The sequence below is a fragment of the Pristiophorus japonicus genome, chromosome 9 (assembly GCF_044704955.1).
Source record: "Pristiophorus japonicus isolate sPriJap1 chromosome 9, sPriJap1.hap1, whole genome shotgun sequence".
Taxonomy (NCBI): Eukaryota; Metazoa; Chordata; class Chondrichthyes; family Pristiophoridae; genus Pristiophorus; species Pristiophorus japonicus.
The window spans coordinates 104,446,636-104,590,814 of NC_091985.1; the positions used below are offsets into that span (position 1 = coordinate 104,446,636).

The window sequence follows — 144,179 nt, forward strand, 5'->3', positions numbered from 1 at the left end:
TTTTGGGCGGCACTTGGGAGGGCGGAGATCTTCATCAATTTCGGGCCCCAGCTACCTTGGCCCTGGAAAACAGAAGACTGCTCTTGATAGAGCCTTGCCTCTACACAGGGTGCAGTCTGTGTGTCTGATGATAGAGTCCCATATGAGGATTGCACATTGCCTCTGCTCTTCCTTGCTCTTCACCCAACAATGTCTCTTGGACTTTGCAGCCTTCTCCATACCTTTTCCAATATGTTGATTATGAGCATTGAGGTTGAGGTTGATCATTGTCACTGGTGCTGACCTCACTGCCTGTTATGTCCTCCAAATCACAAAGCAGGGCAAACCTATTTGGAGCAACAAATGAATCCAGAGTGCTGAAGGATCCAGTAATATCAATGCCAGACAATGATGACTTACTTTTCGTCCCAGTCAGGAATCAGAATCGTCACAGCATAGCAGGAGGCGGTTCAGCTCATTGAACCTGTGCCGGCTCTCTGCAAGAGCACTTCAGCTAGTCCCAATCCCCCTGCCTTTCCCTGTAGCTCTGCAATTTTTTTTCCTTCAGGTACTTATCTAATTCCCTTTTGAAAGCCACGATTGAATCTGCCTCCACCACCCTTTCAGGTAGCGGATTCAGATCCTAACCACTCGCTGTGTAAAAAGGTTTTTCCTTGTTTCGCCTTTGAATCTTCTGCCAGTCACCTTAAATCTGTGTCCTCTTGTTCTCGACCCTTCCACCAATGGGAACAGTTTATCTCTATCTATTTTGTCTAGACTCCTGATAATTTTGAACACCTCTATCAAATCTCCTCTCAATCTTCCCTGCTCTAAGGAGAACAACCCCAGCTTCTCCAGTCTATCCACTGAAGGCTTGTGGGTGAAGGTTCATGCTCAAGACTGCTGAGCAAAATGGACAATCGGGCATGTGCAGAGAGCATTGTTTCAAACGAGTGCAAAACCTTGGGAACGAGTGCAGAGTCAGGCAGAATGCATGCATGATGACAACAGCAAGCAACAGAATTGGCCAATCAGCATAAGGCGGAAGTTTCTCTGGACAGCCAGCGAATGAACATGTTGACGATCATGAGGGAGATGCATGGAAGTCAGTATATGAAGGAAGGACAAAGGCCACGGGACGCGCGTCAGAAAGAGCAACCAAAGGAAGTGCTCGATTGGCCAGTCGACTCTCGGAACATATGCCTAGCTTGGATTAATCACCCGAGAAGGACTGTATGTATACCAGTTAAATTCGGCACATACTTATTGCGGGGGAGGAATTTGCCGGTGTGGCCAGTAAAGAAGCCGTACCGGCCAAGAAGCATGACCATTGATTACAGGATATCGGACCAGAATATACCGGCCTTGGCCCCGACGGTGGCTGACGTGGCAGATTTGCTACGGAATATCCTCTCATCAGCCACAGTATTCACGGTCTTGGAGAAATTTAACAGATCCCAGTCCAGCAGGAGGACCAGTATAAGTTTGCTTTTACTTTTAAGGGACTGCAGTACACTTGGACATGTTTGCCCCATGGGGTTCCATAACAATCAAATCAAGCTCAACGGCGCGGCCCTGGACAACATGAACCACTTCCCATACCTCGGGAGCCTCTTATCAACAAGGGCAGACATTGACGACAAGATTCAACATCGCCTCCAATGCACCATTGCAGCCTTCGGCCACCTGAGGAAAAGAGTGTTCAAAGATCAGGCTCTCAAATCTGCACCAAGCTCATGGTCTACAGAGCTGTAGTGATTCCCGCCCTCCTGTATGGCTCAGAGACACGGACCATGTACAGTAAACACCTCAAAGCGCTGGAGAAATACCACTAATAATGTCTGCAAGATCCTGCAAATCCCCTAGGAGGACAGACGCACCAATGTTAGCGTCCTCGATCAGGCCAACATCCCCAGCACTGAAGCACTGACCACACTTGACCAGCTCTGCTGGGCAGGCCACATTGTTTGCATGCCTGACACAAGACTCCCAAAGCAAGAGCTCTACTCAGAACTCCACCACGGCAAATGAGCCCCAGGTGGGCAGAGGAAACATTTCAAGAACACCCTCACAGCCTCCCTGATAAAATGCAACATCCCCACTGACACCTGGGAGTCCCTGGCCAAAGACCTAAGTGGAGAAAGTGCATCCGGGAGGGCGCTGAGCACCTCGAGTCTCATCGCCGAGAGCATGCAGAAACCAAGCGCAGGCAGCGGAAGGAGCGTGCGGCAAACCAGTCCCACCCACCCTTTCCTTCAATCACTGTCTGTCCCACCTGTGACAAAGACTGTAATTCTCATATTGGACTGTTCAGTCACCTAAGTGCTCATTTTTAGAGTGGAAGCAAGTCTTCCTCAATTCCGATGGACTACCTATGATGATGATAACAGTCCCTCCATTTTTCATCAGAGTATGGCTCACATTCTGCGGGAATTCAGTCAGTTAGATTGTTTGGTTCAGTATGTGGATGACATCCTACTATTCACAGAGTCAGAGGAACAGCATCGGGAGTTATTGAGGGGACTGTTTGGCCTACTGGAGGAGGCGGGGTAAAAATTAACCCAAAAAAGGCCCAGGTGGGAAAGGAAGAATTGCAGTTTTTGGGGTTAATACTGAGACCTGGAGAAAGGGCCAGAGAAGGAGCAAAGTGAAAGGCCGTCCAGGAACTGCTAGTCCCAGGGGAATCATCCGTCCTCCGATCATTTTTGGGTTTGATGGGGTACTGCCGAGAATTTATCGAGAATTGTGCAACTACGGTAGCCCCTTTATTACGGTTAACAGGAAAGAGTGTTGAGTGGGTTTGGGATGAGGGGTGCGAGAATGCGTTTGTTAAGCTAAAGGGAGATCTGCAAATTGCTCCGGCCTTGGGGGCGATTGATGAGGCAAAGGAGTTTTTCTTGGAAACGGCGGCCAGAGAAGCCAGCCTCAGTGTCGTATTGTTACAGCAATCAATGTTTATGTGTAATTCATGTACAGAATACTTGGCTATATGGGCTAGAAGGGGGTTTAAGTCAGCAGATGGAAGGCCCCTGGTGACAACACTGCTGCTGAGAGGGATAGTAGGAGCCATTGAGAATCGCCAACATGACTATTACATTCAGAAGGTGAAGGCCCACTCAAAATCAGAACCTAAGTGAGAAGGAAACAGGCGGGCAGATGAGTTAGCAAAGAAAGGAGCAGTTGAAGGAACAGTATGCGATCCTTATCAGTCAGGGATTTTAGCGGCCTTAGTTCCGAGGGATCAGACCCGGGAAAATACCATTTCCCTGCCCCCGGATTTGACTAAATTTCAGAGGGAGGATATCAATATCACACTTAAAGGGGTCATCTGGGATAAGGAAAATCAGTCACCTGTAGAGGGACCTTATGGGCTGAAAACGTTACTGTAAAGGTGGCAATGCTTTTCAAAGGGGAGAAATGGACAGTGAGGAGTTCTTACAACTAGCGCATGGAGGGCCTGGGGCGGGCCACCCCGGCCCAGAAATTGCCTGGAAAAGGATGGAAGGAGTAGGGTAGTGGCCGCACCTGAGGGAGGATGTACAGGAGTACTGAGAGAACTGTTTAATATGTGCCGCGAACAACCCAGACTCCCATCGGAGAAAGGCTCCTTTGGGATATACCAGACATGCGGAAGGGCCTTGGTTGTGTATTCAAATTGATTTTATCGGACCCCTACCGATGACTAGGCAGAGCATAAGTATTGGGTGGAAGTGTTTCCTTGTCGGGCAGCCACTGCTGGGAATACAGCTAGAATACTGGTGAAGGAGGTTTTTTCCCGATGGGCGCTCCCGAAAATGGTGGAGTCAGATTAGGGGAGTTATGTCATAGGGCGAGTCATGTAAAATATGCTGCAGCTCCTGGGGGTGGAAGGGAAATGGCATAACCCCCAGTCTTCGGGGATAGTGGAATGTATGAACCGGACCCTGAAAGAAAGAAACATAGAAAATAGAAATATAGAAATTTACAGCGCAGAAGGCTGAGGAAAGGGATGGAGAACTACCCAAAATCATGGTACGAAATATTGCCATTGGTCCTGACGATCCCTCCAAAGGCATCGGTATTCGCCACATGAGCTAGTCACAGGGCAACCCATAAGGACTCCAACCCATTTGCTGGTCCCAATGCTGACCCCCACCAAAGAAAGGGAGGTAACCAGAGATCGATTTGTCAAAAGTTTATGGGATATGTTGAGAGAATATCATCATAACACTGCCCATCACAGAGGGCAAAAACATTTTCAAAATAAGATGTATATAGAACCTCATAAAACCCAGGAATGGGAAATAGGGGACCAAGTTATGGTCTGGAACTACGCGCGGGTGGGTGTTTTCGAGCCCCTCTTCAAGGGAACGTTCAGCATAGTGGACAAAGCCAGACTGTTAGTGTATGCCATACGATTGCCCAAAAGGGTCAAATGGTTCCATATCAATCAGATGAAGCGACGCGAGGCAGGGGGAGAGGGAGATTTAAATGGAACAGTAATGAGTCTCAGGACGTTGAGGGAGGGAGCGGATTGGGAATCTACCTGGTGGGATGAAGTTGAACCAATCTAGTAATCCCAATACCTAACATCGTTGCTCTTGGTCAAGGACAATTCCCGCCCATGTCGTCACTCCCACCCCCAGGGCAGTTGACGCTACGCAGGAGAAGCTACTGAACCCCAAAACCCTGGAAAACATGGACTCCTCCGTCGTGTCCAGGAGAGGGCAGGAGGAAAGAGAAGTAAAATATTGAGAGTAATTGTGGTGAATTTAAATAATCTATGGTGTGGAGAAATCTACTACTCTTAAATGTTGTGGCGCAAAACTGTGGAATAGAATTGTATCAGAAATCTGCAAAACCAGGAGGCAATACCCATGAAGACATTGCTAGTTGGGACACAGGGTTTATAAAGATGGATGAGAAACATCAAACTATAAAAAATCAAGCTCTAAATTGCATAAGTCGGGACATAATGGTTGCCATCCACGAGGTGGAGGAGTGACAGAGGATTTGTTTAAAGTGCTCAAATGAGACTAGTTGGCTGTCCATCCCAGAGTTAAAATTTGCCTTCGGCCAAGGCCAGCGGAATTGATTGCACCATATTACCAGATGGGGCGAGTTATTGTTGGAGAAATTTCTGGCCAAAGAATCACAGCGTGACATACAAATGTGTAGAAAGAAATTGGACAAGAGACGTGACCGAGTGTCCTAATCATCCTCAGCAGGGAATTCAATTAGTCCGGAAAGGATAGGAAGAATTGCCGGGAGAGGAAGATAAGTGCTCTGTTTTGTTTCCTGGTCTTTGCAATAGATTGGTTTTGGTTCCCGGTGAGATAGTTATGTTATATAATATTGCGTTAGATGAAAGAGAATTAACCATCAATATCCAGTTCTCAACTTTCCAACTTGGTGTGGTGGGCCTACTCAGAATTGGCTGTGGGATTGTTTGGAACAATTGTTTCAGGTCTTTTGGAGGGAAAACAGCAACCATAGGGAAGAAGTGGAGCAAAAGGGAGATGAACCTGTTCAGTCACCAAGTAAGAAGAGGAAGCGTAGCTTGTAGAATAATATTTTAATCGGGAGAATTCGGCTAAAGGGTGGGTCTAAATGGGAGATATTGTGGCTAAAATTGTGGTCGGAGGCTTCCTGCGTGTTATGTACGTAAACTTTATAATTGTGTAAGACTTGCCACCAGGGGATGCACCTGCTGGAGACCCAAGGGTCAACTACACGCCTCGTGCAAGCAAATATAAAAGGTTGTCTACCATGCTGCTTCAGCACTCTGGAGTATGATTAAAGAGTCTAAGGTCACATCAATTTGAGCTTACAGTGCACAGTCCTGTGGAGTTATTCTGAACATAACAATTGGCGCCGAGAAACAGATCACGAACTTTCACATGGTTATGGCTGCCGTCGGTATTCTTGAGAGATTAGTTGAGGGTGATGATTGGGAAGCCTTTGTTGAGCGTCGTGACCAGTACTTCGTGGCCAACGAGCTGGATATGGACAGTAATACGGTCAAGCGCAGGGCAATTCTCCACACCATTTGTGGGTCCATGATATATGGCCTCATCAAAAATCTGCTAGCACCGACGAAACCAACAGACAAGACATATGCAGAGTTGTGCACGCTGGTTCGGGAACACCTCAAGCCGAAGGAGAGCATCTTAATGGCCAGGTATCGCTTTTATACGCACCATCGCTCCGAGTGCCAGGATGTGGCGAGCTATGTCGCTGACCTAAGTTGCCTTGCGGGACCGTGCGAATTTGCTGGATTTTTGGGAAAATGTTGCGGGACTGTTTCGTGCTTGGAATCGGTCACGAGGTCATTCTTCGCAAACTGCTGTCTGCCGAATCCCTAGATCTGAGCAAGGCCATCAAGCTGGATCTAACGTCTGCTTACATGACACAGGAGCTGGCTGAATCTTCGAAAAGATTGACATGCATCAACACGTACAAAGGACTGTTTATATACCACAGATGCCCTTTTGGGATTCGCTCGGCTGCTGCCATCTTCCAGAGAAACATGGAGAGTCTGCTGAAATCGGTTCTGCGCACCATTGTGTTCCAAGCTGACATCCTGATCACTGGTCGTGACACCACCGAACACTTGCACAACCTGGAAGAGGTTCTAAAGCGACTGGACAGAGTGGGACTTAGGCTGAAACGCTCCAAGTATGTTTTCCTGGTGCCAGGGATCGAATTTTTGGGGAGAAAGGTTGCGGCAGACAGCATCAGACCCACGGACTCTAAAACGGAGGCCATCAAGGATGCACCCAGGCCACAGAATGTGATGGAGCTGAGTTTGTTCCTGGGACTCCTCAACTATTTTGGTAACTTTCTACCGGGGTTGAGCACTTTGCTGCAATCTTTGCATTTATAGAAACATAGAAACATAGAAAATAGGTGCAGGAGTAGGCCATTTGGCCCTTCTAGCCTGCACCGCCATTCAATGAGTTCATGGCTGAACATGCAACTTCAGTACCCCATTCCTGCTTTCTCGCCATACCCCTTGATCCCCCTAGTAGTAAGGACTTCATCTAACTCCTTTTTGAATATATTTAGTGAATTGGCCTCAACAACTTTCTGTGGTAGAGAATTCCACAGGTTCACCACTCTCTGGGTGAAGAAGTTCCTCCTCATCTCGGTCCTAAATGGCTTACCCCTTATCCTTAGACTGTGTCCACTGGTTCTGGACTTCCCCAACATTGGGAACATTCTTCCTGCATCTAACCTGTCCAACCCCGTCAGAATTTTAAACGTTTCTATTAGGTCCCCTCTCATTCTTCTGAACTCCAGTGAATACAAGCCCAGTTGATCCAGTCTTTCTTGATAGGTCAGTCCCGCCATCCCGGGAATCAGTCTGGTGAACCTTCGCTGCACTTCCTCAATACCAAGAATGTCCTTCCTCAAGTTAGGAGACCAAAACTGTACACAATACTCCAGGTGTGGCCTCACCAATGCCCTGTACAACTGTAGCAACACCTCCCTGCCCCTGTACTCAAATCACCTCGCTATGAAGGCCAACATGCCATTTGCTTTCTTAACCGCCTGCTGTACCTGCATGCCAACCTTCAATGACTGATGTACCATGATACCCAGGTCTCGTTGTACCTCCCCTTTTCCTAATCTGTCATCATTCAGATAATAGTCTGTCTCTTTATTTTTACCACCAAAGTGGATAACCTCACATTTATCCACATTATACTTCATCTGCCATGCATTTGCCCACTCACCTAACCTATCCAAGTCGCTCTGCAGCCTCATAGCATCCTCCTCGCAGCTCACACTGCCACCCAACTTAGTGTCATCCGCAAATTTGGAGATACTACATTTAATCCCCTCGTCTAAATCATTAATGTACAGTGTAAACAGCTGGGGCCCCAGCACAGAACCTTGCGGTACCCCACTAGTCACTGCCTGCCATTCTGAAAAGTCCCCATTTACTCCTACTCTTTGCTTCCTGTCTGACAACCAGTTCTCAATCCATGTCAGCACACTACCCCCAATCCCATGTGCTTTAACTTTGCACATTAATCTCTTGTGTGGGACCTTGTCGAACGCCTTCTGAAAGTCCAAATATACCACATCAACTGGTTCTCCCTTGTCCACTCTACTGGAAACATCCTCAAAAAATTCCAGAAGATTTATCAAGCATGATTTCCTGGTCTGCAGATAGTGTTGGTGCCCATCTTTGGATGCGGAACGAAGCATTGGTGTTAAGACCTTTGCTTTCTGAAAACAGCAAAATGAGCGGTACATTATTGCTATGTAAGGGTGACGACTGGGTTTGTGGTAAATCTCAAGAGACAGCCTTTGATAAGGCCAGAAATCTGCTATGTTTTAACAAGTTTCTTGTATTGTATGACCCATGTAAACGTTCAGTATTAGCTTGCGATGCATCTTCATACGGGCTTGGTTGTGTGTTACAGCAAGCCAATGTGCCAGGCAAACTTCAACCGGCTGCATATGCGTTCAGAAGTTTATCTAAGGTTGAAAGAGCTGACAATATGGTTGAGAAAGAAGCATTAGCATGCGTAAATGGGGTTAAGAAAATGCACCTATACCTATTTGGACTCCAGTTCGAGCTCGAAATCGACCACACACCGCTCATTTCGCTGTTTTCAGAAAGCAAAGGTCTTAACACCGATGCTTCGTTCCGCTTCCAAAGATGGACACTAACATTATCTGCGTATGACTATGTAATTCACCACAGACCAGGCATTGAGAACTGTGCCGATGCCCTCAGTCAGCTACCATTGCCCACCACCGGGGTGGAAATGGCGCAACCCGCAGACTTGCTCCTTGTAATGGATGCTTTTGCGAGTGAGGGGTCACCTGTCACGGCTCACCAGATCAGGACCTGGACAAGCCAGGACCCTGTGCTGTCACTAGTAAAAAACTGTGTCCTTAATGGGAGCTGGTCGGCTGTTCCCGGGGAAATGCAGGATGAAATTAAGCCGTTTTACCAACGCAAGGATGAAATGTCCATCCAATCGGACTGTCTCCTATGTGGGAATCATGTGATTTTGCCAAAAAAAGGCAGGGAAAAGATTATACGCGACCTACATAGTACCCACCCAGGCATAGTCATGATGAAGGCTAATGGCAGGTCACACGTGGTTTGGTGGCCTGGCATTGATACGGAATTGGAGTCATGCGTGCACCAATGTAACAATTGCTCACAGTTGAGCAATGCACCAAAGGAGGCCCCACTGAGTCTGTAGTCATGGCCCTCCAAACCATGGTCCAGCGTCCACGTAGATTTTGCTAGCCCCTTTCTAGGAAAGATGTTCTTGGTAGCAGTGGATGCTTACTCTAAATGGATTGAATGTGTAATAATGTTGCTGTGTATCAGTAAAGCATGCAGTCCCATGTTCCACCACCAGGGAGTGCATCCCCTGAAGTCCCGAGGATCCCAGCATCCCTTGGGAGCACTGTATATAAGCCGGCCCCTAAGGCCTGTTCCTCACTCTGGAGTGTCTTAATAAAGATTGAGGTCACTGTTACTTTAACCTCCATGTGTGCAGTATCATCTGTTTAGGAACACAATAACTGGCGATGAGTATACGAATCCAACACAAAGATGCAGCAAACTGTGGGCATTCTGTAGAAGTTCTTGGAGGGTGAGGACTGGGAAGCCTATGTCGAACGGCTAGACCAGTACTTTGTAACCAACGAGCTGGACGTAGAAGGAAGCGCTGCAAAAAGGAGAGCGGTCCCCCTCACGGTCTGCGGGGCACCGACCTATAGCCTCATGAAGAATCTTCTGGCTCCAGTGAAACCCACAGATAAGTTGTATGAGGAGCTGTGCACACTGGTTCGGGAGCATCTTAATCTGAGGGAGGGCGTGCTGATGGCGAGGTATCGGTTCTACACGTGCCAGCAATCTGAAGGCCAGGAAGTGGCGAGCTACGTCGCCGAGCTAAGGTGACTTGCAGGACAATGTGAGTTTGATGGCTACCTGGAGCAAATGCTCAGAGACTTTTATGTACTGGGCAATGGCCACGAGACCATCCAACGAAAACTTTTGACTGTAGAGACACCGACCCTCAGTAAGACCAATGCGATACCACAAGCGTTTATGTCCACCAGTGATAACACCAAACTAATCTCTCAGCACACAAGTGCTAGCAATGTTCATAAATTAACTGGAACTGTGTTTGCGAGCAGAAATGTACAGGGCAGAAACCACAAGTCTGCAGCTGCCAGCAGGCCTCAGGTGACCCAGATGACTCAGAGTCTGCAACAAAGGATGAATGCAAGGCAGTTCACACCTTGTTGGCGTTGTGGAGGCTTCCATTCAGGCTATTCATGCCGCTTCAAAGAGTATGTTTGCAAGAGCTGTGGAACAATGGGGCACCTCCAACGAGCTTGTAGACAAGCTGCAAGCTCTGCAAAACCTGCTAACCACCACGTGGCAGAGGAAGATCGGTCCATGGTGGATCAAAGCAATTTCGAGCCTCAGAAAGAGGAGGCAGATGCTGACGTACATGGGGTGTACACATTTTCAACGAAATGTCCACCTATAATGCTAAATGTAAAATTGAATGGCTTACCAGTAGCCATGGGGCTGGACACTGGCGCGAGCCAATCCATCACGAGTAAAAAGATGTTTGAGAGACTGTGGTGCAACAAGACACTCAGACCAGCACTGAGCCCCATCCACACAAAACTGAGAACGTACACCAAAGAGCTCATCACTGTCCTGGGCAGCGCCATGGTCAAGGTCACCTACGAGGGCACGGTGCATGAACTGCCACTCTGGATTGTCCCGGGCAATGGCCCCACACTGCTTGGAAGGAGCTGGTTGGGCAAAATCCACTGGAACTGATATGACATCCGAGCGCTATCACATGTCGATGAGGCCCAATGTACTCAGGTTCTTAACAAATTTCCTTCCCTTTTTGAGCCAGGCATTAGAAACATTTCCGGGGCAAAGATGGAGATCCACTTGGTCCCAGAGGCACGACCCATTCACCACAAGGCGCGAGCGGTACCTCACATGATGAGAGAGAGAGTGGAAATCGAGCTGGACAGGCTGCAATGTGAGGGCATCATCTCCCCAGTGGAATTCAACAAGTGGGCCAGCCTGATTGTTCCAGTACTCAGAAGTGATGGCACGGTCAGGATTTGCGGCGATTATAAAGTAACTATTAATCGTTTCTTGCTACAGGCCCAATACCCGCTACCTAAGGCAGACAACCTATTTGCGAAGCTGGCAGGAGGCAAAACGTTCACCAAGCTCGACCTGACTTCGGCTTACATGACGCAGGAGCTGGAGGAGTCTTCAAAGGGCCTCACCTGCATCAACACGCACAAGGGACTGTTCATCTACAACAGATGCCCATTTGGAATTCGGTCAGCTGCAGCGATCTTCCAGAGAAACATGGAGAGCCTACTCAAGTCAGTACCACACACGGTGGTTTTCAGGATGACATATTGGTCATGGGTCGGGACACCGCCGAGCACCTACAAAGCCTGGAGGAGGTCCTCCAGTGACTGGATCGCGTAGGGCTGCGACTGAAGAGGTCGAAATGCGTCTTTATGGCAACAGAAGTGGAGTTTTTGGGGAGGAAGATCGCGGCGGATGGCATTCGGCCCACAGACACCAAGATAGAGGCTATCAGGAACGCGCCCAGGCCACAGAATGTCACGGAGCTGCGGTCGTTCCTGGGACTCCTCAACTATTTTGGTAACTTCCTACAGCGGTTAAGCACCCTTTTAGAGCCCCTACATGTGTTATTGCATAAAGGTGAGAACTGGGTATGGGGAAAAAACCAAGTAATTGCTTTTGAGAAAGCCAGAAACATTTTATGCTCCAACAAGCTGCTTGTATTGTATAACCCGTGTAAAAGACTTGGGCTAGCATTTGATGCGTCGTCGAACGGAGTCGGGTGTGTATTACAACAAGCTAACGTCGTGAGGAAGTTGCAACCTGTCGCCTATGCCTCCAGCAGCTTGTCTAGGGCCGAGAGGGCCTACAGCATGATTGAGAAAGAGGCATTAGCGTGTGTGTTAGGGGTAAAGAAAATGCATTAGTACCTATTTGGTCTCAAATTTGAGCTGGAAACCAATCACCAGCCCTTCATATCCATGTTCGCTGAAAACAAGGGGATAAATACTAATGCCTCAGCCCGCGTACAAAGGTGGGCACTCGCGCTATCAGCGTATAACTATACCATCCGCCACAGGCCAGGCACTGATAACTGTGCGGATGCTTTCAGTCGGCTACCATTGCCCACCACAGGGGTGGAAATGGCGCAGCCGGCAAACCTGTTGATGATCATGGAAGCGTTTGAAAATGATAAGTCACCTGTCACGGCCCGCCAGATTAGGACTTGGACCAGCCAAGATCCTCTGCTATGCCTAGTAAAAAAACTGTGTACTGCATGGGAGCTGGGCCAGCATCCCCGTAGAAATGCAAGAGCTAATCAAGCCGTTCCAGTGGCGAAAGGACGAGCTGTCCATTCAGGCAGACTGCCTGATGTGGGGTAACCGCGTAGTGCTACCCAAAAAGGGCAGGGAGATGTTCATCTCGGATCTCCACAGCACACACCCGGGTATTGTAATGATGAAAGCGATAGCCAGATCCCACGTGTGGTGGCCCGGTATCGACTCTGACTTAGATTCCTGTCAATGCAGCGTGTGTGCTCAGTTGAGCAATGCGCCCAAAGAGGCACCACTAAGTTTGTGGTCCTGGCCCTCCAGACCATGGTCAAGGATCCATGTCGACTATGTGGGCCCGTTTCTCGGTAAAATGTTCCTGGTGGTGGTGGATGCTTTTTCAAAATGGATTGAATGTGAAATAATGTCGGGAAGCACCGCCACCGCCACCATTGAAAGCCTGAGGGCCATGTTTGCCACGCATGACCTGCCTGACATACTGGTCAGTGACAACAAGCCATGTTTCATCAGTGCCGAATTTAAAGAATTCATGACCTGCAATGGGATTAAACTTGTCATCTCAGCACCGTTTAAACCAGTCTCCAATGGGCAGGCAGAGCAGGCAGTACAAAAAATTAAACAGAGCCTCAAACGAGTCACAGAAGGCTCACTCCAAACCCTCCTGTCCCGAGTACTGCTTAGTTACCGCACGAGACCCCACTCGTTTACAGTGGTGCCCCCGGCTGAGCTACTCATGAAAAGGACACTTGAAACCAGACTCTCGCTGGTTCACCCCAACCTGTATGATTAGGTGGAGAGCAGGCGGCAGCAACAAAATGTAAACGATGGTCGTGCCACTGTGTCACAGGAAATTGATCTGAATGACCCTGTGTATGTGCTAAACTATGGACATGGTTCCAAGTGGATCGCGGGCACGGTGATAGCTAAAGAAGGGAAAAGGGTTTTTGTAGTCAAACTAGACAATGGACAAACTTGCAGAAAGCACCTGGACCAAACAAGGCTGCGGTTCACAGACTGCCCTGAACAACCCACAGCAGACACCACCTTTTTTGAGCCCATAACACACAACCAAAGGATCAACGATACCATCCCGGACCAGGAAATCGAACCCATCACGCCCAACAGCCCAGCAAGGCCAGGCTCACCCAGCAGGTCTGCAGGGCCAACAACACGCCAGCCCAGCGAGGGCACAGCCAATACACCAGAACAGACATTTGTACCGAGGCGATCCACCAGGGAAAGATAGGCTCCTGACCGCCTCACCTTGTAAATAGTTTTCACTTTGACTTTGCGGGGGAGTGATGTTGTGTATCTGTAAAGCATGCACTCCCATGTTCCGCCATCAGGGAACGCATCCCCTGAAGTCCCCAAGGGATCCCAGCATCCCTTGGGAGCACTGTATATAAGCCGGCACCTAAGGCCTGTTCCTCACTCTGGAGTGTCTTAGTAAAGACTGAGGTCACTGTTACTTTAACCTCCCTGTGTGCAGTCTCATCTGTGTTAGGAACACAACAGTTATTCATGAGAAAAAAAGCAAACACACTAAACACATGTCATAAAAAATAAAAAACACAACTCACATAATTAAAATTAAAGTTAATAAATATCTTAGAGAGGCTCAGAATTAGTTATCTGATCAACCTTAAGCTGCACAGAATGAGTTCAGACATGTAAATGAACAGTACTCCATTGAAGGGAAGGTGTGGTAGAGTAAGCGGTAATGAGTTCCAAAAAATGGTAACGGCTCAATGGAGATGCCCTACAAGAGTTGTTCGACCATTGCAGGCAGAACAGAATTATTGACAGAATGTGAGTCCACAGATGGTATGAGATTCTGTCAGAGTAAATAGGTGAAAATGAGAACATGTAAAGTTCTGGCAGGTCACAGCATCTGATAGTGAGAACAGCATCATCTCAAGTGTAGAAGACGGAAAAAGATATTTAATGGACTGCCAGGTCACTGGGGAACATGTGATATCAGGGGTGGGATTCCGTGATGGTGGACCTAAGAAAAAGTGGACTGAAGTCAAAGCCTTAATGTGTGCCCTCCAAGTAATACAACTGTCTCTGTATTGTGACTGTATTGCCAAAGTTACAGAACATGCAAACAATTGAGTCCAACGTATGTCCAGTTGTTCCAAAAGACCAGTCAAGTGACATTGACAACGACCCATGTGAAACAAAAGTGAAAACTTAATGAGGAGTAAAGAACATATCCACCACCAACACCCAATCCTCTACTCACTACCACCTCTCTTCCCCTCCTAAATGTGAGGCCCATCATCCTCTTCATGGGTCCACCTTCACCATGGTGAGCTGCACCCCTGCCCTTCACCACCTCTACTCCAACACATTGTGCAGGAGGACATCCGGAGCCCTGCTTACATTGTCATCTTGGAGGGAAGGTAGGGGGCATGATTGGAGGCACAGGCATCTCCTGCTCCTCAGGATCTGTTGGCCTCGATGGTGTGGGCTCGGGAGGTTGAATGACATGGCCAGAAGCCATTGCTTGCCTCATAGCCTCAACAGACTCCACTTCACTAATGAGCCACTCCATGCTGTCAGTAAGCTGCTCAGCAAAGGTGGCGATGCTGGCAGCTGACCCAGCCATGGTCTGCAGCTCATCTCGACCTAGCTCCATGCTCGTCCTCAACAGCTGGACCATTTCTTGAATTGCTGCAAGCCATCATCCTCATCGAATTGTTGCATCATCCTGGGTGCTTGCGGCTTGGTAGATTTCCCGGCATGGCCTCTGCACCTCCCAACACTTGTTCCTGCTTCGTCCGACTCAAATCCTAAGAAGTCGGATCCCGACACCAATGTTGGCCGGACAGGTGGCACATATGTCAGGAGGCTGGTGTTGTCCTCTTCCACCTCCTCGACCTCAAGTGGTTCGAAGACTGGCACTTCTCCCGCGCTCTCCCTCCTGGTCTTCGTGTCTCTGGGTGGCAGAGGTGGGTGTGGTGGATATGGGTGATCTTGGGGGGGGCGGGTGTGGAGGTGGAGGAAGGAGCTGATGTGTTGGACTGGTGACAACATCGGGGTGGGAGACGTTGGGGTCACACTCGGCCTTTGTGTGCCAGAGGTGGATGGTGTGCATTGCTCGCTGCTGCCTGAATCAACATCTGCAAGTAGAGGACAACATTTCAGTATTTAGCTGGGGGGTGGGGTTGGTCAAGCTGACATGTGAGCCGTAACATTTAACATTCTTACTTCAAGGAGTTCCTTCGCTACATGAGCACAGCATTAATGGCCGACACATTGTATGTTAAAAGGCTTTTGACTTAACATTGCATGACCTTTCATGACATGAGTGTGATGCAGACCGGAGTTTGGTATAAGTTCACCATGCTCTAGCATGAGATCTGCATCACCCATTGTGGTGGCATGGCGGTGGTCACCCACCAATGCCAAGGCATACTCCTCTAGGTTGGTCAACTCGATAACATTTGCCGGGCCCCCTCCCTTGGCACTCAGGATTGATGCCTTGGATGTTTTTTACTTCTGCAGAAGGAAATGTTGCAGCCTTTGCCCTTTTGCTCATGCAGCACACCCACTCACACCCACTCACACACAGACGCACACACTCTCACACACTGACACACACAATCACACACTCTCACACACTCACACACACTCTCACACACTCACAATCACACACTCACACACACTCACACACACTCTCACACACTCACACAAACTCACACACACACTCACACACACTCTCACACACTCACAATCACACACTCACACACACTCACACACACTCTCACACACTCACACAAACTCACACACATTCTCACACACTCACAATCACACACTCACACACACTCACACACACACTCACACACTCTCACACACAATCACACACTCAGACACACAATCATATCCTCACACACACACTCACAATAACACAATCACACACACTCACACACACACTCACACACACACTCATACACTCTCACACACAATCACACACTCAGACACACAATCACATCCTCACACACACTCTCACAATAACACACTCACACACACTCACTCACACTCACACACTCACACACACTCACAATTACACATACTCACACACTCACTCACACACACACACTCTCACACACTCGCACACACACAGACACACACAGACAATCACACACAGACACACACTAACATGGACACACAGACACACACACTCACACACACACACACACAGACACAACTGACACAGAACCTTTTGGAGTTGCATGGGAGTGGTCCAATAAATGTTTACTCACTCTTGCTGATACCACCACATCGTTCCATCGTTTCCGACACTGGTCTCCATCCTGCACAATGTTGCCCACTGAGGACACGGCCTCACCAATCTCCCTCCTATTGTGTCTATATTGGGGTGGTGGAGGCTTGCCACCCATCCTGGGTGAGGTCTTTATACCGGCACTCCACCTCACATACAAGCTCCTCCAGCTCATCATCATTAAACCCAGGAGCTCTGGGCTTGGCACCATCAGACTTCTTGGAAGCTTTTTTTACACTCATTATTCCGTTCCTTCATGGATGGCTGATGATGAATTTGTTTCTCTCTCCCCAAACTGACCCCTCTCCAACTGGCAGGTGCAAGTGAGTGCACAGCTTTTATGAGCATGCGCAGCTGTGCCATCTGCCCCAAACGTGGCAAAAGTGATGTCATCGCCCAGAGGAAACTACAAAAAAAATCGCAAGTCTCGCGCATGCACGGTGCACGGTCTCCGATGTTTGCCGAGTCGAGAGGCCTGCACCTAGTGCCCACTGCTGCTGCCCGCTCATGCTGCTGCCACCCATCGACTCCCGCTGTCGCTGCTGCCGACACAACCCACAACTGCGGCGAAACTCGCTCCCGACTGGCCCAGTGGCAGCGGGCAGCAAAAACGTACGTTCCACCCGGGGACCACCGAGAAATGGGCGGGCCTCAGCGTTCATCACACTCAGGCCCCGAAAGTCTTGTTTTTTTAAAATATAGAATCCATTTTATTGGAAAATTAAATCTTTGTCTGTGCCTCAGTATTCTTGTAAGTCTTGGAGTCTAAAACCCGTAGGGAAAAACCCTGCATCAAGTAGCTGAAATCCCTCATCCTTGGAACTATTCTTGTAAATCTTTTCTGCACCTTCTCTAAAGCCTTCACATTCTTCCTAAAGTGCGGTGCCCAGAATTGGACACAATACAGAGGGTTCACGATCCTTATCTTTCAGGAAATCTGTGAATAAAACAGAGGGGTATGAAGCAAAAACAAACATGCAGAACAAGTAATAAACAATTTACTCCCAGCCAGGCCTAACTCCTTCAGTCACACCTCGCAGCAAGAGATTACCACACACTGCTCAAGTCACACTCTGCAGAAATCTCGCTCCCAAAACCACTTGTTACATAAGAAAAGAACATAAGAAATAGGAGCAGGAGTAAGCCATTTGGCCCCTCGAACCTGCTCCACCATTTAATAAGCTCATGGCTGATCTGATCTTGGCCTCAACTCCACTTCCCTGTGGCTCCCCATAACCCTTATCATTCAAAAACCTGTCTAGCTCCACCTTAAATATATTCAATGACCCAGCCTCCACAGCTCTCTGGGGTAAAGAATTCCAAAGATTTACAACCCCCTGAGAAGATATTCCTCCTCATCTCCATTTTAAATGGGCGACCCCTTATTCTGAAACTATGCCCCCTAGTTCTAGATTCCCCCACAAGGGGAAATATCCTCTCTGTCTCTACCTTGTCAAGCCCCCTCAGTATCTTATACATTTCAATAAGATCACCTCTCATTCTTCTCAACTCCAATGAATATAGGCCCAACTTGCTCAATCTTTCTTTATAAGACAATCCCTTCATCTCAGGAATCAACCTAGTAAATAAATACAAGAGGTGCCCTTTACCCAGGCCTGAAACAGTATATAATAAATATCCTGCAAACAAGGGGCTCATTGTTCACAGTTCTCAGTTTTGTCCTTTATTATGAGTGTATCAATTGGCAACAAGGTGCCGAACAACCGCATGAAAATGCAAAGAACAGTTGGTATCCTGGAGAAGTTCTCGGAAGGGGACAATTGGGAGGCCTTCGTGGAGAGACTTGACCAATACTTTGTGGCCAACGAGCTGGAAGGGGACGAGAACACTGACAAACGAAGGGCGATACTCCTTACTGTCTGTGGGGCAACAATCCATGGCCTCATGAAGAATCTTCTAACTCTGATAAAACCAACAACTAAATCCTATGAAGAATTGTGTACGCTGGTCCGGGAGCACCTAAATCCTAAGGAAAGCGTTTTTATGGCGAGGTATCGGTTCTACACGTGTTAACGGTCAGAGGGCCAGGAAGTGGCGAGCTATGTCGTCGAACTAAGGCGCCTCGCAGGACATTGCGAATTTGAGGGATTCCTAGAACAAATGCTCAGAGACTTTTTTGTACTGGGTATTGGCCACGAGACCATCCTATGAAAACTTTTGACTGTAGAGACACTGACCCTCAGTAAGGCCATTGCGATACCACAGGCGTTTATGTCCACCAGTGATAACACCAAACTAATCTCTCAGCACACAAGTGCTAGCAATGTTCATAAATTAACTGGAACTGTGTTTGCAAGCAGAAATGTACAGGGCAGAAACCACGAGTCTGCAACTGCCAGCAGGCCTCAGGTGACCCAGATGACTCAGAGTCCGCAACAAAGGATGAATGCAAGGCAATTCATACCTTGTTGGTGTTGTGGAGGCTTCCATTCAGGCTATTCATGCCACTTCAAAAGGTATGTTTGCAAGAGCTGTGGAATAATGGGGCACCTCTAACGAGCTTGCAGAAGAGCTGCAAGCTCTGCAAAATTTGCTAACCACCATGTGGCAGAGGAAGATCGGTCCATGGTGTATCAAAGCAATTTTGAGCCTCAGAAAGAGGAGGCAGATGCTGAAGCACATGGGGTGCACACATTATCGACGAAATGTCCACCTATAATGCTAAATGTAAAATTGATTGGCTTACCCGTAGCTATGGAACTGGACACTGGCGCTAGCCAATCCATCATGAGTAAAAAGATGTTTGAGAGATGGTGGTGCAACAAGGCACCCAGACCAGCCCTGAGCCCCATCCACATGAAACTGAGAACGTACACCAAAGAGCTCATCACTGTCCTGGACAGCGCCATGGTCAAGGTCACCTACGAGGGCACGGTGCATGAACTGCCATTCTGGATTGTCCCGGGTGATGGCCCCAAACTGCTTGGAAGGAGCTGGCTGGGCAAAATCCGCTGGAACTGGGATAACATGCGAGCGCTATCACATGTCGGTGAGGCCTTATGTACCCAGGTTCTTAACAAATTTCCTTCCCTTTTTGAGCCAGGCATGGAAACTTTTCCATGGCGAAGGTGCAGATCTATTTGGTCCCAGAGGCACGATCCATTCACCACAAGGCGCGAGCGGTACCTCACATGTTGAGGAAGAGAGTGGAAATCGAGCTGGACAGGCTGCAATACAAGGGCATCATCTCCCCAGTGGAATTCAGCGAGTGGGCCAGCCTGATTGTTCCAGTACTCAAAAGTGATGGCACGGTCAGGATTTGCGGCGATCATAAAGTAACTATTAATCGTTTCTTGCTACAGGATCAATACCCGCTACCTAAGGCAGACAACCTATTTGCGAAGCTGGCAGGAGGCAAGACGTTCACCAAGCTCGACCTGACTTCGGCCTACATGACACAGGAGCTGGAGGAGTCTTCAAAGGGCCTCACCTGCATAACACGCACAAGGGACTGTTCATCTACAACAGATGCCCGTTTGGAATTCGATTGGTTGCAGCGATCTTCCAGAGAAACATGGAGAGCCTACTCAAGTCAGTACCACGCACGGTGGCTTTTCAGGACGATATATTGGTCACGGGTCGGGACACCGTCGAGCACCTACAAAACCTGGAGGAGGTCCTCCAGCCACTGGATCGCGCAGGGCTGCAACTGAAGAGATCGAAATGTGTCTTCATGGTAACAGAAGTGGAGTTTTTGGGGAGAAAGATCGCGGCGGACAGCATTCGGCCCACAGACGCCAAGACAGAGGCTATCAGGAACGCGCCCAGGACATACAACGTCATGGAGCTGCGGTCATTCCTTGGACTCCTCAACTATTTTGGTAACTTCCTACCGGGGTTAAGCATCCTCTTAGAGCCCCTACATGTGTTATTGCATTAAGGTGAGAACTGGGTATGGGGAAAAAACAAGTAATTGCTTTTGAGAAAGCCAGAACCATTTTATGCTCCAACAAGCTGCTTGTATTGTATAACCTGTGTAAAAGACTTGGGCTAGCATGTGATGCGTCATCGTACAGCGTCGGGTGTGTATTACAACAAGCTAACGTTGTGAGGAAGTTGCAACCTGTCGCCTATGCCTCCAGGAGCTTGTCGAAGGCCGAGAGGGCCTACAGCATGATTTGAGAAAGAGGCATTAGCGTGTGTGTTCGGGGTAAAGAAAATGCATCAGTACCTGTTTGGACTAAAATTTGAGTTGCAAACCAATCACAAGCCCCTCATATCCATGTTCGCTGAAAACAAGGGGATAAATACTAATGCCTCAGCCTGCGTACAAAGGCGGGCACTCGAACTATCAGCATATAACTATACCATCCGCCACAGGCCAGGCACCGAGAACTGTGCGGATGCTGTCAGTCGGCTACCATTGCCCACCACAGGGGTGGAAATGGCGCAGCCCGCAGACTTGTTGATGGTCATGGAAGCGTTTGAAAATGATAAATCACCTGTCACGGCCTGCCAGATTAGGACTTGGACCAGCCAAGATCCTCTGCTATGCCTAGTAAAAAAACTGTGTACTGCATGGGAGCTGGGCCAGCATCCCCGTTGAAATGCAAGAGCTAATCAAGCCGTTCCAGCAGCGAAAGGACGAACTGTCCATTCAGGCAGACTGCCTGTTGTGGGGTAACCGCGTAGTGCTACCCAAAAAGGGCAGGGAGACGTTCATCTTGGATCTCCACAGCACACACCCGGGTATTGTAATGATAAAAGCGATAGCCAGATCCCATGTGTGGTGGCCCGGTATCGACTCTGACTTATAGTCCTGTGTACGGCAATGCAGCATGTGTGCTTAGTTGAGCAACGTGACCAGAGAGGCACCATTAAGTTTGTGGTCCTGGCCCTCCAGACCATGGTCAAGGATCCATGTCGACTATGTGGGTCCTTTTCTCGGTAAAATGTTCCTGGTGGTGGTGGGTGCTTTTTCAAAATGGATTGAATGTGAAATAATGTCGGGAAGCACAGCCACCGCCACCATTGAAAGCCTGAGGGCCATGTTTGCCACCCACAGCCTGCCTGACATACTGGTCAGTGACAACGGGCCATGTTTCACCAGTGCCGAATTTAAAGAATTCATGACCCGCAATGGGATCAAACATGTCACCTCAGCCCCATTTAAACCAGCCTCCAATGGGCAGGCAGAGCGGGCAGTAGAAATCATCAAACAGAGCCTCAAACGAGTCACAGAAGGCTCACTCCAAACCCTCCTGTCCCGAGTACTGCTCAGCTACCGCACGAGACCCCACTCACTCACAGGGGTGCCCCCGGCTGAGCTACTCATGAAAAGGACACTTAAAACCAGACTCTCGCTGGTTCACTCCAACCTGTATGATCAGGTAGAGATCAGGTGGCAGCAACAAAATGTAAACGATGGTCGTGCCACTGTGTCACGGGAAAATGACCCTGTGTATGTGCTAAACTATGGACATGGTTCCAAGTGGATCGCGGGCACGGTGATAGCTAAAGAAGGGTGTAGGGTGTTTGTAGTCAAAATAGACAATGGACAAACTTGCAGAAAGCACCTGGACCAAACGAGGCTGCAGTTCACAGACTGCCCTGAACAACCCACAGCAGACAACACATTTTTCGAGCCCACAACACACATCCAAAGGATCAACGACACCACCCTGGAAATCGAACCCATCATGCCCAGCAAGGCCAGGCTCACCCAGCAGCTTTGAGGGCCAACAACAAGTCAGCCCAGTGAGGGCACAACTAACACACTAGAACAGACATTTGTACCAAGGCGATCCACCAAGGAAAGAAAGGCTCCCGACCGCCTTACCTTGTAAATAATTTTCACTTTGACTTTGCCGGGGAGTGATGTTGTGTATCTGTAAAGAATGTACTCCCATGCTCCGCCAACAGGGAGCACATCCCCGGAAGTTCCTAGGGATCCCAGCATCCCTTGGGAGCAATGTGTATAAGCCGGCACCTAAGGCCTGTTCCTCACTCTGGAGTGTCTTAATAAAGACTGAGGTCACTGTTACTTTAACCTCCCTGTGTGCAGTCTCATCTGTGTTAGGAACACAACAGTTATTAATGAGAAAAAAAACAAACACACTAAACACGTCATAAAAAATAAAAAACACAACTCACATAATTAAAATTAAATTTAATAAATATCTTAGAGAGGCTCAGAATTAGTTACCTGATCAACCTTAAGCTGCACAGAATGAGTTCAGACATGTAAATGAACAGTACTCCATTGAAGGGAAGGTCTGGTAGAGTAAGCGGCAATGAGTTCCAAAAGATGGTAACGGCTCAATGGAGATGCCCTACAAGAGTTGTTCGACCATTGCAGGCAGAACAGAATTATTGACAGAATGTGAGTCCACAGATGGTATGAGATTCTGTCAGAGTGAATAGGCGAAAATGAGAACATGTAAAGTTCTGGCAGGTCGCAGCATTTGATAGTGAGAACAGCATCATCTCAAGTGTAGAAGACGGAAAAAGATATTTAATGGACTGCCAGGTCACTGGGGAACATGTGATATCAGGGGTGGGATTCCGCGATGGTGGACCTAAGAAAAAGTGGACTGAAGTGCAAGCCTTAATGTGTGCCCTCCAAGTAATGCAACAGTCTCTCATTGAATGGCAGCCTTCCTGCATTGGTGACCTTAACTTGTCGTATTGCGATTGCCTGATGATAGGACCCAATAAATAGTCGCATCATAAATCCTAAGGAAAGCGTTTTTTTGGCGAGGTATCAGTTCTACACGTGTCAACGGTCGGAGGGCCAGGAAGTGGCGAGCTATGTCGCCGAACTAAGGTGCCTCGCAGGACATTGTGAATTTGAGGGATTCCTAGAACAAATGCTTAGAGACTTTTTTGTACTGGGCATTGGCCATGAGGTAATCCTTCGCAAACTGTTGACTGTTGAAACTCCGAATCTAAGCAAAGCCATAACGATAGCCTTGTTGGCGTTGTGGAAGTAATCTTCGGGCCCATCAATGCCTCTTCAAGCACTATGCGTGCAATGCTGCAGAACAATGGGACACCTCCAGCGAATGTGCAGGTGAGCTGCAAACTCTGAAAACCATCATGTTCAGAGGAAGATCGATCCACTGTAGATCAGGCTGAATTGGAGACTCGTACCAAGGAGGCAGAAGTGTATGGGGTACACACATTCACCACGAAATGTCCACCAATAATGTTGAAAGTTGAACTGAACGGAATTCCAGTATCTATGGAACTGGACACGGGTGTGAGTCAGTCCATAATGAGTAAAAAGACCTTCGACAGGCTGTGGTGCAACAAGGTACACAGGCCCAAGCTCAGCTCCATTCACACCAAACGAAGGACTTACACTAAGGAACTAATCCCTGTAATTGGCAGTGCAGAAGTCAAAGTCTCCTATGATGGAGCAGTACACAAACTCCCACTATGGATCGTGCCAGGGGATGACCCCACACTGTTTGGCAGAAGCTGGCTGGGAAAAATCCACTGGAACTGGGATGATATCCGAGTGCTTTGGTTCTGAGCAGATTTCCATCGTTGTTTGAGCCAGGCATTGGAAGCTTCTCAGAGGTCCATCCACCACAAGGCACCATATATGATGCGTGAGAAAGTGGAGATTGAGCTGGACAGGCTGCAACGAGAAGGCATCATTGCGCCAGTGGAATTCAATGAGTGGGCCAGTCCGATTGTCCCGGTACTTTAAGAGAATGGCATGGTCTTTCTATAGTGGTAGGGGATTCTATTGTAAGGGAAATAGATAGACGTTTCTGTGGCCGCAACCGAGACTCCAGGGTGGTATGTTGCCTCCCTGGTGCAAGGGTCAAGGATGTCTCGGAGCGGCTGCAGGACATTTTGGAGGGGGAGGGTGAACAGCCAGTTGTCGTGGTGCATAAAGGTACCAACGATATCGGTAAAAAATGGGATGAGGTCCTACAAGCTGAATTTAGGGAGCTAGGAGTTAAATTAAAAAGTAGGATCTCAAAGTTAGTAATCTCAGAATTGCTGCCAATACCACATACTGGTCAGAGTAGGAATTGCAGGATAGCTAAGATGAATACATGGCTTGAGGAGTGGTGCAGAAGGAAGGGATTCAAATTCCAGGGACATTGGAACCAGTTCGGGGGGAGGTGGGACCAGTACAAACCGGACGGTCTACACCTGGGCAGGTCCGGAACCAATGTCCTCGGGGGAGTGTTTGCTAGTGCTGTTGGGGAGGGGTTAAACTAATATGGCAGGGAGATGGGAACCTATGCAGGGACACAGAGGGAAGTAGAATGGGGGCAGAAGCAAAAGATAGAAAGAAGAAAAGTAACGGTGGAGGACAGAGAAACCCAGGGCAAAAATCAAAAAGGGCCACTTTACAGCAAAATTCTAAAGGGGCAAAGTGTGTTAAAAAGACAAGCCTGAAGGTTCTGTGCCTCAATGCGAGGAGTATTCGTAATAAGGTGGACAAATTAACTGCGCAGGCAGCTATTAACGAATATGATACAATTGGCATTACGGAGACATGGCTCCAGGGTGACCAAGGCTGAGAACTCAACCTCCAGGGTATTCAACATTCAGGAAGGATAGACAGAAAGGAAAAGGAGGTGGGGTAGCGTTGCTGGTTAAAGAGGAAATTAACGCAATAGTAAGGAAGGACAGAAGCTGGGATGATGTGGAATCGGTATGGGTAGAGCTGCGGAACACCAAAGGGCAGAAAATGCTAGTGGGAATTGTGTACAGACCACCAAACAGTAGTAGTGAGGTTGGGGACAGCATCAAACAAGAAATTAGGGATGCATGCAATAAGGATACAGCAGTTATCATGGGCGACTTTAATCTACATATAGATTGGGCTAACCAAACTGGTAGCAATACGGTGGAGGAGGATTTCCTGGAGTGTATTAGGGATAGTTTTCTTGACCAATATGTTGAGGAACCAACTAGAGTGCTGGATATCCGAGACTGGGTGATGTGTTCAGTTTTGTTCTCCTAATCTGAGGAAGGAATTTCTTGCTATTGAGGGAGTGCAGCAAAGGTTCACCAGACTGATTCCCGGGATGGGTGGACTGACATATGAGGAGAGACTGGATTGACTGGGCCCGTATTCACTGGAATTTCAAAGGATGAGAGGAGATCTCATAGAAACACATAAAATTCTGATGGGACTGGACAGGTTCAATGCAGGAAGAATGTCCCCGATGTTGGGGATGTCCAGAATCAGGGGACATAATCTAAGGATAAGGGGATAGGCTATTTAGGACCGAGATGAGGAGAAACCTCTCCACTCAGAGAGTTGTTAACCTGTGGAATTCCCTGCCGCAGAGAGTTGTTGACGCCAGTTCGTTCGATATATTCAAGAGGGAATTAGATATGGCCCTCACAGCTAAAGGGATCAAGGGGTATGGAAAGAAAGCAGGAAAGGGGTACTGAGGTGATGATCAGCCATGATCTTATTGAATGGTGGTGCAGGCTCGAAGTGCAGAATGGCCTACTCCTGCACCTATTTTCTATGTTTCTATGTTTCTATGTGATGACTATAAGTAACGATTAACCGTTTCTCGCTGCAGGACCAGTACCCACTACCCAAGGCAGACGTCCTATTTGCGACCCTGGCTGGAGAGTAGACGTTCACCGAGTTGGACCTGACCTCAGTCTACATGACGCAGGAGCTAGAGGAGTCTTCGAAAGGCCTCACCTGCAGCAACACGCACAAAGGTCTGTTCATCTATAACAGATGCCCGTTTGGGATTCGGTCGGCCGCGGCAATCTTCCAACGTAACATGGGGAGCCTACTAAAGTCAATTCCTCGCACTGTGGTTTTCCAGGATGACATACTGGTTACAGGTCGCGACACCATTGAGTACTTGAAGAATCTGGAAGAGGTTCTTAGTCGGTTGAATCGCGTGGGACTCAGGTTGAAACGCTTGAAGTGTATTTTCCTTGCGCCGGAGGTCGAGTTCTTGGGAAGAAGAATCGCAGCAGACGGCATCAGACCAACTGACGCCAAGACGGAGGCCATCAAGCACGTGCCGAGACCACAGAACGTGACGGAGCTGTGGTCGTTCCTGGGACTCCTTAACTATTTCGGTAATTTCCTATCTGGGTTAAGCACCCTGCTAGAACCCCTACATGTGCTACTGCACAAGGGAGACGACTGGGTATGGGGGAATTCACAAGAGGCAGCCTTTGAGAAAGACAGAAATCTGTTGTGTTCAAACAAACTGCTTGTCCTGTATAACCCTTATAAACGATTAGTGCTAGCTTGCGATGCGTTGTCATATGAGGTCGAGTGTGTGTTACAACAGGCTAACGAATCAGGGATTTTGCAACCGGTCGCTTATGCATCCAGGAGTTTGTCCAAGGCCAAAAGGGCCTACAGCATGATTGAAAAAGAGACACTGCCGTGCGTTTACGGGGTAAAAAAAATGCACCAGTACATCTTTGGCCTCAAGTTTGAACTTGAAACTGACCACAAGCCGCTCATATCACTGTTCTCTGAGAGCAAAGGGATTAATACCAATGCCTCTGCCTGCATCCAAAGATGGGCGCTCACGCTGTCGGCATACAACTATGTAATCTGCCACAGACCAGGCACAGAGAACTGCGCAGATGCTCTCAGTCAGCTACCATTGCCCACCACCGGGATGGAAATGGCACAGCCTGTGGACTTGCTCATGGTAATGGATGTATTCGAAAATGAAAATCACCCGTTACGGCCTGCCAAATCAGGAGCTGGACCAGCCAGGATCCTTTATTGTCCTTGGTAAAAAACTGTGTCTTCCATGGGAGCTGGACCAGCATCCCAGCGAAGATGCAGGAGGCGATTAAGCCATTCCACAAGCGCAAAGATGAGTTGTCCCTGCAGGCAGACTGTCTATTGTAGGGTAATCGTGTGGTCTTGCCCAAGAAAGGCAGAGATACGTTCATTTGTGAACTGTACAGCACCCACCCAGGCATTGTAATGATGAAAGCCATAGCCAGATCCCCATCTGTGGTGGCCTGGCATCGACTCAGATTTAGAGTCATGTGTGCGCCAGTGCAATACTTGCTCTCAGCTGAGCAATGCACCCAGAGAGACACCGCTAAGTTTATGGTCATGGCCCTCAAACCGTGATCGAGGATCCACGTGGACTATGCAAAATGTTCTTGGTTGTCATGGATGCTTACTCAAAATGGATCGAATGTGCAATAATGTCTGTAAGCACGTCCACGGCTACCATTGAAACCCTACGAGCCATGTTTGCCACGCACGGCCTGCCTGATGTCCTAGTCAGTGACAATGGGCTATGTTTCACCAGTGCTGAATTCAAGGAATTCATGACCCGCAATGGGATCAAGCACATCAGATCTGCCCTGTTCAAGCCCGCATCCAATGGCCAGGCAGAACGGGCAGTTCAGACCATCAAGCAAAGCTGGAAACGCGTGTCAGAAGGCTCCCTGCAGACCCGACTGTCTCGAGTGCTGCTCAGCGACCACACCAGACCCCACTCACTCACCAGCGTTCCCCCAGCCGAGCTGCTCATGAAAAGGGTGCTTAAAACAAGGCTCTCTCTTGTCCACCCTGATCTACATGATCACGTGGAGGGAAGGCAGCATCAACAAAGTGTGTACCATGACCGCGCAAATTTGTCACGCGATATTGTGGTCAATGACCCTGTGTTTGTACTCAATTATGGACATGGTCCCAAATGGCTCGCTGGCACGGTCACAGCTAAAAAGGGGAGTAGGGTGTTTCAGGTCAAATTGGCCAATGGACTAATGTGCAGAAAACATTTGGACCAAATCAAATTGCGGTTCACCTACAGCTACGAACAACCTGAAGAAGACACCACCAACTTTGACCCTCCAACACACACACAAGTGGCAACTGACATCATGGTAACCACGAAGCCGAACTCACCATCCCCAGTAGCCCGGCAAGGCCGGCTGCCCAACAGCCCAGTGAAGAACTAACCAACTCACCCACACCCGCATTTGTACTGAGACGATTGACAAGGGAGCGAAAAGCCCCAGATCGTCTCACCTTGTAAATAAGTGTACTATTGACTTCACGGGGGAGTGATGTTATTTATTTAACCCCTTGCAACCTGTAACACACGACCACCAGAGGGCCTATCTGTTGGAGTCCCAAGGGATCCCAGCATTCCTTGGGAGCACTGTATATAAGCAGGCCACCCATGAGATACCTGCTCTCTGGAGTCTTATTAAAGGAGCTAAGGTCACACTTGCTTATTGTTCACAGTACTCAGTTTCATCCTTTATTATGAGAGTATCACAAAGGACCCGGCCTGTTGATGTTATTGGTGCCCTGACGCTATTTTAAATCAAACTCAGATCTGGCTGCAGACAGCTGTGTGGCCAGAAGAGGCCAAGTTAGTTATTTTCATTTAACCTTTTTGAGGATTCCTTGTGGGCCAGGGGGAACAGTCCTTGGGCGTCCCCAAACCTGATCTTATCTCCCTCCCAGTGGCAGCATCTTGTGTTAAACCCCATCTCCCTTGAGCACCCAGCATCATCGGGTTCCCGTCCCAATATCGGCTCCCGCCCATTGTCGAAATCTCGACCTCCGATAAATGACTCAGACACCTTCAGATCCGGCAGAAGTTTCTTTAATTTACTTGCTAGCAAGGGAAAGGTCACACTCAGTCAATGGCTAAGTGAACACCTCCGAAATGGTACAGTTTCACGAGATATTTATACAGTAAAACCCAAGTTATGGCCTCTCCCTGTGTATTGGCTCTGTCTCGCAGTCAGTGAATACAGATAAAGAGTTAATTACCTGACATGGTTTCCAGATATTTCCTTTTGTCAGGGTTATTAGTTGGCCAGCCGGCCATTACTCCATGAGAGTATGGTAATGAGCTATTACCTGCCTTGCATTGTGTCAGGATTGTCCAGTTTCCTGGTCAGTTATCTTTTTGCACCAAATGGATGAGGTCTCTACAAGAGATAATGGCTGGTGTTTGAGTACTTCGAAAAGGGTGGGGTGGCGTGGAACTGGTGTCGTATAGACAATGGGAGAGCACCATGGGTGGTACTTGTCTCAGCAGGACTTGTCTCCTAGCTGTCTGGTGGCTATCAGCCCTTTCAAGCCAGGTTTAGCTGTTTATGCAAGCCGACTGCTTTATGCAGAAATTTCTGGAAGGACCAGGACTCCATTTTGTTATATATTAAAAAGGGCACAAAAATACAGTGTGGTATCAGCTTAGATAAAAATACATTTCCACACCATCCAGCCCTCACATCACTCCTGACGGTTTCGGATGAGAGACTGCTGTGCCACATGCTAATGAGACCTGGATGTTGTTTACATGGGACGCAAACTGGCCAGTTATGGACAGCTGCATGCAAATGAAATGATAATAATTCGGTGACAGCAGACATTACAGGCCGAAATTACGGCCTCACCGGGTGCATATGGAGTGCACATGGACCCAACAAGGCCTCGCAAAAGCCGGTTCTCGGGGCGCGATGTGCAGGCGCCGAAAACTGGCTTTTCCAATCTGTCAAGATTTCTTCTGACAGATCCTCCGCATCCCCGGGAGAAGGACATTCGCACAGGAGAGATTGGGCTATTTGCCCAACTCATGCCCAGCCAATGTCCTTCAAACTCTTATGCCTGGTAAAGGCAGGCGTATAGTGTACTTTTACCAGCGTAACACTTTTAACACATATAAAAATTAAATTGAATCATTCATTTTTGTATTAAAACTCTGCCCATTAAGGTAAGTTTATATTTAACCCTATTAAAAATCATTAATTTTTTTTCCTAAAAAAACATTTTTTTAACATTTAATTAAATTTAATTTCAATTAATTTTAAATATGTGAGGTGTTCTTTGTATTTATTATGCTTTGTTTCTTGTTTTAGGAGGGTTTTCTCATGGATAGTAACGGAGTTCCCATTATTATCAATGAGAATACTGCAGAGTGATTGGTGGTCCAGATTCACCCGACTCCAGAATTTCCATATGTATGGGGCAGTCCTCTCCTTGTACGCTACGCAGTGAATCTCGGCCTCTGACCGCAATGGAAGGTTCCTCTGTGACCACCAGGTACTTTCGTAGATTTTTTTCGGGTCGGAGGCGTTTGTCCAAAGGAAGCCTCTGACCGCAATTTCTGGGCCCACATTTTTTGACATCTCTGCCTCATCTGTAATGTCATGTTCTAAAATATATGAAATAGACATCTATGGTTGCAAGGTGATGTTGAAAATATAGAAGTGGATTTCAAGAGTCCAGCACCCGTAGTTATATGATTTTGAGAAACTTTGGCCCCGATATTTACGGGGAGGAAGTTGGGAAGGGGGAGCGGAGTGTGTGAGTGTTCCCTCTCATTTCTTTTCTGTGCGTGGTCCCTTTAAATGTGTTGCGCGGTATATTCCAGAGGCAACACCTGTGAGCAGCCTGCACAGGACCTCCCGATGGATGCACGCCCATGCGCCTACGTATCTTTAGGGAAACATTGTGGGGAAGGTGTAGCTTTGGAGAAACTGGAAATATAACTTTCCTGGGGGTCCTGCTGAATTTAACGGCAGGATCTAATTTACATTTTTGGATTCCATCATCATCAGCAATATCATCATAGGAAGTCCCTCGAAATCGAGGAAGACTTGCTTCCACTCGAAAAGTGAGTTCTCAGGTGGCTCTACAGTCCAATGCAGGAATTACAGTCTCTGTAACAGGTGGGACAGACAGTGGTTGAAGAAAGGTGTGGGTGGGTGGGGAGCCTCGTTTGCCGCACGCTCCTTCCGCTGCCTGCGCTTGTTTTTTGCATGCTCTCGGCGACGAGACTCAAGGTTTTCAGCACCCTCCCAGATGCTCTTCCTCCACTTTGGGTGGTCTTGGACCAGGGATTCCCAGGTGCCAGTGGGGATGTTACACTTTATCAAGGAGGCCTTGAGGGTGTCCTTGAAGCATTTCCTCTTCCCACCTGGGCTCGCTTGCCTTGTAGGAGTTCCGAGTGGAGCACTTGCTTAGGGAGTTTCGTTTTGGGAATGCAGACGATGTAGCCCACCGAATGGAGCTGGTTGAGTATGGTCAGTGCGTCGATGCTGGTCTGATTGAAGACATTGATGTTGGTGCGTCTGTCCTCCCAGTGGATTAGCAGGATCTTGTGGAGACGGCGCTGGTGGTACTTCTCCAGCGCTTTGAAGTGTCTACGGTACATAGTCCATGTCTCTGAGCCATCTAGGAGGGCGGGTATCACTATTGCACTGTAGACCATAAGCTTGGTGCCAGATTTTAGGTCCTAGACTTCAATCACTCTCTTCCGCAGGCGACCGAAGGCTGCGCTGGCGCACTGGAGGCGGTGTTGTCCCTTGTCATCAATGTCTGCCCTTGCTGATAGTAATTTGGTACTCCGTTGCCCGGTAGGCAGCCAGATTGAGAGGCCTTTGGCACCAGACCACAGCCGGGGGGTCGGATAGGTGGAAGGGAGAGATCATGGTTTGGGGGACATTAGGGGTGGAATGCGTTGATAGATTGGGGGTGAGTACAGACTGAGGGGTGGAGAGATTGGTCGGAGGTCAGACAGATTTGTCAGGGACTGGAACGATCAAGAGGGTGCTGTGGATAGATTGAGGTAGTCCCGAGCCCTGGAAACATGGCCCGCAGACGTAAAATTTAAAATTGGAGGCTTGTAGCCTCATTAAAATATTTAAGTTAGGGACACGCTCCTTGAAAGTAGCTTAGTTGCCTGACCCGAACCCGTCTCCATTAAAATGTGAATGTGTTGGAGGCGTTGTCAGGCGAGGTTTCCAATTTTTGAATTTTGAACCTGCCCCCCACGCCCCCCCCCCCCCCCGCTACACTTGTGACTTGATTGTGATGATTTATTTTGTTGTTAATATATTTGTGCTATTTATTTTTGGGATGCTATATAGACACCCAGCTCAATTTCAGACAAGGTGTAATGCATTTTCTACTGAGAATTCCTCCTGACTGATTGCACCTGATTCTGCCACTCCACTCCTTTTATCTGTTAGATTGCTTGTCCTGAAATCAAATCATGAATGACTCAAAATTTGCTCCAATCAAACATTGGGATGACCAAGGCCATTGCACTCGGCCCCCGCACAAACTCTGTACACTTGCTACTGGCCCCATCCCATTCCCAAACACTTTGCTCAGGCTCTATCAGACAGTCTGGTGCCTTGGTGTTCTGGCCACACCTAAGACCTCTACCTCTTCAGCATCTCCCACTGCAGCATAAATTGAAATATAACCTTTTGTCATCTCCAGACTTAATTTTTCTAATGCCCATCTTTGTAATCTCCCAAGTTTCAGCTTCCATAATCTCTAACTCATCCAAAATTCACCACCTGTACCCTGTCTTGTACTAAGCCCTGTTTGCCCATGATTCCAATTCTCATTGACTTACATTGGCTGCCTATCGTCTAATGCATTGATTTCAAAATTGTCCATATCTACAAGTCCCACCGTGGCCTTCCATCAAGTGACTTCCTCCAGCATAATGTCCCTTTGTTCATCCAGCTCTGGCCTCTGATACATTCTCTGTCCCTCCGATCCACCATCAGTGGTAGAGTTTATAGCCATCTTTGCCCTACTCTCCAGACTCCCTCCTTGAATGCCTTGGCCCCACTTCCTCTCTCCCCACTTTTAAACATTTTTATAAAACCTACCTTTTTGACTATGCCCTCTCTCAACACTTTATTTCTCTGTGAAGTGTTTGGAATGGTTTACGAACATACTCTGTAAATGCAAGCTTGTTATTGTTTGGCAGTCTGGACTCACAGTTTTCAGTCATTGGTCCCATGAATCCTGTTACATTTCATTGTTGGACCAGTTCCTCATTTGGAACAGGATTATTATGTCAGCAATTCTGTGGACAGAACCATTATCTGAGTAGCTGACAACATTGTGAATTCTGAGAACCTTGGACACAGTTGGGTTGCTCATGAAGTCTTGTAGCTCAATGGAGTCAAAACTTCCTTGTAGCCAGACTGTTATTAATAACTTTGCCAGATGCTTCTCTTTATTTCTGTTGTTTCCCTTTGTTGTTTGTCTCTCTCTTGTTCCTCTTTCTGTTGCTTTGCTTTCTGTTTCTTTCACTATCTTCTACTTCTGTCCATTGTCCTTCTCTTTCCCTTTCTATGATCTCAATTTTCCCCAATGCCGTCTTTTGGCGTAGTGCAAGAGTTACGCCCGTTTTATTTGGATCCGACTACTCCAAAAAAATAACTAGCAAGTTTCCTCGTTCTCTTGTTTGAAATTGGCGCCATGCAGCCTGTCATTTAGCCTTGGGGGGTGGAGCATAATGCCTGCACCGAAAAAACGATGCCCCCCTTCTGCACATGGCATGCTTGAAAAAAAAGGACATTTTTGACATGATTGCAATGGGCACGTATGCATTTGGCCATTTTTAAAGAACCAGTTGTGTGTGAGAACTTTAATGCTCATTGGAAAAATCGGAGCTGCAATACAAGATGCAACGTGGCGCAAGGACCAAGAATTTCTTACAGGATGAAGTGGAGGCACTAGTTACTGCAATTGAAGCCAGATGGCAGGAGCTGGATTCCGGCAGAGATCACATAAAAGTTTCACCAAAAGAAATGAAGAAATGCTGGAACCAATTTGCAGAAGATTACTGTGCAATGGAGACCACCCCGAGGTCTGGAAGCCAGTGCAAAAAGAAATGGCAGGACTTTGGTCAAGTAGTTAGTGTAAGAAATATTTTCATTTATTCAATGGAATTGCAATTGTAAATGTGATCATCTGTATATGTCCTACCTAGCAGTAAGACACCCTCTCTAAAAAGTTATATTTTCATCTTTGCAGTGGAACGTGGCACACATCAATAGGGAAAGAACTCGAACAGGAGGAGGCCCGGCAAATCTGCACCCACTGACACTCTTGGAAGAGAGGGTCACTGCTTTGATGGATCCTGCCTGGAGAAAAGCAACCACCACTGCACAAGCTGGGCCCACACTCGAGGGAGAGGGTAAGTTCTGCAAATTCCACAGCCTGGCTTTCCTAAGTATTAAGTACTGCATGGGCTCACCATGCTTCGGTTCATGGGAATGTCTCCATCAGCTACACTTCGGTTGATGCAATATGCTATCATTCATCGTGGTCCTGCGCTGTGTGAGCCTACTCATGCCACCCTGCCCCCTCCTCTGCTGCTAACCATTTGTCTGTACTGTTATATTTTGCAGAACTTGAGGTCAACCCTGACGAGGCTGAAGTCAATGCAGAAGAAGATTCAGACGCGGACGAGCCTGAAGAGAACATCTTCCAATCACACCTTCCAGACCAAGAGTATGAGGGTGAGGGGGAGGTGATGGGTGAAGCCCACATTGTTGTACTCACTCTGGAGAAGGTACAGGTGCTGCCCATTGAGGTGCCAGGCCCTTTCCTACGAGTGTTACGAGTGTTGGTGGGACATTACAAGTTTTCCCACCATCTGAGGCTGGAGATTCCAATGGGGTGCAGCAAGGCACACCCAGGGCCCCACCAACCGAGGCTGCGGGTCCCAGTGGGATGCTGTGAGCCACACCCAGGGCCCCACCGACCGAGGCTGCGGGTCCCAGTGGGATGCAGCAAGGCACACCCAGGGCCCCACTGTCTGAGGCTGCGGGTCCCAGTGGGATGCTGCGAGGCACACCCAGAGCCCCACCGACCGAGGCTGCAGGTCCCAGTGGGATGCAGCAAGGCACACCCAGGGCCCCACCGTTCGAGGCTGCGGGTCCCAGTGGGATGCTGCGAGCCACACCCAGGGTGAGGAGGGGAAGGAGAGCTCAACAGCGCTCTCCTGAGGTGCAAGATCTAACAGATGTGGTTCAGATGATGGCAATGTGTGCGGAGAGCATTGACCTTATACGATCACTCCTGGACACCGTCAGTGGGGTGGGTGGTGAGATATTGGGACTGTCGGGAGAAGTGATAACACTCTCGCCAGAAATGGGAACACTGTTGGTGCACATGAGCGAGGGAATGTCGCAAGTAGCTGATGCGCTGTCAGTGAACATGAGGGAGGGAATGTTGTAGGTAGTTGAAACACTGTCAGTGAACATGAGGGAGGGAATGTCACAGGTAGCTGATACACTGTCGGTGAACATGAGGGAGGGAATGTTGCAGGTAGTTGAAACACTGTCAGTGAACATGAGGGAGGGAATGTTGGAAGTAGTTGAGACACTGTCAGGGCATATGAGGGAGGGAATGTCAGAGTTAGCTGCTGCAATAAGGGAACACGCCCAGACCCCGCGCCCATTGACAGAGTCAACTGTCACTCCCACTCCAATCCCCAGACCAGCCTCTGAAGAGGCCCAAGCCGGGTCTTCCACATTACCGCCACATCCCGCCCCCCCCCCACCCCCCATCAAGAAATGCGCATTACCCGAGATGTTCGAAAGAATAAACTTGGTACCAACCCGAGAAACGCTGCGCCACCGCCTGTGGGCAGGGGTGGAGTCACCAAGACCAAGCACAGCAGGCGGTCTTCGAATAAGGTGGAGGCGAGATGGGTACAGCCTTTCTTTGCTGCTGTTGTTGTTGTTGTTGTTGTTGTTGTTCTTATTATGATTGTTCTTACTGTGGTAACTGTTCTCAAATTTAAAGTTTTTTGTAAGTTATGTAAATTTACAAGTTTAAAAGTTTGTAGGTGATCTTAAAGTTTTTATGTGATCTTAGAGTTTGTAAGTGATCTTAACTGAAAACTTTAAAGTTTGATACAAGAATATTTTTATTACACTTAAGTTAAGTACAAACAAGTGTTTGTTAAACTTTTGAATAAAATATATTTTAAATTATAACTGAATCATTTCCATTATTTGTTCCATTATTAACACAACTTTTTGAAGTAAAGAAGAATCATTTCCATTTTTTGTTCCATTAACAAAACACAACATTATGGAACATGTACAAACAGTAAACATGGTCCATTTGGAATAGTTGCCGCTGAGCCTTCAGGCAGTAAAACGTTCACGGATGAGCTGCTGGCGTAAGGTTCGAGCAATCATTAAAGGGGCACGACGGTCTGCCCTCCTCCGGGTTCAGGTAGTTGCATGGCTTCCTCATCCTCCTCCTCCTCCTCGTCATCTGCATCTTCCTCCTCATCATCAGCCAATCTCACCTCAGATGGGCCTTCTACTTCTAGCTGCTGCTGCCTCATGATGGCTAAGTTATGCAGCATGCAGCACACAACAGTGAACTGACCAACAATCTCAGGGAAGTATTACAAGTAGCCTCTGGAATGGTCCAGTCATTGGAAACGCTGTTTTAAGATGCCAATGGTCCTCTCTACAATGCTGCGTGTCGCAATATGCGACATGTTGTAGTCCCGGTCAGCTTCTGTCCGGGTTACGCATAGGGGCTTCATGAGCCAGGTGGAGAGGCCGTACTCTTTGTCTCCCAGCAACCAGCTCTGCCATTCTGGCTGCTGCTGAAACATAGCAGATATAGCGCTCTCGCGAAGGATGAACACATCATGGGTGCTCCCAGGGTATCTCGCATCAACTGACATGATGCGATGCATGTCGTCATGCATGAGCTACACATTAATGGAGTGGAAGCCTTTTCTGTTCCTGTACATCTCGGAATCCTCCAAAGGTGCTCGCAAGTTGATGTGGGTACAATCTATGCAGCCCTGTACCTTTGGGAAGCCAGCAATCTTGGAGAAGCCCACATTGCCTGGGCGGTCATGGGGAACTTTATGTAATCATTCCTCTGGGCATATATTGCAGCAGTCACCTGCTGAATGCAAATATGTGTTGCATGTTGAGAAATGGTGCACACATCCCCAGTTGTGGCCTGGAATTATGCAGATGCATAGAATGAAAGTGCAGCTGTAACCTTCACTTCAACTGACAAAGCAGTCCTCCTGACTCTTCCAGGGTGTAGATCTGCTTTTACTAACTCACAGATCTGGGTTACAACTTCTTTGTGGAAATGCAGCCTTCTCACACAGTCAGCATCACTCAGGTGCAGGTATGAACGCCTGTCTCAATATATCCAACGTGGGTAAGGCCTCCTGCCCATCATCCTACGTGCTCTGAGGTTCCTCATGCGATGAAGTTGAATCAATCATCTCCTCCACAGCACCATCATGCAGAAGGTTTGCATGACCCCTTATGGCATTGTCAGTATTGTCCCCATGATTAAATTGTACTTTTGCAAGATGTTCAAAACAGCTGGACAAGCTTCTTTGTTGTCTCTCTCTCCAAGGTTGACACCCTGGTATGGACCACACCCAGGTTTGGGCATGCACAGTGGGCTTGCTTAGATTGGGAAACATCCATTACCCCTCCCCCTCCCCCCCCACCATCCCGGGATTCACTTGATGCATAGTGTAAGGGTTCTCATCCCTTCAGTTCGCTTCCACCCAGTCAGCCGACGAAAAAAAATAAGATGGCGGCCACGGCAGTGCGCCCTCCCCTCTAATGGCGGCTGGGCCACCATTTTGCACACCGTGCACTGAGAGAAAAAGCTGCCCGGGAGCACTGGTCAGCTGCGGGTCTGCTCCCGTGGGGTAATTTTGTGAGGGGGTCCCCACCAGATGGTAAGGGGTCGGCGTGTGCACACGGCGGTGGGAAAATGAGAGGAGCGGTCCCGGACACCGCTCCAAAGCTTCGCAAGGGCAGTTTCAAAAATGCCGGCCCCTCTGCGGAGAGTCAGCAGCCATTCCACGCCGCCTCATGGCCGCAGCTGTCCGGCAGTCAGGGGCCTTATTGAAAGCGGCAATTTCGGCCCCCAAGAGTAGTGGAAATCTGGAACTCTCTTCCCCAAAAGGTTATGGAATCTGGGTCAAATTAAATTAAAAAAACTGAGATCTGTAGATTTTTGTTAAGTAAGGGCATCAGGGGATATGGATCAAAGTTGGGTTAATGGAGTTGAGGTTCAGATCAGCAATGATTTCATTGAATGGCAAAACAGTCCCAAAGGTTTCCTGTTCTTATATTTCAGGCACTCCTCTGCATTTACTAGTTACAATGACCTTGGCACAGTCTTTGGAGGAGGTCTCGTGCTTGCTCCTTTCCTCAATGTGTTACACAGGGAGCAGCAAATGAGGTTAAAAAATGTATGAAACAAATAAAAACCTTTAAAAAAAATCAAGACATTCTCACATGTTGGGGAAATACAGACACATGCTCTTGCCTCAATTGTTTGTATTTTGCTCTAAAATCAGGAACAGAATAAATGAACAAAATTTAGAATAAATGTTTAAATGGTATCATTTTGAAATGTTTCCTCTGGCTGATTGGGTGTAACAGCTCATGTTGCTTAACCTACACCTATGCTTCAAGGATTTTTAGCAAGGTAATCAAGGTAATGATAGATGGAGGGCATTTCAGAAGTGTGAGCTGCTTTAAAGGTTTCTACATGCTCTTATAGTTCCCCCGAATTTAACAAGAGGTGTTAAAACAAAATACAAACATAACTTTTAATTGTAATTTTAGACTTGTTGCCTAAGTACACTACACAGTTGAGAACTGTTAAAAACAGCATTTATTTTATTCATGAGAGAGACTTTGGGTAATGTTATGTTTTCAGTACGACATCACAAACACACAGGTTGTAAGATGGCTGATAACTTTAGGAAGCTTATCAGGTGACCTGAACTGTTTATTCTTGTAAACAGCACTGGCTACAGTGTCACAGTAGTCCACTGGGTGGAGCTATATATATATTACACTTCTCCCTTCTTAATGAAGTAGTAATTATAATAAACAATCATCATACATAACTTGCATGGTTATACATAACAAAAGATATGGACTTATTCTGCCATATTTATAAATCAAGCTTAACCACTTGTTTTCTGTTTCAAAGAGGATGCCTTTGCTCTCAAACAGAACCTTCCAAACATGGTGTCGAACTTCGACTCATTCGAGGCTGAACCTGAGGAAAGATTTCCTCCAAGGGATGCCCTTGATTTACATTTGAACTCTCTACAACTTCAGACTGTTTGTCTTCCTGACTCGGACTGAGACTTAAATTCTGACTTTTTCTTGGACATTTGATGTAGGATATACTACTGGTACTTTACTTGTATCAAAACTATCTGATGAGTCAAAAATAATTGAATCATTCCAACCTTCAACTCCTTCCACGCCTGTAGGTAAAATATGACAAATGTGAACAAACCTAACCTGTCCATGATCAAACATCTTGACCACATATGTGCAACCATTCTTCCTGGTAACCACATTAACCATTTATGGTGTTGGTTCTTCACTCTCACTTTCTGATTTAATTTCACACTTCTCTCTTTTACTCTACCTCTATCATGATTCTCTTTCTGTCTTAATTGTTTCTCTTCTATGGACTGTGCCAAGTTTGGTTTTAACAACAAGAATCTGGTTCGTGCCTTCGTTTGAGAAACATCTCTGCTGGTGTTCTACCAGTAGTTTTACGAGGAGTATTACGATACGTAATTAGAAAATTAGCCAATTTGTGGTCCAGTGACATGTTTCTTTGGATTTGAATCCAACATCTGTTTGATGAGGGCACGTTTTACAATTTGTACTGTGCGCTCTGCTGCACCATTTGAAGCAGGGTGGTACGGTGGAAGGTATGTTTCATGCTATTTTTGCTCGTGAACTGTGTAAATTCTTCTGAACAAAATTGTGGTCTATTATCAGAAACAATTTCTTCTAGGAGGCCAAAGGAAGAAAATAATCTTTGCAAAATGCCTAATATTTTACTTGTTGTTATTTTCCGCATTGGAAACACTTCAACCCACTTCGAATGGCTATCAATCACAATTAACAATTGTTGTCCTTCTAACTCAGCAAAATCGATACGTAACCTCTGCCACATCCTGGGAGGCCATTTCCATGGCTGTAATGGTACTGATGGTGGTCCCTTGCTTACCGATTGACATGTCGTAGACTGACTGATGATGTACTCTGTCTCTTTATCAAGACCTTGCCACCATAAGTAACTGCGTGCAAAACTCTTGGTCAAGCACATTCCCAGGTATTGGTCATGAGGATCTCCTAATAATTTGGACCTGAATTTATTTGGTATAACCACTCTTGCACCCCACATGATACAATCTTTATCGACTGATAAATCATTCCTATGAATGAAGAATGGATGAATATATTTGTCTGTTACCTGGTTTGGCCAGCCATTTGTGATGTAATCATACATCTTTGACATAACGGGGTCACATTTGGTTTCTCCACCAATCTCTTTAGCTGTGACTGGCAGTTCATCACTGTATGAAAAATAGAACACTTCTTCACTATCGGGTGTAACTTGTAATGGGGAAGGCAATCTAGACATAGCATCAGCATTATTGTGATCAGCTGATTGTCTGTATTCAATATCATATATATATGCTGACAAAATCAAAGCCCATCTCTGCATTCAGGCTGCAGCTAATGTTGGAACTGGGGACTTTGGATGGAGGATTGCTGGCGGGGGCTTATGGTCCGTAATGATGGTAAACTTACGACCATACAAGTATTTGTGGAACTTCTTGGCGCCAAAAATTAATGCCAATGCTTCCCTTTCAATTTGCGCTTAATTATGCTCACTGGCACTGAGAGTGCATGAAGCAAAAGCAATTGGTTTCTCCTCCCCACTATGTAGTACATAAGAGACCACTGCCCCAACTCCATATGGAGAGGCATCACATGCTAGCTTGATCTCCTTAGATACGTCATAATGAACTAACATGGTGCTCTCTACCAGTTTGCTTTTACACTCCTTGAATGCTGTGTCGCATTCTTCTGACCATTTACAAATGTACCTTCTTTTTCAATAGTTCATTCAGTGGATGTAACACTGTAGCCAAAGTTGGTAAGAACTTCCCATAATAGTTCAAAAGACCCAAAAATGATCAAAGTTCATTCTTATGAGTGGGTGCATTTCTGATTGCATCCAGCTTTCCCTTGGTTGGATGTAAACCATCTTTGTCTACTCTGTACCCTAAGTACTCCATTGAATTTTCAAATAACTCACACTTGTGAGCAGTCACTCATACTCTGTGCTTCTCTAGCTGTTTGAGGACTTTATTCAATATTTTATTATGGATTTGTTTGTTTGGTGCTGAAATTAGAATGTCATCTAAATAACATACTACCCCTTCAATACCTTGCAAAATCTGGTTCATCACCTCTTGGAATATGGCGGGGGCGGAAGACACTCCAAATGGTAGCCTATTAAATTGATATAGGCCTAGATGAGTATTTATAGTCAAGCATGACTTGGACTCCTCATCTAGTTCAAGCTGTAAGTAGGCATTCATAAAACCCAAATTTGAGAAGATCTGACCACCTGTCAATGTTGTGAACAAATCTTCTATATTTGGCAATGTATTGGGGAGATTATCCTCTAGAACCTGGTTTATAGTTACTTTATAATCATCACACAACCTTATCTTACCATCATCATCATCATAGGTAGTCCCTCAAAATCGAGGAAGATTTGCTTCCACTCTAAAGTGAGTTCCTAGGTGACTAAACAAGCCAATACGGGAATTACAATCTCTGTCACAGGTAGGATAGACAGTCATTGAAGGAAAGGATGGGTGGGACTGGTTTGCCACATGCTCCTTCCGCTGCTTGCGCTTGTTTTCTACATACTCTTGGCGACGAGACTCGAGGCCATCGGACTTAGGTACTACAACAATGGATGTAGCCCAATTACATAGATCTATCTTAGAGATAATAGTCTCTAGTCTTTTGAGTCCTTGCTCAACTTTCTCCTTGAGTGCATATGGTACGGGTTGCGGCTTGCAGTAAACTGGTCTAACGGGTCCTTCTGTACCCTGACATTCACCCGGAAACCTTGGATCGGACTGCCCATTTCACAGAACACCTTCCAATACTTCTTGATGACATCATCCTTTAATGCAAATCTCATTTCAACAAGAAAAATCTCATTCCAATCCAGCTTCAGTGATCCCAACCAATTTCTTTCTAGTAAGGCAGGCTTGTCTCCTGCCACTACTAAGAGAGGCAAGCTCTGAAATTGATCCTTGTATTTCACCGGTATGGTGATATGACCTACCACAGGAATGCTCTCTCCCGAGTAGCCTCGCAGCTCTATCTTGTATTTCTCCAATGGGAAATCATGCAATTTGTCGATGCACCAGTGTCGATTTCCATGGGTATCTTGGTTCCTGCAACATCTACTTGGATAATGATACTTTTTGAATCGCTGTTAGTTACCCTCGTGCTCCTGATGATGTGTAGCTCTAAAACCTCCTCGTCCTGTTGTTTTTCTTCCACGCTGTGTAGTCTCTGGGAATTTCTAGTTATAGCTTTGAAAGTCGGTTTACTATTCAGTTGGCATGCCTTCGCAAGATGTCCAGTTTTCCTGCAGAAGAAACACTCTGCCTTGGCATATAGACAACTTTGAGCAATGTGTTGTCCCAGGCACCAATAGCATGATTTCAATGCTCTGTTACCATTGCCAGTTGCTGAGATCTTGGGGCCCAACTGCCTTTTACTTTTAACCTGAAGGCGATTCACCTCGATCTGATGACTGGAAAGGGTACGAAATTCTCGGGAATATTGGTCGGCCATGTCCATTGATATAGCTGTCTGACAAGCTAAATCAAAAGTCAAGTTAGGAGTTGTCAATAACTTTCTTCTGATCGCATCATTTTTCATCCCACAAACAAAACGGTCTCGCAATGCGCGGTCCTGAAAGTTTCCGAAATTACAGTAAATAGGTAGCTTTTTTAATGCTACAAATATACTCACTGATATTCTCGTTGGTTAACTGATCACGTATTCCAAAACGATAACTTTCAGCAATTTCCAGGGGCTGTAGTGCTGTTCTAACTTCCTTAGAATCTGCTTAAGTGATGTGTCCTTTGGCTTGACAGGCACAAGCAATTTTTTCTGGGTTTCATACACCTCGGGCCCTGCTTCAGTTAAGAAAATAGCCTGTTTTCTTTCCAACACACCCAGTTATGGTTCTCATCATTGGGGACTTGGATGATATTATTTGCAGGGAAAAACATTTCTAGCCGCTCCACATATGCTCCAAAACTTTCACGGTCGTATTGAAACTCCCCCAAGCACCCTATTATTCCCATCGGTTGGGCCATCTGGATTCTGGCAGTTCAGCCAAGTGTGCTTGTAATTTACCTTGGATTTTTAGCTGTTAATCAAAACAGAGAAGCCTCTGTCAGATGGCTGAATCATCTATCAACACAAATTTCAGCTTTGTTATCCGATTATCCCATTATCGTCGCCAAATGTTATGTTTTCAGTACGACATCACAAACACACAAGTAGCAAGATGGCTGATAACGTCAGGAAGCTTGTCAGGTGACCTGAACTGTGTAATCTTGCTAACTTGAGAAAAGTAGCCTTTAATTAAATTGGATAATGGTGACCACATCACATTTTGTCTGAATTGGTACAATTCTGCATGGGTGGGGGTGGGGGGGGGGGTTTAAAGGGACATCACTGCTATTCTTTGTGGAGGTAGTTGGCAGGTGACTATCTCTCCCGAACAGCCTCCGTTGCAGCTGGAAGCTTGCTTTGTAACAAAGTCTTGTATTTTGCAAATGTAGAAAACTATGTTCTGAATAAAAAATGTTTGTTTGTCAAAAAAAAACAGCACTGGCTGCAGTGTCACAGTAGTCCACTGGGTAGAGCTATATATATTACATAATTATGAGTGAGGCATCCAATTTTCCTCACTCATACAATCAATTCTGTGATTGCCCTTTACTTATGTCCACGATTTGGATCTGGAGGTTAACAGAGAGGCCAGTGCTATGAATAGTGGTTGAGCCAACAGCTGTGAGAAATGGAGTCACACATCAGTTATTTAATTTATAGAAAGAAATTGGTAAAAAGGCATTGTGTAGCAACCTGGCTAAAGCTTCACAAAACCCACTCAGCTAGGTGAATTTGACAAACAGACATTGAGCCTAAGGCTCAAGCTCTGGATTTCAGATTAGCAATAGACATCAAACGGATTGAACTGGGTGACTACTTGATGAAACTGTTAACAAAAAGTTCTGTGTAGTTGCAGTGAATATATTCTTATAGTCTCAGGCTGATTGTTTAGTGGCCAGTAAAAATGCTGCTTGAAATTTTTATTCTGAACCCACTGCCATTAAATGCTTAGTTATAGTTACTGAACACAACCTTTAAATATGTTAATCAGTAAAAACAATCCATTATTTCAGGGAATGGCCAGAAATGTATTCTCCATATCTGTGGCTGTATTAAAATTGCTCACGCCAAAAAAATGATCTTTCACGTAGTTAAGAAGATAGGTGTGGCTGATTATATAATGTGAACACCACACCTATATGGAGAAATTGAAGGCAGATATATATATAACAGTCCATGTACCTAGCTTTAGATGCAAGCTGAATAATCTTGTAAATAAGATATTTCTCTGCTAACTATTAGAAAACAAATGGAGAGTAAGGATCAGGATGTCAATGAGGTGAAAAGACTGTACAGAAGCAGGTAAGCTTTTTTTAAATGTTACTAATGGGATTGTTAATATTAATTATCATTTTCAAAAATAATACATAGAAAGATATACAAATAATTCTGTAAAATATTTGAACTGTGAATATTTGGCATTATGCCACTTAACTACTTGATATTAAATATCAAGATTTATAGCTGGTTTGGTAAATTGTAAATCTTAGAGCACCATGTTTATTTAAAGCAACATGTTCTGCTAACATGTACAGTTGAAAGGTTTAAATGCATTGTGTGGAGGGAAAACATCTTTAAATAAAAATAACTAAGTAATAGAAAAACTGAATAGTAACATGAAATAAATACTTTTTAACATAGCAAAGTAAGTATAAATCCTGACATTTGTCATGTTGATTTTCTTTTAAAATCAAATTAATTAAAATGAAATTTGTCAAGTTGAATACTGTAGCTTTGAAGAATGTATGATAGATGCTGTACTTTAAATAAATTTTGATTTGAACTCTTTCACTTAATACCTCCTATGCTTCACCTATTAATAGTTACCATAATTGTGCTATATTTTAAATGTTATGTAAAAAATTGTCAATTTTGCCTAAAACAAACAATACCAAATCTTAAACTCACAGTGATTAATCTTCAAAATCCAATGTACAGCAGTTGCAATATTATATATGTATATATATATTTTTTTATCTAGTTTCAGGAAAACATGGGATCCCTTCATGTTAAAAACGATAAATGATGAAGAAGAAGTCACCAGGAAATTTGTGCTGTTCTTGCAGTATATAATCTGCTTTGTCTTTGGAGTTTGTGTGCTTGGGTTTACCTTTCTCAGCAAGGTCAGTAACCGCTTGAACAAACAGTACTGGAAGTAAAATAAACCTTGAAGTGTTTAGCATGTTTTGTCATGTTGCAAATTAATTACTAAGTCTTGTGGTGTATTATTGCTACAGATCTGTGGACCACAAGATAAAGAAGGAGTTTGCATTTATAGAGCACCCTTCACGACCTCAGAATGTCCCAAAGAGCTTTACAACCGACAAAGTACTTTTTGAAGTACACAAACAATGAAATAAATTACCAGATTATTTGTTTTAAGTGTTGGTTGAGAGATCAATGTTAGCCAGGTTACTGGGAGAACTCCACTCTTCTTCGAATAGTGCCATGGGATATTTTATGCCCACTTGAGAGTACTTGGTTTAACATCTGATCGCAAAGATGTGCACCTCCAACAGTCCAGCACTCCCTCATTACCGCATTGGAGTTTCAGCCTAGATTTTGTGCTCAGTTCCCTGGAGTGGGGCTTGGAACCACAACCTGCTGACTCAGAGACTAGAGTGCTACCATTGAGCCATGGCTAACACTAGTCCATCAGACTGATGCACTATCAAGGATAAGATCCTTGAAGCAGAATGGCCATTTAGAATATTCAGGTTATGAGTTAATTGCTGTTGCCTAGATTCTTGTTTGAGTGATCATTTATACTTCATCATCCATTCCAGTTTGTACCATGCTTTTCACACTAAAATTTTGATTTCCTTATAAGGGATGTTAGACTGGAAATTTCCTCAGCAGCAGTCTCCCGTCCAGCCAGTGACCTGGTGCTGGGTTCAACTTGGTGTACAGGTCAGCTAAGGGGAAACGTGGGGCCCATTGTGGTCTCCAGGCTTGAGGTCCTGGCATGGAAGATGTCGGAAATCGTTCCATGACCATTTTGTGATTAACCCTCTTATAAAGTGAGCTTATCACTTTAGATTCTGCACCTACTGCGGTAATATCTTGTGAGATTAGAGTCACCATTTTGTACCTTTCCAATGTGTTGAAATGAGTGATATTAGTATTGACGAACATACACTTTTATGTTTTGCAGACCAGTCTTCTTTTATTGATCAGCACGTCAAACGCTCACTCACCATTTGAAAACAAACTTTTCACTCACCTTGTCTTAGCTTGTGTATTACTGGTGCCTGATGTTCTGGCATTTGTAAAGGCCTTATGGAAAACATCATTTGGATCATCCAATGCTGCCCCATTGTCTATTCTAATAATGGTAAGCTGAACCTCCTGAATTTTAGTTTCCAATTTTTAAAATAATTTCTGTGGAAATTTTTAGATTTGCTTAAAAGAAAACTTGGAAAAAAAACAATGCTAATTTTCTAGGTGAAATTTTGAAGGCAGAGCAAATTCATTAATTACTTTGCATAGTTTTGTATGTAGAACCTCAAATTACATAGTAATAAATGAGAAATACAAATGTTAATTTATTTATTTTAAAGGGATTAACACCTCTGTTAAAATGACAAAGAGAGGGATTTAAGACAGATGAATTTAGCACATATCCCACAGTGCAATTTTAAGGTCGAAGTGCTTCTGTACTTACTTTTTTCTAATTTAAACATCTCTTTGTTTAAGTTATACAAATATTTTGTACTCTATGATAATGTATTAACAATGAGTTGACACAAAGCAGGAAGTTTGAGGAATTAGTAATTGATGGCAAATCTGCTTTATCTAAACCTAAATGAGTAAAAGCTGAAAGAGACAACTTTAATATTCAGTGCAGTGAGTTCACTCAGCCAGGAGTGCTCTTTGTGTAGGAGTAACTTCCTTTGGAACTGTTTTTGCCAAATTTTCAAAGTTATTTCTCAAAACACACATTGGAAGAAGCAAAGAGGCAGAAAGAAAATAAATAAGTTGAATATTTAATCTCATATATTAAATATGACAAGTTCGTCCCACACTCCTTATTTGGATCACAGCATCCTGTAGCACAGTCATGCCTGCAGCTGCACATTTCTATCACTAGATGGGACTTCATAAACTCCCGAAGCTGCAGATCCCGGTATCACAATCTACAGCACCACTTAGAAATTTACTTTATCCTATCGTTCCGTGGGCAAAACCTGAACAAAACCTGAAGAGAATCGGTAGTGTTATATAAACAAAGAAAATAAAAACTAGGATAGAGTATATTAGAACAAAGAGTAAAATTAAAGTTCAAATTTTAAAAAGGACATAGAGAATAAGGAAGAAGATAAATAAAGGGAGATTGAAGGCAAGATGCTTAAATGTCACATTGAGTTGATTATTACATTTATTTTCATAGCTTAGGGTTCATAGTTCAATTCTGAAGCTATTCCTGATGTTTGAATAGCTTTATTACTGTAAGCTTAGTGCTTCCCTCAGCGCCAAAAGGCATGACCTAAAAATGTACCAAACCAATCAGTGCAGTGCGAGAGGAAAATTCGGAACTTACATATCAAAATGGATAAAACTAACTGAACGTGATTAAAAAACCTTTTCCATCCAACACTTTATTCCAAGTTTGACTTTGTTTAAATGTATTGCAACATTATAATTTAGCTTTTTTTGAACTTTCTTTTTGTTCCCCCCTTCTCTTGCCAGGTTTGCTTCATCGAAGCAATTGTTGCTTTTGGCACTTCTGTCCTGGTGCTGGTCTGCATGCCTCACTTTGACATTATAACCAATCTGTGCATTTTGAATGGTGTTTGCCTTCTTCCCTCACTTCTGCAAGTAGCATTTCAGCTGAGACCCCTCAAACCTTCTATGCTACTCCCACTGGTAGGCTTTGGCTTTGTTTTCCTGGGCCTGTTGCTTTTTATTGTAGCCCACAACCCTCGGCAGCATTCAGAGGAGGTTAAACACATTCAACTGTATGTGGGACTTACAATAGTTGCCTTAATACTAGTATCTTTCAATTGGTGGGAAAACTTTACATTGTATTGTAAAATTGGATGGATGGAAAATATAAGGGAAAGCTTGCGACACACTAGAAATATCACGTATCTTTGTACCAGTACAGTTAAAATTCTAGTCACTGGTGCTGTAGTGGTAGCATGGATCCCAATCAAGGAGTATAACTGGGAAGATATGAAAACAGTCTCGCAATTTGATTTAAAAATTATCTTGAGCCTCTTTGGAATACAGGCGTTTTCTTCTGCCTTTTGTCATTGGTTTGGCGTTCTGGTGTGTAAAATGCATGCTGTCAGACGCAGCTTCATCGTGCCGTCCATATTAGCCACTCCAATCGTGCTGTTTGCATTTTTGATTGTGCTTTATGACACTTCCAGCAAGTATGGTGAGGAGGTCACCTTTAACCTGACCGCCCTTTGCCACAATTTAAAAACCGCCAACAATAGCGACGCTGTACAAATCCTGCTTTTAGAAATCCCTCGCAGCCTTTGCAGAGCGCGGGCAATATTAGATTCCAACAGAGTAGGCTTGGCACTGCTTGGGTCTTTGGCTATATGCTTTTGGCTGGGGCTGTTCTTTTCAACATTCTATGTGTGGGGCCAGCACATTCAAAGGATTGAAAGAACATCCCAGCTCTTTGTTCGTTGGCTATACGAAGCAGTCTTCATGGAACAGTCAATGCTGCTCAACACACGGGTCCAGAAAAAGAAAGATGAGAAAATTAAAAGGTACATCCCTCTGTTATACTTTCTCATTGATATTTAATAGAAAGATATCTTGCTCCAAGGGCCCACACACAATACACTTCACTCACTGTTACCACTCTACTGTGGAGATAGATTCAGCAGCTTGTTGCCTTATTGAATGACTACAGTAGGTGCCAAGTTTGGCTCTGTTATACCTTACCCTGAGGGAAATTTCTTTGAACAATTCACAGCCAAGTCTGCAAAGATCCTCAGTGCATTGCAGTGCTCAAAGTGCAGTGTAGTGCTGGATGACCAATTCCTTTCTTTTTTAAATGACGCCTTTCTGTCCCCCAACAGGTCTATAGCCTCAACTAGTCTGTCTTAGTTGGGATGGTAACACATTTCTCCAAAGGCACCATCAGCACTGATGGTGGGGAGTTTATGAGATGTACAGTGCTGGTCGGGTAAAAACAATGTTTAATATCAAGTTTTTCTCTCTTCCTCAATAAAATATTTTGATATTGTGTGAAGCACTGGTCAATCCTGTAACTCAGCTGATAGCTAATTACATTTAACCAATATGCAGTAGGTAGTTATGAATGGCAGACAATCCTGCAGAGCGTTAACACCAATAAATGCATTTTTCTGATGCTAATTAGCGCAAATCTTGTATTCCCATCATTTCCAATGAGATTTAGTAGACTACAATGTTTCAGTTCATTCATACATAAAGAGCTCGATTTCCTGGTGCCACCCTCTGCTCTGGTGCTGGACAGGTGCGGTGTGCTTGAAGAGCACTGTGTCTGTCCGGTCATACCCATGGTAGGCCTGCCCTCCGGCAGGGCCTTGCACTAGTAAGGAGAAAGGTGTGCAGGTGCAGAGGCCTGTAGCATGGGCCTAGCCACTAGCTTTGGGGCCTTCTGTCTGCCGTTAGACAGCAGCAGCCAAAAGGCCCTGCTATCCAATAGGGTTGCCAGCCTCTCAGGACTGACCTGGAGTCTCCAGGAATGAAGGTTGATACCAAGGACACTATTGCGAGAAACCCAGGAGAAAAATCATAGGAGCATTAAAAACAATCATTTTCTTTGAAGAACACTTTTATGAAAATATTGGACATGGGAATAAAGGCTGTTTGATTAACAGCCAAACTTCATCCAATCAAGTAATGGAAAGTCTTCACCCTTCACCTTCCAATTGGCGTGGGAAGGTGGAATGTCATGAAGAAGGTGACCAATGGTGTGAGGCAGGGTGGTTCGAGACGGGAAGCCATGTGATGAACCCTCCAAGAATGCGTTCAACCAAAATCAACAACCCTAATATCCAAAGATGTGGCAGATACTTAAAAAAAATATTGCTCCTAATTTGGAGGTAATCTTTGGCTTGCCACCTTACCTTCTGATATGAATGGCATCCTCAATATCAATATCGCTTTAACATCCGAATGCTAAGTCTGCACCTACTGCAGATGCAGGTCCAGCTAACGGCAAGCCCCAGAAATCTTGGGGCAATGTAAAGAAGGTGGGGGGCACAGAGAAACTGGTGTAATAGGTCTCTCCCACCATTTCCCTGACCTGGGGGAAAAGATTAGGAAAATTGGCCCCATAAAATGTCTTCCAAACAACGTGAATGTAAAATAATTTCCTTAAAGTTTGAATGAGCCAGATATAATTTAAAAAGTTGTGGTTTCTATACATTCCTAGCATTGTACATTATTTGGAATAGATTTGATAATACATTATTTAGAACAGATTTGATAATAGTAACATGAATACATTTTTATGAATAGGAAATCGGACCATGTTATGATATATTTGTGTGCAACAATGTGGCATGAAACAGTGGACGAAATGTCAAAGATCCTTACCTCAATATTCAGGTAAATCCAGAGGAATCAGCTTTTGTCCTCACTAATATCAAAACCAATATGGGAGTTTCTCTTCTAGGTTTTTAACCACACATATTTACTTACTGTTGAAATGTTGTCCATCCTGTATAACAAAGTAATAATAACAATTAAAACTCATTGCTGATGTTGTATATGTAGCTAAATCCATTCATCTGATGTTGTGATCGTTTACACCTTATCTAACCACATTGTGAGGCTTTCTGCTAATTTCCTTGTAGCAGCTCTTCTCCACTGCCTTAACTTTGCCAGAAGTGCAGCGGCAATTCTGTTTGCAAGAGTAAATTCCCGGCCTATGATTTTTTTTTCCTGCTTGTTCAAATGACTTGGAGTGTGTTAGAAACATAGAAATATAGAAAATAGGTGCAGCAGTAGGCCATTCGGCCCTTCGAGTCTGCACCACCATTCAATATGATCATGGCTGATCATGTAACTTCAGTAAGCCCATTCCTGCTTTCCCTCCATACCTCTTGATCTCTTTAGCTGTAAGGGCCACATCTAATCCCTTTTGAATATATTTAACGAACTGGCCTCAATAACCTTCTAGGGTAGAGAATTTCACAGGTTCACATCTCTCTGAGTGAAGAAGTTTCTCCTCATCTCGGTCCTAAATGGCTTACCCCGTATCCTTAGACTGTGACTTTTGGTTCTGGACTTCCCCAATATCGGGAATATTCTTCCTGCATCTAACCTGTCCAATCCCATCAGAACTTTATACGGTTCTATGAGATCCCCTCTCATTCTTCTAAATTCCAGTGAATATAAGGCTAGTCGATCCAGTCTTTCTTCATATGTCAATCCTGCCATCCCGGGAATCACTCTGGTGAACGTTCGCTGCACTCCCTCAATAGTATGGATGTCCTTCCTCAGATTAGGAGACCAAAACTGCACACAATATTCACGATGTGGCCTCACCAAGGCTCTGTACAACTGCAGTAAGACCTCCCTGCTCCTATACTCAAATCCTCTCGCTATGAAGGTCAACATGCCATTTGCCTTCTTCACCGCCTGCTGTACCTGCATGTCAACTTTCAATGACTGATGTAGCATGACACCCAGGTCTCGTTGCACCTCCCCTTTTCCTAATCTGTCACCATTCAGATAATATTCTGTCTTCCTATTTTGCCACCAAAGTGGATAACCTCACATTTATCCACATTATACTGCATTTGCCATGCATTTGCCCACTCACCTAACCTGTCCAAGTCACCCTGCAGCCTCTTAACATCCTCCTCACAGCTCACACTGCCACCCAGCTTAGTGTCATCTGCAAACTTGGAGATATTACATTCAATCCCTTCGTCTAAATCATTAATGCAGATTGTAAATAGCTGGGGGCCCAGCAAAGAACCTTGCAGTACCCCACTAGTTACTGCCTGCCATTCTGAAAAGGACACGTTTATTCCCACTCTTTGCTTCCTGTCTGACAACCAGTTCTCTATCCATGTCAATACATTACCCCCAATACCATGTGCTTTAATTTTGCACACTAATCTCTTGTGTGGGACCTTGTCAAAAGCCTTTTGAAAGTCCAAATACACCACATCCACTGGTTCTCCCCTGTCCACTCGACTAGTTACATCCTCAAAAAATTCTAGAAGATTTATCAAGCATGATTTCCTTTTCATAAATCCATGCTGACTTGGACCGATCCTGTCACTGCTTTCCAAATGTGCTGCTATTATGTCTTTAATAATTGATTCCAACATTTTCTCCACTACCGATGTCAGGCTAACCGGTCTATAATTCCCTGTTTTCTCTCTCCCTCCTTTTTTAAAAAGTGGGGTTACATTAGCTACTCTCCAATCCATAGGAACTGCTCCAGAGTCTGTAGAATGTTGTAAAATGACCATCAGTGCATCCACTATTTCGAGGGCCACTTCCTTAAGTACTCTGGGATGCAGACTATCAGGCCCTGGGGATTTATCGACCTTCAATCCCATCAATTTCCCTAACACAATTTCCTGACTAATAAGGATTTCCTTCAGTTCCTCCTTCTCACTAGACCCTCGGTCCCCTAGTATTTCGGGAAGATTGTTTTTGTTCTCCTTAGTGAAGACAGAACCAAAGTATTTGTTCAATTGGTCTGCCAATTCTTTGTTCCCCATTATAAATTCACCTGATTCTGACTGCAAGGGACCTACTTTTGACTTCACTAATCGTTTTCGCTTCACATATCTATTGAAGCTTTTGCAGTCAGTTTTTATGTTCCCTGCAAGCTTACTCTCATACTCTATTTTCCCCCTCCTAATTAAACCCTTTGTCCTCCTCTGCTGAATTCTAAATTTCTCCAACTCCTCAGGTTTATTGCTTTTTCTGGCTAATTTATATGCCTCTTCCTTGGATTTAACACTATCCCTTGTTAGCCACGGTTGAGCCACCTTCCCCATTTTATTTTTACGCCAGACCGGGATGTACAATTGTTGAAGTTCATCCATGTGATCTTTAAATGTCTGCCATTGCCTATCCACCATCAATCCTTTAAGTATCGTTCACCAGTCTATCCTAGCCAATTCACGTCTCATACCATCGAAGTTACCTTTCTTTAAGTTCAGGACCCTAGTTTCTGAATTAACTGTGTCACTCTCCATGTTAATAAAGAATTCTACCATGTTATGGTCACTCTTCCCCAAGGGGCCTTGCACAACAAGATTGCTAATTAGTCCTTTCTCATTACACATCACCCAGTCTAGGATGGCCTGCTCTCTAGTTGGTTCCTCGACATATTGGTCTAGAAAACCATCCCTTATACACTCCAGGAAATCCTCCTCCACCGTGTTGCTACCAGCTTGGTTAGCCCAATCTATATATAAATTAAAGTCACCCTTGATAACTGCTGTACCTTTATTGCACGCATCCCTAATTTCCTGTTTGATGCCATCCCCAACCTCAATACCACTGTTTGGTGGTCTGTACACAACTCCCACTAGCGTTTTCCGCCCTTTGGTGTTCTGCAGCTCTACCCGTACAGATTCGACATCATCCAAGCTAATGTTCTTCCTTACTACTGCGTTAATCTCCTCTTTAACCAGCAATGCTTCCCCACCTCCTTTTCCTTTCTGTCTATCCTTCCTGAATATTGAATACCCCTGGATGTTGAGTTCCCAGTCTTGGTCACCCTGGAGCCATATCTCCGTAAGCCCAATTACATCATATCCATTAACAGCTATCTGCGCAGTTAATTCATCCAGCTTATTACGAATGCTCCTCGTATTGAGACACAGAGCCTTCAGGCTTGTTTTCTTTAACACTCTTTGTCCTTTTAGAATTATGTTGTAATGTGGCCCTTTTTGATTTTTGCCTTTGATTTCTCTGCCCTCCACCTTTCCTTAACTCCTTTCTACCTTTTGCTTCTGCCCTCCATTTTACTTCCATCTGTCTCCCTGCATAGATTCCCATCCCCCTTCCATATTAGTTTTACCCCTCCCCAGCAGCACTAGCAAACACTCCTCCTAGGACATTGGTGTTACACTGCCATTTAATGGTAGGACGTGGGTTCATTGTCCATGATATTTTTCCTCAATCTTTGCTGTGCTACTGGGGAATACACCCTGAAAAAAGGAGGGAATATCCGGGCACTTGAGCAGTTTTTGCACATCTGGCAGCTTCCTTAATAGTGGTAGTGAGGGGAGACTGTCTGCGAGGAGATGGACCACACAATTTATTGCCTATCACTTATGGTGGGGGAACACAATAAAATCAGAATATTAATCAAGTAGCCCAGCTAATTTTTTTTTCTAAGGAAAGTTATTCCCATCTTCAGTCTGCCTGCACGTGATCACTGTGCTGCCTTCAGGTCTGATGAATGGCCAACTCTGAGGTTGCCACCAGTGCCTCTCTACCTGTCCAACTAAAGTGCATTGTTCGAACCGGCCCTTACTCTTCATTCTGTGGCTTTGAGTATTACTATTCTAATATTCATTGGTTATCAATTTTCTAGCACATTTCTGTTGTGGGTTGTTCATTGCCCTCCTTCCGTGTTGAGGGAGTCATGCCACCATGCACCTTACCAATTCTGTTCTGTGATTAGCAAGCAGAAGGGACATATTCCAAAGCAGGGAAGCCAGTTGCTGCTAACCTTCATTCACCTCCTGAAGATAGGATTTCTCATTTCTAAATGGTGCACCATGTAATGACCCAGCAAAGCACTGACAACATTCAGCAAAATAAAGCAGATGGAGTCACAGTGCATGCTGCACTGAAATCTAAACCAGCAACATTCATATTGATAGTCGAGCACTCGAGTTTATAGTAACTTTTTTTCTGGACAGTTTTATTATCCGACCTGAATATATGTTCATGAAGATAACAGTTGATGTAATCTTTATTAGTCATCGGATACTGACATAAGACATCATACATTAACTATTTCCACAATGTACAGTGCCTGCTTTGGCACATCTAAACCTCACTTAGCCAATGTTATCTTATTTTGCAGGCTGGACAAATACAAACCAAGCTCTTCAAAATCACATAAGGACAATTTTGACTTTGAAACGCACATTTATTTTGATGATGCTTTTCATCTCACCAGTGCAGTTAATAATGTGCAGGAAAGAGTTGTCAATGAATATGTGAAGAGTCTTGTTTGCACAATGGAGGACATTTACAGGTACTGGAACTATCTCACATTATTTATGAATTAATTGTCCTGTATATGAAACATGTAATAATATCAACAAGCCCTTGACTACCACCTACACATCATGTTAGAAAACGAGCTTGGAAAATAGATATAACCTATTTGTAGTGTATGAAGAAAGAGTCAGACTGAACACTGTGAGCTTATGGTAAAATGTGACCTTAGTCTCTTATTGCAGGTCTGCAGAATGCCTCTCCAACCTGTGAAGCCTCCTTAAATACCTGTGCTCCTAAGGGATTATGGAATCCCTTGGGACTCCAGGAGATGAGCCCACTGGTGGTTGTACAGAGTAAATACAACTCCACATATACAACAACATTCCGCCCCAAAGTCAATAGTGTAACTACTTACAATGTGAGTCGATCTGGGGCTCTTCTTGTCCTGGTTGATCGTCTCGATGTGAAAGCTGGTGTTGAATAATTTGTTGGACCCTCGCTGGGCTGCTGTGCAGCTGGCCTTGCTGGGCTGTCTGGTGTGTTGGGCCCTGCAGGGCTGCTGTGGATGATGGGTTCTGCTTCGTGGTCAACCATGGTGCTGGTTGCCACTGGTGTGTATGTTGGAGGATCAAAAAAGGTAGGATTCAAGGTGGATTGCTCAGGATAGTCCGCGAATCTGAGTTTGATTTGGTCCAAGTGTTTCCGGTGAATGAGTCCATTTGAAAGGTAGACCTGAAACAACCTGCTTCCCTCTTTGGCCACGAAAGTGCCAGGAAACCACTTGGGACTTTGTCCATAATTTAAAACAAATACAGGATCATTGATTTCAATTTGCGCTATCATGGTATGCACTTTGTTGAAGCCGCTTGCTCTCTACCTGTTCATGTAGATCAGGGTGAACTAACGAGAGCCTTGTTTTAAGTGCTCTTTTCATCAGCAGTTCAGCAGGTGGGATCCCAGTGAGTGAGTGGGGTCTCGTGTGGTAGCTAAGCAGGACTCGGGATAGGCGAGTCTGCAGTGAGCGTTCAGTTACCCTCTTCAAGCCTTGCTTGATGGTTTGCACTGCTCTCTCTGCCTGACCATTTGACGCTGGTTTAAACGGGGCAGAAGTGACATGTTTGATACCGTTATGGGTCATGAATTCTTTGTGAACTCAGCACTGGTAAAACATGGCCCGTTGTCGCTCACCAGGACATCGGGTAAGCCGTGTGTGGCAAACATGGCCCGTAGGCTTTCAGTGGTGGCAGCGGACGTGCTAGCCGACATAATCTCACATTTAATCCACTTGGAGTATGTGTCTACAACCACAAGGAACATTTTACCCAAGAACAGGCCTGCATAGTCGACGTGTACCCTAGACCATGGTTTGGAGGGCCAAGACCATAAACTTAGCGGCATATCCCTGGGTACATTGCTTAACTGCGAGCATGTATTACATCTGTGAACATCTAAGTCCGCATCGATACCGGGCCACCACACGTGGGATCTGGCTATCGCTTTCATCATTATGATGCCTGGGTGGGTACTGTGGAGGTCATTGATGAAGGTGTCTCTGCCTTTCTTGGGGACCACTACTCGATTGCCCCACAGAAAGCAGTCTGCATGTATAGACATTTCATCTTTGCGTCGCTGGAATGGCTTTATCTCTTCCTGCATTTCCACTGGGACACTGGACCAGCTCCCGTGAAGCACACAGCTTTTGACTAGAGATAATAAGAGGTCCTGGCTTGTCCAGGTTTTGATCTGCCGGGCAGTGACGGGTGATTGCTCACTCTTAAATGCTTCCATAATCATGGCTAGATCTGCGGGCTGCACCATTTCCACCCCCGTGGTGGACAATGGCAGCCTACTGAGAGCATCGGCGCAGTTTTCTGTGCCTGACCTGTGGCGGATGGCATAGTTGTATGCGGACAACATGAGCGTCCATCTCTGGATGTGGGCCGATGCGTTGGTATTTATCCCTTTACTCTCGGAAAACAGGGATATAAGTGGCTTATGGTCAGTTTCCAATTCAAATTTTAGCCCTAACAGGTATTGATGCATTTTCTTTACCCCATAGACACACGCTAATGCTTCTTTTTCAATCATTCTGTAGGCTCTCTCAGCCTTAGACAGACTCCTGCATGCATAAGTAACTGGTTGCAGTTTCCCGAAATCATTAGCTTGTTGCAATACACATCTGACGCCATATGACGACACATCACATGCTAGTACCAAACGCTTACATGGATCATACAACACAAGCAATTTGTTTGGGCATAACAATTTTCTCGCTTTTACAAAGGCATTTTTTTGGCTTTTGCCCCAAACCCATTCACCCCCTTTTCGTAGTAAGACATGTAGTGGTTCTAGCAGTGTGCTGAGACCCGGTAAGAAGTTACCAAAGTAGTTCAAGAGTCCCAGAAACGACCGCAGCTTCGTCACGTTCTGTGGCCTCGGTGCGTTCTCGATTGCCTCCGTCTTCGCATTGGTGGACCTGATGCCGTCCGCCACAATCCTCCTTCCCAAGAACTCCACTTCAGGCACCAGGAAAACGCACTTCGAGCATTTTAATCTGAGCCCCACGCGGTTGAGTCGACTAAGAACCTCCTCCAGGTTCTGCAGGTGCTCGACTGTGTTCCGACCTGTGAGCAAGATGTCGTCCTGGAAGACCACGGTGTACGGGACCGACTTCAGTAAACTTTCCATGTTTCGCTGAAATATCGCCGCCGCTGATCGGATTCCAAACGGGCATCTGTTATAAACAAAAAGGCCCTTGTGCGTGTTGATGCAGGTGAGGACCTTCGATGATTCCTCCAGTTCCTGCGTCATGTAGGCTGAAGTCAGATCCAGCTTTGTGAACGTCTTTCCTCCTGTCAGCATTGCAAAGAGGTTGTCGGCCTTTGGTAGTGGGTATTGGTCCTGCAGAGAGAAACGATTGATAGTTACTTTGTAATCGCCACAGATTCTGACAGTGCCGCCTCCCTTGAGGACTGGGACAATAGGACTGGCCCACTCGCTGAACTCGATCAGTGAAATGATGCCCTCTCGTTGCAGCCGGTCTAGCTCGATCTCTACCTTTTCTCTCATCATGTACGGTACTGCTCTCGCCTTGTGATGGATGGGTCGTTCCCCCGGAATTAGGTGGATCTGCATTTTTGCTCCTTGGAATTTCCCGATGCCTGGTTCGAACAGCGAAGGAAATGTGTTTAAGACCTGAACACACGAAGTGCCGTCAGCGGGCAATAGTGCTCAGACGTTGACCCAGTTCCAGCGTATCTTTCCCAGCCAGCCTCTGCCGAGTAGCGTGGGATCATCGCCCGGTACCACCCAGAGTGGTAGCTTGTGCACCGCTCCATCATAGGAGACCTTTACAGTAGCACTGCCGATTACAGGAATCAGTTCTTTCGTGTAAGTTCTTAGTTTCATGCGAACTGGAGTTAAGACTGGCCTTGAGGCCTTGTTGCACCACAACTTTTCGAAAGTCTTTTTGCCCATGATGGACTGGCCCGTGCCCGTGTCCAGCTCCATTGACACCATGAGTCCGTTTAGTTCAATATTGCGCATTATTGGGGGACAATTCGTGGTGAATGTGTGCACCCCATATACCTCTGCCTCCTCTATCTGAGGCTCTGGTTCATCGTGATCCTCAATGGATCTGTCCTCCTCTGCAACATGGTGGTTTGCAGGTTTAACAGGCTTTGCAGCTCACCTGCACACTCGTTGGAGGTGTCCCATTGTTCCACAGCCCTTGCAAACGTACTCTTTGAATCGGCATGAATGGAAACGATGATCACCCCCGCAGTGTCAACAAGGTGTTAATGGCCTTGCATTCACCACCCTTGATGGTGGACTCTAGGTTAACTGCGGACGTGCAGCTGCAGGTATGTGTGACCTGCCCTGTACGTTACGATTTGAAAACAACATCACTTTGTTCACAATACTTGTAGCAGCACTTGTGTGCTGAGAGATTTGCTTTGTATTGTCACTGGTGGCATTGAACGCCTGGGCTATCGCTATGGTCTTACTCAAGGTTGGGGTCTCTGCAGTCAAAAGTTTGCGAAGTATGGTTTCGTAGCCAATGCCAAGTACTAAAAAGTCTCTGAGCATGTGCTCCAAATGTCCTTCAAATTCGCAATGACCTGCAAGGCGTCTCAGCTCGGCGACATAACTCGGCACTTCCTGGCCTTCAGGCCTTTTGTAGGTGTAGAACCGGTACCTCGCCATCAGAACGCTTTCCTTCGGGTTCAAATGCTCTCGGACCAGTGTGCACAAATCGTCGTACGATTTCTCCGTGGGTTTCGCTGGAGTGAGCAGATTCTTCATGAGGCCATACGTTGGTGCCCCACAGACGGTGAGGAGGATTGCCCTTCATTTGGCAGCGCTCTCTTCCCCATCTAGCTCGTTGGCCACAAAGTATTGGTCGAGTCGCTCCACAAAAGTTTCCCAATCATCTCCCTCTGAAAATGAGCCCATTGTTCTCTACATCTTTGGGTTCGCCATCTGTATCTCATCGCCAGTTGTAGTATATGGAGAAAGAATCAGACTGAACACTGTGAGCTCAAAGTAAAGTGTGATCTTAGTCTCTTATTGCAGGTTTCCAGAGTGCCTCTTCAACCTATGAAGCCGCCTTAAATACCTGTGCTCCCAAGGGATTATGGAATCCCTTGGGGCTCCAGGGGATGAGCCCTCTGGTGGTTGTACATAATAAATACAAGTCCACATATATAACACTATTATTGCAGGTTTCAGGACTGCCTTAGATATTCTCTTGGACCCAGTGATATTAGTCACTCTAAGTAAGTGGTCAAGTGTCTTATGTTCAGGTTTCTGCCCATACTGCTTAACATCTAATAGTTTAATCCCAGGCTGTAACGATAGGACTCCCTCGTAATCCGGCCTGATAGTATCGTTCACATGTGGTCTCATGTATGCTTCTCCGCTCGCTCTGAAGGTGGATGAAAACATTTAGTGAATCGTTATTTTACAGACAGCCAGTGAACAAACATAATAACAATAAAGCAAATTCCACTTGCTTCAATCAATCTCAACTCTCTCCTTGAAAAATGAGGAAAATTGAACTGTGGCCCTTTTGTGGGCTGTCTTCCCTGCTTTTAGAATATCTTTCTCTCCGAACAACTTCTAACTGCAAAAGCTTCTAACCCCAACCTAAAAATTGCGATTCACAGTCCTTTGTTTGAAATCTAACTCTCCCCGTGTCCCTTCGTCTTTTGCCTCCATGTCATGGCCAGTGGGAGGGTTGTGACTCTATGTTCCTCCCCATTCAATAATTCACCAATTAGCTTGTCAATAAAATCGACTACTCCTCCCTCCTCCCCTTGGTTTATGAGTTTAAACAAAATATCTTCTGCTATTCTCAAAATGGAAAGAGGCCATCCTAACTACTGGGCCAAGGATGAGACAATGGGCCCTCATTATGTCAGTTTCAAATAGAACGTGAGCCATGACATTCCATGCACAGGCTCATATAGCTTTAATACACCTTCAATACTTGGGGCCTGTGCCATTTTTAAATCTGTGAAAATTGACTTTGTTTTAAAACACAACAATTAAACATAACTCAATCTAAAGTCCTTGCGTGGAGGAAAGAATTATCAAAAATTCCAAAACTACGTACTAGATTCTGAGATTTCATTCAAATAGTAAAATGTCTGAACTAAAGCAAGATGTTTATTCTATAAGTGTACCGAAATTCATAAAACATGGATAATACCATTTGCAATCATAAGTCAATATAGCTCATATTACAAAATGGATACATTTGATCCATATAGCATGTTGAATTAATAATTATTCAGGTAATAGAACACAAAAAAATGTTTGCCTAGAACTTTATTGTTGACTGCATTCTGATAGTATTTTATAATAATGGCTCTCAACTGTAGAATTGTACAATTCAAATTTGAATAAAGTTTCAGCTAAATATTGGATCAGACAAACATGGCACAATAGAACTAGAAACTGCGAGCCTTGCCTAGCCGTGCACAAGTATCCACATCATGACACCTTTGAAAAACTAAATACTTAAAAAGAATGTGATTAATATAACAAAAATATGGTTCGTTTCTGACTACTGGTGCCAATTTAATTCAGTAGTTTGATTTTGTTTAAGCAGGTGGTATTATTGGTGGGAGGGGGAACTTTCCAGAAGGTGCTAGTGATCCATACAATTTTAAGGTGCTATGCGAACATGCAATTGTAAAAAGTCTGCACCAGCATCACAGATGTACATGACATGTATCTGTCACACTGCTGAGGAATAAAATAGCATGGATTCCAATTTCAAGAAGGAACCTGCAGTTAAACTTTTGGAATTAAATATTTATTTTACAGGATATTTTCATGTGATAAACAGACTTCCAAGGATGAACAGGAAGATGATGACATTGTAAAGCAAACCATAATGGAGACACCTTACGGTGGAAGAATCAGTTACACCCTTCCATATGGAAACACTATATACATTCATTTGAAAGACAAGCAGAAAATCCGGCACAAGAAGAGATGGTCTCAGGTAAGTTTAAATAGTGAACATAGCATGAAATTAAAGTAGGCCATACAAATAAAAATGGGAATCATTCCTACTCAATGTCAAATCTGAAGCCTGATACAGCAAGGTGTTAAATACATGATTAGTGCTTTAAAGCAGAATTTCGAGCGGTGCTTTGTGACTGTGCACCAGGTTCCCCTCATGTGCTGTACTCCCCTCCTATTTACATTATTGAACCTAATGTTTTTTTTACTTTAGAAAGGGATGCGGTATACTTTGTGCAGTAAATGCAGCCTGAAGCAGTTTGTTAATTTATAGACCTTATGAAATCCATTCTTTTTAATATAACTGAGAGGTGTGATAAAGAAATGTCTTCACTGAAATATGACTGCCACAGAAATAAACATAACACAAAATCTAAGATATATTCCCCCCCCACCCCCCACCCCGTAACCTAACCTAATCTAATAGCATAATGGGTAGTGTCTGTAATTCTCATTGTTTATAATTATATTGACAAACCACTTGCTCTTTAGCACGATCTTAGTACAATAATACAATACCATGATAGTTTTGTAGTAGTGAGCCTTATGACAGTTTTGAATTTCAGGCTGGACTGTCACTTTATAAGTAAAACAAGCGTATTAAGCATTTCATTTTTGGGTGTGCCGCTACTACTAATAAAAAAGCCTCTGGTAATAAACATTCATATTGCTGACAGTGTTTTCAGTGCAATCCTGTTTAAGTATGTAGCTGTTCAGCTATTATATTTACTGGATACAATGGTCCACAGAATGTGCAAGACTTGGACAGGTGTGGATACTGTGTAAATCAAACACATAACCTCAAGTCATCCCAACTGGAATATTTAAGGTTCGAATAATGATACTCAAATTTTGCAAACTTGAAAAGCATTAGGTTTGGGTTAGCATGTTAACTTTATTTGTGTTATATATTCTTAATATCCATCTGTACGTGGGCACTGCCAATTTACAATATCATGATGAATCATGGTAAATGCCTAATAAAAACAGAAAATATTGGAAATATTCAGCCTCCTAGCTGGCTACAGAGTTATAACAATAAAAGTTAACTTTATATAAAATTATAGTATAATATAGCACAGAAGGAGACCATTTAGCCCATCATGCTTAGAGCTATCCAATTAGTCCCACTCTCCTGCTCTTTTCCCATAGCCCTGAAAATGTTTCCTTTTTGGTATCCAATTCTCTTTTGAAAGTTACTATTGAATCTACTTCCACCAAACGTGCAGGTGGTGCATTCCAGATCATAACAACTTGCTGTGTAAAAAATGCTCTCCCCATCACTCTTCTGGTTCTTTTGCCAATTATCCTTTTATTATTCTGGTTATTTTGTGGGACAGTGTCCCATTAACAGCATTTTAGTTGGTGAGGACGATCTGATTCCCAGGAGGTTTACTGGGCATGCTGTTTGGTGATTTGGGAGGTTCAAGGTGTTTAGGGCAGTTGCATGCGGAAGAGATGGTGTGTGCCTTGTTAAGTATGGAAGAACTCCACAAGACTGAGTACAGTGAGCTAAAACTGATTGGACCTTAGTCTCTTTAATACAACTCCAGAGTGCCTAAGCAGCATGGCAGACAACCTTTTATACTCCCTTGCATGAGGTGTGCAGATGACTCTTGGGCCTCCAACAGTTGTGCCCTCTGGTGGCAAGTCTTACACAGTTACAATGTTTATATACATAACATCACTCCCCCCCAAAGGCTTTGATACAAATTATTTAAAAGTTGAGACGATCCGGGGCCCTACGTTCCCTGGTTGATCGTCTGAGTTCAAACTCTGGCATGGAGGAGTTGGTCGGACCATTGCTGCACTGCGGCGCGGCTGGTCTGACAGGACTGTTGGGAATGGTGGGTTCATCCTCTTGATTGACAGCGAGGTCGATTGCTGGTTGGATGTGTGTTGGTGGATCGATGATGGTGATGTCCTCTTCAGGTTGTTCCTGGTTGTTGGTAAACCTCAGTTTGGTCTGATCCAAATGCTTTCTGCACGTTTGTCCATTCAATAGTTTGACTATAAACTATTCCTTTCCTTGGCCAAGACAGCGCCAGCAACTCATTTAGGACCATGACCATAATTCAGGACAAACACAGGGTCGTTAACATCAATGTCACGTGATACAGCCACGCGATCGTGGTACATGTTTTGCGGGTGACGCCGGGTTTCCACATGATCATTTAGATCCGGGTGGACTAGGGATAGCCTGGTTTTGAGTGCTCTCTTCATTAAGTTGAGAAGGAATTTCTTCTCACAGAGGGTTGTGAATCTGTGGAATTCTCTGCCCAAGGAAGCAGTTGAGGCTAGCTCATTGAATGTATTCAAGTCACAGATAGATAGATTTTTAACTAATAAGGGAATTAAGGGTTATGGGGAGCGGGCGGGTAAGTGGAGCTGAGTCCACGGCCAGATCAGCCATGATCTTGTTGAATGGCAGAGCAGGCTCGAGGGGCTAGATGGCCTACTCCTGTTCCTAATTCTTATGTTCTTATGTTTAACAATTCTGCAGCGGGAACCCCAGTGAGTGAGTGAGGTCGCGTCCGGTAGCTGAGCAGAACCCGAGATAAGCGAGTCTGCAAGGAGCCTTCCATCACGCATTTCAAACTCTGCTTGATAGTTTGGACTGCCCATTCCGCTTGATCATTGGATGCAGGCTTAAATGGGGCAGACCTGACATGCTTAATGTCATTGCGGGTCATAAACTCGTTGAATTCCGAGCTGGTGAAACACGGTCCATTGTCATTGACAAGCACGTTGGGCAAGCCACGGGTGGCGAACATATTCCGGAGGCTTTCAATGGTGGCAGTGGATGTGCTGAATGACATGATTACGCATTCAATCCATTTAGAGTAAGTGTCCACTACAACTAAAAACATCTTTCTGAGAAAGGGGCCAGCAAAATCTATGTGGATCCTGGACCACGGTTTGGAGGGCCATGACCACAGACTCAATGGAGCCTCCCTTGGTGCATTGCTCGGTTGTGAGCATTTGTTGCACTGGTGTACGCATGACTTTAAGTCCGAGTCAATGCCGGGCTACCAAACATGCGACCTGGCTATAGCCTTCATCATGACTATGCCTGGGTGGGTATTGTGTAGGTCACGTATGAACGTTTCCCTGCCCTTTTTTTGGCAAAACCACGTGATTACTCCATAAGAGACAATCCGACTGGATGGACATTTCATCTTTACGTTGGTGAAACGGCTTAATTTCATCTTGCATTTCCCCGGGAACGGCCGACCAGCTCCCATTGAGGACGCAACTTTTTACACGTGATAGCACAGGATCCTGGCTGGTCCAGGTCCTGATCTGGCGAGCCATGACAGGTGACCCTTCGCTCTCAAAAGCATCCATGACCAGAAGCAAATCTGCGGGCTGCGCCATTTCCACCCCGGTAGTAGACAATGGTAGCCGACTGAGGGCATCAGCACAGTTCTCCGTGCCTGGTCTGTGGCTGATAACATAGGCGGACAATGTTAGTGCCCATCTTTGGATGCGGGACGAAGCATTGGTGTTTATACCTTTGCTTTCTGAAAACAGCGAAATGAGCGGTTTGTAGTCGGTTTCAAGCTCAAACCGAAATCCAAATAGGTATTGGTGCATTTTCTTAACCCCATATACACATGCTCATGCCTCTTTCTTGACCATACTATAGGCTCTTTCAGCCTTAGACAGACTTCTGGACGCATATGCAACCGGTTGAAGTTTGCCCGATACATTGGTTTGCTGTAACACACAGCCGACCCCGTACGAAGATGTATCACAAGCTAGCACTAATCGTTTACACGGGTCATACAGTATAAGTAACTTATTAGAACAAAGTAGGTTTCTGGCCTTCTCAAAGGTTGTCTTTTGAGATTTGCCCCAAACCCAGTCATCACCCTTACCTAGCAACATGTGTAACGGTTCCAGCAAAGTGCTTAACCCGGGTAGAAAGTTACCAAAATAGTTGAGGAGTCCCAGGAACAAAGCAGCTCCATCACATTCTGTGGTCTGGGTACATTCTTGATGGCCTCTGTCTTTGAGTCCATGGGTCTGCCGCAATCTTTCTCCCCAAAAATTCAATCTCATGCGCCAGGAAAACACACTTGGAGTGTTTCAGCCTGAGTCCCACTCTATCAAGTTGACTTAGAACCTCTTCCAGGTTGTACAAGTATTCGGTGGTGTTGCGACCAGTGATCAGGATGTCGTCTTGAAACACAACGCTGCGTGGAACCGATTTCAGCAGACTCTCCATGTTCCTCTGGAAGATGGCAGAAGCTGAGCGAGTCTCAAAAGGGCACGTGTGGTATATAAACAATCCTTTGTGCATGTTGATGCACGTCAATCTTTTCGAAGATTCAGCCAACTCCTCTGTCATGTAGGCAGAGGTTCGGCCCAACTTGGTGAACGACTTCCCCCCTGCTAACATTGCGAATAGGTCATCCATCTTGGGTAGCAGGTACTGGTCCTGTAACGAGACTCTGTTGATCGTTACCTTGTAGTCTCCGCAGATTCTGACTGTGCCATAGCTTTTCAACACCGGAACAATTGGACTGGCCCACTCGTTGAACTTGACTGGCGATATGATTCCCTCTCGTTGAAGTCTGTCCAGTTCGATCTCGACTATATGGAACCGCTCGAGCCTTGTGATGAACAGGCCTTGCATCGGGGACTAGATGGATCTGCACCTTGGCGCCTGTGAAGTTGCTGATACCTGGTTCAAATAGTGACGGAAACTTGTTCAGCACTTGGATGCATGAGGCATCATCCACTGAAGATAGTGCTTTGATGTCGTCCCAGTTCCATCGAATCTTTCTCAGCCAGATTCTGCTGAAGAGTGTTGGGCTATCGCCTGGTACAATCCACAGTGATAAATCATGCACAACTCCATCATACGATACTTTAACTGCCGCACTGCCAATGACTGATGTGAGCTCTTTGGTGTAGGTGCACAGCTTTGTCTAAATCAGGCTCAGTTTGGGTCTTTGTGCCTTGTTGCCCCACAGTTTCTCAAAAGCCTTCTGGCTCATAATTGACTGACTCGCCCCCGTGTCCAACTCCATTGATACCGGAATACCGTTCAATTTGACTTTCAGCATAATAGGAGGGCTCTTGGTGGTGAAGGTGTGTACCCCATACACTTCTTCCTCGGGTTGAGTTGCCTCTCTTGTTTGTTCTGCGTGATCCGCGCCGGATTGATCATCCTTTGCCGACTCTGCCACGTGGTGAGTCGCAGCACTCTTGCACATTCGCTGGAGGTGTCCCATTGTTTTGTAGCCTTTGCACACGTAGTGCTTGAATCGACATTGATGGACTCGATGATTACCCCCGCAGCGCCAAAATGGTGCTAATGGATTTGCATTAACGCCCGATGGCGGACTCTCAGTCATCCTAGGTCTTGCAGCTGCAGACATGTAGGCCCTGCCATATGCAGTTCTGCCTGCTAGCGACGTTATTTTATGCACAGTACTTGCCGGTGAGCTTCGATGCTGGGAAGATATCTATCTGGTATTATTGCTCGTGGATATGAATGCCTGGGCTATCGTGATGGCCTTCCTCAGGTCTAGGGATTCGGCGGACAGCAGCTTGCGAACAATGACCTCGTGGCCGATGCCAAGTACAAAAAGTCCCGCAGCATTTCCTCCAAAATTCCAGCAAATTCGCAAATTCCTGCAAGGCGTCTCAGGTCGGAGACATAACTCGCCATGTCCTGGCCCTCGGAGCGGAGGTACGTGTAGAAGCGATACCTGGCCATTAAGATGCTCTCCTTCGGCTTGAGGTGGTTCTGAACCAGTGTACACAACTCTGTATATGTCTTCTCCACTGGTTTCTCCGGTGCTAGCAGATTCTTGATGAGGCCGTATATTGTGGACCCACACACGGTGAGGAGAATCGCCCTGCGCTTGATCACTTTATCGTCCCCATCCAGCTTGTTGGCCACGAAGTACTGGTCGAGACGCTCAATGAAGGCTTCCCAATTATCACCCTCTACAAATCTCTCTAAAATACCAATGGCAGCCATGACCGCGTGAAAGTTCGTAATCTGTTAGTCGTCGCCAATTGTTAAATATGGAAGAACTCCATAAGACTGAGTCAGTGAGCTAAAACTGATGTGACCTTCATCTCTTTAATACAACTCCAGAGTGCCTAAGCAGCATGGCAGACAACCTTTTATACTCTCTTGCACGAGGTGTGCAGGTGACCCTTGGGCTTCCAACAGTTGTGCCCTCTAGTGGTAAATCTTACACAGTTACAATGTTTACATACATAACATGCCTGATCCAATATAGTCAAGTGGTGAGTTGCAAAAATATTTTTTAGTGGTTTACAAATGGTTCACGATTGGCAATTCAAAGTTCAAAGTTAGCTTTGATTGTCAATGTTCATATTAGCAGTAAGGCTCTTCTGAAATTTTCTTGGGTCTAAGGTACAAAAAGTACCGGAGATCTAAATTTGAATCCTAACCAGATATTTCTGATCTAAGAACTGGAAAACCCACTTCCAACAGAGGAGCTTGAGAGAATTTGAGATCTGAGCCCATGATCAACGAGATAGGAGACATGTGATTCATCTTTTGAGCACCCTGACTAATTTATTTAACATTTCATGACTGCATTGCAAGACTTCAGCAGTATGGGAGTATTCTACTATTTGGATGTGTACACCAGCATTCTCTATATATTGTATGTCTCATTTCAGATCATGTACATGTATTATCTGCTGGGATGGAAGTTAACTAGGAAGTACATTACCTTATCAGGCAAATTTGAAGATGAAACGTCTATTGCAAATGCCTTAAAGGTAAGGAATGTATTTTGATTTCTAAAAATGACAATGTGCAAAAGCAGCGTACAGACACTTAGCATGTTCATGCAACAGCACTCTGTTTGACATTTTAACTGAGGTATTAACCTGTTTGCGTTAATCAGTTAGGGGTGAATTTTAACCCCCAAAAGTGGCTGGATTGGGGTCAGGTGAAACGCTAAAAATCTTTAAATCTCAAAACCGACCCCAACCTGCCGCCAACCCATACATTTCCGGGTTTAAAGGAGGTTGGATAAGGGGTGGGCAGCCAAACCACTCCAGGAGCCAGATTGGCAATTTAAATATTTTAATGAGACAGGCCACCTCAGATTTGGCCAGAGAGATTTCCCAAGCCTCTGCAAACCTGACAGCTCAAGGGAGGCGAGGACAGTTTTGGGGAAGGTACATGTCTTTGCAGCACAGCTTGTGGGCCAGGAGGAGAAGTGCTTCTCCTGGCTCCCTCAAACTTATCTTCTTGGATTGGACCAATACCCCCACCACATATACAAAGAGCCTCCGGGGTCAGGGATCGAACCCCACTCTCCCAGCAGCAGGCTCTTTATCTGCATCTGTGGCCTGCTCTGGAGTGCTCCCTGTCCGATTGGAAGTCAAGCCTGTCAATCAGGATGACTTCCAGACGGGGATCCTGTCAAAGGGAAAAGATCTTCCAGGTTTCCCGAGAGAAACTCTGCTCCCACCCACTACATTCGCTTACCAAACCCACCCTTGTCAATAACGGAGCCTTAATGTCTGTGGGAAAATAGCAAACAGAAATATCATACAAATATGTTAATCACTTGCATACTTTTATTATGCACAGTAATTTTCAGACCGATCTATTCAAGAATATTATATATCTTACATTTTGTTTTTGTTTTTATTTTGTTTAAAAGACTGAGAAGGAAAACACTTACGTTCTGGCTTTGGATGGGGACACAGACTTCCAACCTTCAGCTCTGATCTTGTTAGTAGACAGGTTGAGAAGATATCCACATGTCGGGGCTGCATGTGGTAGAATACATCCGACTGGAACTGGTACGAAGTTATGTTTGGCTTTCTACACTACCTACTTATTTATATATCTTTACTTCTAGCAGTGCACGTAACACGGAAAAAAACAACACAAGACAGGATCATAGATTGCTACATGTTATTAATATCAAGTCTGTGTTTATGAGACAAAGAAAATAGTGCTGGCACTGACATTTATATTTTAAATAAAAGATTTAAACTATGTGTAGTGAATTAAAACAAACAATGCACCAGTTATCTCCATCTATACAATAAAGGACAGTAAATGAGCAAAAAAGGTACTTAAAAGATTCTGAAATTCTAAATTCCATCACAGGTTATTACATTTAATAAGTCCTATTTTGCGTTTATTATATTAAGAAAGTTATCATAGAATCATAGAAATTTACAGCACGAAAGGAGGCCATTTCAGCCCATCATGTCCGTACCGGCCAAGAACTATCCGGCCTAATCCCATTTTTACAGCTCTAGGTCCGTAACCCTGCAGGTTACAGCACTTCAGGTGCACATCCAAGTATTTTTTAAATGTAGTGAGGGTTTCTGCCTCTACCATCCTTTCAGGCAGTGAATTCCAGACCCACACAACCCTCTGGCGAAGAAATGTACCCTCAAATCCCCTCTAAACCTTCTACCAATTACTTTAAATTTATGCCCCTGGTTGTTGACACCTCTGCTAAGGGAAATAGGCCCTTTCTATCCACTATATCTAGACCCCTCATAATTTTATACACCTCAATGAGGTCTCCCCTCAGCCTCCTCTGTTCCAAGGAAAACAAACCCAGCCTATCCAATCTATCCTCATGGCTAAGATTCTCCACTCCCAGCAACATCCTCGTAAATCTCCTCTGTACCCTCTCCAGTGCAATCACATCCTTCCTGTAATGCGGTGACCAGAACTGCACGCAGTACTCTAGCTGTGGCCTAACTAGTGTTTTATACAGTTTAGCCAAGGCATGGAATATAAGAGCAGGGAGGTTATGCTAGAACTGTATAAAACACTACTTAGGCCATAGCTAGAGTACTGTGTACAGTTCTAGTCACCACATTATAGGAAAGATGTAATTGCACTCGAGAAGGTACAGAGGAGATTTACGAGGATGTTGCGAGGACTGAAGAATTTTAGCTATGAGGAAAGATTGGATAGGCTGGGGTTGTTTTCTTTGGAACAGACAAGGCTGAGGGGAGATTTAATTGAAGTGTATACAATTATGAGGGGCCTAGATAGCATGGATAAGAAAGACCTATTCCCTTTGGCAGAGTGCTCAATAACTAGGAGGCATTGATTTAAAGTAATTGGTAGAAGGATTAAAGGGAGTTGAGAAGACATTTTTCACCCAGAGGACAGTGGAACATACTGCCTGAAAGGGTGGCAGAGGCCGAAATCTTCATCACATTTAAAAAGTATTTGGATAAGCACTTGAAGTGCCATAACCTGAAAGGCTATGAACCAAGAGTTGGAAAGTGGGATTAAGCTGGATAGATTTGGCTGTCACGTACATGATGGGTCAAATGGTCTCCTACTATGGTGTAAATTTCGACTATTCTATGATTCAATGAAATTCAGCTGCAGGGCATTCTGAAGGCAGATGAGAATCTATGGGAGAATTTTAACCCCCAGGATGGGCAGGAGAGGGGCTGGTGGGGGGGTAAATTTCATATAAATGAGAAACCCACCCATTACCCATCGTGAGCTGCTTACTTCTGGTTTAACAGGAGCAGGTTGGGGTGTGGGTGAGTAACCTGTGCTCGAGAGACGAGCCAGTCATTTTATGTTAATGAGGCTGCGGGCCTCAGATTTTAGCGGCCATTTAGATTTAACTGCCGATTGCAGATCCCCCTCTCGCGATCTCTTCCCCCTCTCGCGATCTCTTCCCCCTCTCGTGATCTCTTTCCCCTCTCGCAATCTCTTTTTCCCTCGTGATCTCTTCCCCCTCTCGCGATCTCTTTTTCCCTCGCGATCTCTTCCCCCTCTCGCAATCTCTTTTCCCCTCTCGCAATCTCTTCCCCCTCTCGCGATCTCTTCCCCCTCTCGTGATCTCTTCCCCCTCTCGTGATCTCTTCCCCCTCTCGCGATCTCTTTTTCCCTCACGATCTCTTCCCTCTCTCGCGATCTCTTTTTCCCCTCGCGATCTCTTCCCCCTCTCGCGATCTCTTTTCCCCTCTCGCAATCTCTTCCCCCTCTCGCGATCTCTTCCCCCTCTCGTGATCTCTTCCCCTTCTCGTGATCTCTTCCCCCTCTCGTGATCTCTTCCCCCTCTCGCGATCTCTTTTTCCCTCACGATCTCTTCCCCCTCTCGCGATCTCTTTTTCCCTCACGATCTCTTCCCCCTCTCGCGATCTCTTTTTCCTTCGCAATCTCTTCCCCCTTTCACGATCTCTTTTTCCCTCGCGATCTCTTCCCCCTCTCGCGATCTCTTTCCCCTCTCACGATCTCTTCCCCTTCTCGTGATCTCTTCCCCCTCTCGTGATCTCTTCTCCCTCTCGTGATCTCTTCACCCTCTCATGATCTCTTCCCCTTCTCGTGATCTCTTCCCTCTCTCGTGATCTCTTCCCCTTCTCGTGATCTCTTCCCCTTCTCGTGATCTCTTCCCCCTCTCGTGATCTCTTCCCCCTCTCGTGATCTCTTCCCCTTCTCGTGATCTCTTGCCCCTCTCGTGATCTCTTGCCTCTCTCGTGATCTCTTGCCCCTCTCGTGATCTCTTCCCCCTCTTGTGATCGCTTCACCCTCTCGTGATCCCTTCCCCCTCTCGTGATCTCTTTTTCCCTCGCGATCTCTTCCCCCTCTCGTGATCTCTTCCCCATCTCGTGATCTCTTCCCCCTCGCGTGATCTCTTTTCCACTCGTGATCTCTTCCCCCTCTCGCGATCTCTTCCCCCTTTCGCGATCTCTTCCCCCTCTCGCGATCTCTTTTTCCCTCATGATCTCTTCCCCCTCTCGCGATCTCTTCCCCCTCTCGTGATCTCTTCCCCTTCTCGTGATCTCTTCCCCCTCTCGTGATCTCTTCCCCCTCTCGCGATCTTTTTTTCCCTCACGATCTCTTCCCTCTCTCGCGATCTCTTTTTCCCCTCGCGATCTCTTCCCCCTCTCGCGATCTCTTTTCCCCTCTCGCAATCTCTTCCCCCTCTCGCGATCTCTTCCCCCTCTCGTGATCTCTTCCCCCTCTCGTGATCTCTTCCCCCTCTCGCGATCTCTTTTTCCCTCACGATCTCTTCCCCCTCTCGCGATCTCTTTTTCCCTCATGATCTCTTCCCCCTCTCGCGATCTCTTTTTCCCTCGCAATCTCTTCCCCCTTTCACGATCTCTTTTTCCCTCTCGATCTCTTCCCCCTCTCGCGATCTCTTTCCCCTCTCACGATCTCTTCCCCTTCTCGTGATCTCTTCCCCCTCTCGTGATCTCTTCCCCCTCTCGTGATCTCTTCCCCTTCTCGTGATCTCTTCCCCTTCTCGTGATCTCTTCCCCTTCTCGTGATCCCTTCCCCCTCTCGTGATCTCTTTTTCCCTCGCGATCTCTTCCCCCTCTCGTGATCTCTTCCCCCTCTCGTGATCTCTTCCCCCTCTCGTGATCTCTTTTCCACTCGTGATCTCTTCCCCCTCTCGCGATCTCTTCCCCCTTTCGCGATCTCTTCCCCCTCTCGCGATCTCTTTTTCCCTCTCGTGATCTCTTCCCCCTCTCGCGATCTCTTCCCCCTCTCGTGATCTCTTCCCCTTCTCGTGATCTCTTCCCCCTCTCGTGATCTCTTCCCCCTCTCGCGATCTCTTTTTCCCTCGCGATCTCTTCTCCCTCTCGTGATCTCTTCCCCATCTCGTGATCTCTTCCCCCTCTCGTGATCTCTTTTCCACTCGTGATCTCTTCCCCCTCTCGCGATCTCTTCCCCCTTTCGCGATCTCTTCCCCCTCTCGCGATCTCTTTTTCCCTCATGATCTCTTCCCCCTCTTGCGATCTCTTCCCCCTCTCGCGATCTCTTTTTCCCTCTCGCGATCTCTTCCCCCTCTCATGATCTCTTCCCCTTCTCGTGATCTCTTCCCTCTCTCGTGATCTCTTCCCTCTCTCGCGATCTCTTTTTCCCCTCGCGATCTCTTCCCCCTCTCGCGATCTCTTTTCCCCTCTCGCAATCTCTTCCCCCTCTCGCGATCTCTTCCCCCTCTCGTGATCTCTTCCCCCTCTCGTGATCTCTTCCCCCTCTCGCGATCTCTTTTTCCCTCACGATCTCTTCCCCCTCTCGCGATCTCTTTTTCCCTCATGATCTCTTCCCCCTCTCGCGATCTCTTTTTCCCTCGCAATCTCTTCCCCCTTTCACGATCTCTTTTTCCCTCTCGATCTCTTCCCCCTCTCGCGATCTCTTTCCCCTCTCACGATCTCTTCCCCTTCTCGTGATCTCTTCCCCCTCTCGTGATCTCTTCCCCCTCCCGTGATCTCTTCCCCTTCTCGTGATCTCTTCCCCTTCTCGTGATCTCTTCCCCTTCTCGTGATCTCCTCCCCCTCTCGTGATCTCTTCCCCTTCTCGTGATCTCTTCCCTCTCTCGTGATCTCTTCCCTCTCTCGTGATCTCTTCCCCCTCTCGTGATCTCTTCCCCCTCTCGTGATCTCTCCCCCTCTCGTGATCTCTTCCCCTTCTCGTGATCTCTTCCCCTTCTCGTGATCTCTTGCCCCTCTCGTGATCTCTTGCCCCTCTCGTGATCCCTTCCCCCTCTCGTGATCTCTTCACCCTCTCGTGATCCCTTCCCCCTCTCGTGATCCCTTCCTCCTCTCGTGATCCCTTTTTCCCTCGCGATCTCTTCTCCCTCTCGTGATCTCTTCCCCATCTCGTGATCTCTTCCCCCTCTCGTGATCTCTTTTCCACTCGTGATCTCTTCCCCCTCTCGCGATCTCTTCCCCCTTTCGCGATCTCTTCCCCCTCTCGCGATCTCTTCCCCCTCTCGCGATCTCTTTTTCCCTCATGATCTCTTCCCCCTCTCGCGATCTCTTCCCCCTCTCGCGATCTCCTTTTCCCTCTCGCGATCTCTTCCCCCTCTCGCGATCTCTTCCCCCTCTCGCGATCTCTTCTCCCTCTCGCGATCTCTTCCCCCTCTCGTGATCTCTTCCCCCTCTCGCGATCTCTTTTCCTCTCTCACGATCTCTTTTTCCCTCGCGATCTCTTTTCCCCTCTCGCGATCTCTTCCCCTCTCGCGATTTCTTCCGCCTCTCGTGATCTCTTTTCCCCTCTCGTGATCTCTTCCCCTTCTCGTGATCTCTTCCCCTTCTCGTGATCTCTTCCCCCTCTCGTGATCTCTTCCCCTTCTCGTGATCTCTTCCCCCTCTCGTGATCTCTTCCCCCTCTCGTGATCTCTTCCACTTCTCGTGATCTCTTGCCCCTCTCGTGATCTCTTGCCTCTCTCGTGATCTCTTGCCCCTCTCGTGATCTCTTCCCCCTCTTGTGATCGCTTCACCCTCTCGTGATCCCTTCCCCCTATCGTGATCTCTTTTTCCCTCGCGATCTCTTCCCCCTCTCGTGACCTCTTCCCCCTCTCGTGATCTCTTCCCCCTCTCGTGATCTCTTTTCCACTCGTGATCTCTTCCCCCTCTCGCGATCTCTTCCCCCTTTCGCGATCTCTTCCCCCTCTCGCGATCTCTTTTTCCCTCATGATCTCTTCCCCCTCTCGCGATCTCTTCCCCCTCTCGTGATCTCTTCCCCTTCTCGTGATCTCTTCCCCCTCTCGTGATCTCTTCCCCCTCTCGCGATCTCTTTTTCCCTCACGATCTCTTCCCTCTCTCGCGATCTCTTTTTCCCCTCGCGATCTCTTCCCCCTCTCGCGATCTCTTTTCCCCTCTCGCAATCTCTTCCCCCTCTCGCGATCTCTTCCCCCTCTCGTGATCTCTTCCCCCTCTCGTGATCTCTTCCCCCTCTCGCGATCTCTTTTTCCCTCACGATCTCTTCCCCCTCTCGCGATCTCTTTTTCCCTCATGATCTCTTCCCCCTCTCGCGATCTCTTTTTCCCTCGCAATCTCTTCCCCCTTTCACGATCTCTTTTTCCCTCTCGATCTCTTTCCCCTCTCACGATCTCTTCCCCTTCTCGTGATCTCTTCCCCCTCTCGTGATCTCTTCCCCCTCTCGTGATCTCTTCCCCTTCTCGTGATCTCTTCCCCTTCTCGTGATCTCTTCCCCTTCTCGTGATCTCTTCCCCCTCTCGTGATCTCTTCCCCTTCTCGTGATCTCTTCCCTCTCTCGTGATCTCTTCCCTCTCTCGTGATCTCTTCCCCCTCTCGTGATCTCTTCCCCCTCTCGTGATCTCTCCCCCCTCTCGTGATCTCTTCCCCTTCTCGTGATCTCTTCCCCTTCTCGTGATCTCTTGCCCCTCTCGTGATCTCTTGCCCCTCTCGTGATCCCTTCCCCCTCTCGTGATCTCTTCACCCTCTCGTGATCCCTTCCCCCTCTCGTGATCCCTTCCTCCTCTCGTGATCCCTTTTTCCCTCGCGATCTCTTCTCCCTCTCGTGATCTCTTCCCCATCTCGTGATCTCTTCCCCCTCTCGTGATCTCTTTTCCACTCGTGATCTCTTCCCCCTCTCGCGATCTCTTCCCCCTTTCGCGATCTCTTCCCCCTCTCGCGATCTCTTCCCCCTCTCGCGATCTCTTTTTCCCTCATGATCTCTTCCCCCTCTCGCGATCTCTTCCCCCTCTCGCGATCTCCTTTTCCCTCTAGCGATCTCTTCCCCCTCTCGCGATCTCTTCCCCTTCTCGCGATCTCTTCTCCCTCTCGCGATCTCTTCCCCCTCTCGTGATCTCTTCCCCCTCTCGCGATCTCTTTTCCTCTCTCACGATCTCTTTTTCCCTCGCGATCTCTTTTCCCCTCTCGCGATCTCTTCCCCCTCTCGCGATTTCTTCCGCCTCTCGTGATCTCTTTTCCCCTCTCGTGATCTCTTCCCCTTCTCGTGATCTCTTCCCCTTCTCGTGATCTCTTCCCCCTCTCGTGATCTCTTCCCCCTCTCGTGATCTCTTCCCCTTCTCGTGATCTCTTCCCTCTCTCGTGATCTCTTCCCTCTCTCGTGATCTCTTCCCCCTCTCGTGATCTCTTCCCCTTCTCGTGATCTCTTCCCTCTCTCGTGATCTCTTCCCTCTCTCGTGATCTCTTCCCTCTCTCGTGATCTCTTCCCCCTCTCGTGATCTCTTCCCCCTCTCGTGATCTCTTCCCCTTCTCGTGATCTCTTCCCCTTCTCGTGATCTTTGCCCCTCTCGTGATCTCTTGCCCCTCTCGTGATCCCTTCCCCCTCTCGTGATCTCTTCACCCTCTCGTGATCCCTTCCCCCTCTCGTGATCCCTTCCCCCTCTCGTGATCCCTTTTTCCCTCGCGATCTCTTCCCCTTCTCGTGATCTCTTCCCCCTCTCGTGATCTCTTCCCCCTCTCGTGATCTCTTCACCCTCTCATGATCTCTTCCCCTTCTCGTGATCTCTTCCCTCTCTTGTGATCTCTTCCCCCTCTCGTGATCTCTTCCCCTTCTCGTGATCTCTTCCCCCTCTCGTGATCTCTTCCCCCTCTCGTGATCTCTTCCCCTTCTCGTGATCTCTTGCCCCTCTCGTGATCTCTTGCTTCTCTCGTGATCTCTTGCCCCTCTCGTGATCTCTTCCCCCTCTTGTGATCGCTTCACCCTCTCGTGATCCCTTCCCCCTCTCGTGATCTCTTTTTCCCTCGCGATCTCTTCCCCCTCCCGTGATCTCTTCCCCATCTCGTGATCTCTTCCCCCTCTCGTGATCTATTTTCCACTCGTGATCTCTTCCCGCTCTCGCGATCTCTTCCCCCTTTCGCGATCTCTTCCCCCTCTCGCGATCTCTTTTTCCCTCATGATCTCTTCCCCCTCTCGTGATCTCTTCCCCCTCTCGTGATCTCTTCCCCTTCTCGTGATCTCTTCCCCCTCTTGTGATCTCTTCCCCCTCTCGCGATCTCTTTTTCCCTCACGATCTCTTCCCTCTCTCGCGATCTCTTTTTCCCCTCGCGATCTCTTCCCCCTCTCGCGATCTCTTTTCCCCTCTCGCAATCTCTTCCCCCTCTCGCGATCTCTTCCCCCTCTCGTGATCTCTTCCCCCTCTCGTGATCTCTTCCCCCTCTCGCGATCTCTTTTTCCCTCACGATCTCTTCCCCCTCTCGCGATCTCTTTTTCCCTCATGATCTCTTCCCCCTCTCGCGATCACTTTTTCCCTCGCAATCTCTTCCCCCTTTCACGATCTCTTTTTCCCTCTCGATCTCTTCCCCCTCTCGCGATCTCTTTCCCCTCTCACGATCTCTTCCCCTTCTCGTGATCTCTTCCCCCTCTCGTGATCTCTTCCCCCTCTCGTGATCGCTTCCCCCTCTCATGATCTCTTCCCCTTCTCGTGATCTCTTCCCCTTCTCGTGATCTCTTCCCCCTCTCGTGATCTCTTCCCCCTCTCGTGATCTCTTCCCCTTCTCGTGATCTCTTCCCTCTCTCGTGATCTCTTCCCCCTTTCGTGATCTCTTCCCCCTCTCGTGATCTCTTCCCCCTCTCGTGATCTCTTCCCCTTCTCGTGATCTCTTCCCCTTCTCGTGATCTCTTGCCCCTCTCGTGATCTCTTGCCCCTCTCGTGATCCCTTCCCCCTCTCGTGATCTCTTCACCCTCTCGTGATCCCTTCCCTCTCTCGTGATCCCTTCCCCCTCTCGTGATCCCTTTTTCCCTCGCGATCTCTTCTCCCTCTCGTGATCTCTTCCCCATCTCGTGATCTCTTCCCCCTCTCGTGATCTCTTTTCCACTCGTGATCTCTTCCCCCTCTCGCGATCTCTTCCCCCTTTCGCTATCTTTTCCCCCTCTCGCGATCTCTTCCCCCTCTCGCGATCTCTTTTTCCCTCTCGCGATCTCTTCCCCCTCTCGCGATCTCTTCCCCCTCTCGCGATCTCTTCTCCCTCTCGCGATCTCTTCCCCCTCTCGTGATCTCTTCCCCCTCTCGCGATCTCTTTTCCTCTCTCACGATCTCTTTTTCCCTCGCGATCTCTTTTCCCCTCTCGCGATCTCTTCCCCCTCTCGCGATTTCTTCCGCCTCTCGTGATCTCTTTTCCCCTCTCGTGATCTCTTCCCCTTCTCGTGATCTCTTCCCCTTCTCGTGATCTCTTCCCCCTCTCGTGATCTCTTCCCCCTCTCGTGATCTCTTCCCCTTCTCGTGATCTCTTCCCTCTCTCGTGATATCTTCCCTCTCTCGTGATCTCTTCCCCCTCTCGTGATCTCTTCCCCTTCTCGTGATCTCTTCCCTCTCTCGTGATCTCTTCCCTCTCTCGTGATCTCTTCCCTCTCTCGTGATCTCTTCCCCCTCTCGTGATCTCTTCCCCCTCTCATGATCTCTTCCCCTTCTCGTGATCTCTTCCCCTTCTCGTGATCTCTTGCCCCTCTCATGATCTCTTGCCCCTCTCGTGATCCCTTCCCCCTCTCGTGATCTCTTCACCCTCTCATGATCCCTTCCCCCTCTCGTGATCCCTTCCCCCTCTCGTGATCCCTTTTTCCCTCGCGATCTCTTCCCCTTCTCGTGATCTCTTCCCCCTCTCGTGATCTCTTCCCCCTCTCGTGATCTCTTCACCCTCTCATGATCTCTTCCCCTTCTCGTGATCCCTTCCCCCTCTCGTGATCCCTTCCCCCTCTCGTGATCCCTTTTTCCCTCGCGATCTCTTCCCCTTCTCGTGATCTCTTCCCCTTCTCGTGATCTCATCCCCCTCTCGTGATCTCTTCACCCTCTCATGATCTCTTCCCCTTCTCGTGAACTCTTCCCTCTCTCGTGATCTCTTCCCCCTCTCGTGATCTCTTCCCCTTCTCGTGATCTCTTCCCCCTCTCGTGATCTCTTCCCCCTCTCGTGATCTCTTCCCCTTCTCGTGATCTCTTGCCCCTCTCGTGATCTCTTGCCTCTCTCGTGATCTCTTGCCCCTCTCGTGATCTCTTCCCCCTCTTGTGATCGCTTCACCCTCTCGTGATCCCTTCCCCCTCTCGTGATCTCTTTTTCCCTCGCGATCTCTTCCCCCTCTCGTGATCTCTTCCCCATCTCGTGATCTCTTCCCCCTCTCGTGATCTCTTTTCCACTCGTGATCTCTTCCCCCTCTCGCGATCTCTTCCCCCTTTCGCGATCTCTTCCCCCTCTCGCGATCTCTTTTTCCCTCATGATCTCTTCCCCCTCTCGTGATCTCTTCCCCCTCTCGTGATCTCTTCCCCTTCTCGTGATCTCTTCCCCCTCTCGTGATCTCTTCCCCCTCTCGCGATCTCTTTTTCCCTCACGATCTCTTCCCTCTCTCGTGATCTCTTTTTCCCCTCGCGATCTCTTCCCCCTCTCGCGATCTCTTTTCCCCTCTCGCAATCTCTTCCCCCTCTCGCGATCTCTTCCCCCTCTCGTGATCTCTTCCCCCTCTCGTGATCTCTTCCCCCTCTCGCGATCTCTTTTTCCCTCACGATCTCTTCCCCCTCTCGCGATCTCTTTTTCCCTCATGATCTCTTCCCCCTCTCGCGATCTCTTTTTCCCTCGCAATCTCTTCCCCCTTTCACGATCTCTTTTTCCCTCTCGATCTCTTCCCCCTCTCGCGATCTCTTCCCCTTCTCGTGATCTCTTCCCCTTCTCGTGATCTCTTGCCCCTCTCGTGATCTCTTGCCCCTCTCGTGATCCCTTCCCCCTCTCGTGATCTCTTCACCCTCTCTCGTGATCCCTTCCCTCTCTCGTGATCCCTTCCCCCTCTCGTGATCCCTTTTTCCCTCGCGATCTCTTCTCCCTCTCGTGATCTCTTCCCCATCTCGTGATCTCTTCCCCCTCTCGTGATCTCTTTTCCACTCGTGATCTCTTCCCCCTCTCGCGATCTCTTCCCCCTTTCGCGATCTCTTCCCCCTCTCGCGATCTCTTCCCCCTCTCGTGATCTCTTTTTCCCTCATGATCTCTTCCCCCTCTCGCGATCTCTTCCCCCTCTCGCGATCTCTTTTTCCCTCTCGCGATCTCTTCCCCCTCTCGCGATCTCTTCCCCCTCTCGCGATCTCTTCTCCCTCTCGCGATCTCTTCCCCCTCTCGTGATCTCTTCCCCCTCTCGCGATCTCTTTTTCCCTCACGATCTCTTCCCCCTCTCGCGATCTCTTTTTCCCTCGCAATCTCTTCCCCCTTTCACGATCTCTTTTTCCCTCTCGATCTCTTCCCCCTCTCGCGATCTCTTTCCCCTCTCACGATCTCTTCCCCTTCTCGTGATCTCTTCCCCCTCTCGTGATCTCTTCCCCCTCTCGTGATCGCTTCCCCCTCTCATGATCTCTTCCCCTTCTCGTGATCTCTTCCCCTTCTCGTGATCTCTTCCCCCTCTCGTGATCTCTTCCCCCTCTCGTGATCTCTTCCCCTTCTCGTGATCTCTTCCCTCTCTCGTGATCTCTTCCCTCTCTCGTGATCTCTTCCCCCTCTCGTGATCTCTTCCCCTTCTCGTGATCTCTTCCCCCTCTCGTGATCTCTTCCCCTTCTCGTGATCTCTTCCCCTTCTCGTGATCTCTTGCCCCTCTCGTGATCTCTTGCCCCTCTCGTGATCCCTTCCCCCTCTCGTGATCTCTTCACCCTCTCTCGTGATCCCTTCCCTCTCTCGTGATCCCTTCCCCCTCTCGTGATCCCTTTTTCCCTCGCGATCTCTTCTCCCTCTCGTGATCTCTTCCCCATCTCGTGATCTCTTCCCCCTCTCGTGATCTCTTTTCCACTCGTGATCTCTTCCCCCTCTCGCGATCTCTTCCCCCTTTCGCGATCTCTTCCCCCTCTCGCGATCTCTTCCCCCTCTCGTGATCTCTTTTTCCCTCATGATCTCTTCCCCCTCTCGCGATCTCTTCCCCCTCTCGCGATCTCTTTTTCCCTCTCGCGATCTCTTCCCCCTCTCGCGATCTCTTCCCCCTCTCGCGATCTCTTCTCCCTCTCGCGATCTCTTCCCCCTCTCATGATCTCTTCCCCCTCTCGCGATCTCTTTTCCTCTCTCACGATCTCTTTTTCCCTCGCGATCTCTTTTCCCCTCTCGCGATCTCTTCCCCCTCTCGCGATTTCTTCCGCCTCTCGTGATCTCTTTTCCCCTCTCGTGATCTCTTCCCCCTCTCGTGATCTCTTCCCCCTCTCACGATCTCTTCCCCCTCTCGTGATCTCTTTCCCCTCTCGCGATCTCTTTTTCCCTCGCGATCTCTTCTCCCTCTCGTGATCTCTTCCCCCTCTCGTGATCTCTTCCCCCACTCACGATCTCTTCCCCCTTTCGCGATCTCTTCCCCCTCTCGCGATCTCTTCCCTCTCTCGCGATCTCTTTTTCCCTCATGATCTCTTCCCCCTCTCGCGATCTCTTCCCCCTCTCGCGATCTCTTTTTCCCTCTCACGATCTCTTCCCCCTCTCGCGATCTCTTCTCCCTCTTGCGATCTCTTCCCCCTCTCGCGATCTCTTCCCCCTCTCGTGATCTCTTCTCCCTCTCGCGATCTCTTCCCCCTCTCGCGATCTCTTCCCCCTCTCGTGATCTCTTCTCCCTCTCGCGATCTCTTCTCCCTCTCGCGATCTCTTCCCCCTCTCGTGATCTCTTTCCTCTCTCACGATCTCTTTTCCTCTCTCACGATCTCTTTTTCCCTCGCGATCTCTTTTCCCCTCTCGCGATCTCTTCCCCCTCTCGCGATTTCTTCCGCCTCTCGTGATCTCTTTTCCCCTCTCGCGATCTCTTCCCCCTCTCGTGATCTCTTTCCCCTCTCGCGATCTCTTTGCCCCCTCGTGATCTCTTTGCCCCCTCGCGATTTCTTCCCCCCTCCTCATGATCCCTTTCCTCCCCCCTCTGCTCGGTCCCCGTCCGCAGCCTTCTACTGCAGGCCTATCTGCCCGACAGCTGGCCAGCCTTCAATCTGGTTGGCTGCTGGGTGGGAAATGGAACAAAAAAATTCAAATGAGGTCCTGTCATTAAATTTGGCAGGACATCTACGATCCCTGTATTTTCGGCTATGTCGGCTGCCAAAAGTCGCCCCTGCTCCCTCCCCGTAAATATTGGGGCTTATGTGTTGCCCATGAAGTTGGCTCAAGACATTTACCTCCCTTTAGGTTCCAATTCACAAAGAACTTGCTAACTCTGATGAATATGGGCAAGCAACATTGCTTGATCAATTTCTGTAAAATTTCTAGTTTACTTTGGTATGATTATTAAACTGTCAGTAACATGTGGGAACTCTCTTGTTTATGGCACAGTGCAGTGCAATCGTGAAAACAAACATTGCTCCTGTTTCTTGGCAATAAATGCTGACCTTGGCAGTGATGCCCACATTCTGTGATTGAATGAAGAAAACACCAGGCAGTCTAGACCCTGCTATTGCTTTTGTTACCATTCTTGGAATTGGACAACTGTTTACTTAATAGACTGAGAATAGACACATTTGTAAGCCTACACAGGTAACAATATGCTGCATAGATGTGGTGGTCACAAATCTTCAGATTTTTTATCAGATTTTCTACCAACATTTTTAGAATGATTTTAAAATCCAGCTAACAGTGGTTAAAGTCTGTAAGTTGGAAGATACATTTGCTGTGGAAAGCACAGGAATGAAGACAAGCTGATGGTGGCCATGTTTTGCACTGTTACAAATTCAGCGGTTGACAGTAGCAGCACTCTCACCTCTAAGTCAGCAGGTTGTGGGTTCAAATCCCCTTCCGGAAATTTGGGCACAAAATCTAGGCTGACACTCCAATGCTGCACTGTCGGATGTGCTTTCTGTCAGATGAGACGTTAAATCTGCCCTTTTGGGTGGACTTAAAAGTCATTATTCAAAGAAGAATAAGGGAGTTCTCCCCGGTGGCCTGGCCAGTATTTATCCCTCAACCAACATCAAAAGAACTGATTATCTAATTTTTGTTTGTGGGACCTTGTTGTGCATAAAGTGGCTGCCACGTTTCCTATATTATAACACTGATAACTTCTAAAGTACTTTGTTGGCTGTAATTGCTTTGGGATGTCCAGAGGTCGTGAAATGTGGTATATAAATGCAAGTCATTTCCTTTTTCCTTTAACTTTATGATGATGATAATTGGGCATGCAGTTGATAAATAAAGCAGGTGGATTTTGTTTATTGTGAGTGTTTAAAATATTGTGGCCTGGATTTTGTGGTCAGTGGTGAAGGAACGGCCCTTGCCATTCATTACACTTACAGCGTGGGCTTTTGATTGCCGACTTACGGTATTTAGAAAAATATTTTGCTTTTGTACTATGGTGTTTAGAGAGCCATTTCAGTGCAATGCCCTCTGTGTAGGATCTGTGGCATGTGTGAGCAGGAAAAGCAACAGCGAGACTCTTCAACCAATCAGATTGAAGAATCCTCACTAAGCCACGCAGAAACCAGAAAGTGTAAGTTAGAATATATCATTCAATATAAAATTATGTACAGGAAGCAAAATAAGGATAGGGAAATAAAGATAGGATTAAAAGAGAGAGGAAAAAGAGATAGAAAGAAATTTTTAAAAAATATTTTAACTTTTAATGTTTTTAAAAATTCACATTTGTAAAATTAAATTCTCAGTGACAGAAAGGTTGCTTGCTAACAATTATGACTTATCACGCCGTTAAAATTCACTTACAACTGAAGTCACCAGCCCTAACTTTTTCTGGCATGTTTAGTGGACAACTAGTGGGTAAGTACAGCATCATCATGCCCTTACGTGAATTTCAATGCCAAGTCGATTGGCGAGACACTGGTGTTATAAGCCAAAGTTGAATATTGCTAGTACAGGGTTAGATGAATATTCAATGATGCATGATTACCTTTGGGGATCAGAGCGTGAAGGTGCAGAGTTTTCCTCAGGCAGAGTACAGTCTATGGTAAGATCGACTATACATGGCCTATGGAAACATAGAAACATAGAAAATAGGTGCAGGAGTAGGCCATTCGGCCTTTCGAGCATGCACCAGCATTCAATATGATCATGGCTGATTCGGCAACTTCAGTACCCCTTTCCTGCTTTCTCTCCATACCCCTTGATCTCTTTAGCCATAAGGGCCATATCTGACTCCCTTTTGAATATATCTAACGAACTGGCCTCAACAACTTTCTCTGGTAGAAAATTCTACAGGTTCACAATTCTCTGAATGAAGAAGTTTCTCCTCATCTCGGTCCTAAATGGCTTAGCCCTTATCCTTAGATTGTGTCCCCTGGTTCTGGACTTCCCCAACACCGGGAACATTCTTCCTGCATCTAACTTGTCCAATCCCATCAGAATTTTATATGTTTCTATGAGATCTCCTCTCATCCATCGAAACTCCAGTGAATACAGGCACAGTCGATCCAGTCTCTCTTCATATGTCAGTCCTGCCATCCCGTGAATAAGTCTTGTGAACCTTAGCTGTACTCCCTCAATAGCAAGAACATCCTTCCTCAGATTAGGAGACCAAAACTGAACACAATATTCCAGGTGAGGCCTCACCAAGGCTCTGTACAACTGCAGTAAGACCTCCCCGCTCCTATACTCAATCCCCTAGCTATGAAAGCCAACATACCATTTGCCTTCTTCACCGCCTGCTGCACCTGCATGCCAACTTTCAATGACTGATGTACCATGACATCCAGGTCTCGTTCCACCTCCCCTTTTCTGCTGCCATTCAGGTAATATTCTGCCTTTGTGTTTTTTCCATCAAAGTGAATAACCTCACATTTATCCACATTATACTGCATCTACCATGCATTTTCCCACTCACCTAACCTGTCCAAGTCGCTCTGCAGCCTCTTAGCATCCTCCTCACAGCTCACACTGCCACCCAGGTTAGTGTCATGTGCAAACTTGGAGATATTACACTCAATTTCTTCATCTAAATCATTGATGTATATTGTAAATAGCTGGGGTCCAGCACTGAACCTTGCGGTACCCCACTAGTCACTACCTGCCATTCTGAAAAGGACCTGTTTATTCCCACTCTTTGCTTCATGTCTGCCAACCAGTTCTCTATCCATGTCAATACATTACCCCCAATAACACGCACTTTAATTTTGCACACTAATCTCTTGTGTGGGACCTTGTCAAAAGCCTTTTGAAAGTCCAAATACACCACATCCCTTGTCCACTCTACTAGTTACATCCTCAAAAAATTCTAGAAGATTTGTCAAGCATGATTTCCCTTTCATAAATCCATGCTGACTTGGACTGATGCTGTCACTGCTTTCCAAATGCGCTGCTATTACATCTTTAATAATTGATTCCAACATTTTCCCCACTACCGATGTCAGGCCAACCAGTCTATAATTCCCTATTTTCTCTCTCCCTCTTTTTTAAAAAAGTGGGGTTACATTAGCTACCCTCCAGTTCATAGGAACTGATCCAGAGTCTATAGAATGTTGGAAAATGACCACCAATGCATCCACTATTTTTAGAGCCACTTCCTTAAGTACTCTGGGATGCAGACTATCAGGCCCTGTGGATTTTTCGGCCTTCAATCCCATCAATTTCCCTAACACAATTTCCTAACTAATAAGGATTTCCTTCAGTTCCTCCTTCTTGCTAAACCTTCAGTCCCCATGTATTTTCGGGAGGTTATTTGTGTCTTCCTTAGTGAAGACAGAACCAAAGTATTTGTTCAATTGGTCTGCTATTTCCTTGTTCCCCATTATGAATTCACCTGATTCTGACTGCAAGGGACATACATTAATCTTCATGAATCTTTTTCTCTTCACATATCTATAGAAGCTTTTGCAGTCAGTTTTTATGTTCCCTGTAAGCTTACTCTCATACTCTATTTTCCCCCTCTTAATTAAACCCTTAGTCCTCCTCTGCTGGCTTCTAAATTTCTCCCAGTTCTCAGGTTTGCTGCTTTTTCTGGCCAATTTATATGCCTCTTCCTTGGATTTAGCACTATCCCTAATTTCCCTTAGGTTGAGCCATGGTTGAGCCAACTTCCCCTTTTTATTTTTACGCCAGACAGGGATGTACAATTGTTGTAGTTCATCCATGTGATCTTTAAATGTCTGCCATTTTAGTATCAACCCTTTAAGTATCATCCACCAGTCTATCCTAGCCAATTCACGTCTCATACCATCGAAGTTACCTTTCTTTAAGTTCAGGACCCTAGTCTCCGAATTAACTTTGTCACTCTCCAGCTTAATGAAGAATTCTACCATATTATGGTCACTCTTCCCCAAGGGGCCTCGCACAACCAGATTGCTAATTAATCCTCTCTCATTACACAAGACCCAGTCTAGGATGGCCAGCTCTCTAGTTGGTTCCTCAACATATTGGTCTGGAAAACCATCCCTTTTCCACTCCAGTGCTACCAGTTTGATTAGCCCAATCTATCTGTAGTTTAAAGTCACCCATGATAACTTCTGCGCCCTTATTGCATGCACCCCTAATTTCCTGTTTGATGCCATCCCCAACCTCCCTACTAGTCTTTGATGGTCTATACACAACTCCCACTAATGTTTTCTGCCCTTTGGTGTTTCGCAGCTCTACCCATATAGATTCCACATCATCCAAGCTAATGTCCTTCCTTACTATTGCGTTAATCTCCTCTTTAACCAGTAATGCTACCCCACCTCCTTTTCCTTCCTGTCTGTCCTTCCTGAATATTGAATACCCCTGGATGTTGAGTTCTCAGCCTTGGTTGCCCTGGAGCCATGTCTCCATAATCCCAATTATATCATATCCATTAACAGCTATCTGCACAGTTAATTCATCCACTTTATTACGAATGCTCCTCGCATTGAGACACAGAGCCTTCAGGCTTGTTTTTTTAACACACTTTGTCCTTTTAGAATTATGTTGTAATGTGGCCCTTTTTGATTTTTGCCCTTGATTTCTCTGCCCTCCACTCTTGTTTATCTCCTTCCTATCTTTTGCTTCTGCTCCCTTTTTACTTCCCTCTGCTTCCCTGCGTAGATTCCCATCCCCCTGCCATATTAGTTTAAACCCTCCCCAAAAGCACTAGCAAACACTCCCCCTAGGACATCGGTTCTGGTCCTGCCCAGGTGCAGACCATCTGGTTTGTACTGGTCTCACCTCCCCCAGAATCAGTTCCAATGTCCCTGGAATTTTAATCCCTCCCCCTTGCACCACTCCTCAAGCCACATATTGATCTGAACTATCCTGCTATTCCTACTCTGACGAGCATGTGGCACTAGTAGCAACCCTGAGATTACTACCTTTGAGGTCATACTTTTTAATTTAGCTCCTAGCTCCCTAAATTCAGTTTGTAGGGGCTCATCCCGTTTTTTACCTATATCTGTTGGGGGAGATGGCTCATCAGGGAAAGGTAGCAGCAGCCAAGTTCATGGCACCTTGGGTGGCTCTGCTGCACACAAGGGCAGGAAAAAGAGTGGGAGAGCTATAGTGGTCGGGAATCCTATTGTAAGGGGAATAGATAGATGTTTCTGCGGCTGCAAACGAGACTCCAGGATGGTATGTTGCCTCCCTGGTGCAAGGGTCAAGGATATCTCGGAGCTGCTGCAGGGCATTCTGGAGGGGGAGGCTTGATGAAACAAATATTCTTGTCTTGTTCCATATTTTCTTATGGTAAGCCATAGTATTTTGAAACTGAACAAATATGTGCAGAACAGTAAATTGTAAATTTCCCCCTCTTCCTCTCAAAGGTCCGATGGTCTGGTACCAGAAGTTTGAATACGCCATTGGTCATTGGCTACAGAAGACAGCTGAACACGTGTTAGGGTGCGTACTGTGCAGTCCAGGATGCTTCACTTTGTTCAGGGCAGCAGCCCTAATGGATGATAACGTTGCGAAAAAATACACCACCAAAGCAACTGAAGCACAACATTTTGTGCAATATGATCAAGGTAAAACTAATGCTTTCGGACATTTTACTTCGTTAGAGGTGCTATGGAAATTCAAGTTATTGTTGTTATTGTTCCTCTGGTAACCTATTGACTTTCGTTTCTACAGTGGGGTGGAATTTCAGCAGAATTTCTCTCGATCTTCTGCTATAACTCTGGCAGGCGATCGGCAAGAACAGCATAAAAGACTGTTTAGATTGTTTGGCAAAGGGTCTGTCGATCTTCGTCATAGGTGGGTGGTTGGGCAAATCCTTGCGGTAATTTTACCCCGCTATGTGTAAAAGAAGTGGCTCACTGAGACAGTGAAACCTTTATTTGAAAAGAATAATCAGTAAACGTCCTTCAATCAGAAAAGCTAATGTAAACTGAGAGGCAACAAGTTTCCATAGCCACCATTAAGTGCTACATAGTAATTGATACGTCCTCACTATACAGTATAAATGCACACGAGGTCCATGCTTGAGAGAAGGTCAGTCTGTGACCTGTCCTTTATTCCTTAGCACTCAAGTGCAGGGAGTGGGTGGAGCTTCCCTTTTTATCTCTGAAGGTCCAGGTTAGGAGTGTCTCCCACAAGTTCACCACCTAGTGGTCATAGTGTACAACTTAGGTCAGATTATACATGGGTTACAATGTTGGTTGAATACATGACAGTAATTATAGGATACAGTCAGGAACAATCAGTCAATAACCATATGTAAATGTGTACAGGTACCATGGGTCACCCTGGATGCATATATCACTGAAGGCAGGGGTATTCTTTGTACCAAGAGAATCTCACATTTTTGACTGATTCGATTGGTTTTAGTACAATGGGCCAGTAAGCACCTTTAACAGTAACGTGCACTGATCAATTCAAACAGGAGAAGACCGTTGGCTGTGCACATTATTACTACAGCAGGGCTGGCGTGTAGAATACAATGCAGCTTCAGATGCCTTCACAAATGCACCGCAGGAGTTCAAGGAATTCTACAATCAACGACGTCGCTGGCTGCCATCAACTTTGGCAAATACAATTGACCTTCTAAACAGTGGAGCACCGACTTCCAAGAAAAACCCTTCAATTTCTAAACTCTACATTTTGTACCAGATTATTGGAACAGCAGCATCGATTCTGGGTCCTGCTACTGTGGTTTTGATGATATCAGGTGACTGTGCTTTTCCGTACCATATTGCGATATTTTCTTGCCTATCTTTATCATAAAGTAGTATCAGTACTACAAATGCAGTAGTGATTGTATTTAGCTACATAAAAATGAAGGGACACAGGCTTTTATGCCCCATTAGTGAGAGTGCAAGTTTCTGCATCAATATGAAGGGTGTAACCATCATTAATGTGCCATGTCATGATCTGACAACATAAATATAAAGAATCTTAGATGCCAGCCTCACAGTGGGACGCACGCCTCAAACTGTCCAGCATTCAGAATCAAAGAAAAGGTCTCAGTTTTCTTTAAAAAAATTGTATTTGACAAACCTTGTTTCATTCCCTACTGGGAGCATAGGATTGCCTACTTTACAGACATCAAACTGAAACACATATGGTGTCATTTGCACCTCTCATTATCATAACTTTTCATTCTCGCCAAACAAACAAACAAAATAAGTTTACCAAATACAAATTCACGCAGTCAATGCGCACCAAGCACTTGTTAAACAATTTCACTCACAGCTACATCATGTGTCCCATCAATATAGAATGGGGCAGCCCTTTCAAAGTAAGAGCTGAAACACATTGCAGCAATGTGAACCAGGTCTACAGCAACAGCAACGAGTTTCACTTATACAACAGCTTTAATACAGAAAATGGTCGCAAGGAGCCTCTTAGAGAGGAGGGGAAAATGAACACCAATCAACAATAGTGGAAAAGTTAGGGATAACGATCGAAGATATGGCCCTAGTACTTCAAAAGTACATTAAAAGTACAGCAGTTATCATGGGTGACTTTAATCTACATAGAGATTGGGCTAACCAAACTGGTAGCAATACGGTGGAGGAGGATTTCCTGGATAGTATAAGGGATAGTTTTCGAGACCAATATGTCGAGGAAACAACTAGAGAGCTGGCCATGCTAGACTGGGTGTTGTGTAATGAGAGAGGATTAATTAGCAATTTTAGCAGATTAGGAAAAGGGGAGGTGCAACGAGACCTGGGTGTCATGATACATCAGTCATTGAAGGTTGGCATGCAGGTACAGCAGGCGGTTAAGAAAGCAAATGGCATGTTGGCCTTCATAGCGAGGGGATTTGAGTACAGGGGCAGGGAGGTGTTGCTACAGTTGTACAGGGCCTTGGTGAGGCCACACCTGGAGTATTGTGTACAGTTTTGGTCTCCTAACTTGAGGAAGGACATTCTTGCTATTGAGGGAGTGCAGCAAAGGTTCACCAGACTGATTCCCAGGATGGCGGGACTGACCTATCAAGAAAGACTGGATCAACTGGGCTTGTATTCACTAGAATTCAGAAGAATGAGAGGGGACCTCATAGAAACGTTTAAAATTCTGATGGGTTCAGACAGGTTAGATGCAGGAAGAATGTTCCCAATGTTGGGGAAGTCCAGAACCAGGGGTCACAGTCGAAGGATAAGGGGTAAGCCATTTAGGACCGAGATGAGGAGAAACTTCTTCACCCAGAGAGTGGTGAACCTGTGGAATTCTCTACCACAGAAAGTTGTTGAGGCCAATTCACTAAATATATTCAAAAAGGAGTTAGATGAAGTCCTCACTACTAGGGGGATCAAGGGGTATGGCGAGAAAGCAGGAATGGGGTACTGCAGTTGCATGTTCAGCCATGAACTCATTGAATGGCGGTGCAGGCTAGAAGGGCCGAATGGCCTATTCCTGCACCTATTTTCTATGTTTCTATGTTTTTTTTCCTTGGAGTTGCTTCCGCTCTGCCACCGTAACTTCGCTGCAAGTGCGGTGAAAAGCTTGTTTACGGTGAAGTTACGGTGGCCCGGGGGAGTAACTTTTAGGAAATTCTTAACTGTGGTCTAACAAGTAGATCTTGAGGAGGCTGTACTTGGCATCAGTGAATGAAAAGCAGAAAAGTCTCCAAATATGACATCTCAAATACTAAATAATACTAAATTCATAAGGCTAGTATTGGAAAACTTGTAGGATAAATTTGTTCATTGTTTTATTCAATCTTAATAACAAAATGTCCTTTGTGATACAATGTAGATTAATTGTTGCTATACAATAACTTTTACAGGAGCGTTTACCTTTGTGCTCAAATGGAATGGAAATGTTGCTCTGGCTCTTGGAGTCATTCCTCCTGCTATCTACATACTGATCTGTTACAAAGTCAAATCAGATACCCAGATCACTATTGCTGCAGTTATGAGCATCTTTTATGCCTTTCTAATGATTGCAACGATAATGTCCATCATTGGTGAGTGTTTCATTGATTATACTTCTAGATTTCTTGAGAAATAAAATTTATATTGTATATTAACTAGCTTTATCAATACAAACCATTGAAATTAATCATTTTAAAAATGTAAAATATTGATTGCTTTATCATGTTGATATTAATTAATACTACATGTTGTTATGAATCACTATATTAAAGATATATAGTGAACATTACGTGGGTTACTTAAACCACTTCGCACAGATTTTAGTAGCTCGAATTGCAACTTAATGTTATATTATATTAATAGTAGCACTGTTCTCCAACAAGGTACCTTTCCTGCTGTAGTAGAGGAAATATTTTTGTAGAATTTGAGGACTCGGTTTTATTCAAGAAAATTAAAATTGTCAGCTTTGCTGGTGAAAAATGCAGGTATTGGATGAAGCAGCAGCATTAAAAGGGCTGCTGTGGGAGGAAGTCCAGGATAGAAGCTTCTGATGCTGAAAATCTGGATTTTGTGCCATTCTCGAATCAGGGATTATATTGCAGCTGTTGCTACATTTCTAAGAGTGCTGAAATTCACTTCTGGCTTTCCCAAAGCTTTCATTACCCCTTTTTTTTAATAATACCAACCTATACCTTTAGGACAGATAGGGCAGCAAAGGAAGCAATAGTACCAGATTTATATGGAGCAGACTGCTCCTGTCTACACCTGGCTCTTAAACATGGTCAGGTGCAGCCAGTAGAAAATCCATAAAGGAATTTCGGGTGCAGTGTTCTTTAGGCATGGATTGGGGACAAACTGTCCATTCTTTCTTTGCATTGCACCTGTATTTCAGATGCTATCTGAGAGTAGGAAAAGGAAAGGGTACAATTTTGCTCCAATTATTGATGCTAATGGTGATTCATAGAGACTTTCAGTGTTAGACTTACTTCTAATATTATGGGGGCAAAATTCAGTACTGCCCCGGTTACCGAGACGAGGCAGGACTTCCTGCGCCAGGGACGGAAGTCCCGCCCCGGCAACAATATTGAAGATACCGCTCCTGAGAGGAAGTTGAGCGCAATGTCGCCTGCTCAACTTCCTCTCCGGTGGGACTGGGGCGCTAACCGCGGAAACTTCCCAGCACAATGCGGAGAGCCGCGCAGCACTGGCGGGAGCACAGGACCTTCTCCTTCATTAAAGAGGTGGGCAGACTGTCATAACTCTGCATCGGGAAGAAGGGGCTACCACTACACCACTGGGGAGCGGAGTACCGTGGCAGCAACCCGGCACAGAAGTGGAATGTCGGGCTGCAACATCGTGCCACGGTGATTTCAAGAAGTGGAATGTCGGGCTGCAACATCGTGCCACGGTGATTTCAGGAGGGCAAGGTACTTCGGCCATTTTTCAAAATTTCGGCACCGTACCTCCCCTTTAATTTTCACCCCGTGAGTGGACTGAAGTCCGGTTCGTGACCCGCGAAGCTGGTGCAGGCATTGCCCACAGCAGCCTCACTGGGCACGATCGAATTTTCGCTCCAGGGCAAAAATGTGCACGGTGATGACATTGTCATCGCCAGCGCAGCAGTCCAGGACACTACTGGCATGAGCTGGGCATGACTGGTTAGTGCCTCCGTTAACTCCTGCAGAAATTCTCAGGAGTTGGCAGCAGCCCCGCGCCCTGGGTGAGAAGTCATTTGCACTCTGTTAGTGCCCCCGGGGATGCTAACCAGAGACGCAAATAACTCAAATTTCTCCCCCTATGTTTCCAGAGCATTTGGCTAGATCCTAAATGGGTTCCTTTCAGTGGTGTTGACCAAGAAAGTAACACTGATGATAGAACAATTGTATCAAGGCTGAAACTAGGAGGCGTTATATTCACTATTTCCTACTATTTGAAGATCCATTTCCCTCCTTTCTCCTCCCATACCCAACCAGGGACGGGAAAGAGGTGGGTTCAATTAAAGGGATCACTTCGGTTAGAATAATAGAATGAATTTGGGATTGGAGGCTCAGGCTACACTTTTGGTGAGAGTTTATCAAAATGTGGTTATTTTTTAACTTCTGCTAATATTTGTTAATACTATGGGGTCAAGTTTCAGACCGCGCCTAGAACGGCACAGCCCCGCAAGCCACGCCTGATTTCCGCGCTCAAAACTGCGCCGAAAACTTACCTCGGTATTCTCCACTCCCTCAGTTCGATCCAGGCTCTCGGCGCAGTGCAGCATGAGCTGTGGGGGGTGGGTGGAGCCAGGTCCCTGCACTGAAAACAGTGCCGGGACCCAAGCACATGCGCGCTACAGTGAGCGCGCATGTGCAGTAGCTCCAGGCGCCCGAAACTGTGTGGGAGGGGCCTGAAGCATGCAGCCCCTAGCCCTGGCCGAATGGGCTCACCTGGGGCGGTGAATATCGGACTGCACCTCCCTCCCCCAGCTCCTGCTCTGGCTGTGGCTCCGGCTTCCTCCCCTTATCAGCTGACGCTCCCTCTGGCTCTCTCACGCCCCCACCCCCCCCGCTCAGCTCACGCTCCGCTGCCCGACTCCCCCGCCCCGCCGCCCAGCACCCGCTCCGCTCCAGCTCCGCCCGCCCCCCATCCCCGCCTTCAGCTCCAGTCTGCTCCCTCTTTCTTCGGCGGGGCCCGCATGCCCGGCATCTTGCTGGGGGTGGGCCCCGCCCAAAGTCTTCGGCCCGGCTTCTTCACGTCGGCGGGACCCGTCCAGCCAACTCCTCCCCCATCCCTCTCCTCTCCTCTCCCCACCCTCCCTCGCCTCTCCCCGCCCTCCTCCCCCACTCCCTCCCTCTCCTCTTCCCTCCATCCCTCCTTCTCCTCTCCCCCTCCCTCTCCTCTCCCCCCCTCCTCTCCCCCCCTCCATCCCCTCTTCCTCTCCCCCCTCCATCCCCTCTCTACTCTCCCCCTTCCTCCCTCCCTTCCTTTACTCTCCTCTCCTCTCCCTTCCCTACCTCCCTCTCCACTCCCCTCCCTCTCCGCTCCTCTCCCCCTCCCCTCCCAGCTCCTCCCTCCCCTCTCCTCTCCTCTCCCTCCCTCCCCACCCTCCTCTCCCTTCCCTCCCTCCCCTCCCTCTCCCTTCCCTCCCTCCCCTCTCCTCTCCTCTCCCCTCTCCCTCTCCTTCCTCTCTCCTTCCCCACTCCCCTCTCCCCTCCCTCCATTCCTCCCTCCCCTCTCCTCTCCTTCCCCTCCCTCCTCCTCCCTCACTCCCCTCCCCTCTCCCTCTCCCTCCCTCCCTCCCCTCTTCTCTCCTCCCTTCCCTTCCCTCTCCTTTCCTTCCTCCCTCCCTCTCCTCTCCCTTCACTCCCTCCCTGTCCTCTTCAGCCCTCCCCCCTCCCTCTCCTCCCCTCCCTCCCCTCTCCTCTCCCTTCACTCCCTCCTCTCCTCTACCTCCCTCCTCCCCTCCATCCCCTCTCCCCTCCCTCCCCTCTCCTCTCCCTCTCCTCTCCCCTCCCTCCCCTCCTCCTCTCCCCTCTCCTCTTCCCTCCCTCCCTCCTTCCCTTCTCCTCCCCTCTCCTCTCCCCCCTCTCCTATCCCCCCTCCCTCTCCTCTCCCCCTCCCTCTCCTCTACCCCCACCCTCTCCTCTCCCCCATCCTTCTCCTCTCCTCTCCCCCTGCCTCTCCTCTTCCCCCCTCCCTCTCCTCTCCCCCTCCCTCTCCTCTCCCCTCCTCCCTCTCCTTCTTCTCCCTCCCTCTCCTCTTTCCCCCTCCCTCTCCTCTCCCCCTCCCTCTCCTCTCCTTCCCTCCCTCCCCCTCCTCCCTCCCTCCCTCCCCTCTCCCCTCCTTCCCCTCTCCCCTCCCTCCCCTCTCCTCTCCCTTCTCCTCTTCCCTCCCTTCCTCCTTCCCTTCTCCTCCCCTCTCCTCTCCCCCCTCTCCTATCCCCCCCTCCTCCCTCTCCTCTCCCCTCCTCTCCTCTACCCCCCACCCTCTCCTCTACCCCCCACCCTCTCCTCTCCCCCCATCCCTCTCCTCTCCTCTCCCCCCTGCCTCTCCTTCCCCCCCCTCCCTCTCCTCTCCCCCCCTCCCTCTCCTCTCCCCCCTCCCTCTCCTTCCCCCCCCTCCTCTCCTTCCCTCCTTCTCCTCACCCCCCCCTCTCCTCTCCTCTCCCCCTCCCCTCTCCTCTCCCCCCCCTACCTCTCCTCTTCCCCCCCCTCTCCTCTGCCTCTCCCCTCCCTCTGCTCTCCCCCTCCCTCTTCCCTCCATCCCTCCTTCTCCTCTCCCCCTCTCTCTCCTCTTCCCCTCCCTCACCTCTTCCCCCTCCCTCCCTCACCTCTTCCCCCTCCCCCTCCTCTCCCTCCCCTCCATCCTACTTCCTCTCCCCCCCTCCATCCCTCTCTCCTCTCCCCCCTCCCTCCCTCCCTCCCTTTCCTCTCCTCTCCTCTCCCTTCCCTACCTCCCTCTCCTCTCCCCTCCCTCCCTCTCCTATCCTCTCCCCCCTCCCCTCTCCTCTCCCCCCCTCCCCTCTCCTCTCCCCCCTCCCCTCTCCTCTCCCCCCTCTCCTCTCCTCTCCCCCCTCCCCGCTCCTCTCCCCCTCCCCTCTCCTCTCCCCCCTCCCCTCCCTCCCCTCTCCTCTCCCTTCACTCCCTCCCTCTCCTCTACCCTCCCTCCCTCCCCTCTCCCCTCCCTCCCCTCTGCTCTCCCTCCCCTCCATCCCCTCTCCCCTCCCTCCCCTCTCCTCTCCCCTCTCCTCTTCCCTCCCTCCCTCCTTCCCTTCTCCTCCCCCCTCTCCTCTCCCCCCTCTCCTATCCCCCCCTCCCTCTCCTCTCCCCCCTCCCATTCCTCTCCCCCAATCCCTCTCCTCCCCCCCTCACTCCCCTCTCTCCCTCCCTCTCCTCTCCCCCCTCCCTCTCCTCACCCCGCCCCTCCTCCTCTCCCCCTCCCCTCGCTGTCAGAAACACAAACACACTGACAGACAGAGAGAGAGAGACACTGACAGAGACAAAGAGGGACACACTGGGGGGGCCCCATCCCAGCACACTGTTGGAGGGCTCCCAGTGCTGAGTAGAAACTTATTTTTTTATTTATTGATTTTTAAATTTTTAAATTTTTAATTTTTTAATTTTTTTTGATTGATTTATTGATTGATTTATTGATTTATTTATCATTTATTATTGATGATGGCTCGTTATTTGTAAAAGTGATGTGTTTCATGTTTGTAAACTTCCCTTTCCCCCCCCCCCACTCATTCCCTACGCCTGATTTGTAACCTACGCCTGATTTTCTAAGTGTAGGCAAGGTTTTTCTGAGCGTACAAAAATCTACACTTACTCCATTCTAAATTAGTTTGGAGTACGTTTTCACTGCCTAAACTTTCAAAACAGGCATAAGTGGCCGGACACGCACCCTTTTGAAAAAAAAAATCTGTTCCAAAATGAAACAGTTCTAACAGACTAGAATTGGAGCAAACTAAAGGCCGAGAATTGCAATTTCTAAGATACTCCATTCTAAACCAGTTGCTCCAAAAAAATAGGAGCGACTCAAGCCGAAACTTGACCCCTATATGTCCACCCAATATGCAGACCAGCTGCATTATGCTCCTTACATTTTTGTTTGGCACTACCACACTTTAAATATATTGTCAGTTCTTCCTGTGCCGTGGCCTTTATTAGAGGGTGTAACCATATCAGTATTTAGTTACCAAACCAATGGGTGTGACATTCTTAAAATGATTACTCTAAATGTCAAGGGGCCTTTCAATTAAAAAGAACAAAGTACCCACTCTGTTTAAGGAGGAGAATGAACAGGTGGCATTACAGCAAGAGAATCATCGACTTACACGGATAAGAATATGGGGGAGAAATTAAACTTACGGCTGCCCGTTTCATGCTTGAAAAATGGGTGGACAGCAGTTAAAAATCGGGGTGTGGGGGGATGGAGGAACACCTTGGTCGCCCCTTTCACACCCAAGGCCCGTCTGTTTTAGGCAGGCCTGTGAATGGGCGAGCAACCTGCCCGCCTCAAATAATGTTAGAATCTTTAAATATTCAAATAGGGATCCTACGCTGGTTGTGGGACTCTGATTGTTCAATTCTGTTAAAAATGGGTAGCGCATGGCCTAACCAGAGATGGCTAAAAACACAAGGTAAGCGTCTTCATGTGAACATAAACTCATTTCCATACACTCACATTCACTTGCACTCTATCGGCAGACATTAGGAGTCGTAAGCTCCTTCTTTATCGCTGTTTGCAGTAAACATGCTAACATTATGTTCTGTGCTTTTTAGGTGACATGGTGAGAGAAAACACCTTTATCACTCCAACAGGCTTGTTCTTCATCTCCATGATGATCCTTTTCTCCTCGACAGCAATGCTGCATCCCCAGGAATTCCATCTGGTTATTTACGGACTGCTGTACATAATTTGTATCCCCAGTGGATACTTGTTGTTGCCAATTTACGCCATGGTAAATATGAATAACGTTTCATGGGGCACACGTGAAACAATTACTCGGAAGATACCGAGAAGGAAACCTCAGCAGGTTAAGCGATTTGAAAAGAAATGCAAATGCCTCTGTTGGGATATTGAATTTCTAGTCAAAGAGGATAAAAAGGAATTACTTCAACATGCAGACAGGTAACTTTCTTTCAAAGTGGTTTGTAATATTAAAGGGCAGTATAACTTGGTGCCATCTCCACACAGAATTCTAATAGAATCTAACAGCACCATTTCCCAGTTCTGTGTTAGCTTATGATTCCTTTGCTCTGAACTGTAGGTTTAGTTATTGTTTTCTGATTGATACATTTTCTTTGGTTTATTTTCCCCCAATAATTTTCTTAGATTAGAAAGTTTTTTCCTCCCTCAAATTGCTCTTTACACGCTCACAAGGCTGGATGATATAAAGTTTCTAAATCTTCCCGCTCCCTAGCTCAGACTTTATCACCGTCCTCTTTATAAAGTTTCTCAGGTTTGCAGGGTTTTGCGATTCTCTCTACTTGGTATGTGGGGGGGTGGGGAGGGGGGGAGGGCGGAGGACGGGGACAGCTGCCTGGCTGGTTGGAGCCCAAGCTTTACTTGGGCTTGATTTATTAGGCGTCCTGACTCTGAAGATTACTACATGGTACTGGAGTCTTGGCTTTCCCAGTGACACAACTTGTCATCCATGAGGCAATGGGATTCTTCTTGACTGATTTCATAAATTGAGGTTGGGATCCTGACTGTTCGATGGGATTATACTCCTTCAGCTCTATTTTTGGGTGGGGGTGTTAATGGGAGGGAACATTCTGTTTTCAAAGGGGGGATTCTAACTGCTCTTCCATTTTTAAGCATGAGAAAGATTAGTTATCCATCAACTAAGATGGCAGGAGTCCAATCACGTTATCAAAACAATGCAAGATTCACAGGGGAAAATTAGTCTTCTCATTGTCATTAATATTCAATTCAAGTATGCTTGCAGGCATCATTATAAATCAGAAACATTTTATTCCCTCCCACCACTGACATCAGTATTCTCATCGCACTCAGAAATATGGTCTCTCCCCATTAGCCCCACCTTTCTATTCTGAGAGTTTTGGGTGTATCTTTGGAAAGTTTGTCCCAGGAGGGAGTTCTTCCTTTGTATTTTATATTGCGTCATCACATTGGATTCTAAAGATTGACGTAGCTCACTTGTGCCTTTTTCTCTTCTTATATTTTTTACTTCCATGTATCTTTATATTTCTTGATGCCCTATATTCAAAATTATTCAGATGGTTTTTGATATTGTTTTCCTTCAGTGCAATTGATGAAGAAGAAGAAATGGAACCCAGAGTCGAAGACAGTGAGTATTAATAATATTTAGAAAATCATGCTAATTGACAGGCCTGTCCAGAAAGGTTCTGATTGGGGAGGGAAATAATGTTTTAATTTTAAATAAATGTCCAACACTAGCATAACTGACATTATTAATGCAGGATTTTTTTTGGCCAGAATTGCTGTCTCTAGGTTATTTTCCTCCTCTCCTGAAAGCACTGACTCATGTTGCTTTACAGTCCCACCTGTGCCACAAGCCTTCCATTACATCACATAGAAACATAGAAACATAGAAAATAGGTGCAGGAGTAGGCCATTCGGCCCTTCGAGCACCCATGTCCTTTTGATCTGTCAGCCAAAACAGCATCAGCAGCCTGTCTGACCATATCCCTGATGAGCTCAATTCGATCTTTACTTAATGTTCACATACACACCCATTAGGAACATAGGAACAGGAATGGACCATTCAGCACCTCGAGCTTGTTCAGCCATTCAATTAGATGATGGCTGATCTGTATCTTAACTCCATTTACCTGTCTTGGTTCCATATCCCTTAATACCCTTGTCTAATAAAAATCTATCAATCTCTGTTTTAAAATTTTCAATTGACCTAGCCCTAACTGCTTTTTGGGGGCGAGAGTTCCAGATTACCACTACCCTTTGTGTGAAGAAGTGCTTCCTGATGTCACCCCTGAATGGCCTAGCTCTAATGTTAAAGTTATGCCCCTTTGTTCTGTACTCCCCTTTTTTTCCATAAGGACAAAGAATGGTTCAGGCGATTAGGAATAAAAGGCACCATGTGTATATTTTACAATAAAAAACAGAAATGCCGGAAAATATATATTAGTCATTCAGAAACTTTGAAAAGAAAAGACAGATTATTGACGTTTCGTGTGTACCCAGAACTGAAGACTGAAAGGTAGATGGGCATTTAGTAAGGTTGAAAATAATAAAGAGAATAACAGGGGAGAGGAATAGAACCAACAGATATGAGGGTAGGTTAATTGAAATGCAAACTGTTTTTTAGAGAGCAGTTCTACAATAAAAAAGATCAGCAGTTATGCGAAGCAGACATATAAAAAGAACAAAAGGACTTGCAAAGGGTGCAGGCTGAAAAGACCACACAATTTGTTGCTTCACCAGTCCAATCATTGGGTGATATTGGGGTTTGTAATGCTGCATAGTGAGATGTGAGGAAGAGGTGGGAAGGAGAGGTGAGATCAGCTGTAAACTGCTGATATTACCTACAGCTCTGTGGCAGCATTCGTATATCTGATTCAAAAGGTTGAGTGTTCAAGTCCCCCTTTAAACACTTGAGCATACAATCTAGGCTGACACTCCAGTGCAGTACTGAGAGAGTGCTGCATTATCTGAGGTGCGGTCGTTCAGATGGGATGTTAAACCTCGGGTCCATCTGCCTCTCAGGTTGATATAAAAGATCCCACGACACTATGCTGAGAAGAGTCGGGGAGTTCTCCCTGGTGTCCTGGCCATCAACCATTATCACTAAAAACAGATTATCTAATTATTTATCACATTGCTGTTTGTGAGACTTTGTTGTGCGTACATTGGCTACTGCTTGTTCCTCCATTACAACAGTTCAAAGAAAGTACTTTGTTGGCTGTGAAGCAATTTGGGATGTCCTGAGATCATGAAAGGTGCGATATAAATGCAAGTTGTGTCTATGCATTTTTTTAATTGCTGATTATATGCTGCCACAGAATCCCAAAGCTTGCTTTCTACTATATATTCAAATAGAGTTTTGGGCCTTCAGCAGTTTAAAGGTCAAAATGAAAGATATTTTGTTGCTCAACTGACCTGAATGCAGTGTTCCTGAGAATGATCTTTTGTCTTTGCTTTCATTATATAGATTGGATAAGCAATTTGCAAGAGCATTCACTCCATATAATGCTTATTGAAGAACAGCTTGATGAAGTAAGTTGTTGCCAATGATATTTTTCTTAATTTCCTTATGAATTAATTTCACCTGTAGTTCAAAGCAAAATGTGCCACTCAGATAAACTATTGGAATAAAACATTTTTATTGACCTAATGTTCTCTATTTTTTATATGCAGGTAGAAAATCCATTCTGGAATGACCTCATCACCCTGTATCTTAAACCAATTGAAGATAATAAAGAGGAACAGGCAGCGATTGAGAAGAAACTGAAGTCCTTCAGGAACAGGGTAAGTACTGCTTACGCCTGTCTGTTCTGAATCTGATCGCTTGTTCAAACTCAAAAGGGAAAGCGTGTTAATTTATATTTGGGTGTAGAAGGAAGAAGGCTGGGTTTCAGGGCCTAACATTAGAAATGGATTTCCAACCTTTCTCCTGATCTGTTTAGTTTTTTGAATATAACATACCAGCCATTATTTCTACACTATCTTGCCAATGCTTGACCATTGTGCAAAATGTCTTCTAATTCAAAGAAAAGCAAAATGCACGTGAAATCAAGCTTATAGATTAAAGGATGAATTTTGTGAAGCTTCATTGCCAGGTTTGAAGCTGGCTCAGTAAGATTGTGAATTGGAAAATTGCTGTGGGAGGAGGTTAGCACACCCAATTCATACAGTTCCTGTTTTTTTCAGTGGTTAAAGTAAATCAGGAACTCCCATTGTGCACCTGCACTGATTAATTAGGTTTACTTTTGTTTTCACATGGAGAGGTAGCGGCACCAAGAAAACCATATTGCTGGGAAATGTGTATGCGCTTACATTGTACTCAATGGGATATTGCTTTTTGTGTAATAATAAAGATATATTATAAAGAAACCCTTACATTCTTTCCAGGCCACCTTTCTGTTCTTCATTATTAATCTTCTGTGGATCGTTTCAACATTTTTCCTACAAGCAATTGGTTCTGACATACACATCAAGATCCCTAAAATTCTCCCAAGTGGTGATTTTTCAAAAGATGAATTTCTATCCATTGAACCACTTGGTTTTATGTTCTTGGTATCATTCACTGGGTTATTGGCAATTCAGTTCATCGCCATGTTGTATCACAGGTATGAATAAAAAAGTATTCCATTTTAAAAACAATTGATACAATGTTATGAAAGTGGCAACAATGTTATTTACTTTTTTTCAGGATTAACACACTCATCCATTTTATAGCATATAAAGGAACTGAAATAAAACCTCAACAAAGTGTTGGAAAGTATCACAAAATGGTAAGTACTGACAAAATTCGCTATGTATGTTATTGAAAGACATAACAATAGCCCGTAATTTGCGGTCAGCAATGAACGCCTTTGTTTTGAAGTAAACTTCCCACAAAGATCTCGCGATCTCCGTGGCAAGAAGTTTGGCTTTTCTGACGTGCGGTTGAAATCAGCTTAAGTTAATGGGGAATCCCTAACGCGAGCTGCTGTGACATCAACAAGCAGTGAATCACATGCAGAATTCTCACAGACTGAGATCTCTTTGATTCTAAGGGGAGAAAATTTGGGTTGTTGCGCCTCCTGTTCGGGTGCTAACGGGGTGCAAACAACTTTTCGCTTGGGAGCAGCGCCGCTACCAAGTCCCACAAAATTCGATTTGTTTGCTATTATTACCCACTGTAAATTCCGGGCCATTATGTATAATATATTACAAATCTTGCATCTGGTGCCAACTTCCTATAATATTTGCACTTCCGGTCATACTGCCCTCCTGTCACACTTCAGCCATTGTACATTGTTGCTTGGCTCAAAGTAAAACAGTAACAATACAGATTTGAAGATGCAGGGACTGTACACATCGAAAGCCAGGAAAGCTACTAGAGGAATCAAAGGTCCTTTTGGCACATCATGTATTGCATGGCATGACTTCCCGAATGTTGGCCCAGAAATAGCTACCAAAATAACAGCCAGTTTAATGCGTGTGCCGTTATTGATGTGTAAATTGTCCAGCAAATTGCTGAGAGAAAGAAATACCCCACCGTTGGCCACACAAAAACGGAAACTTGCCATCAACCTCAAGAAATTGCTGCATTGGCACATTAATTGCCAATTAAACTCATTACAGCAAGTCAGGATTAATACTTTAATACTTAACAGCGTAAATATCTTTTTAATGATGAGATTTTTGTTCCTGCAATGCCACGCCACAACCTCTCTAGCCGAGAAACGGAAGAATTTAAACTGTAGAGTCTAATTCCTACAGGTAGTAAATTGTTCTTAGAGATTTTTTTAAATATAAAATTTTAAATTAAATTTTTTTCCTTCTCTTTTCTGTCTGTTTTATTTCACTCTTATTCTAATCTTTCTTTCATTCTTTTTATTTCTCTTTCTGTACCTGACTTGACTGTAATTCGCCATATTTCCTTTAATGGACAAGAGCAAGTCTAAATAATGGCAAATGCCATTTGATTCACCCCTGCAGAAAATTCTGCCTCAATGTAATTTAACTTTTATTTCTAATGTACATGAAACCAATTTTGATTTTAGGCACAAAATCCTGAATGGAAATTAAATATTATTTAACTTTCTCCTTTTTTAGTATAAAGATCATGAAGTTTGATATTAAACCGAAGGAAAATAACCAGAGCTCGAGAAGAATCGAATTGCATCTCACCAGCTTCACACTTATACTATCATTATTTATGTTACAACTGAGAACAACTCAGAGATATTATAAATTGGCTATTTATACAGTTAGAGATAGTTATTTCTCAATACACCAACAACAACCTAATACAAATATGCCTAGAAATTCATTGGCACTGCATCTGTTTTACAGGCGTTAAAAGGGCACCGACATGAAAATATGGTTGGAGGCACGTATAAGCACATTCCATGTGTGTCCCATTCCCCCTTCAACTATTTTAGTAAAACAATAAATCAAGTGGCCCCTTATTAAAGGGGCACTAAAACCGGCAAATTAAACTTTTAACTTAAAACGGTCAAATTAAAATTTGGTTGCCGGGGGTGATGATGCACTCCAGTCCTTCCGGCGCCCACCTCTCGCGGAAGGCCACGAGCGTACCAGTGGACACCGTATGCTCCATCTCTAGGGACACCCTGGCTCGAATGTAACCACGGAAGAGAGGCAGGCAGTCGGGCTGAACGACCCCCTCGACCGCCCGCTGCCTGGACTGGTTGATGGCCACCTTGGCCAGGCCCAGCAGTAATCCTACGAGGAGGCCTTCCGACTTGCCCGCTCCCCTCCGCACAGGATGCCCATAGATCAGGAGCGTGGGACTGAAGTGCAACCAGAATTTAAGGAGCAGCCCCTTCAAATATTGGACTTAAAAACTGATTGCATGGGATAGTCCCGTGCAACACCCTCCAGGCTGTCCCCAATAAATAAAGGGAAGACTCCCGCGTAGAGAGTTAGGTGTGGTGGTGTAGTGGTAATGTTACCAGTGTTCTGATCAATCTGCCTCCCCCCTTATCCTGGACTCTGCTCACCAGCTGGGTTGCGGTCCGAGCCAGCCGATCTGCGCTTTTCCTGGGACCAGCTTGCTGCCTCTGAGGCCTCGACTGGTGCCTCCAGCTTGCTGGTTCCGGGAAGAACGAAGATCTGCTGGTTTGGATCCCGACCTAGGCAAATGAGGTGAGCAGATCAAATTTGTATAGTTCTGCCACCAGCCTCATCAGGCATGAGCAGCATGCACTACAATGGGATCGTGCCATGATTTGGGAGTCATCCAATTTCGAGGCAATAAAACTAATATAAGCATTTATTTCAAGTGCGTGAACTTTTTGTTGGACCTATATTGTCGGATCTGATTAATGCTCCCAACATCTAAACTTAACTCAATATGTAGAAAATATTTTTAATAAGATAAACATCATCACAAGTTAGGCTGTTCAAATAACTCAGGGATGAATAAGATTTAATCAGCCTCATGATTGTAAATATTTATCATAGTACATGGCAATCTATGACATTCTATTTATGACAGTCACTAAATTGGAGAAATGGGGAGAAAATGTCCTCTGTGTGCTATGCATTGAAAAATTGTAAATATTATTTATAAATGTTTACAATTTTGTTACACATGGGGCACAAAGGAAATCTTTCCCCAAGGGGACATGTAGAGGTACAACAGTAAGTCTTCATTCCTCCTGTACACTTTCTGTTTTTTTTAACATCTGGCCCACTGAAGGCATTCTGGATATCTGTGCTGGCGACAGGAGCTAACCCTTGCATTAGAACATATTTTTCTATTATGACAGTCTTATTAGTGAACAGAATTTGCTTATAGCTAAGAGCAAAAGATTATCAGTAGATATATAAAGGGATTGTGATTTTCCCTTGTGTGTGCAATGAATACCAACTGATACATCTAAAATGTGCACATGTGAAAGAATAGAAAGATATTTTGCTATACACACATGCATGTGCACACAAACACACTATAAATGTGCATCATGCCAAACATAAGGAATTATTAATGTGCAATTATAATATTTTACAATTGATCATGAATTCATATATCTCTATACCTTTGCACAAAATGGTCAGTTGTTCCAGTTTCTGTTTACAATTATCTTGTAGATGTAAAATGTTTAATGCAAATAAAAATGTTAATTTATTACACTATAACGTTGCCTATTAAATATATCATCTATCAAAAGTGACCTTTTACTTATTTACATTTAAACTGTACACTTTTCCCATTATAAAATATAGTTGACTCTGCAGACATGCATGCTTGCTACACACAGAGCTCTGATTAAAACATAGAACTCCAATGTAGCAAACCTATCTTTTTCACTTGCTGTGCAGAATTTTAAAGTACCAAAAACTTCCTGTTCTCTCCAGTTCATAGATTTCCTCATCCAAACAAAAACCTGACATGGTCATAAGATGTTCCCCATTATCCATTTCTAATGTTCCACTCACAGACTATTGTCCATTCAATTTTAACCGGAGACGAGCAGTGCATTTTAAAAACAGAGGATTGACTTTCATATGCTCTCCTTGTGGGTTGTTGCTTTTAGGATTGATTTACTGAATCAATATTTTCAAATTGACTAGATTTGTATATAATTTATTGGAGTCCTCAACCAAGCGTGAACTTGGTCCAAATAATACTTCTTAGCAACAGATGACCTGGTTGTTGTAATCCTAGAACTGTGCTTTCATTTTTGTTCCATACTTATTGATGCCAATGTGAAAATGACCACTATTATTGTGAATAGTCTATAATTCCTGGACTAATACCTGTCTTCATAAAATTACATTATTGCATATAAAAAAGGATGAATGTTTAGGGGCATTTTCAAGATACCTAATCATTGCAGTGAATCAATGTCTGTAAATATATTGATGTATGAAACTGTTGCTTACTTAATAAACTGGTCTTGTGTTAACTTCAGTGTTTCCATTTGATTTGTGTTATTATTGACCAGACTTGGCAGATTGATTTTAATAAGAAATGTCCCTTTGCAATTCATAGTATTGTCATTAACATACACAGTATGGCTTAGAATTCGGCACTGTGCTATTAAGGGATTAACTGTGGGTTTTTGAGAGAATTAACACCTGCCTCTTAAACCCTGATATTGCTACTTTCAGTAGCAACAGTAAAATGTGTGTTGTAATGACTGCACAGTGAACTGACCAATGGAGCAGCAGAAGTAAGAGTAAGACTGAGCAGCAGTTTACTGTATTAAGAAGAGAGCTGGATTTATTCCTGGGCTGGGGTGCAGGATCGCATCATACAAGAGCTAGGTACCAAATAATATAAATTATAGTCAATGTGATCTCCTGGAGTAGCCTCAATCACTAAGAGGGATTGGAGAGGAATTTTCCAGATTTTTTCCCCCTAATTGATCGTAGGTTTTTGAACTAATCTTTCACCTCTCCCAGGAGACTATTTGGCACCTCTGAGGTGCCAGTTTCTTGACCAGATTCATATGGCATCACAACTGCATGAGATAGGCTAGATGGACCAGCTTGTATGTTTGTATGTTCGTATGTACACAATGAAAGGATAGAGTAGGACAAAGGACCACAGGTTCAGGACTGATACAGGTGGTAGGAAGTTCTTCTTCACAGAAAGAGAAATCAATACATCATTAATAGACTTGACACTCAATGGACGGGAAATTCGATAAGGCCCGAAAATGGGCAGGGGCACCACGGGGTGAGATTTGCTCACACCCTTTTAGAAAGTATAGGCAGCCTGCTAATTTGGTGTTGCATGCTAATTTAAATGATTTTAGAGCACAGCCCAGCGACTATCGCGCTGCTAACAGGCTTTGTGCTCAGCAGGAGCCCCAAAGTCATGTTGCTGCAGCAATGCTGCATTTTATTAAACCAAGGCTGTCAATTTTGAAAGCAGTCTTGAGCCCTTAGAGATGAACTGCCTTCTGCAAAAAATGTTTTTTTTTAAATCATTCCAGACTAGGCATTCTGCAGCTCTTAAAGCTGAACTGCCTTCTGCACTTAAGAAATGGTAAAGATACTTCAGCACTAACAAAAATGGTTTAACAGGCCAGAGAAGGGCACCCCGGGTCTCAGATGCAGCACTTGAGCTTTGTGCAGGGGATCAATACTGGAAGAGAGGTCCTCTACTAACAGGAGCCATGAGGCCCTCCAGAAAGTAGGATGTGGGATCAAATTGCTGAGGCCATCACTGCCAGCAGTGTTGTCCCCAGGACCTGACTCCAGTGCCCAAAGAAGTTATGACCTCAGACGAGTGGTCAAGGTTAGTGTTTTCAAAAGCTGCCTCCTACTAACTGCACTACTAAACTCACATTTCTTAATGTATGACCCCCCTGTTATGTTCAGAATAACTCCACAAGACTGTATATAGTAAGCTCAAACTGTTACATAGAAACATAGAAAATAGGTGCAGGAGTAGACCATTCGGCCCTTTGAGCCTGCACCACCATTCAATAAGATCATGGCTGATCATTCACCTCAGTATCCCTTTCCTGCTTTCTCTCCATACCCCTTGATCCCTTTAGCCGTAAGGGCCATATCTAACTCCCTCTTCAATATATCTAACGAACTGGCCTCAACAACTGCAGCAGAGAATTCCACAGGTTAACAACTCTCTGAGTGAAGAAGTTTCTCCTCAACTCGGTCCTAAATGGCTTACCCTTTATCCTTAGACTATGTCCCCTGGTTCTGGACTTCCCCAGTATCGGGAACATTCTTCCTGCCTCTAACCTGTCCAATCCCGTCAGAATTTTATATGTTTCTATGAGATCCCCTCTCATTCTTCTAAACCCCAGTGAATACAGGCCCAGCCGATCCAGTCTCTCCTCATGTGTCAGTCCTGCCATCCTGGGAATCAGTCTGGTGAACCTTTGCTGCACTCCCTCAATTGCAAGAATGTCCTTCCTCAGATTAGGAGACCAAAACTGAACACAATATTCCAGGTGAGGTCTCACCAAGGCCCTGTACAACTGCAGTAAGACCTCCCTGCTCCTATACTCAAATCCCCTAGCTATGAAGGCCAACATGCCATTTGCCTTCTTCACCGCCTGCCATACCTGCATGCCAACTTTCAATCCTTGGTCTCTTTAAATTTAACTCCAGAGTGCAGAAGTAGTATGGTAGACTGCCTTTTATGCCTGCTTGCCCAGGGTGTGCAGGTGACCCTTGGGTCTCTAACAGATGCACCCCCTGGTGGCAAGACTTAAACACTAGTAAGGTTTACATATATAACATCACTTCCCCCCAAAGTCTTAGATACAAGTTATTTACAAGTTGAGGCGATCTGGGGCTCTGCGTTCCCGGGTTGCTCGCCTGAGTTGAAGTCCTGGCATGGGTGAATTGGTCAGATCATTGCTGCACTGCCATGCGGCTGGTCTGATCGGACTGTCGGGGATGGGGGTTCATCCTCGTGGTTGACAGCGAGGTCGATTGCTGGTTGGGTGTGTGCTGGTGGATCAATGATGGTAACGTCCTCTTCAAACTGTTCTTGGTTGTCAGTGAATCGCAGTTTGGTCTGATCCAAATGCTTTCTGCATGTTTGTCCATTCAAAAGTTTGACAACAAATACTCTATTCCCCTCCTTGGCTAAAACACTGCCAGCAACCCATTTGGGACCATGACCGTAATTAAGAACAAACACAGGGTCATTAACCTCAATGTCACGTGATACAGCTGCGCGATCGTGGTACATGTTATGCCGGTGACGCCGGGTTTCTACATGATCATTGAGATCCGGGTGGACTAAGGAGAGCCTGATTTTGAGTGCTTTCTTCATTAACAATTCTGCAGGGGGTCACGTCCGGTAGCTGAGCAGAACTCGAGATAACCGGGTCTGTAGGGAACCGTCCGTCATGCGTTTCAAGCTCTGCTTGAGAGTTTGGACTGCCCATTCCGCTTGACCATTGGATATGGGCTTAAATGGGGCTGACCTGACATGCTTGATGCCATTGTGGGTCATGAACACATTGAATTCTGAGCTGGTGCAACATGGTCCATTGTCACTAACAAGGACGTCGGGCAAACCATGGGTGGCGAACATGGCCCGGAGGCTTTCAATGGTGGCAGTGGACGTACATGATGACATTATTATACATTCAATCCATTTAGAGTAAGCGTCCACTGCTACTAGGAACATCTTTCCTAGAAAGTGGCCAGTGAAATCTACATGGACCCTGGACCACGGTTTGGAGGGGAAATGATCACAGACTCAGTGGGGCCTCCCTTGGTGCATTGCTCAATTGTGAGCAAGTGTTACATTGGTACACGCATGACTCCTATTCTGAGTCAATACCGGGCCACCAAACATGCAACGTGGCGATAGCCTTCATCATGACAATGCCTGGGTGGGTACTGTGTAAGTCGCGTATAAACGTTTCCCTGCCTTTTTTTGGCAAAACCACGCGATTTCCCCATAGCAGACAATCCGAATGGATGGACATTTCATCCTTGCGTCGGTAAAACGGCTTAATTTCGTCTTGCATTTCCCCGGGAACAGTCGACCAGGTCCCATTAAGGACGCAGCTTTTTACTAGTGATAGCACAGGGTCCTGGCTAGTCCAGGTCCTGATCTGGCGAGCCATGACGGGTGACCCCTCGCTCTCAAAAACATCCATTACAAGAAGCAAGTCTGCGGGCTGCGCCATTGGTGGTGGGCAATGGTAGCTGACTGAGGTCATCAGCACAGTTCTCAGTGCCTGGTCTGTGGCGGATTACATAGTCATACGCAGATAATGTTAGTGCCCATCTTTGGATGCGAGCCAAAGCATTGGTGTTAATACCTTTGCTTTCTGAGAACAGCGAAATGAATGGTTTGTGGTTGGTTTTGAGCTCGAACCGGAGTCCAAATAGGTATTGGTGTATTTTCTTAACCCTGTATAAGCATGCTAATGCTTCTTTCTCAACCATACTGTCGGCTCTTTCAGCCTTAGATAAACTTCTGAACGCATATGCAACCGGTTGCAGTTTGCCTGACACTTTAACTTGCTGTAACACACAACCGACTCCATACGAAGATGCATCACAAGCGAGTACTAAATGTTTACACGGGTCATACAATACAAGTAACTTGTTAGAACATAGCAGGTTTCTGCCTTATTAAAGGCTGTCTCTTGAGATTTACCCCAAACCCAGTCGTCACCCTTACATAGCAATAAATGCAAAGGTTGCAGCAAAGTGCTCAACCCCGGTAGAAAGTTACCAAAATAGTTGAGGAGTCCCAGGAACAAACGCAGCTCCGTCACATTCTGTGGCCTGGGTGCATCCTTGATGGCCCCTGTCTTGGAGTCCATGGGTCTGATGCCGTCCGCTGCAATCTTTCCCATCAAAAATTCGATCTCTGGCGGCAGGAAAACACACTTGGAGCATTTCAGCCTGAGTCCCACTCTGTCCAGTCGCTTGAGAACCTCTTCCAGGTTGTGCAAGTGTTCGGTGGTGTTGCGACCAGTGATCAGGATGTCGTCTTGAAACACCACGGTGCGCAGAACCAATTTTAGCAGACTCTCCATGTTCCTCTGGAAGATGGCTGCAGCCGAGCGAATCCCAAAGGGGCATCTGTGGTATATGAACAGTCTTTTGTGCGTTTTGAAGCACGTCAAATTTTTCGAAGGTTCAGCAGCTCCTGTGTCATGTTAGCAGAGGTTAGATCCAGCTTGGTGAATGACTTCCCCTCTGCTAGCATTGCAAACAGGTCATCCACTTTGGGTAGTGGTACTGGTCCTGTAATGAGACTCGGTTGATTGTTACCTTGTAGTCCTCGTAGATTCTGACCGTCCCATCGCTTTTCAACACCGAAACAATTGGACTAGCCCACTCGTTAAACTCGTCTGGTGATATGATTCCCTCTTGTTGGAGTTTGTCCAGCTTGATCTCGACTTTCTCTCGCATCATATATGGAACTGCTCGGGCCTTGTGATGAATGGACCATGCATCAGGGACTAGATGGATCTGCAGTTTGGCACCTGTGAAGTTGCCAATGCCTGGCTCAAATAACGATAGGAATTTATTTAGCATTTGGGTGCACGAGGCGTCATCCACCGAAGACAGTGCTTTGATGTCGCCCCAGTTCCATCGGATCTTCCCTAGCCAGCTTCTGCTGAACAGCGTTGGGCCATTGCCTGGTACAATCCATAGTGATAAATCATGCACAGTTCCATCATACGATACCTCCACTGGTATGAAATCTTTGGTGTAAGTGCGCAGCATTGTGTGAATCGGGCTTAGTTTTGGCCTTTGTGCCTCTTTGCCCCACAGTTTCTCAAAAGCCTTCTGGCTCATAATTGACTGACTCGCCCCTGTGTCCAATTCCAAGGAAACTGGAATGCCGTTTAATTTGACTTTCAACATTATCGGAGGGCTTTTGGTGGTGAAGGTGTGTACCCCATACACTTCTTTTCAGCCTCGGGTTGAGTTGCCTCTCTTACTCGCTCAGCGTGATCCGCACCGGATTGGTCATCTTAGAAACATAGAAACATAGAAAATAGATGCAGGAGTAGGCCATTCGGCCCTTCGAGCCTGCACCGCCATTCAATAAGATCATGGCTGATCATTCCCTCAGTACCCCTTTCCTGCTTTCTCTCCATACCCCTTGATCCCCTTAGCTGGAAGGGCCATATCTAACTCCCTCTTGAATATATCCAATGAACTGGCATCAACAACTCTCTGCGACAGGGAACTCCACAGGTTAACAACTCTCTGAGTGAAGAAGTTTCTCCTCATCTCAGTCCGAAATGGCCTACCCCTTATCCTAAGACTATGTCCCCTGGTTCTGGACTTCCCCAACATCGAGAACATTCTTCCCGCATCGAACCTGTCCAGTCCCATCAGAATCTTACACGTTTCTATGAGATCCCCTCTCATCCTTCTAAACTCCAATGAATAAAGGCCCAGTTGATCCAGTCTCTCCACATATGACAGTCCAGCCATCCCTGGAATCAGTTTGGTGAACCTTCGCTGCACTCCCTCAATGGCAAGAACGTCCTTCCTCAGATTAGGAGACCAAAACCGTACACAATATTCCAGGTGAGGCCTCATTAAGGCCTTGTACAACTTCAGTAAGACCTCCCTGCTCCTATACTCAAATCCCCTAGCTATGAAGGCCAACATACCATTTGCCTTCTTCACTGCCTGCTGTACCTGCATGCCCACTTTCAGTGACTGATGAACCATGACTGATGAACCATGATGAACCAGGTCTCATTGCACCTCCCCTTTTCCTAATCTGCCGCCATCCAGATAATGTTCTGCCTTCGCATTTTTGCCCCTTTTGTCGACTCTGCCACATGGTGAATCGCAGTATGTTTGCACATTCACTCGAGGTTCCACAGCCCTTGCACACGTAGTGCTTGAATCGACATTGATGGGCCCAATGATTACCCCTGCAGCGCCAACATGGTGTTAATGGATTCGCATTCACAGCAGACTCTGAGTCATCCTAGGTCTGGCCTCTGTAGGCGTATAGGCCTGGCCATGTACAGTTCTGCCTGCTGAAGGCGTTATTTTATGCACAGTTCTTGCCGGTGAGCTTCAATGCTGCAAAGATATCTGTTTAGAGTTATCGTTCGTTGGCCATGAAAGCCTGGGCTATCGTGATGGCCTTGCTCAGATCTAGGGATTCGGCAGGCAGCAGTTTGCGAAGAATGACCTCGTGGCCGATTCCAAGCATGAAAATGTCCCACAACATTTCCCCCAAAAATCCAGCAAATTCGCACGGTCCCGCAAGGCATCTTAGGTCGGCGACATAGCTTGCCACGTCCTGGCCCTTGGAGCGATGGTGCGTATAAAAGCGATACCTGGCCATTAAGATGCTCTCCTTCGGCTTGAAGTGTTCCCGAACCAGCGTGCACAACTCTGCATATGTCTTGTCAGTTGGTTTCGTCGGTGCTAGCAGATTTTTGATGAGGCCATATATCGTGGACCCACAAACAGTGAGGAGAATCGCCCTGCGCTTGATCGCGTTACTGTCTATATCCAGCTCGTTGGCCACGAAGTACTGGTCCCAAACATCATCCTCAACAAATCTCTCAAGAATACCAACGGCAGCCATAACCGCGTGAAAGTTCGTGATCTGCTTTTGGTCGCCAATTGTTATGTTCAGAATAACTCCACAAGACTGTATACTGTAAGTTCAAACTGTTGTGACCTTGGTCTCTTTAATGTAACTCCAGAGTGCAGAAGCAGCATAGTAGACTGCCTTTTATACCTGCTCGTCTGGGGTGTGCAGGTGACCCTTGGGTCTCCAACAGGTGCACCCCCTGGTGGCATGTCTTACATACTAGTAAGGTTTACATACATGACAACTCCACCCCCGCATTACTCATCTAACAACAATCTGCACCAAACACATGGCACACCTCCCATTCCTAGCCTCACCTCACCCACTTGGAGGAAACAGTGCTGGCCTATCTTTGTAGGGGCATGGCTGAGCCCTTGGGCAGAGGCGGGACTGAAAGGATACAAGATGCTGCTTTCATCATACATTATCCTTCTTCTCACATCCAACTTCCCCCTTATGCCACAGTCTCTTCTGATGAACAAGCTGCACCTGATGTAAGCATGAGGTCTTGCTTTCCTGTCCTCCCCTAACCACAACCCCACCCTTGTGCCTTCCTCATTTCAGTCACCCAAGAAATCCAGCCTGCCCAGCCAGTGGTTGACCAAGAAGAATGAGAGGAGAGTGAAGAAGAAGAAACACTATCATTCGATTTCAAACTCCCAGCTACCAGCTCCTTGGGGTCATCCTGCAAAACCATCAGCAATGTCCCGTACTGAAAGTCAGCAGCCTTTCACCAGCCATGCTGCAGCTACTGGGGTAGCACTGCGTAAAGTCACAAGCATAGGCAAAGGCACATGCAAGACACTCAGTAATGGAATGCACATGGGTGATTATTTAATGTTTTTGATGTAAAATTGGATGCATATATAGATACAGTTGGATTTGCTTTGCTTTGTAATGACTTTTATTTCAGCATTGTGGCCATGAGGATGCTGTGATGCTCAATAATATAGGGAAGGTAAAGCATGGGACTAATCTTTAAAGAGGATTTGAGGTTGTGGTCACTAGTAGCACAGGTGGCTGATTCCATCCTGGATATCTCGGCCAGAAAGTGGCTGTCTGCGTTGCCTCCTTCCTTCTGCTTTTTCTTCTGTTTCCTCCTCTTCCCTCTGAGAGCTGCTTCTCCCCTTTGCTTCATCTCCATGTGCTGCTGTAGCCCAATGGGGACTGCAACTAGAGCCTCCAGGACTGGGAGCAAGTTGTCTTCTCAGAGGCATTTCGTTAACATCCAAAGCCTTGCAAATGTCCAGCAGCATTCTCTGCACATTTTACTAACTTTTTAAAGTATTCCACCAAGCCACTACTCCAGTAAAATGTAAATAGCTGAAATTGGAATGGAACTTATCTGAAAGATATGTGTGTCCCTTTAAAAAGCTCTGATAGTGTCTCTGCAGGACTGCTGCATGCATGTTCTTCCATGCGTCAACATCCAAATTCGCAACGGTGTGTCAGTTCAGGCGTTGTGTGCCGATTGACATCATGATCTGTATATTTACATGTGAGAGGCAAGTGCAAGCAATGGTAGCGCTGCCGACCTCTCTAAAATGCAGCTTCTGTGTTTCACACCAGACGCAGGTGGCAGTGAAGTCCTGCTATTTTTCAACAAAACCCGTTTTAACGGCCAGTTCCAAAACCTCGAATTTTGCGGTCAATATGTTCAACCAAATGCCGTGGAACAATCAATAAAGCCAATAAAATGTTGAACAAAATTGCCAAAACAATAGAATACAAGTCTGAGGAAGTCATGATTAAATTGTCTAGTACTCTGGTCAGAGCACACCTTGAACAATGCGCCCACTTCTGATCACCGAGACACAGGGAGATGTTCAAGCACTGGAGACGTACAGAGAATAGCCACAAGGCAGATCCCTAGACTTGGAGGTCTGAACTATGAGGAAAGCCTAAAGAAGCTTAGGCCCCGGAAATGCATGTCAGTTAATCCCGACAGTTACTTACAAGCAAATCTGGAAATTTTGTTTCTTTGCAAAGAGCCATCTGAGAGCACTGCTTCAAGATATTCATGCCCACCTATCACCAAACTCCATGTTTGAATCCCTCCAATCATTTTTCTGCCCCTGCCACAGTACGGAAATGGCTCTTATCAAGGTCACAAATGGTATCCTATGTGACCGTGACAGTGGTAAACTGTTCCTCCTCGTCCTTCTCAACCTGTCTGCAGCCCTTCACACGGTTGACCACACCATTCTCCTCCAATGTCTGTCATGGTCGTCTAGCTGGGTGGGACTGCACTCGCCTGGTTCCCTCCTTATCTATAAAAGCAAAACACTGCAGAAGCTGGAATCTGAAATAAAAACAGAAAATGCTGGAAATCTCAGCATCTGTGGAGAGAAACAAACGAAGTTCTGATGAAGGGTCATCGGCCCGAAACGTTACCTCTGCTTCTGGCCCCGACGCGGAATTGGGCCTTATGCTCCTCAAAGGAAGCGGAGCCCTGTCTCTGGTGCTCTGCTTCCTTTGAGGGGCACTCCTGGGGCAATAGCGTGGTGCTTAAAGGGGAGGGCAACTGCGCAGTCTGCATGGTCCTTTGGTGACTGCCACTGGGTGACCAAGGACGCGTGAGACCGGGGCCAGCAGCCCGGCTCCCAAGATGAAGTCCATGCTAGGGCCGCCATGGTTGGGTTGACCCAAGAGTCGGCCGACCAGCAAAGATGACGGCCCGGGGCGCTGCAGGCCTCCCCTTTAAACAGCGCCAGGGAGTGGATGTCCATCAGCCTCGCGGCCTGCGGAGAAATTTCCCCCGTGGGGTGTTAGGGGGTCGGCTCGGAGGCTTGACTCAATTTTCGGAGCACGCCAGCCTCCATATTTGCAAGGTCTTTGGAGTCAAACCGTGCTTCTGCCTTGACACTGTTCAATGGCAAGCTGTTCGCCACCAAGGTCCTGAGACTGTGATTCCTGGGCTTCCTTAGTAGCTGCTCTCAGTCTAGCACCCCTCCCGTGGCCTTTTTGTACACAGGCTATAGCCTGTCTGCGAACGCCTGCAGTGCCTCATTGGCCAGCTGTAATGCCCCATGAGGTATGCCCCATGGCCCTCAGGATCTCTTCCTTTAGCCCCGCTGTAGTACCCTGCCCCAGCTTGGTGGCTGTGGACAAGGTCTGATAAAGTTTCCCATCTATTAAACATACCATACCTTTGGCTTTGGACAAAGCATGCGTCAAACGTTGGATTTTTTCCTCACAGGGACCGTGATTTAAATCCTCATACCCCCTACTTCTGGCTACCCTGTAGGCTATATCAATATCTTTTAGCTGACCCTCCAAGCCGTCAGCCGTCAGCTGTTAATCGCGTGTTCTCCTCCCGAAGAGCCAGCTCATTGAGCTTGGCCTCTGTAACCTGGCACTGCAGGTAATCCCCTGTGTGACGGGAGGTTTCTTCCTGCGCGCGTCTTTCCGGTCTTTCCTTGCGCAAATCCCCTAGAAGCCTGCTCCCTACTATTCCCCGTGCAAGCGATCTGTCCTCAGACTCCTGGAGCTCATACTGCAGCTTTTCAACCTGCTCCTTGAGCAGTTGAACTTGCTTCTGCAGACACAAAAGCTTTCTCTTTGTGATCCTTGCTCCCTGTCCACTTTGCGGCCCTATCCTGGGGACTCTCAGAGCGCAACATCTCCAGCACCCATTGCTGACACACATTAACTTTAGTAAACATGTATTACAAATTCTGTCCCCCATTCCGGATCTCTTGCCCTCCAAACTGTCCATATCTAATCCACAACCTATCGTCCTGCCGCGGTCGCCATTTCTGTAAGTGGTTTGCTCGGAGTCCGTTTATACAGCATCACCCCCTTGATGGGTTGAGATTTTCTGTCCATCAAGTCACCTGGGCCACTCCCATCTTTACAAACTGGCTGTTCTCATATCCAATGCCTGTCATTAAAGTTCATGGGAACTGAGCCAAATGCTACGCCATTGAAGATGACAGTATGCTCGTACCTAATCCTTCTTCTCACAGCCACTTCCCCCTCATCCCACAATCTCTTCTCACTTCCAAGCCGCTGATGGTGTACACCATCTTGCTATCCCCCCCTCTCCTCACTACAACCTGACCATTTCTCCTTTCACATACCCAAGAATTCCAACCTGGCCAGGAAGAGCAAGGGGAGAGTGATGGAGAAGATGTGACACCGTCTCTTGATCTCACACTTGCAGGCACCAGTTCAGATATAGGCACTGTGTGCACTTTAGGGCAGTGGTTCTGAACCAGGGGTCCCTTGGGGTGAAGGTTTTGAGGGGTCAGCCAGCCAATTGGTGTGAGGAGAAGGCGGGACCCTCCCAGCGCACGTTAGTGGCTACACAGGCCTGCCAATTACATGGATGTCATCAAGGTTAGGTAACAGCTGCCTGCCTGGAGTCAGGTTCGCCGGGACGAAGGTGCAGTTTGCAGTGGGAGTGTAAGTGCAGCCCGAGGAGGTTATTATAGTCCTGACCAGTAGCAAGCATACACTATTCAGGATGCACCTCATGCCCGGCAGCCTGATTGTTTAATTAACAAGCTCAGAGCTTCAGTAATCTTCTGATTAGTGTAACAATATTCTGGTTAAAGCTTAGTCATTGAATTATTTTAGGTACAATCCATAACTGCCTATTTCCCACAGGTGCTTTGTTGAAAATGCAATGCTACCCTGCTTGCTACTGACTAGAAATTCAAGGTTATAGATAATGCCTATCCCATGGCCATTTGTCTTAGTTAAATATTTCCGATGTGTATTTGGTCACATAATAGTGGATTCATATACTCAGTCGGTTATTAAAATCTTCATGAAAGAAGGAGCATGCATGATTTCGTGTATGTATTAAATCGAATGTTGTCCGTGATTGGAAAAAACAAATACCCCCGCCCTCCCCTGGCCCGCCCTCCCCCGCCAATTATGTAATTTGGTGAAATGGAGCCAGGAACAGGAAATTGGTTTCTGTATTAGATTGTTTCAAGCTAACAACAGCTGACTGGTACATTTTTGGAGGTTGCGTACTTGGAATTCAGGAAACTGCCCGATTTGTGTAACCTCTGTGCCTTAGTTGAGTCAATCACTCCTGTGCTTATTTCACGTTTGAAAACATAATTGATTTCCAGGATGGAAGTGATGGGCAGCTCCATTAGTGCATTTGTGGACCCAAACATAGAAACATAGAAACATAGAAAATAGGTGCAGGAGTAGGCTATTCGGCCCTTCGAGCCTGCACCACCATTCAATGAGTTCATGGCTGAACATGCAACTTCAGTACCCCATTCTTGCCTTCTCGCCATACCCCTTGATCCCCCGAGTAGTAAGGACTTCATCTAACTCCCTTTTGAATATATTTAGTGAATTGGCCTCAACAACTTTCTGTGGTAGAGCATTCCACAGATTCACCACTCTCTGGGTGAAGAAGTTTCTCCTCATCTCGGTCCTAAATGGCTTATCCCTTATCCTCAGGCTGTGACCCCTGGTTCTGGACTTCCCCAACATTGGGAACATTCTTCCTGCATCTACCCTGTCTAAACCCGTCAGAATTTTAAACGTTTCTATGAGATCCCCTCTCATTCTTCTGAACTCCAGTGAATACAAGCCCAGTTGATCCAGTCTTTCTTGATATGTCAGTCCCGCCATCCCGGGAATCAGTCTGGTGAACCTTCGCTGCACCCCCTCAACAGCAAGAACGTCCTTCCTCAAGTTAGGAGAAAAAACTGCACAATACTCCAAGTGTGGCCTCACCAAGGCCCTGTACAACTGTAGTAACACCTCCCTGCCCCTGTACTCAAATCCCCTCGCTATGAAGGCCAACATGCTATTTGCTTTCTTAACCGCCTGCTGTACCTGCATGCCAACCTTCAATGACTGATGTACCATGACACCCAGGTCTCATTGCACCTCCCCTTTTCCTAATCTGTCACCATTCAGATAATAGTCTGTCTCTCTGTTTTTACCACCAAAGTGGATAACCTCACATTTATCCACATTATACTTAATTTGCCATGCATTTGCCCACTCACCTAACCTATCCAAGTCACTCTGCAGCCTCATAGCATCCTCCTCGCAGCTCACACTGCCACCCAACTTAGTGTCATCCGCAAATTTGGAGATATTACATTTAATCCCCTTGTCTAAATCATTAAAGTACAATGTAAACAGCTGGGGCCCCAGCACAGAACCTTGCGGTACCCCACTAGTCCCTGCCTGCCATTCTGAAAAGTACCCATTTACTCCTACTCTTTGCTTCCTGTCTGCCAACCAGTTCTCAATCCACGTCAGCACACTTCCCCCAATCCCATGTGCTTTAACTTTGCACATTAATCTCTTGTATGGGACCTTGTCGAAAGCCTTCTGAAAGTCCAAATACACCATATCAACTGGTTCTCCCTTGTCCACTCTACTGGAAACATCCTCAAAAAATTCCAGAAGATTTGTCAAGCATGATTTCCCTTTCACAAATCCATGCTGACTTGGACCTATCATGTCACCTTTTTCCAAATGCGCTGCTATGACATCCTTAATAATTGATTCCATCATTTTACCCACTACCGATGTCAGGCTGACCGGTCTATAATTCCATGTTTTCTCTCTCCCTCCTTTTTTAAAAAGTGGGGTTACATTGGCTACCCTCCACTCCATAGGAACTGATCCAGAGTCAATGGAATGTTGGAAAATGACTGTCAATGCATCCACTATTTCCAAGGCCACCTCTTTAAGTACTCTGGGATGCAGACCATCAGGCCCTGGGGATTTATCAGCCTTTAGTCTCATCAATTTCCCCAACACAATTTCCCGACTAATAAGGATTTCCCTCAGTTCCTCCTTCTTACTAGAACCTCTGACCCCCTTTATATCCGGAAGGTTGTTTGTGTCCTCCTCAGTGAATACCGAACCAAAGTACTTGTTCAATTGGTCTGCCATTTCTTTCTTCCCAGTTATGACTTCCACTGATTCTGACTGCAGGGGACCTACGTTTGTCTTTACTAACCTTTTTCTCTTTGCATATCTATGGAAGCTTTTGCAGTCCATTTTAATGTTCCCTGCAAGCTTCCTCTCGTACTCTATTTTCCCTGCCCTAATCAAACCCTTTGTCCTCCTCTGCTGAGTTCTAAATTTCTCCCAGTCCCCGTGTTCGCTGCTATTTCTGGCCAATTTGTATGCCACTTCCTTGGCATTAATACCATCCCTGATTTCCCTTGATAGCCATGGTTGAGCCACCTTCCCTTTTTTATTTTTACGCCAGACAGGGATGTACAATTGTTGTAGTTCATCCATGCGGTCTCTAAATGTCTGTCATTGCCCATCCACTGTCAACCCCTTCAGCATCATTCGCCAATCTATACTAGCCAATTCATGCCTCATACCTTCAAAGTTACCCTTCTTTAAGTTCTGGACCATGGTCTCTGAATTAACTGTCTCATTTTCCATCCTAATGTAGAATTCCACCATATTATGGTCACTCTTCTCCAGGGGACCTCGCACAACGAGATTGCTAATTAATCCTCTCTCATTACACAACACCCAGTCTAAGATGGCCTCCCCACTAGTTGGTTCCTCGACATATTGGTCTAAAAAAAAACATCCCTTATGCACTCCAGGAAATCCTCCTCCACCGTATTGTTTCCAGTTTGGTTAGCCCAATCTATATGCATATTAAAGTCACCCATGATAACTGCTGCACCTTTATTGCATGCACCCCTAATTTCTTTTTTGATGCCCTCCCCAACATCACTGCTACTGTTTGGAGGTCTGTACACAACTCCCACTAACGTTTTCTGCCCCTTGGTATTCCGTAGCTCCACCCATACCGATTCCACATCATCCAAGCTAATGTCTTTCCTTACAATTGCCTTAATTTCCTCTTTAACCAGCAATGCCACCCCGCCGTGTCTGATTGCCGATTTCTCAGCTTCCATTGCAGCTTCCAAGAGGAAGTGACTCAACATCTGAATGCTGCAGTGGAAGCTCAGACTGCTCTCAAGTAGGTTCAGCTTGCTGCCACGCTAGCTTAAACTGCTGCCATCGTGGCTTTATTTACCAATGTGGAAAGGGGCTTGCAGGATGTCACAGCAGTCCAGCAATCTGTCCTCCAAAAAATTACTATGAATGCTTCTGATGAATGCTGAGGTGCCACCCCGGGGGAGTTGCTGTGACTCAGTGGAACACAAATCTGCTGCTCTATCCCAGTATGACAGCATTCACCCTCCCACCACTGCCACTCCGCCAGTGCCCTTGCTGTTGCCAGTCGGTCAGCCAGCCCAGACTGCTGCCGTCCGTGCCAAGGTGATGCAGTCTGAAGCTGGGCCTTCTAGTCCAGAGCTGCTCAAGGTTGTCCTGCAAGGCCCTCTGCTGTCTTCCCCACTGAAAGTCAGCAACCTTCCACCACCCATGCTGCAGCCACTGGGATAGCAATTCGTAGGAGCACTAGGACAGGCAGAGGCACACTGAAGACTGGCACTAAGGGAATGCACAAGAGTGATTAGTTGAGAATTGAATGGAGTATTGGAAGTGTTGTAGGATAAAATTGTTATGGAGTGGTTGTTTTGTGGTGTCATTTATTTCAGTGTTCTGGCCAAGAGGATGCTGTGATGTTCCGTGACAGAGGGATGGTAAGATGGGGAGGTGTTGAGCAATGGGGATCTGGGGTTTCATTCAGGGCAACCGGAGTTTGATGATGCGATCACAGATAGCCCGAGCAGAATGTGGATCTGCAGCCTGCCTTCTCCTCCTCCTGAGGTGGTCACAGAATCCATGGTGGCAAGGGCAGTGCCCTCATGCTGACCAAGTTGTAGAGGATGCAGCAGACCACCACGAATTGGGACATCCACTCAGCCGAGTACTAGAGGACTCCTCCCCTGTGTTCAAGGCAGCAGAACCATTGCTTCAGCACCCCGATGGACTGCTCGAAGATGTTCTTCAAGGCAGCATGGCTCTCATTATATGTGTGCGGGCCATGAGTTGTGGGATTGCGGAGGGGAGTCATCAGCCAGATGTTGAGTGGATGGCCCTTGTCGCCTAGCAGCATACCTCGGGTTTGAATGGAAGTTTGTTGGCACAGCCGACTAGCGCAGGATGAAGGCATCATGACTATGGGCAGGATAGAAGGCATTCACCAACATGATGTGTTGGGCGTGGTCACACACCAAATGCACTTAAATGAGTGGTACCCTTTGATATGTCGTGCCCACAAATATAGAAACATAGAAACATAGAAAACAGGTGCAGGAGCAGGCCATTCGGCCCTTTAAGCCTGCAACACCATTCAATATGATTGTTGTGTATGGAGAAAGAGTCAGACTGAACACTGTGAGCTCAAAGTAAAGTCTTTTATTGCAGGTCTCCAAAGTGCCCCACCAGCCTGTGAAGCCTCCTTAAATACCTGTTCTCCCAAGGGATTATGGGATCCATTGGGACTCCAGAGGATGAGGTCTCTGGTGGCTGTACAGAGTAAATACAAGTATACATATATAACACCACTCCCCCCCCAAAAATCAATAGTGTAACTATTTACAATGTGAGTCGATCTGGGGCCTTTCTTGCCCTGGTTGATCGTCTCGGTTTGAAAGCTGGTATTGGAGAATCATTTGTTGGGCCCTCGCTGGGCTGCTGTGCAGCTGGCCTTGCTGGGCTGCCTGGTGTGTTGGGCCCTGCAGGGCTGTTGTGGATGATGGGTTCTGCTTCTTGGTCAACCGTGGTGCCGGTTGCCACTGGTGTGTATGTTGGGGGATCAAAAAAGGTAGGGTCCAAGGTGGGTTGTTCAGGATAGTCCGTGAATCTGAGTTTGATTTGATCCAAGTGTTTCCGGTGAATGAGTCCATTTGAAAGTTTGACCCGAAACACCCTGTTCCCCTCTTTGGCCACGACAGTGCCGGGAAGCCACTTGGGACCTTGTCCATAATTTAATACAAATACAGGAACATTGATTTCAATCTCGCATGACACATTTGCACTGTCATGCTATGCACTTTGTTGAAGCCGCCTGCTCTCTACCTGTTCATGTAGATCAGGGTGAACTAACGAGAGCCTTGTCTTAAGTGCTCTTTTCATGAGCAGTTCAGCAGGTGGGATACCAGTGAGTGAGTGGGATCTCGTGCGGTAGCTAAGCAGGACTCGGGATAGGCGAGTCTGCAGTGAGCCTTCAATTACCATCTTCAAGCCTTGCTTGATGGTTTGCAATGCTCTCTTTGCCTGACTACTGGACGCTGGTTTAATTGGGGTAGATGTGACATATTTGATCCCCTTATGGGTCATGAATTCTTTGAACTCAACACTGGTAAAATATGGCCCGTTGTTGCTCACCAGGACATCGGGTAAGCCGTGTGTGGCAAACATGGCCCGCAGGCTTTCAGTAGTGGCAGCGGACGTGCTAGCCAACATTATCTCACATTCAATCCACTTGGAGTACGTGTCTACAACCACAAGGAACATTTTATCCAAGAACGGACCTGCATAGTCGACGTGTACCCGAGACCACGGTTTGGAGGGCCAAGACCATAAACTTAACGGCACCTCCCTGGGTACATTGCTTAACTGCGAGCATGTATTATATCTGTGAACACAGGACTCTAAGTCCGCATCGATACCGGGCCACCACACATGGGATCTGGCTATCGCTTTCATCATTAAGATGCCTGGGTGAGTACTGTGGAGGTCATTGATGAAGGTGTCTCTGCCCTTCTTGGGGACCACTACTTGATTGCCCCACAGGAGGCAGTCTGCTTGCATAGACATTTCATCTTCGTGTCGCTGGAATGGCTTTATCTCTTCCTGCATTTCCACTGGGACACTGGACCAGCTCCCGTGAAGCACACAGCTTTTGACTAGAGATAATAAGAGGTCCTGGCTTGTCCAGGTTTTGATCTGCCGGGCAGTGACGGGTGATTGCTCACTCTCAAATGCTTCCATGGCTAGATCTGCGGGCTGCGCCATTTCCACCCTCGTGGTGGGCAATAGCAGCCTACTGAGAGCATCGGCGCAGTTTTCTGTGCCTGGCCTGTGGCGGATGGCGTAGTTGTATGCGGAGAACGTGAGCGCCCATCTCTGGATGCGGGCCGATGCATTAGTATTTATCCCTTTACTCTCGGAAAACAGGAATATAAATGGCTTATGGTCAGTTTACAATCCGAATTTTAGCCCAAACAGGTATTGATGCCTTTTCTTTACCTCATAGACACACGCTAACGCTTCTTTTTCAATCATGCTGCAGGTTCTCTCAGCCTTAGACAGACTCCTGGATGCATAAGCAACCGGTTGCAGTTTCCCGAAATAATTAGCTTGTTGCAATACACACCCGACGCTATATAACGACGCATCATATGCTAGTACCAAACGCTTACATGGATCATACAACACAAGCAATTTGTTTGAGCATAACAATTTTCTCACTTTTACAAAGGCATTTTCTTGGCTTTTGCCCAAAACCCATTCACCCCCTTTTCGTAGTAAGACATGTAGTGGTCCTAGCAGTGTGCTGAGAAGTTACCAAAGTAGTTCAAGAGTCCCAGAAACGATCGCAGCTCCGTCATGTTCTGTGGCCTCGGTGCGATCTCGATTGCCTCCATCTTCGCGTTGGTGGGCCTGATGCCGTCCGGCGCAGTCCTCCTTCCCAAGAACTCCACTTCAGGTGCCAGGAAAACGCACCTCGAGCGTTTTAACCTGAGCCCCACGCGATTGAGTCAACTAAGAACCTGCTCCAGGTTCTGCAGATGCTCGACTGTTCCATCCTGTGACCAAGATGTCGTCCTGGAAGACCACGGTGTACGGGACCGACTTCAGTAAACTTTCCATGTTTCTCTGGAATATCGCCGCCGCTGATCGGATTCCAAATGGGCATCTGTTATAAAAAAAAAGATCCTTGTGCGTGTTGAGTCAGGTGAGAGCCTTCGATGATTCCTCCAGTTCCTGCGTCATGTCGGCTGAAGTCAGATCCAGCTTCGTAAACGTCTTTCCTCCCGCCAGCGTTGCAAAGATGTCATCGGCCTTTGGTGGATATTGGTCCTGCAGAGAGAAACGATTGATAGTTACTTTGTAGCCGCCACAGATTCTGACAGTGCCATCCCTTGAGAACTGGGACCATAGGACTGGCCCACTTGCTGAACTCGATTGGTGAAATGATGCCCTCTCTTTGCAGCCGGTCTAGCTTGACCTCTACCCTTTCTCTCATCATGTACTGTACTGTTCTCGCCTTGTGATGGATGGGTGGTGCCCCCGGAATTAGGTGGATCTGCACTTTAGCTCCTTGGAATTTCCCGATGCCTGGTTCAAACAGCAAAGGAAATTTGTTTAAGACCTGGGCACACAAAGTGTCATCAGCGGGCGATAGCGCTCGGACGTCGTCCCAGTTCCGGCGTATCTTTCCCAGTCAGCTCCTGCCGAGCAGCGTGGGACCATCGCCCGGTACCACCCAGAGTGGTAGCTTGTGCATCGTTCCATTGTAGGAGACCTTTACGGTAGCACTGCCGATTACAGGAATCTGTTCTTTCGTGTAAGTTCTTAGTTTCGTGCGAACTGGAGTTAAGACTGGCCTTGAGGCCTTGTGCACCACAACCTTTCGAAAGTCTTTTTGCCCATGATGGACTGGCTCGTGCCCGTGTCCAGCTCTATTTACACCGGGAGTCCATTTAGTTCAACATTATCGGGGGACAATTTGTGGTGAATATATGCACCCCATGTACCTCTGCCTTCTCTATCTGAGGCTTTGGTTTGTCGTGATCCTCCGTGGATCTGTCCTCCTCTGCAACATGGTGGTTTGCAGGTTTAACAGGCTTAGCAGCTCACCTGCACACTCGTTAGAGGTGTCCCATTGTTCCACAGCCTTTGCAAATCTACCCTTTGACTCGGCATGAATGGAAATGATGATCACCCCCGCAACGCCAACATGATGTTAATGGCCTTGCATTCATCACCCTTGATGGTGGACTCTGAGTCATCTGCGGACGTGCAGCTGCAGGTATGTGTGACCTGCCCTGTACATTACGATTTGAAAACAACATCACTTTGTTCACAGTACTTGTAGCAGCACTTGTGTGCTGAAAGATTTGCTTTGTATTGTCACTGGTGGCAATGAACGCCTGGGCTATCGCTATGGCCTTACTCAAGATTGGGATCTCTACAGTCAAAAGTTTGCGAAGTATGGTTTCGTGGCCAATGCCAAATACGAAAAATTCTCTGAGCATGTGCTCCAAATGTCCTTCAAATTCATAATGTCCTGCAAGGCGTCTTAGCTAGGTGACATAACTTGCCACTTCCTGGCCTTCAGACCTTTTGTAGGTGTAGAACCGGTACCTCGCCATCAGAACGCTTTCCTTCGGGTTCAAATGTTCTCAGACCAGTGTGCAAAAATCATCATATGATTTCTCCGTGGGTTTCGCTGGAGTGAGCAGGTTCTTCATGAGACCATACATTGGTACCCCACAGACGGTGAGGAGGATCGCCCTTCGTTTGGCAGCGCTCTCTTCCCCATCTAGCTCGTTGGCCACGAAGTATTGGTCGAGCCGCTCCACAAAAGTTTCCCAATCATCTCCCTCCGAAAATTTCTCCAGGATGCCCACTGTTCTCTGCATCTTTGAGTTTGCTATCTGTATCTCATCGCCAGTTGTTGTGTATGGAGAAAGAGTCAGACTGAACACTGTGAGCTCAAAGTAAAATGTGACCTTGGTCTTTTATTGCAGGTCTTCAGAGTGTCTCTCCAACCTGTGAAGCCTCCTTAAATACCTGTGCTTGGGACTCCAGGGGATGAGCCCTCTGGTGGCTGTACAGAGTAAATACAAGTCCACTTATATAACAATGATCGTGGCTATCATGCAACTTCAGTACCCCACTTCTGCCTTCTCTCCATACCACCTGATCCCTTTAGCCGTTAGGGCCACATCCAACTCACTTTTGAATATATCCAACGAACTGGACTCAACAACTTTCTGTGGTAGAGAATTCCATAGGTTTACAATTCTCTGGGTGAAAAAGTTTCTCCTCATCTCGGTCCGATATGGCTTATGCCTTATCCTTAGATTGTATCCCTGGTTCTGGACTTCCCCAACATCGGGAACATTCTTCCTGCATTTAACTTGTCCAATCCTGTAAGAATTTTATATGCTTCTATGAGATCCCCTCTCATTCTTCTAAATTCCAGTGAATATAAGCCTAGTCTTTCTAGTCTTTCTTTATATGTCAGTCCTGCATTCCCAGGAATCAGTCTGATGAACCTTCACTGCACTCCCTCAACAGCAAGAATGTCCTTCCTCAGATTAGGAGACCAAAACTGCACACAATGCTCAAGGTGTGGTCTCAACAAGGCCCTGTACAACTGCAGTAAGACCTTCCTGCTCCTATACTCAAATCCCCTCGCTATGAAGGCCAACATGCCATTTGCTTTCTTAACTACCTGCTGTACCTGCATGCCTACTTTCAATGACTGATGTACCATGACACCAGGTCTCATTGCACCTCCCCTTTTACTAATCTATCACCATTCAGATAATAATCTGCCTTCCTGTTTTTGCCACCAAAGTGGATACTCTCACACTTATACACATTATACTGCATCTGCCATACATTTGCCCACTCATCTAACCTGTTCAAGTCACCCTGCAGCCTCTTAGCAAAGCCATGTGTCCGCAGTCGATTGCACCCTGCACCATGGGTGTAATGAATGTAATGACTCAAAAGACTTGTTACTGTAAACTGCTTCAGGTGTAAACCTGATCCAACTTTATTCGTGCCCAAAGTAACCCGCGTGACATGGTACCCGCATTTATATACCAGTGACCGCGCACGCACGCGTACAGCCCGATGACCTCTGACAGTGGCACCCCCTGGTGTCTGGTGACCTCAAACATAAATACATAACAACATCCTCTTTCAAGATCTTACTATCAGTCTTTTTACAAATTAAGATGGTCTGGGACTTTCCGCTCACGATTTGATCATCTCAGTTCAACTTCAGTTCTGGGCGAGCGTCCTGAGTCAGTTGTGACTGAAGGCTGAGTAACCGATCTGATGGGAGTGGTAATGACCACATCAGAGACTGGAGGTCCAGTTTCATTAATGACAGTAAATTCCTTTGATGAATGAATATTGGTTTGTTGGTCACTGACTGCATCTTCCTCAAATGGTTCCAGTTCATCTGTGTGCCGTAGTTTTATCTGATCAACATGTTTGCTACTTGTTTGCCCATTCTTGAGCACGACAATAAACACTCTGTTACCCACCTTGGCTGTAACAGCAGCGGCATTCCACTTTGGATCTTGACCATAGATCAGTACAAAAACCGGATCGTTGACAGAGATGTCACGTGACACCGCAGCACGATCATGATACCCTTGCTGACTTTGACGTCTGTTTTCAACACGACCATTCAAATCGGGATGAACAAAAGAGAGCTTGGTCTTGAGATTTCTCTTCATCAGTAGTTCAGCAGGGGAGACCACAGTAAGCGTATGAGGTCTGGTCCTGTAACTGAGCAGTATACAGGACGAGCGAGTCTGCAGTGAACCCTGAGTTACACCTTTCAATTTCTGCTTGATCATTTGAACAGCACGCTCGGCTTGACCATTAGAAGCAGTTTTGAATGGGGCTGACCTCACATGTTTAATACCATTGAGTTTCATGAACTCTTGAAACTCCAGACTTGTGAAGCAAGATCTGTTGTCACTCACAGCAATGTCAGGCAAACCATGAGTAGCAAACATGACACGAAGGCTCCCAATAGTAGCTGTCGACATACTGGACGACATAATAACACACTATCCACTTTGAATATGCATCCACCGAAACAAAAAGCATCTTTCCCAGGAACGGGCCCAAAAATCGATGTGGATCCTCGACCATGGTTTAGATGGCCATGACCAAAGACTCAGTGGAGATTTCGCTGGTACTTTATTTGCTGCATGCAAGTATTGCACTAATGCACACATGATTCCAGATCAGAGTCAATTCCAGGCCACCCTACATGAGACCTAGCAATGGCTTTCATCATGACAATACCGGGATGAGTGCTATGTAGTTCATGTACAAATTTTCTCTACCTTTCTTAGGCATAACTACACGATTACCCCACAGTCAACAATCTAACTGAATGGACAGTTCATCTTTGCAATGGTTGTAAGGTTTGGTCTCATCACACATTTCCATAGGTATTGCAGACCAATCACCACTGAGGACACAACATTTCACAACCAATAAAATAGCTGGTCCAGATCCTAATTTGTTGAGCAGTGACAGGAGTTCCTTCACTCTCAAAAGCGTCCATTACTAACAGTAGATCTGCAGGTTGAGGCGTCTCCACCTCAGGTGTGGGCAACGGCAGACGACTCAGTGCATTGGCACAATTTTCAGTGCTAGGACTATGACGAAGAACATAATCATAGGCAGACAATGTTAACGCCACCTCTGGATACGGGACAATGCATTGGTATTACTACTTTTTTTTCCGAAAGCAATGAAATGAGTGGCTTGTGATCCGTTTCGAGTTCAAAATGAAGATCAAACAGGTACTGATGCATCTTTTTGACCCCATACACACAGGCCAAAGCTTCTTTTTCTACCACGCTGTAAGCTCTTTTCGCCTTTGACAAACTTCTCGAAGCATATGCAACAGGTTGCAGCTTACCCGACTCATTTGCTTGTTGGAGTACACAACCAATCCCATATGATGAAGCATCACAGGCCAATACAAGATGCTTACATGGATCATAATGAACAAGCAACTTGTTTGAACAGAGGAGATTCTTAGCTTTCTCAAAGGCTCAATCATGAGACTCACCCCAGACCCAGTTGTCGGCTTTTCTGAGCAGCATGTGCAGTGGCTCTAACAAAGTGCTCAATCTGGGTAAGAAATTACCGAAGTAGGTGAGTAGCCCAAGGAATGAATGCAGCTCCATCACATTCAAAGGCCAGGGTGCATTTTTGATGGCCTCGGTTTTCGAATCAGTAGGCCTGATGCCATCAGCAGCAATCTTCCTCCCCAGGAATTCAACTTCAGGTGCCATGAAGACGCACTTCGAACGTTTCAGCCTGAGACCCATTTTGTCCAGACGATGTCGGACTTCTTCAAGATTATTCAGCTGTTCAGTAGTGTCACAACCTGTGACCAGAATGTCATTTTGAAACACGATAATTCTAGGAACGGACTTCAGTAGACTCTCCATATTCCTCTGAAATATGGCTGCAGCCGAACGAATTCCAAAAGGACACCTGTTGTAGACAAACAGTCTTTATGGGTGTTGATGCAGGTGAGTTTCTTCGAAGTATCGACAAGTTCCTGTGTCATATAGGTCGACATCAGATCCAGTTTAGTGAATGACTTTCCACCAGCTAGCATGGCGAACAGGTCATCAGCAACGGGTACTGATCCTGTTTCGAAAATCGGTTAATCGTAATCTTGTAGTCTCCACAAATCCTGACAGCGCGATCACTCTTCAACACAGGAACAATTGGACAGGCCCACTCGTTAAACTCGACCCGTGATATGACCCCTTCATGTTGGGGTCTGTCAAGCTCAATTTCAACTTCTCCCTCATCATCTAGGGAACAGACCGAGGTGTATGATAGATAGGCCTTGCATCAGAATCCAGGTTAATCTGCACCTTGGCACCAGTAAAATTACCAATGCCCGGTTCAAACAAAGAAGGAAACTTCTTCAACATTTGGGTACACGAAGTATCATCCACCGATGACAACGCTTTGATATCATTCCAATTCCACTTGACTTTCTCGAGCCAATTCCTGCCGAACAGCGTTGGACTATTGCTTGGGACGATCCATAACGGAGGATCATGAACCACATCATCATATGACACCTTGACTACCGCACTGCCAATCACCGATATGAGTTTCTTAGTGTAAGTACGCAACTTGGCATTGACTGGACTCAGCTTAGGCTTCACAGCCTCAGTGTCCCACAGCTTGTCGAATATTCTTTGGCTCATTATCAACTGACATGCACCCGTGTCATAGAAACAGAGAAAGTAGGTGCAGGAGCAGGCCATTTGGCCCTTCGAGCCTGCACCACCATTCAATAAGATCATGGCTGATCATTCCCTAAGTATCCGTTTCCTGCTTTCTCTCCATACCCCTTGATCCCCTTAGCCGTAAGGGCCATATTTAACTCCCTCTTGAATATATCCAATGAACTGGCATCAACAACTCTCTGCGGCAGGGAATTCCACAGGTTAACAACTCTCTGAGTGAAGAAGTTTCTCCTCATCTCAGTCCTAAATGGCCTACCCCTTATCCTAAGACTGTGTCCCTTGGTTCTGGACTTCCCCAGCATCGGGAACATCCTACCCGCATCTAACCTGTCCCGTCCCATCAGAATCTTATCTGTTTCTATGAGATACCCTCTCATTCTTCGAAACTCCAGTGTATAAAGGCCCAGTTGGTCCAGTCTCTCTTCATATGACAGTCCTGCCATCCCGGGAATCAGTCTGGTGAACCTTCGCTGCACTCTCTCAATAGCAAGAACGTCCTTCTTCAGATTAGGAGACCAAAACTGAACACAATATTCCAGGTGAGGCCTCACCAAGGCCCTGTACAACTGCAGTAAGACCTCCCTGCTCCTATACTCAAATCCCCTAGCTATGAAGGCCAACATACCATTTGCCTTCTTCACCGCCTGCTGTACCTGTATGCCAACTTTCAGTGACTGATGAACCATGACACCCAGGTCGTTGCACCTCCCCTTTTCCTAATCTGCCACCATTCAGATAATATTCTGTATTCGCGTTTTTGCCCCCAAAGTGGATAACCTCACATTTATCCACATTATACTGCATCTGCCATGCATTTGCCCACACACCTAACATGTCCAAGTCACCCTGCAGCCTTCTAGTGTCCCCCTCACAGCTCACACCGCCACCCAGCTTAGTGTCATCTGCAAACTTGGAAATATTACACTCAATTCCTTCATCCAAATCATTGAAGTATATTGTAAATAGCTGGGGTCCCAGCACTGAGCCCTGCGGCACTCCACTAGTCACTGCTTGCCATTCTGAAAAGGACCTGTTTATCCCGACTCTCTGCTTCCTGTCTGCCAATCAGTTCTCTATCCATGTCAATACATTATGCCCAATACCATGTGCTTTGATTTTGCACACCAATCTCTTGTGTGGAACCTTGTCAAAAGACTTTTGAAAGTCCAAATACACCACATCCACTGGTTCTCCCTTGTTCACTCTGCTAGCTACATCCTCAAAAAATTCCAGAAGATTTGTCAAGCATGATTTCCCCTTCATAAATCCATGCTGACTTGGACCGATCCTGTCGCTGCTTTCCAAATGCACTGTTATTTCATCCTTAATAATTGATTCCAACATTTTCCCGCAGTACTGATGTCAGGCTTACCGGTCTATAATTACCTGCTTTCTTGTTCCCTCCCTTTTTAAAAAGTGGTCTTACATTAGCTACCCTCCAATTCATAGGAACTGATCCAGAGTCGATAGACTGTTGGAAAATGATCACCAATGCATCCACTATTTCTCGGGCCACTTCCTTAAGTATTCTGGGATACAGACTATCAGGCCCTGGGGATTTATCGACCTTTAATCCCATCAATTTCCCTAACACAATTACCACCTAATAAGGCTATCCTTCAGTTCCTCCTTCTCACTAGACCCTCGGTCCCCTAGTACTTCTGGAAGGTTATTTTTGTCTTCCTTCGTGAAGACCAAACCGAAGTATTTGTTCAACTGGTCTGCCAGTTCTTTGTTCCCCATTATAAATTCACCTGAATCCGACGTTTGTCTTCACTAATCTTTTTCTCTTCACATATCTATAGAAGCTTTTAGAAACATAGAAACATAGAAAATAGGTGCAGGAGCAGGCCATTCAGCCCTTCTAGCCTGCACCGCCATTCAATGAGTTCATGGCTGAACATGAAATTTCAGTACCCCCTTCCTGCTTTCTCGCCATACCCCTTGATCCCCTGAGTAGTAAGGACTTCATCTAACTCCCTTTTGAATATATTTAGTGAATTGGACTCAACTACTTTCTGTGGTAGAGAATTCCACAGGTTCACCACTCTCTGGGTGAAGAAGTTTCTCCTCATCTCGGTCCTAAATGGCTTACCCCTTATCCTTAGACTGTGACCCCTGGTTCTGGACTTCCCCAACAATGGGAACATTCTTCCTGCTTCTAACCTGTCTAAACCCGTCAGAATTTTAAACGTTTCTATGAGGTCCCCTCTCATTCTTCTGAACTCCAGTGAATACAAGCCCAGTTGATCCAGTCTTTCTTGATAGGTCAGTCCCACTATCCCGGGAATCAGTCTGGTGAATCTTCGCTGCACTCCCTCAATAGCAAGAATGTCCTTCCTCAAGTTAGGAGACCAAAACTGTACACAATACTCCAGGTGTGGCCTCACCAAGGCCCTGTACAACTGTAGCAACACCTCCCTGCCCCTGTACTCAAATCCCCTCGCTATGAAGGCCAACATGCCATTTGCTTTCTTAACCGCCTGCTGTACCTGCATGCCAACCTTCAATGACTGATGTACCATGACACCCAGGTCTCGTTGCACCTTCCCTTTTCCTAATCTGTCACCATTCAGATAATAGTCTGTCTCTCTGTTTTTACCACCAAAGTGGATAACCTCACATTTATCCACATTATACTTCATCTGCCATTCATTTGCCCACTCACCTAATCTATCCAAGTCAGCCTCATAGCATCCTCCTCGCAGCTCACACTGCCATCCAACTTAGTGTCATCCGCAAATTTGGAGATACTACATTTAATCCCCTCGTCGAAATCATTAATGTTCAATGTAAACAGCTGGGGCCCCAGCACAGAACCTTGCGGTACCCCACTAGTCACTGCCTGCCATTCTGAAACGTACCCATTTCCTCCTACTCTTTGCTTCCTGTCTGACAACCAGTTCTCAATCCACGTCAGCACACTACCCCCAATCCCATTGCTTTAACTTTGCACATTAATCTCTTGTGTGGGACCTTGTCGAAAGCCTTCTGAAAGTCCAAATATACCACATCAACTGGTTCTCCTTTGTCCACTTTACTGGAAACATCCTCAAAAAATTCCAGAAGATTTGTCAAGCATGATTTCCCTTTCACAAATCCATGCTGACTTGGACCTATCATGTCACCATTTTCCAAATGCGCTGCTATGACATCCTTAATAATTGATTCCATCATTTTACCCACTACTGAGGTCAGGCTGACCGGTCTATAATTCCTTGTTTTCTCTCTCCCTCCTTTTTTAAAAAGTGGGGTTACATTGGCTACCCTCCACTCGATAGGAACTGATCCAGAGTCAATGGAATGTTGGAAAATGACTGTCAATGCATCCGCTATTTCCAAGGCCACCTCTTTAAGTACTCTGGGATGCAGTCCATCAGGCCCTGGGGATTTATCGGCCTTCAATCCCATCAATTTCCCGAACACAATTTCCTGACTAATAAGGATTTCCCTCAGTTCCTCCTCCTTACTAGACCCTCTGACCCCTTTTATATCCGGAAGGTTGTTGGTGTCCTCCTTAGTGAATACCGAACCAAAGTACTTGTTCAATTGGTCTGCCATTTCTTTGTTTCCCGTCATGACTTCCCCTGATTCTGACTGCAGGGGACCTACGTTTGTCTTTACTAACCTTTTTCTCTTTACATACCTATAGAAACTTTTGCAATCCGCCTTAATGTTCCCTGCAAGCTTCTTCTCGTACTCCATTTTCCCTGCCCTAATCAAACCCTTTGACCTCCTCTGCTGAGTTCTAAATTTCTCCCAGTCCCCAGGTTCGCTGCTATTTCTGGGTAATTTGTATGCCACTTCCTTGGCTTTAATACTATCCCTGATTTCCCTAGATAGCCACGGTTGAGCCACCTTCCCTTTTTTATTTTTACGCCAGACAGGAATGTACAATTGTTGCAATTCATCCATGCGGTCTCTAAATGTCTGCCATTGCCCATCCACAGTCAACCCCTTAAGTATCATTCGCCAATCTATCCTAGCCAATTCACGCCTCATACCTTCAAAGTTACCCTTCTTTAAGTTCTGGACCATGGTCTCTGAATTAACTGTTTCATTCTCCATCCTAATGCAGAATTCCACCATATTATGGTCACTCTTCTCCAGGGGGCCTCGCACAATGAGATTGCTAATTAATCCTCTCTCATTACACAACACCCAGTCTAAGATGGCCTCCCCCCTAGTTGGTTCCTCGACATATTGGTCTAGAAAACCATCCCTTATGCACTCCAGGAAATCCTCCTCCACCGTATTGCTTCCAGTTTGGCTAGCCCAATCTATGTGCATATTAAAGTCACCCATTATAACTGCTGCACCTTTATTGCATGCACCCCTAATTTCCTGTTTAATGCCCTCCCCAACATCACTACTACTGTTTGGAGGTCTGTACACAACTCCCACTAACGTTTTTTGCCCTTTGGTGTTCTGCAGCTCTACCCATATAGATTCCACATCATCCAAGCTAATGTCTTTCGTAACTATTGCATTAATCTCCTCTTTAACCAGCAATGCTACCCCACCTCCTTTTCCTTTATTCTATCCTTCCTGAATGTTGACTACCCCTGGATGTTGAGTTCCCAGCCCTGATCATCCTGGAGCCACGTCTCCGTAATCCCAATCACATCATATTTGTTAACATCTATTTGCACAGTTAATTCATCCACCTTATTGCGGATACTCCTTGCATTAAGACACAAAGCCTTCAGGCTTGTTTTTTTAACACCCTTTGTCCTTTTAGAATTTTGCTGTACAGTGGCCCTTTTTGTTCTTTGCCTTGGGTTTCTCTGCCCTCCACTTTTCCTCATCTCCTTTCTGTCTTTTGCTTTTGCCTCCTTTTTGTCTCCCTCTGTCTCCCTGCATTGGTTCCCATCCCCCTGCAATATTAGTTTAACTCCTCCCCAACAGCACTAGCAAACACTCCCCTGAGGACATTGGTTCCAGTCCTGCCCAGGTGCAGACCGTCCGGTTTGTACTGGTCCCACCTCCCCCAGAACCGGTTCCAATGCCCCAGGAATTTGAATCCCTCCCTGCTGCACCACTGCTCAAGCCACGTATTCATCTGCACTATCCTGCGATTCCTACTCTGACTAGCACGTGGCACTGGTAGCAATCCCGAGATTACTACTTTTGAGGTCCTACTTTTTAATTTAGCTCCTAGCTCCTTAAATTCGTTTCGTAGGACCTCATCCCTTTTTTTACCTATGTCGTTGGTACCAATGTGCACCATGACAACTGGCTGTTCTCCCTCCCACTTCAGAATGTCCTGCACCCACTCCGAAACATCCTTGACCCTTGCACCAGGGAGGCAACATACCATCCTGGAGTCTCGGTTACGGCCGCAGAAACGCCTATCTATTCCCCTCACCATTGAATCCCCTATCACTATTGCGCTCCCACTCTTTTTCCTGCCCTCCTGTGCAGCAGAGCCAGCCACGGTGCCATGAACTTGGCTGCTGCTGCCCTCCCCTGATGAGTCATCCCCCCCAACAGTACTCAAAGCGGTGTATCTGTTTTGCAGGGGGATGACCAGTCAGTTTTTATGTTCCCGGCAAGCTTCTTCTCGTACTCTATTTTCCCCCTCTTAATTAAACCCTTTGTCCTCCTCTGCTGAATTCTAAATTTCTCCCAGTCCTCAGGTTTGTTGCTTTTTATGGCCAATTTATATGTCTCTTCCTTGAACTTATCACTATCCTTAATTTCCCTTGTTAGCCACAGTTGAGCCACCTTCCCTGTTTTATTTTTACTCCAGACAGGGATGTACAATTGCTGAAGTTCATCCATGTGATCATTAAATGTTTGTCATTGCCTATCCACTATCAATCCTTTAAGTATAATTTGCCAGTCTATTCTAGCCAATTCATGCCTCAAACCATCGAAGTTTCCTTTCCTTAAGTTCAGGACCCTAGTTTCTGAATTAACTGTGTCACTCTCCATGTTAATAAAGAATTCTACCATGTTATGGTCGCTCTTCCCCAAGGGGCCTTGCACAACAAGATTGCTAATTAGTCCTTTCTCATTACACATCACCCAGTCTAGGATGGCCAGCTCCCTCGTTGGTTCCTCGACATATTAGTCTCGAAAACCATCCCTAATACACTCCAGGAAATTCTCTTCCACCACATTGCTACCAGTTTGGTTAGCCCAATCAATATGTAGATTAAAGTCACCCATGATAACTGCTGTACCTTTATTGCATGCATCCCTAATTTCTTGTTTGATGCTGTCCCCAACCTTACTACTACTGTTTGGTGGTCTGTACACAACTCCCACTAGTATTTTCTGCCCCTTGGTATTCCGTAGCTCCACCCATACTGATTCCACATCATCCAAGCTAATGTCCTTTCTTACTATTGCATTAATTTCCTCTTTAACCAGCAATGCCACCCAGCTCCATTGATACAGATACGTCATTCAGCTTCACATTAACGATTATCGGCTGGCTCCTTCCCAAGAACGAATACAGACCATACACTTCCTCCTCGGGTTGTGTATCCGGGCCAGCACTGGACTGGTCATCATCAGCAATGTGATGAGCGGCAGCATGCTTCTCAGTTGTGGGCACATTCTCTGAAGATGTCCCACTTTCGAACAGCCATTACAGGAGTACTCTTTAAACTGACACTGATAAGGCTGATGATTGCCCCCACAACACCAACAGGGTGAAATTGGATTTGTACCAGTTGGCGGACTCTGAGCAGCTACAGGTTTCACATAAGCAGTCGAGTAGGCCCTGCTATAAGCAGCTCTGCCAGACAATGACACAATCTTGTTTACAGTACTTGTCATGGTGCTCAGACTCTTCGATGATATCTGCCTCAAACTATCATTAGTCGTCATGCATGCCTGGGCAGTTGCAATGGCCTTTCTCAAATCCAGCTTCTCTTCGGCCAATAACTTCCGAAGAATCACATCATGGTTGATGCCTATCATGAAGAAATCTTGCAGCATGTCTTCCAACACGTTCCTGAACTTATACGGCTCAGCAAGACGTCGCAGCTAGGCGATGAATCCCGACACATCCTGGCCCTCAGCATGAACATGCATGTAGAAGCGATAGTGTGAGATGATGATCCCCTCTTTTGGCTTAAGATGGTCACGCACCAAAGCACACAAATCCCCATATTCTTTGTCCATTGGACGTAAAGGCGAGAGAAGATTCTTCATGAGGCCATAAATTTTTGGACCACAAACAGTGAGGAAAACCGCCCTGCGCCGAACTGCGTCATTTTGTTGGCCACAAAATACTGATCCAGGCGGTCGATAAAATCCACCCAATCTTCTCCATCTGCGAATCTCTCCAGAATTCCAATCATGCCCATTGTACATGCGAAGGTTCTTAAGTTACCTCGTCGCCAAATGTAATGAATTTAAAGACTCAAAAACTTGTTACTGTAAACTGCCTCACATATAAACCTGATCCAACTTTATTCGCGCCCAAAGTAACCCGTGTGACATGGTACCCGCGCTTATATACCAGTGACCGCGCACGAGTGCGTACAGCCCGGTGACCTCCAACATTGGGGCCCCCAGGTGTCTGGTGACCCCAAGCATAAATACATAACAATGGGGACGCTCACAAGTCTGACAAAGCCACGTGCACACTCCCCCTGCTTCCCTCTGTTTGGAGAGAAAACAATTAAGTCCTCTCACCTAGCCTACAGAATCTCTTTGAACTCCCAGATGCAGCGATGCACAGCAAACTGCGAGATGTTTGCTATGTTGCATGTTTCAACTTGGAAGGATCCGCTGATGAAAAATTCAGGGTCACCGAGATGGCAGTGCAGTCATCGCCCTGCTCTGGTTCCAAGAGGTTGCAGAGTTCTGTGACCACCTCCTTGGTGAAGCGGAGCCTCTGAATACACTGCTCCTGACTTAGGTGCTGGTCGGAGCCGCGCTCCCTGACAACCCAAGTCGGTAAGTAAGACCTCCTGCTGAAAGCCCTCCTCCTCCTCTGTCTGTGAGTGGCTTGTCTTTTTCTCTCCCTGTGATGCTGCAGACCAAGGGAGACTACAACTATCGCCCCCATGACTGGGAGCAAGTGAGGTCCTCAGAAGCCTTCCTAAAGCAGCCAACGCCTTCCCAACATCCAGCAGCACTCCCTGCAAACCTTATCAACTTTCCAAAACTCTTCCAGCATCCCAGTAATTGTACAAACTCTACAAGAGCCAGTAGATAGCAATAAGCAACTAACCTGCAAGTTGGATGGATCCCTTTAATGTGGGGTCTCTCATGCAGCTGAATGCATGGTGAGCTGAGTGTGTTTAAGAACATAAGAAATATGAGCAGGAGTAGACCATCTGGCCCCTCGAGCTTGCTCCGCCATTCAATAAGATCATGGCTGATCTGATCATGGACTCAGCTCCACTTCCCTGCCTGCTCCCCAAACCCTTTACTCCCTTATCACTCAAAAATCTGTCTATCTCCGCCTTAAATATATTTAATGACCCAGCCTCCAAAGCTCTCTGGGGCAGAGAATTCCACAGATTTATAACCCTCTGAGAGAAGAAATTCCTTCTCATCTCTGTTTTAAATGGGCGGCCCCTTATTTTGAAACTATGCCCCCTAGTTTTAGTTTCCCCTATGAGCGGAAATGTCGAGCCCCCTCATTATCTTATGTGTTTCGATAAGATGACCTCTCATTCTTTTGAACTCCAATGAGTATAAGCCCAACCTACACAACCTGTCTTCATAAGTCAACCTCCTCATCTCCGGAATCAACCTAGCGAACCTTCTCTGAACAGCCTCCAATGCAAGTATATCCTTCCTTAAATACAGAGACCATACTCTAGGGTGTGGCTTCACCAATACGCTGTACAGTTGTAGCAGGACTTCTCTGCTTTTATACTCTATCCCCCTTGCAATAAAGGCCAACATTCTATTTGCCTTTCTGATTACTTGCAGAACCTGCATACTCACTTTTTGTGTTTCATGTCCAGGTCTTTCTGTACTGCAGCACTCTGCAATTTTTCTCCATTTAAATTATAATTAGCTTTTTTATTATTTATGTCAAAGTGGATAACCTCACATTTTCCCACATTATACTCCATCTGCCAAATGTTTTCCCACTCACTTAGCCTGTCTATATTCCTTTGCAGATTGTTTGTGTCCTCTTTGGATCAGCATGGTGCCGGAGGATTGGAGGACTGCGAATGTAGTACCCTTGTTTAAGAAGGGAGAAAGGGATAGGCTGAGTAATTACAGGCCTGTCAGCCTAACCTCAGTTGTGGGAAAATTATTGGAAAAAATCCTGAAAGACAGGACAAATCTGCATTTGGAAAGGCAAGGATTGATTAGGGACAGTCAGCTCGGATTTGTTAACGGAAGATCGTGAATGACTAGCCTGGTTGAATTTTTTGAGGAGGTAACCAAGAGGGTCGATGAGGGTAGTGCGTACGATGTAGCATATATGGACTTTAGCAAAGCTTTTAATAAGGTCCCACATGGTAGACTGGTCATGAAGGTTAAAGTCCATGGAATACAGGGCAAAGTGTCAAGTTGGATCCAAAATTGGCTTGGAGGTAGGAAGCAAAGGGTAATGATTGATGGATGTTTTCGTGACTGGAAGGATGTTTCCAGTGGGGTTCCGCAGGGCTCAGTACTGGGTCCCTTGCTTTTTGTGGTATATATCAACGATTTAGATTTGAATATAGGGAGTATGATTAAGAAGTTTGCAGACGACACTAAAATTAGCTGTGTGGTTGATAATGAAGAGGAAAGTCATGGGCTGCAGGAGGATATCAATCAGGTGGGCAGAGCAGTGACAAATGGAATTTAATTCAGAGAAGCGTGAGGTGATGCAATTTGGGAGGGATAATATGGAAAGGGTATACACATTAAGCGGTAGGCCACTTAATAGTGTAGATGAAAAAAGGAACCTTGGAGTGCTTGTCCACAGATCCCTGAAAGTAGCAGGCCAGGCGGATAAGGTGGTTAAGAAGGCATACGGAATGCTTGCCTTTATTGGCCGAGGCATAGAATACAAGAGCAGGGAGGCTATGCTTAAATTGTATAATACTTTGGTTAGGCCACAGCTGCAGTATTGTGTGCAGTTCTGGTCGCCGTATTATAGGAAGGACGTGATTGCACTAGAGAGGGTGCAGAGGAGATTTACTAGGATGCTGCCTTGAATTGAGAATCTTATTAGGAGGACAGATTGGATAGGCTGGGTTTGTTCTCATTGGAACAGAGGAGGTTGAGCGGAGACCTCATTGAGGTGTACAAAATATTGAGGGGCCTGGACGTAGTGGATAGTACGGGTCTACTTCCATTGGTGGAGGGGTCTATTACTAGGGGGCATAGTTGGTGGAAGGTTTAGAGGAGATTTGATGGGGGGCTTCTTTACGCAGAGGGTTGTGGGGATCTAGAACACGCTGCCTGGAAGGGTGGTGGATGCAGAAATCTTCACCACTTTTAAGAGATGGTTGGATGGGCACTTAAAGCAACCTGCAGAGTTACGGACCAAGAGCTGGTAATTGGGATTAGACTGGATGACCTTTTGTTGGACATCACAGTTATAATGGTAAGTACCGTAGGGAATAGAATATGGCCAGGGTGATCTCCTGGACTAGTTTTGATCGCCTGGATGGGTCGGAGAGGAATTTTCCCAGATTTTGTCTCCCTAAATTGGCCTGGGTTTTTATCTGGTTTTTGCCACTCCCAGGCGATCACATGGCTTCGGTTGGGGTGGAGTGTAGAATGTTTTAGTATAAGGGGTGTCGCAGTTGTGGTGAGGCGGATTGGTTGGGCTGGGTGTTCGTCATTGTCCATAGGTTAAAAGTAACCTTTAGGGCTGCTGACCAAGGACCGTGTGGCTCTTTGTCAGCTGGCGCAGACACGATGGGCCATAATGGCCTCCTTCTGTGCTGTAAATTTCTATGTTTCTATGTTTCTATGTTTCTATAAGAATATAAGAACATAAGAAATAGGAGCAGGAGTAGGCCATACGGCCCCTCGAGCCTGCTCCACCATTTAATACGATCATAGCTGATCCGATCATGGACTCAGGTCCACTACCCTGCCCACTCTCCATAACCCCTTATTCCCTTATCATTTAAGAAACTATCTATTTCTGTCTTAAATTTATTCAATGTCCCAGCTTCCACAGCTCTCTGAGGCAGCGAATTCTACAGATCCACAATCCTCTGAGAGAAGAAATTTCTCCTCTTCTCAGTTTTAAATGGGCGGTCCCTTATTCTAAGATTATGCCCTCTAGTTCTAGTCTCTCCTATTAGTGGAAACTCTGCATCCATCTTGTCAAGCCCCCTCATAATCTTATACATTTCGATAAGATCACCTCTTATTCTTCTGAACTCCAATGAGTAGAAGCCCAACCTACTCAACCTTTCCTCATAAGTCAACCCCATCATCTCTGGAATCAACCTAGTGAACCTTCTCTCAACTGCCTCCAAAGCAATTATATCCTTTCGTAAATATGGAAACCAAAATGCATGCAGTATTCCAGGTGTGGCCTCACCAATACCCTGTATAACTGTAGTAAGACTTCCCTGCTTTTATACTCCATCCCCTTTGCAATAAAGGCCAAGATTCCATTGGCCTTCTTGATCACTTGCTGTACCTGCAGACTAACCTTTTGTGTTTCATGCACAAGTACCCTGAGGTCCCGCTGTACTGCGGCACTTTGCAATCTTTCTCCATTTAAATAATAACTTGCTCTTTGATTTTTCCTGCCAAAGTGCATGACCTCATACTTTCCAACATTCTACTACATCTGCCAAATTTTTTGCCCACTCACTTAGCCTGTCCTCC

The 144,179-nt window shown here is 46.3% G+C and overlaps 1 protein-coding gene across 1 annotated transcript; it reads left to right on the top strand.

Annotated features, from left to right (window-relative positions):
• Window positions 1-26,231: 26,231 nt before the first annotated feature.
• LOC139273161 (chitin synthase chs-2-like) lies at window positions 26,232-106,483 on the top strand. Its single transcript, XM_070889665.1, has 21 exons — window positions 26,232-26,332; window positions 30,488-30,671; window positions 44,969-45,028; window positions 45,708-45,849; window positions 46,881-47,060; window positions 48,416-49,452; window positions 51,197-51,286; window positions 55,752-55,925; window positions 62,225-62,405; window positions 69,101-69,202; window positions 70,099-70,240; window positions 88,782-88,982; window positions 89,840-90,124; window positions 92,189-92,368; window positions 98,543-98,891; window positions 100,031-100,074; window positions 101,917-101,981; window positions 102,123-102,233; window positions 102,837-103,054; window positions 103,138-103,219; window positions 104,529-106,483. The coding sequence occupies exons 2-21, from the start codon at window positions 30,592-30,594 to the stop codon at window positions 104,547-104,549; spliced, it is 3,744 nt and encodes a 1,247-aa protein (XP_070745766.1). The 5' UTR covers window positions 26,232-26,332; window positions 30,488-30,591; the 3' UTR covers window positions 104,550-106,483.
• The last annotated feature ends 37,696 nt before the right edge of the window (window positions 106,484-144,179 follow it).

Excerpts from the sequence above, each read along its gene's own strand:
- LOC139273161 (XM_070889665.1), top strand. The coding sequence starts at position 30,592 with ATGGGGCAGTCCTCTCCTTGTACGCTACGCAGTGAATCTCGGCCTCTG. Across the intron at positions 103,055-103,137 it reads ATCGCCATGTTGTATCACAG|GATTAACACACTCATCCATT; the intron begins GTATGAATAAAA and ends ACTTTTTTTCAG. Across the intron at positions 103,220-104,528 it reads TTGGAAAGTATCACAAAATG|TATAAAGATCATGAAGTTTG; the intron begins GTAAGTACTGAC and ends CTCCTTTTTTAG.